The sequence below is a fragment of the Trichomycterus rosablanca genome, chromosome 12 (assembly GCF_030014385.1).
Source record: "Trichomycterus rosablanca isolate fTriRos1 chromosome 12, fTriRos1.hap1, whole genome shotgun sequence".
Classification (NCBI taxonomy): domain Eukaryota; kingdom Metazoa; phylum Chordata; class Actinopteri; order Siluriformes; family Trichomycteridae; genus Trichomycterus; species Trichomycterus rosablanca.
The window spans coordinates 30,788,058-30,932,236 of NC_085999.1; the positions used below are offsets into that span (position 1 = coordinate 30,788,058).

General features: G+C 38.8%; 2 protein-coding genes across 2 annotated transcripts; one reads left to right on the forward strand and one right to left on the reverse strand.

Annotated features, from left to right (window-relative positions):
• Positions 1-10,309: 10,309 nt before the first annotated feature.
• Positions 10,310-67,740, forward strand: klf12b (Kruppel like factor 12b). Its single transcript, XM_063005794.1, has 6 exons — positions 10,310-10,426; positions 36,551-36,633; positions 42,788-43,280; positions 48,766-48,901; positions 60,573-60,730; positions 61,101-67,740. The coding sequence occupies exons 2-6, from the start codon at positions 36,568-36,570 to the stop codon at positions 61,280-61,282; spliced, it is 1,035 nt and encodes a 344-aa protein (XP_062861864.1). The 5' UTR covers positions 10,310-10,426; positions 36,551-36,567; the 3' UTR covers positions 61,283-67,740.
• A 6,566-nt stretch (positions 67,741-74,306) lies between these two features.
• klf5b (Kruppel like factor 5b) lies at positions 74,307-78,839 on the reverse strand. The gene is made up of 3 exons (XM_063006500.1): positions 78,044-78,839; positions 75,945-76,004; positions 74,307-74,653 (listed from the first exon to the last, which is right to left on the reverse strand). The coding sequence occupies exons 1-3, from the start codon at positions 78,837-78,839 to the stop codon at positions 74,475-74,477; spliced, it is 1,035 nt and encodes a 344-aa protein (XP_062862570.1). The 3' UTR covers positions 74,307-74,474.
• Between the last annotated feature and the right edge of the window lie 65,340 nt (positions 78,840-144,179).

Sequence of the window (144,179 nt, forward strand, 5' to 3'; positions counted from 1 at the left end):
TGGGCATGTAATACCTGAACAGCAGCTCGTACACATAGCTCTTCCTCTTTCTAACTTTCACAACCAGCTCCTTACAAATGAAAGCACTTACTGTGTAACCCACACTGCCTGTTAATCTACACCATGTAAAATTCCACCCTGCCTCTGAATCAGGTTAATCATGAGAGTACTTAAAAGTCAAACACTTATGTGTCTTTAAACATTCCTGTCCTGTATGTCCTCCTGTTTTTCTACTTAGTGTCTCCATCTGTGTTTTGTGTACATCTTGTACAGCTTCTCATCATACGCTTGTGTGCTTATGTGTGTACAGCTCCGCACAGCTAGTGTCGGAGTCCCACAGCTGCAGATGCAGCCGCTATCGGACACAGTGGTGTTGGCAGTGGAGTCGAAGCATTCGACCCTGTTCCTGCCCCTGCCTCTGCCTTGCGGTATCTTGCTGACCTTGGCCCCGGTATAGAGGAGCAATGCCTGCAGCTCCAACACCCAGAGACCTCCCTGTGTGGCAGGTGGATACACATACAGACACATACACAAGCTATTTCTAAGCAAACACAGAACAAGTGCTCTTGTCCTGTGTCTTTTAATTTCCCACACTGATAAACATAGGAAAAAAGAGCATTCAGTGTGGCTTACATAGCATTTCTTTGAAAACAGTCATGAAATACATGAAGTAACAGTGCAGTTAGGTTAGGCTATTTTGGTGTAGGTCGAAATTTATAATTTGGAGACAAAGTACTGTGAATGAAGAGAAAAAAACCCATGTAAAACTCTTCACAGCTTATCTACAAGTTAAGCAGCACTTCAGATTTTACAAGAACCTTGCTAATTCTATTTTGATCCTTTGTCCAGAGTTAATTCATTGCATTATGCATTGGACACTGCACCTATCACTAATTAATGAAATCAGAATTGTTTCCTTTTGATAATGTTTTATTCTTTTATTTCATATTCATAATGATGTAGTTACTAGTCTTTAAAATGAGCAGACCCAAAAAACACCCAACACTTGTATTTTGTGTATTTTAAACAATCAGGTGCCAACTCTGAGCTTGGAGACAAACCATGTTGAACAATCTCATGAATTCTTGAGAGTTGTTATGTCACTTAAATACTTTTGCTTAATTTTCACCTGACAACAAATCTCAGTGATTTTCCTTTTTATTGCTAGAGATAAATGAAGCATTTAACTGTAGCTTTTCTGGCAATCTGGGAGGGTTGGCAACCCTAATGTAGCACATACTCTAGTCATGAGCACACTGTTACATCCAAGATCCATTTAAAAGCCAATGGAAATGAAAATAAAGTCAAAAAAATGAACCAATGTGTATGTATCTCAAATTGGTTTTGGACAAATAAATATATGTACTGGCTCACTCTTTTTTTTATTTGATTTTTTTTTAATCTTCAGCCAGTTTACCAGTTCACATTGGTACATCTGTTTCTGAATGCTGTAAATAACCAAAAGAGAAACATTCATGATGCTTCAAAATTCAGTGTACATTATCATGATGAATTAGTTAATAGTAAAAATCAGAAGATTATACATGTAGACTTTCATACAAATACAATAATGAGAAAATATAATAAATGCAGCTTATATTTGTTAGTAAACATTTTAAAACACAATACATTTGTAGCCTACAACATTTTTGGCAGGAATCATAGTTCTGAAACATGTATCCTTTCATCATAAAGGACAAAAGGAATTTTTCTTTAAATGTGACCCACCCGACAATTATTTGGGGTAATTTTGATGTTTCAGCCCAAACTGCTGAGAAAATCGCCTAATGTGGTGATGTCTCAATATAGAACAATCACAAATGGGAATATGGTGTGAAATGATTGATCTTTGTCAAATGCACAGCACTGAGTGAAGGAAGGCAGCAGAAAGTGACGCAGCAGGAGATGCCATTATGGTGCCTTGACTGTAGGCACACGCCAGTGACTAACCCTCCCCTACTCCACCGCACTGCCAGAGATTTCTTATGCTTTATCAGCTGTGGTCTTAGTTGCATGGGACTTGTTTTTGGACAGATGGTTTAGTGGATTCTAGATTTCTTTACAGCACCATACAGCCAATGTTTTTTTATACAAAAAAATCTGGCCAACACATTTCAAAAGAACAAAATGAATAAAAAAAAGAAAGAATTTATGTTGAATTAAATAATGGAGTATAATTAAATATTATATAAAATGATTTGTAGCTTAATCAACTAAAGTTGAAGCAGGACAAGGTTAGAGGTTCAGACTGTGCAAAAAAGACTCTGAGACCATATGTAATCTTGGGGTGTACAAAGAACCAGAAACATAGTTAGGATTAGTTAGGACCCTATTTTGTATAACATCATTTTAAACTGCATATGTGGCAAATGTTAAAGATTGCATATTTTTATTCAAGTAAAAGTAGAAAGTGCATTTTAATAGGAAAATGTGAGTAATAGACTCACAAGTCAGATATGAAAGTGTAGTAAGAAAAAAAAATCACATTTATTCAAGTTAAAGACATAAAGGGTAGTATTAAGTAAAATAAATATTTAAACAAAGCACAAATGTAATACTAGGGTACTGTCCCATGTTTGACTCACTGGCACATTGACCATTATTAAGGATGTGTCTTGACCTTGCCATCTTCAGTTCAATAAGCTCTTACTTCTTAAAACAGCTTTAAGTACTAATATGAGTAAAATGTCATGTAATTCACCACATTTGAAATACTAATACGAACTTAACACTACATTTTTTGACCTACAATTTTATTATTTTTGCTATTAAAAGCTTGTTAAGACCTCATCTGGCATTTACATACCATGGCGCCTTATCCACAGCTGTAGAAAGTATAGTGAACACATCTTTAACTAAAAATAATAAATGCCTGGCTCAAAGAGTTGAAACTTTTATCTATGTCATGGTACGCATGGTATTAATGCTTTAATTATACTCCAGTCAACAGTTTTCAGTGGCCCATGGCACTGTGCAAAGAAGGGCTGTCTTTATTTTTACTATGTTCTATTTTTTGAAATGATAACAAGATTATTAAATTAATATTATTATTGGGTTATCACCTGCAATTCATTTCCAACACTCCCACTCTTGTCGGTTTGTTTACCTTTACTTAATATGGTGAAATTCAATTCACTTCGATCAGGTGTGCCCAGACTTTTGACTGGTAGTGTAGTAATAATAGATAAGAAACAGAGAGCAGCATGGGAAATCCCAAGTGACTGTAACATCCAAACAAAGAAATATAAGAAGCTGAAGAACCAGAGGAGGCTCAGAGCAGAACCGGGGAGGATGTGGAAGGTTAAAACCAAGGTTCTCCCACTGGTGATAGAAGAATTGGAGCTGTGACCCCTAAACTGAAAGAGTGACTCTAGCAGATTCGAGGAATGACAACAACTACCCAAAAGAGTGCAATCTGAGGAATAGCAAAAATATTGCATTGATCTCTCCAAACTAATGGGAGACAGGAGGCAGGAGTTTAAGGGCAGTTGCCCACCACAGATGGTTAGTAATAATAGAAATTTGTTTTCCTAGAGTGATTCTACCATTTTACCAGACTACTGGAAGACACAACAATTCATTAGATAAACATTGCACTAGAATCTCACAGCAAATAGTGTAAAGCTAAAAAATTTTGCATTGTAAATATATAATGATAACATTATAAACAGAATAAACACTGTGTTTCTACATTTATATCCAGGTAATGTGGCTAAGTTAACAAAAATGTGATCATTTAATTATTAAGGTTACCTGTTACGACCTGTCCCTTTACTGTAGAAGTAAACCGTGTTACAATCAAACCGTTTGAAATACATAGAAGATCATTTTATTTTCTCATGCATTATGAGCTGTCATAAGCATGCCAACCATATAAGTGGTGATAATATCAGATTTGATGCTAAGTACCTATAGATGAAATGAATGAGCATACATACTATGGAATATATGAAGCTCAAGGTGGATTGACAGTTATTACTGAGCAAAGCCTTGTGGTGACTCAATTTGACGATGTACACACAGTAAATATATGTAAAAATGTAAACACTAACTAAACCTCAATATTACTGAACACAGGGTTGTACAATGGCTTGATGGGGGGCACTGTCACATTACAGCAAGAGGATTGGTTCCCTGGTGGAATGGTCCAGGTCTTTTTTGTAAGGCAGTTAGCTTAGCGGTTAAGGTACTGGACTGGTAATCGAAAGGTCGCTGGTTTAAGCCCCACTACAGCCAGGTTGCCACTGTTGGGCCCTTGAGCAAGGCCCTTAAACCTCAATTGCTTAGACAACATACAGTCGCAGTACTGTAAGTCGCTTTGGATAAAAGCGTCTGCTAAATGTCCAAAATGTAATGTAAATGTATGGATTTTGCATGTTCTCCCAGTGTCTTTCCTCCGAGCGTTCCGGTTTCTTCTTACAAGTCCAAAGACATGCAGTCAGGTTCATTTGAGCTAATTAAAATTGCACTGACTGTGAATGTGTGTGTGTTTGCCCAATGATGGACTCAGGACCTGTCCGGGGTGTTTCATTAATTGTCTATTTTACCGTCACCTTATCTTATTTCAGGTCACAGTGGGTCAGATTCACTGGGCGAAAGGTAGGAATGAATGAATGAATTACTTACCACAAAAATAACCTGGTTATCTGCTGTTTTGTCTGGAAGCTTTTTAGTATCTACAGAAAACACTGAGCATGCAGATGACATGAACTAACGTTTGAAAAAAAATGTTTCTACCTATTTATGCAACAACAAGGGTAACTGAGTTTTCAAAAATCTCCAATCTGGATGCCGTATATTAAAAGTTCTTTTTTTTTTCAACCAAAAATGTAATTTTTATTGGATGAGTGAGCAGAAAGTGGAGAAAAACCTTGGCAGACATAGTGAGGATTGTTGAAATCCTCTTGACTTCCAATTACAAAATCACTGCTGTTTGGAAGGACGGTATACAGCAACATTTAAACACAAGAGCCTGATTTTTTACGTAGTTGTGGCTCATGTGAGCTTGATAATCTTGTCATTGCAGACTAGCTGTTTCCCTAGTGTGTGGTCAAACGTTTCTCTGTCGATACTTGCTCCCACCTAATTGCTCTGGGTCCACTCTGCCACTTGGACACAGTGGTAATCAGGGATAGTTTGTTAACTCAGGTTCAGCACTCTCTCTCTCTCTCTCTTTGAATTTCTCTCCCTTTTTGCTGGGGAGGCAGGAAGAGGCCAGGCGCTCTGGCAGCGTCTCATACACGCTCCCATTCCTCCCATCCGGCATGCCTGATTCCAGTTTAGCCCCTTACAAGGCATGCCAGGACCCTTTGTGTGCCAACGCAGGGTAGGCAGGGAGAGAAGAGCAGCCTCCTCGAGATGTCATTATTCCAGGGGAAATTGCTGCTCTTGCTCGTGGCTGCAGCTGCATGATATTGTGTTGCAAAGTGGCATCAGGAACAATCAAAGAAAAGGGCTCATTTTGTCAGACACACGGATTTCAGTTCTTATTTAGGTTTAGGTAATTGGCTGATTTGTAATGACAACATTTTTATCAGCAGGAACCAAAGAATTAAATCCATATAACTGTAGATTAATAATATGAATTTTACAACATTTGGGAGTCTGTATTTTCCCCCAGTGCAGAGACTGTGCTGAGACTTAGTAGCGTAAGATAATGCAGAGCCTAGCTCCATGCGTTCTGATGGTAGACCAAATACACCACTATCAAAACACAGAACACAAATCTAATAACTAATTATGAACTTGAATAAAAGCGAAAATGGTCACTTTGATACTGACATGTCATAATGAAATCAAAACTGATATATTGACATGTTGAATGATGAGACTTTTTTTGGACAAAAATACTGCATATTTCACATACAGACGCCCCTGAAGAAATTATATTTATGACAAGCAATGTGTCAATCAATATCAATTGCATATAAAAGAAATGAATACCTTTTGCTTTTTCAATACAATCAGAATTTGAATGCATCTGTGGCCAGATTTTAACAGTGGAAAAAATGCATAAGGAGTGGGAGTTTACTGGTGGCTGGGTCACAGGGGTTTTATGAACTGGTTTAATCAGGCTAAATTAAGCATTTAGAATGGCCTTTGTAAAGTTATACCTACAGTATCGGCATGGTTCGAATGGTGTTGGGGGTTGTTAGCCAGCTAAACTGTGGGCTAAACCTAAAAACTAGCTGATGTTAACATTTGTCAGTATGTGGTTGACACAAACTTAAAAACAAATAAAGTGTATTAAACAAGCTAGACAGCTACTTAAAATATTAAAATAATACATTATATTCATTCAAATACAAAAATATATAAAATAATATATAAAAAATATATTTCAAATTTTTTTAATAATACAATTTACATTTAGAAATTTTAAATAAATTGTATAAATATTTTTAAATTTATATAAAAAAAATATTCCTTAAAAATACAGCACCTTCTCTGGCTTGGGCAACTGCAACCTTAATGAAGACTCTAAGAAATGTCACTTCATAATTTGCATGAATAACAGTGACGAAAATTTGGTACTACTGCACCATGATCAACAATAAAGTTACCTAGCAAGCTGTTATGTAATCAGTGTAAACATTCTGAACAGATTTGATTGAATATACCCAGCTTTATTAGCAACATAACATAATGTAATAGTATCAGGTAGGACATGAGGTTATTAATAATGCTGCAGCTGTGCAGTTAGTGGTTGATTCGTTAGCATCTGTTTGGCAGATTAATTGAGGTAACTGGAGATATAAACACATATAAAACATATAAACAACGGGACATATGAACAAAGAGTGTTCAATATATTTTTGATCAAACAGATTTTATTCTAGATTAAAAAAAACTTATAAAAGAGCCCAAATGTTCATTTTTCTTCATTTAATTTTCATGTTTTACCACTGGTTTATCCTGGTCAGGGTCACAGTCAGTCCGGCTTCTCTGAAATCACTGGGTGCAATGCAGTAACATACCCCAGACAGGACGCCAACGCATCTCAGGGCCCCATATCCACCCAGACATAGCCAATCATGTCTGTATGTAGACGCCTAATTTGGTGATAGCATCAAGGAGGGTTCGAACACTGGATCCCAGTGGTAGTGGGTTAGTTAACTTACCCCTGTACCTGCCACCATTAAAGAAAGTAGTATGTTGTCCAATAGTTCAATCACAATAAAACCACAGTAAATGAAATAAATTAAATTACAAAACTTCAAAATATGTGTTTTTTATGAGCATATGTAAACTTTTTTTCAGTTTTAAATCCTAAATGTTGCACAATTTTTAATGTTAACCTTATATGGTCCCCAATAAATAAGCAGTAATTGATTATACACTAGCAGCTTTTAGACTCTGTAGATGCTAATGTGTTCATGTGGCGTTATTGGGACATGAAAGGATTAGAGTGTGACTGTACAACACTATAAATATTCAGATGGGTTCAGGTGGATGAAACACTGAAGACTAAACATATGATCTTCAAAACAGCTCTTAAAAGCCCAGTATCGAGTCTGTGGATGTTTGTGTAGGAGAGGGAGGTAATGGTGCTTTCACAGTGATGCAAATTAGCTCGGCATCCTATACATTAATTAGAATTCTCAGAGGAGTAAATGTGAGTCGTGATTACCACTGCAGCTTATTCCACTGCTATTTCTTTAAAATACCATGCAAATACCATCCAAAAATACCATCCAAAATGGTTCATTGTTGTATAGAGGAACCACAATTGCTTCCCTAAAGAACCTGGCAGTGCATTGTGTTGCCATGACAAAGAAAAGAACCAAAGAAAAGACTTTTATAACCACATATAATTATGGTAAAATGGTTATATTAGTGGGAAATGCATAGGCATGTGAATAAAAACATAAATGGGTAAAAATAATCATGTAGTTCTGCAACAAAAATGGTTTTGTTCTAAATAATATAATATTATTAATATTTTTTTGTCTTTCTCCTATACTTTATGACAGGGCAGCCACCAAACAGGTCATAAGTGCTAACACGTGTCCTCCATAAAATATGAAGCCAGCCACAGCATCTTTTTGAACTGCTGTGCATGCAATAGACTAAAATTATGCATGCCAATGCACGGATACAATGGATGTCATCAATTGTTTTTACACAATATTCAATGTGAATTAGCCTGGCTACCAGCTACCTAAGGTTTAAGGTCTAAATTGCAAATAACAAGAATCATCTGTATGCCAAATACACTCCACCCCACTCAAGCAGCTATGCCTAACTGTCTGAATTACAGGGTACTGTCCGAATGACAGCACAGTGCAGTGCTGATCTCAGGGCAGGGGGAGTGTACTGTATAGTTTCCTCTCTCAGGGCGGAAGTGTACTGTATAGTGTCTGCTCTCAGGGCAGCAGAGGTGCACTGTATAGTGTCTGCTCTCCGGACAGCGGAAGTGTACTGTATAGTGTAGTGCTGCTCTCAGGGCAGCAGAGGTGTACTGTATAGTGAAGTGCTGCTCTCAGAGCAGCAGAAGTGTACTGTATAGTGTAGTGCTGCTCTCAGGGCAGTGGAAGTGTACTGTATAGTGTCTGCTCTCAGGGCAGCAGAAGTGTACTGTATAGTGTCTGCTCTCAGGGCAGCGGAGGTGCACTGTATAGTGCAATGCTGCTCTCAGGGCAGCGGAAGTGTACTGTATAGTGCAATGCTGCTCTCAGGGCAGCGGAAGTGTACTGTATAGTGTCTGCTCTCAGGGCAGCAGAAGTGTACTGTATAGTGTCTGCTCTCAGGGCAGCGGAGGTGCACTGTATAGTGCAATGCTGCTCTAAGGGCAGCTGAAGTGTACTGTATAGTGTAGTGCTGCTCTCAGGGCAGCGGAAGTGTACTGTATAGTGTAGTGCTGCTCTCAGGGCAGCGGAAGTGTACTGTATAGTGTAGTGCTGCTCTCAGGGCAGCCGAAGTGTACTGTATAGTGTCTGCTCTCAGGGCAGCGGAAGTGCACTGTATAGTGTAGTGCTGCTCTCAGGGCAGTCGAAGTGTACTGTATAGTGTCTGCTCTCAGGGCAGCGGAAGTGCACTGTATAGTGTAGTGCTGCTCTCAGGGCAGCCGAAGTGTACTGTATAGTGTCTGCTCTTACCTCTGCTAAAAGTGCAGTCAAATAGATAAATTCTCAGCCGCTCAGCCAGGATCTTCCACTGCCGGCAGGAGACTTTTTTTTTTTAAATTGTTTTACTTTTTTACCCCCCGCCTCCTCTACATTTTGATTGGTTATTTCTCTGAACCAATCATTTTTCTTTCTGCCCTCAGAACACATTTTTCTAAGTAAAACTCCCATCTGCCATATTTTAGACATGGCAACAAAAGGCCTTTATTCCACCCCCATATTTACTCCTCACAGATAAAAACATGACAGACTTCATTGCCCAATGGTTAGTATCTTATTGTATACAATATGCTGCTGTTGCTCACCTTGTAACCACTCAGGGTAGAGTCAAAATTCTACCTTATACACCTTTAAAATGAGCTTCTCGCAACTTGTTTAAAGTCACGTTATGCCAAAGAGTAAAATGTAGAGGTGCTGCTACTGTCTACCAGTGAGTACCGACCTACTTCAAGCACTGGGGACCATCAAACCAGTGGTGGCTATCTTTTGTAAGACATTCTCAATACTAGCTGTAAATAAAAAAGCCTAATTTAGCTGAGGCCACAAGCTAATTTCTCCCATATTGTTTGTTCATACACCACAGTTACTACAGCAGCGTGGTCCATGTGGTCCAGGAATTTCTCATGTTCTTCCTGTGGGTTTCCTCCAGGTACTATAGATTTCTTGCCACCGTCCAAAGACATGCAAAATTGAACTTGGCAGCACAAAATTACCCCCAGGTGTGAGTGAATGAGAGCATGTGTGTTGGCCTGGGATCGATGCTGACAATGATGATGCGGTTGGTAAAAATGAATGAATGAATAAATATTTTTAATATTATTGACAGTGCATGTTACCCTGCTTCTACTGATAGTAGAAATAAAGGCTATCTTCTATCTCTCTTTCCTCTTTCTATGTCTCTCTCTACCCTCCCCTCTGAGCTGGGAGGTACTCGAGCGAGCCTCTACGCTTGTGGCTCTCCTCGCAGGGAGGGAGCAGAGCAGTCATGTCGGAAACCTCCCACAAGGGGCCCTGTGTAATTCGATGCACACTGTTAAAGCTTAGAGTATATTGTCTTCTCTTGCTTATGAAGCCTCCACCCACCGGCCCACCCTACATTTAGTGGATCATGTGACCATGGTAAGTCATTTGCAAGTACAACAGTTCTCTGTGAGCCCCCATTCATTTCCTGAGAACTAGCCTGAGCAGCTGAGAGGAGCGCAGAGGGGAGGGAGTCTCAGAAAGAGCAGAGACTGAGCAGAAGAAGAGAGAGCGGACTGTATAAGGAAAACAGTTTCAGCCGCTCTGCAGCTCCTGATCAGGTCTGTAGCTCTGTACTTCTACTCACTTTTCTCATGCGTTGTGTTCTTATGTTCTGTTTTTTTTTTTTTGGGATGCGTGTCTTGTCAGGCTTGTCTGTGCCATAGTTCTGGGCATCTTGTTGAGCTGTCATTGTAGTGACAGGTCAAATGACATGTCAAATTGCTGTCGGATCATCTCTGGATCACTACCATCAATGATTCTTTTTGACAACACAATCAACCCACTGTGTTCAGATGTTCTTTCAGAACACTATAGACCCCTGTAATTTATTGTAATTTTAAGTGGAGTTGTTTTTTTGTGTTTGCCCTTCATGTGAAGTTTGAGCAGCATCTCAGCAGTTTGGAATTATTTTTCTCCTAATATTGGCCAAGTTGCCTGTTCAAATGTTCTGTTACTGGTGTTACACTGATACAGCGTTTGAAGAACATTCTCCTCAGAACTGACTTTTCTCTGAGTTAAATATTGACACACTGTCAGTGGTGTGGAAGAAGGGGGATGCTTTTAAGTTTCCGATCCACACTTGGTTAAAAAGTTTGATCAATACAAAGGGTAGGAAAGGGCAACTGGCTTGTTTGATTGTCTGATTATGAACTGCAATGACCAATAGGTTAAAGCTTGAAGGACTTGAACGTAGAAGGACACCAAGGGTGTGGGAGGTGTGTGTGTGTGTGTGTGTGTTTGTGTGGGGTGGAGGCTGACAGCCTGAGTGTTGCAAGGGTGGTGTCTTAGATGCCAACTGCCTCTCTGGCACTTGCAGCTAACGGTCATTGGTATTGATGGCTGGCTGTCAGTGTGGCTATAGGCTGGCCTGTGGCTGTTCTTTTCAATTACAGCAAACCTGGCCAGAACTAGCAGCAAAGGCATTTGTGTGCAGGAAGTGGAGCTGGGCTATGTCCTAGGAAAGTGATATGTTTGTGTCGGTGTGTGTGTGTGTGTGTGTGTTCTGACCTGTGGGACTTTACCCTGTGTTAATGCTTGCCTGTAACGGAGGCGAGGACTGCTTCAGTTGCCCCCCTGCTGGTTAAGGCTATTCAGCCTGAAAGATTACGTCCAATTTAACTTTCACTCTGTGCTTAAACCCCCCTTGCTAAACAATCCTGGTGTGTGTGTGTGTGTGTGTGTGTGTGTGTGTGTGTGTAGAAACCGTATACAAACTGTATCAGTTACAGTGCTGATGAAAAACTTTTTCATGACCTCTGGTAAATTTAATTATGTAGTGATTCATATTGGAGATGCATTAATTAAGTACCGGAGTATCGGTATCAGGAAGCATGGTGTCACAGGGGGTTGTTTTGGTGCCACACAGTTCTTGGTTTCTAAAGATTTAGACAGGGTTTTAACCTTGCCCACAGTTAGTGTCTGTGAGGAGTTTGCATCTAATTTCTGTGTCATCATTGGCTACCTCTGGATATGTCGGTTTTCTTTTACCTCCAAGTGAATTAACAACCATATCCTGGGTGTATTTCTACTATGGCCTTGGACCTACTGAACATAGACTGAAAGTGAAGTCGTTTATTATTTATTAATTTATTTATCAACCAACATATTTAATGTGTAGGTGCTGGTGGTTGTGGTGGTGGGGGTTCAATGACTATCTATTTTCCGAGACCCTAGGTGGACATGGGCCAAGATGACCCCAGTAAATAAAAAAAAATGTCTAAAAAGATTGAAAACAGTCTAAGACAGCTGAGATCCAATGCACGAGCCTGGCAAAAAAAAGTGTTTTCGGTGGCCGCACGTGATGTTAAATGACATGACACAGAATACAAACTGTATTAAATAATCACTTTAATAATGATTGCTTGTGCCATTTTAATCAACTTGCTTGCACAGCATTGTCATCAGTATTGATATGAGTGAATGCCAAAGACCTAGAACAGTACCAGGAAGCTGTCTTCAAACCAGCCTTGGGTCATTAATTACAAATTAAATATTTTTATTGTTTGGCTAAAAAACTAATTTAAACCATATTTGCAGGATGTCTCTTGTATTCCTTTTATGGCAACCCAAATGGCTTCCTACTGTTTACATCCATGTACTTTATTGGAAACCACAAACTGGCTTCTACACCAAAAGTCATGCACCATTTAACCAGCATTTGAGTAATTTAGAGTTTGCCCTGATGACTAGGTTGTAGCTATACTGCCTTAGTTTTATTTAGAAATGCTTTGATACTGTATGTTTTTATAAAACATTGTGATAACCATTCAGAAATATTGATCTAGTTTACATCAAAACTAAAGTGTAAGCAATTTACATTTTTTGTGGGTTGGGACTCAATGGAACACTACTGCCATCTTTAGCATTATGCTTTAACTCATTCCTATTTCATCCAGTGTTCTGTCTCATTATCAGTCCATCACTGCAGTCACTTGGACATCTACTATTGTCTACATTTTCCATAGCCTCTGAAAGGACATAAATAGATCATATATCCTTTAATCCATACGGATCACACTTTTCTGAAATCCCATTGAATGCTTCAATTGAAGAAAAAAATTCCATTGCCCTTGCCTCTGACAGGAGCATATTGAAGGATTTTGTTCCCGTTTCTAGATAGTAATCAACCAGGTATGGGGCTCGAGAGTAGCATCCAATCATCAGAGGAAGGTCTGCTTATCTTCTTATCGCCACAGCTTTCACCAGTTTGCTCAGCTGCAATGCAGGATTCAATTAAAAGTCCAATGTGAGCTCCAGACGAGGGCTGGATGGGGGAGGAGTGCCTAAAGGTAACACATTTTTGGGTTGTCCAGAGGTCTGTACAGGTGGGTTTCAAGGCCGTCGATTATTGATCGGCCCTCTTTGTAGAAGGACACCTTGCTGAAGTGGTCAGCGGGTGGAATTCATAAAAAGAGCCCTTCGTCCTCTGTGCAGACAGGCTCTGGGCTTTAGCTACGGCAAAAGAGTGCCAGTGAACTATTTATGCTCAGCCCATGATAGATATTACTCTAACCCAAGTGATAACATATAAAGAAATGGCATACAGTGATGGAGATGTTATGTTTTGTGTATACAGCGAACAATGATTGATTGAGGTATTATTTTAACTGACATAACAAACTGGCTGTCATGTTATACTGTAAGATAATTCACCAAGAGAATGACATCACTATTTTATTCCTTGCATGATTTGATTTTGCAGTATAAGACGTGAATAAAACAATAAAACACTGGTAATTAGTACTGTGCTTAACACCATTAATTTGCTTGTCTTATTTTTGTCTTAATGAGCATAAGTGTTGCTAACATTAACAAAGCTGCTTAGTAAAGTAACCCTTTTAATACAGATTTCTTCAGATTCAGGTTGCCAGTTCCCACCCACAATCTGAATCTTCCCTATTACACAACAGCTACCAATTTGGGAATGTTAAAGCTGTAATGTGCAATTTCCAGACATGAGAATCTAGTCACAGCCTCTTTTCATTTTGTAGCTCTGGCAACCTAATTGTGTAGATCAAAAGGCTTGGAGGAGGTCAGTAATTGCCTTTATGTCAGCACTAGTTGAGGAGTGGCTAGTGTCTCATTAATTAATAGAATAGAAAAAAATGGCATATCTTCCATATCTTTTTTTGTTGTTGTTGAATGACTTGAAAGCTTACTGTTTTGGTTAAACATAAACATGACTGAGGGCTAGTAGCCAATCATTTGAATGAGTATATTTTAATTGGCTTTTTTTTTTTTATCCTTCTTAATTCGCTAAGTAATCAAGAATTGCATCTCTGTGGCCTTCAGCATGTTTGTCTTGATCTGACACATTTTCATCTACCCACCTGGCACAGTAGAGAGGGTAAGATAATGATCAGGAGCCTGGGTGGAGACATGACGCTCTTGTTTTCCTGCTCCCCTTCATCCCGACATTGCGCAAAGTTGACAAAATGTTCTCATGTGTGATTTGTGGTGTGTTCAACCCTTGACCTGTTTGTCCAGCACAAGCTTGCTTACTGAAGCTGGGAAAGAAAAAAGGGGCCAGTTAAACGTTGACACAGTTACCAGAACATGGACGGACTACACTGTTCTTAGCAGTGTTGCTCAATACAAGTCATTTATCTACTATAGAGAAATAGGTTTAAAAGCCAAGGTTTCAGGATGTGTCTACACATTGTATAGAGCTCTAATCGATAAAAAAGTGTTTAGAGCCAGTGGACATACCATCGTATACTATTCTGCTAATTAGTATATCTCAAAAGTATGTGACCAGATCCACTACCATAGAAATCTCAGACAATTCTTTGCATTTTTGTGTTTGTTTTTTGACATTCAAATATTATATATCCACACATTAAGGCTGTGTAAAATCTTTAGGGTGTTGTTAGTATCATATTATAATACAAATCAAATAGGCTTTATTGTACTTTATCGTTGCCCTGATCTGGTAATGTGGGACAATCTGAGACATGAATTAGGTTTCAGAAATTCTATACCTCTACCACAAATACAAATTTTTAATGTATTTCAAGTCATCTTTTGATACTCGGGTGGTGCAGCAGCCTCAAGCGCTAGCCCAGCACCTTTGAAATCCGTTGGAGTCTTAGTGGTGCCAATGACCTGACTGGGCACTTAATAGACACAATCAGCTGTGTCTAAGGAAAAAAAGGTCAGACTAGGTTTACCCTCTTGTGGCTGCAACAATAACTGGTTAAGTTCTGGTTCAAGCGACCACCTGGGAAATACAGACAGCATAGCACTGTGTTAGTTTGTGACCCTCCTTGGCCTCCTGCATAGGTGTAGTACATGCAAATGTGCCCAAGTTATGTTCAAATCAGATAAAAAAGGAGCTCTGTTTCACTCTTTAAATTAGAACCTGTTTATTATTAATGATTGATGGTTCCTTTTAGACATGGCATGTCTTTTTCCACCTGTAATAAGCATAGCAGTTGGTGGGTTGGCTACTCTAAATGTTATCTAAATGTAAGTGTTAATTAGGGATGTCCCGATCACGTTTTTTTTGTTCCCGATCCCGATCATTAATTTTGATCCCGATCCGATACCGAGTCTCAAATCGATACTTGTATTTTCTAGATATTTTCTAGATAAGAACTAGATAATACTGTTCACACAGTGCACACTTCAAGTACATTACAGTTATTCAGATTAATCCAATGTATATGTTTAACAACTGAATAGCTCTGCAGTGCTGTAGGAAAATAATTGCCTGCATCCAAGCTATTGCTTAATGTTCTTTTATTTTTACAAAATAAAAGTAAACAAACTTAGTGCAGCATTGTAGCAGTAAAACTAGAACACTCAAAATGAGTGAGATAATTACAGTTTCACTTTGAACTTTACATTGAAAGAACATAATTCTGTTTAATGCAGTGATACACTAAAAATGAACAAAAATCTCCACTCAGAAGTGGTGTAGCAGCTTAACTTGAATATAAAAAAAAACAAATAAGTTACTTAACAGCATTACAGTAAAACCTGAATACCAAAATAAAATGGAAAGTTACTCTTTTGTTATGAAGGAAAGCCAGTTCTTAAAGTGCTTGTATTGTGACAATGGTTTGATGGACGTTTCTACGCGAAGTGAGTGTGTTTTGACCCTTTGGGGCTTCCATAGTGCATGGAATAGCGTGCTTGGCTCTAGCTGTCCGCTATTCGGTACCGTAACAGAAGAAGTTAATAAAGTGTTATGATCCCGACAATTTGTGAATATAGCGTGTATTTATTTCTTTATTAAGCAAGTGCATCACTACGACGCTCGGTTACATAACTAAGCCAATCAGAGTGCTTGATACTGAGATGTCGTTCAGTCTTGTAACACGTAAACTCGTAAAAGCTGTATGTCTATGGTCCTGAAGTTTTCATACTGGGATTAAAATATATTGTTTTGTAAACCGGTGTGATCCTTGACTCACACACCATATAAATAGTAAAATTCTACAGTAATGAACGCAGCTCTGCTCCCACCGCCTCGTGAAACGCTCACAGTGCAGACATTACACTTCACTGTTGGACTTGTTTCACTTTCCAATTTAAAGTATTTCCACACAGCGGACATGCTGACGTAAAACAAAAGATCAGATTATGATCGGCATTAGTAAAGCCGATACCGATCAGTTAAAAAATGCCTTTATTGGCCCCGATTCCGATCTTTGAGATCGGATCATCCCTAGTGTTAATGATTGACTAGATGATGCCCTGTGATATACTAGTGCTCTTTTGTGTGCCCATTCCTATCATGTATCTGCCCAGGGTTTACAGCAGGGTTGCGACCCTTGGGTGTGTTGCGAGCCAAAAAAAAGTCATAGAGAAAAATAATAATTAAATAAACTAATTTTTACAGGCACATAAACACAAAATTAACTTGTACATGGATGCCCCTTGTGGAGGCTTTATGTTACATCTTGTAAACCACAATGGGACCAGTTTGCCACCATTTTTATTAATTAAGTATGTTTTGTTTTGATACATTGTGTGTGTTGCCTTGGTCATGGTAAAACATGGACAAAATGTGCCTTGCTTAATAAAAATGTTTAAAAATCCTGGTTTACAGGTTAGACCCTAGACCCAGTGTAACCCTGACAATGATAAAACACAGATAAATGTAGTTCAACGGAAAGGAATGAATGTAGTTACTGAAAATAATGGTTTAATTCCCTGTATAATTAAAACCTGATGTTTAGCTTGTCATGCTATGCTTACAATGTGGGACAATACAAAGATGATCAACCAAAGAATTGACCAGTGTAATGCTAATTTTATCTCACCACTACATACTATTTTTGACACTGTTTTAGCTACAGCTATAGGTCCAGGTTATGAGTTGATGGCAACACAAAGATTAGTAATGTTCAGCAATGCTTACATTTCTAACAGTACCCGAGTTACAACTACAAAGTATTACATCCTCCAATCTATACCCCCCTGGGTAGATGAAATCCACGTAGGCTACGGATCAGCGGCATGTAATGAAAAATTGTAAGTAGTTGTAGGAAGGTGTTGATTAGTAGCCTGGAGATGAAAAGCAGCATGAGTCTTTTTGTCAGAAAAAGGAAGAGCTGGCAAATTACGCTGTTCGTCATCCATGCTGCCTGTCGCCATGGCGACACATCCGCATGCCCTGACTACCCGGCACTGACACCTGAGAGGACTTTTGGTGAAGGTGAAAGTTTAGATAATTGATCACTAAGTGATTTGATGATTGTATCAAGAGCGTATCATTCTAGCCTCACTGGAACTGCTGTAGGTTTCGGGAGTTTCTTTAACAGCTGTAAAATAAAACGTTTAAGGAGAAATTAAGCATTTAACATGTGGAATTAATTCCAAGAAAGAACATAAGTGGTTAATGTATATTGCTGTTGAATGCTATAAGGTTTCATTTGTTTGGGTGGCTCAGGTCTGAGCAGTGTAAGTACTTGAAATAAGAGAACCTATGCTATATTGAAAACAGGAGCCGGTACATGTGAAGCGTGAACATAAACACAGCTGCTTGTTCTATTAAGTGCACTACACGCACCAGAATGGGCCATAGTTTAAAATGTTCTCACGACTTCCTGTATTACTTAACATGTCAGTGTTTGTGGTAGTTTTTATCCCTAGCATGAATGTAAAGTTTAAACAAGTAAATATTTTACTGTAGACTGTCAGCGGCTTCGTAAGAAAGTATGTTCATGATAGTTGTTTTTGTATACCATACTGCTCAAAACACAGTATAAATTGACTGCCACCCTTATTTTATGATACTTTATCCATTCAAATGATTTTAGAATTTCTAAAGCATAATAAATCTTTGTTATTAGTTTTATCTTAGACCCAGAGGGTAAAAATGTTGTGGCAATTGAAATATAACAATACTCTATAATATAATAATATAATACATTTATTACCCCGGACAGGACAAAAATCCAACAATCCATCCCCCTGAGACATATAATCATGTCTGAGTCATTTCATTTTCAGCATTTAGCAGATGCTTTTATCCAAGACTTACTGTACTTTGTTTTGTCTAAGCAATTAAGGGTTAAGAGCCTTGCTCAAGGGCCCAACAGTGGCAACCTGGCAGTGATGGGGCTTGAACCAGCACCTAACACTACAACTGCCCTGCTGGCTGATAGAACTGCTGAGACTGGAACATGGTTCTCTGCAGTGGTGAGCTAGTGTAATACCCCTAACCCTAACCCTACCCCCCCCGTTCATTACCTTACTTAAAACACACATGCAACTTCTCTGAATGTCCTTTCTTGGGTTTACAATTATTAAAGGTAAACAATTATTGTACTCAGTGTAGTGCACTTGCAAATGCTCAAGGTAATTTATAGACATTAAGCTACAGCAAATGTAACAAGGAGCTGTACATTAAGGTAAACATGAAACTGTAACTAACTAACTAGGTTTTCTTCACTTACGTACAAAAGTTCTGAAAATTACTTTTAAAAACATTACTTAATGCTCGAACACATTAAATGACAGTGAGTAAACAATAGAGAGTGCTTGTGGGTGCATGTGTTTTTGTGGTTTGTGTGTGTATCAGTCTTTCACTACCCGTGTTTGTGTGTATGTGTGTGTGTTGGGGGAGGTCAGTAAGAGACCCTGGTAAGGCTAAGGCAGGTGCCTTAAAGAATCTTCCCATTAAGACTGAAGGATGCAGCCAACCCCCAGAGATAGAGCAGGAATGGGTAATTGTACTGAAGATAATGCACTCACCCACCTCACTGACCTCTCAGCTACTGCACACTCCCAACAGTCCATATTAGAGCTTCACAATTCATCATATTTTAATGTTACAATCCATCATGTCAACATGGTTTAGTGTTGTCCAGTTTTTTTTGGCTCTGTTAGTTAAAAAAATCCAAAAGCATAAGTGTTTTTGGGGAGCAAAGCTAATTCATTTACTTTATTTTATATGTATTAACTGTATATTTGTTGTATACCATTGCGGTTATACGTATATTAGGTTACCACCATTTCCTTAGCACTTGCACTTTCGTCCTTTCTCTCACGTAAACCATTTGACATTTCTGCATAATGTCAAAACAATTCATACAGTTAATACCCTTTAGGCAATTAGCAGCGACTGGATGCTCAAGTGGAGCAGCGATTGGTCTACTACGCTAACCCAGCAATGCTGAGATCCAGATTCGAATCTCAGTGGAGCTATCAGCTGGCCCAGTGGCTATGCAGACACGATTAGCTATGCCTTACCAGATAATGGCCGAAGCCCTGCAATGAATTGTCTTGTGCCCAGTGTTTCCCGGTAGACCCTTAATATCTATCTATCTATCTATCTATCTATCTATCTATCTATCTATCTATCTATCTATCTATCCATCTATCCATCTATCCATCTATCCATCTATCCATCTATCCATCTATCCATCTATCCATCCATCCATCCATCCATCCATCCATCCATCCATCCATCCATCCTATTCATTTTTATTTACTTAAATAAACAGCTTGGCTTATAAATTGATCACCTATAATTAGTTAGCTACATAAACTTGATGTAGTAACATATCTCGGCTCTGATTACTGTCTGTACTCCTGCATTGTGCCCAACCACTATTGCAATAAACGAATTCCAGCAAATAATGTTATTGTTTGGTTTCAGATTATAAAAATAAACCTGAATGCAGTGTAAACAGCACGAGTCACAGTGAACTCTGACCTATTCTAGCGTGAACCCTGCATATCCCAGTCGTCCCGGTCTTGTTCAGCCCAGTCCATTTAAAACAATGTGTTGGTGACAATGCTAAATACATCATGGTGCTAATAATACCTGCTAACACCTGCTATTTTTCCTAAAACATTTCCTTTAATCGGCTTTATTTGTTTAATCATTTTGTACTAGTAATTTCTAAAAACATACAAAAATGCACAGCTTGAAAATGTCCTATTAGTTTTGTTTGAAACATCTGTGCTCTGGACTGTGTTTTCTTTGGATAAAACACAACCTTTCCTGCAAAAAACCAGAGTCTCCTGCAGGTTACAGCTGCTTCTGGCACAAAGACGATTCCTAAAACATTCACTTTCGCCACCTTTAAATAGATTTAGTTAAAAGCCCAGGACAGCTGTAATTGCCATATTTTGTGCCTAGAGCTGGCATAGTATTAGAAATTTTTAATCACAATAGTCAAACTGAGGTAGAATAACCTGACAGGATGTGCATTGGTTATTAATTTATCTAAAGAAAACATTTTGACATGAAATCAGCACGTTGAAAAGCATCCGTATGGCCAAAGCATCCGAAAAAAAAGTTTGCCCAGAGATGCACAAAGGGCATTTGTGCACAATTAAGGTTGTGTGACAGTACTGACAGAGCAGTCTGTCAAATCCACAGGCGTATGTCACTGACACGACTAATTACACAGGACTGAGTTCATTAAAGCAGGATTAATGACGTGAATGAATGTGACATTATGAATCTGCTTCGTTAATCACTCCGACCTGTCAGCGGCCCCTAGAAAACTCTGAGCTAAGCAAGTCAGGTTCCGTGTTTAAATGAAGCTTGTCATTATGGTGCAAAATAGACAGCACTCCAGAGGATCACAGGCAAAACATAAACAGCTCTGGAGAGGGAGGTTGATTAGTGCGCCTCTGTGCATTACAGATCAAACTGTCGTGTCTGTCTTGCACTGAGGGCTGGAGGTCAGAAAATAAGGAGCGGAGGGTTATGTCAACGGGTGCACATTCAGTATTGATCCAGATCATGTCATTGGTGCCAATGCCACATTCTTCTGTAGAGGTTTATCTACAGGGATCAATTCTGCACTGCTATACACTTGTCAGTGTGTATACCGGAGGGGCTACTGACACCCTGCCCTTAAAGAAAATGAAAAGGGGAAGCCTTAAAAGTGCTGCCATAGAAAGGGTCATTACCTTCTGGTGCTGGCCACAATTCACTAGCCTGAATAGCATTAGACATCTGAGCTCAGATGGTCATCTCAAATCTGATTTTTGGGAAACCTGACTTGAGCTTTGAACCTTTGGTATGTACTTTTAAATCAAATAGTCACATGACATAATACCAGTTTCTTTCTGTTCCTTTAATTTCTCCCTTATCACATGACCAGTCTGGTTTGGTAAGGGTACATACTATATAATATATATAAGACATCAGGAAAACAGTTCCTCAGTTGGTGGTTGGACACTAAACCAGAAACATTTCTGCATACTAAACAATTTTATTCTATTCCTATATATAAGCTGAATAATACCACATGTTATAGTTAGCTGGTAAAAATACTACTGTTTAAAACGACAGGTTAGCACTAAACTGTTATAATGACAAGACCCAAATATCCCTGATAAACACCTCACCTACATCTCACTGTATTGATTGAGCACAATACTCTGGAGTTTGTAAGTTTGTAATGAAACCATCCTCAAACCTGTTTAAAGGATAGTGTTACAGAAGTTAAAGTACTGGACAAATAATCAGAAGGTTGTTCAAGCCCCAACACCATCAAGTTGTCTCTGTTGTTATGAAGCAAGACTCATATTAACCACAAGAGCAAGTCGACCTCTGAACTGACCCCTGAAACCTGAATTGAAGCCCATTAAGATGATGTGGTAGGGTCAAAATTCCTTCTATACAATGTAAAAAACTGATCTCTAGTTATGGAAAGCATTTGGTTGCAGATAGTGGTGGCACTAAATTTATATGGCAGTTTTTTTCAAATGTTTAGAAAAGGAGAATAAAGACTATAAGAATACATAAAACAGTTTTAAAAATGTAAAACATCCTTGTTAATGTTAAAAAAAATTGTATGTGTAATTTTTGTGTGACAAATTTGCAAAAATAAAAAATAAATCAGGAGGGTGCAAATACTAAATAGCACTAAATTTGTTTTAATAGTTAGTAAATGATGTATGTATGTATGTGTGTGTGAGTGCTGCAGAGCAGAGTGATTTTTCTGGGGTAGATGAGAGTGCAGACGGAGGTCAGACTACAGTGGCATTGACAAATTTAGCAGAGGAACCAGAGATCAGGAAGTGAGACGTATTTATGAGAAATGAACATACAATGTACAAGACACCCACACGTAGTTTTGCTTTGACTGGGAAACTTCCACTTACAGACTTTCAACCAAAACCTGCAGATATAAAGTACTAGTTTTTCAGCAACACCATAAAAGATCTAGAGCAAGATGGCAAAGGTGATTTCATCCATTGGTGTTAACATCTCAAAACCAGGCACCGTCTGAAAGCACCTTGAGGTTACATCTGATTCTGTCTCATCAAGCCAATATGTAATGGTTTCACCTTTGTGTTATGACCAATGTGATCATTTAATATATGTCCAACTGTATGGCCAAAAGTATGCAACCATATTGCTTGTTAGACATCCTATTCCAAAACCATGGCCATGAACATGGATAACATGAAGTGTACAGCAGCATAGTCATGGTGGAAAGGCCTTCCCCAGACTGTTTCCACAAAGTTAAAAGCTTATGATTTAACATAATTAATTTAATACACCTGGAAGCAATGGATGTGGCAAAAACACATTCATTTTTCATGTTTTACCATTGCTTTATCCTGGTTGAGGTCACAGTGGGTCAAGATTCCATGGAATAGGGACAGTGGTAGCCTAGTGGGTAGGGCTTTGGGCTAGCAATTAAAAAAAAAATTTTGATGTTAATTTATTAAAGTGAAAATAATTAATTACACTGAAGTGCATTAATGGCAGAGATTCAACCGACCGTGCCGTGATTCGAAATAACGCTCCACAGAGCAAACCAACTGGCAATCTGGTGAACAGAAGGATAAAGCGAATTTAAATCCCGAACTCAAACGAACGGGGTGAACTGATTTTTTTCATGAGTCAATTGAAACAAAAGGCTAGACTAGGAGAAACTATGAGGCGAGAGCACTAGGTGGAATTGCGACCAGGATCAGTATGTTAGCTACTCGGTCCACCAACATCCAGACGCATGATTACAGCTCCAATGCATCTCCTATGCAACCCTAACTAGAAAAAAGGGAAAACAGAATTTACTGGAAAGTCGGTTCAATAAACCGACTCTGAGAATCGCTTGGAAAAACTGGAATGTGGCTCACCGATCCAATTTCAATAAAAAAATTCATTTTTTAAAGTTGAAATGAAGCATGCTCTCCAATCATGGGAGTGAGATAATGCAACAATGACCTTCTACCAGCTGGGTCTACCACAAGGCAATGACACGTTAAAGTGATGAATTGATTTCTGGGCTTTGCCTTAATAAGACAGGATCAGCTGTGGATGATTAGTACTGATGAGCTCTACAGCACTTGTGGTTTGTAGTCCTGCTACAACTACCACTACTGCAACAACTATTTATACTACTGGTCCCTCTGTAATATAAACTACATGAAACAAATCGTTTTGACACACCCTCTAGAACCAGTAGAGTATTGTAGTGTATATTAAATAGCATTTTCTAATAACCCTTGAAAAATTTGTAACATTTTCAGAGTGGACTTTGGTATAACTACCCCAATTTCATTCTTTTAGAAAATTCATAAATAAAATACAAAATGTAATTTACAGAATAACAAGTTTTCAGTTTTACATTAGAATCAAGAGTTTTAAAATGACAAAATTAAAAAATTTATTATTACAGTAAAAAAAAAGTGTGTAGGGTCACAACATCTACGTATGCACTTCCAAACTCTAAAATAAATCTAATAAAACTTTTATCAGGGCTCTTATAAAGACTTGTAAATGTGAATGTTCAGCTGCTGTTGTACCTGATGTAACTGACAGATTTACACCGACTAGGCATAACATTATGACCACTGACAGGTGAAGTGTGAAGGGAACAGTTGTAAACCGGGGGACAGGGTCATGGGCAGCCAAGACTCATTAATGCACGTGGGGAGCGAAGGCTGGTCTGTGTGGTCCGATCCAACAGACGAGCTACTGTAGCTTAGATTACTGAAGAACTTAATGCTGGTTCTGATATGCACTGTGTATTCTGACACCTTTATCGCAGTTGCAGGGCTGTTTTGGCAGCAAAAGGGGGACCAACACAATATTAGGAAGGTGGTCATAATGTTATGCCTGATCGGTGTATGTTAACACAGGGTTGTGTTGTGACACTTTACAGGCGAACTTTTTTATCGTTCAGACGTAACTTATGCTTGTGCACATTCTTATTTAGAGCAGAGATATAAATCTGCCCCCTAAGCAGTGCTTAAATAGTTTTTTGTGGGTTTTGCACATAGACTGAGGTTTACCTAAAACACAGACATGTTTTCATTATTTCTTAATGAAGGTATTTTAAGTACAATACCACTGTCTAATAATGTGTGGTAGCTATAGGCCACTACTGTTGACAGTATTAAATATACAAATAAGAAAAGAAACTCAAACCTAAGAAGTGATTAATTAATGTGCTTTTTTTTCTTCGGCTGCTCTCATATTCAGGGGTCGTCTCAGCGTATCTGGTCCACATACTAGACCATACCAGGGGCGGTTTTTACAACAGATGCCCTGACAAATCTTTTTTACTATTTTGATTTGATTGTAGCTCTTTTGTTTTACATTTACATTTGATTTACAATAGCTACAGTACAATTTTAAAAATCCCAAGCTGTTTTGTTATATTCCCACAAAACTACAAGTTAAGTCGTACAAAATTTATGAGGAAAAACAAACATCTTTTTCAGGGCAATAGTGCTTTTTGTTGACGTGAATTTTAATATTGAATTATATCAATATTGCATAATTACATATTATATATAATATACAACTATTAAATAATTATAATATTAAATAATAATAATAATAGAGAATTTTTTTCATGTCCTGTCCATGAACCAGTGTATTACAATTACACTTTGCTAGCACAGAGCCCAAGTGCTGGATGTGTGTTTGTGAACACTGATGCCTAGAGACCATATCAAAATTCCAAGCTTACTGACACAGGATCTCCCCCGGCAGAAATAGCAGGAGGCCAAAGGCAATCCACTGGACTGCAGAAGCTTCTGTCCACCCCACAGAGAGCCCACTTAATGTTTATACTGGTATCAACTTACTATTAATGTCTCCTACTTCTTATCAAGTGTTTGGGGACTATCAGTAGGAGCTGGCAAAAGCAATAGGAAGTGGAGCCTTTCTACAGCTGCCTTGTGTTTGTGGATTTTTTTTTAGAAAACTTGGGACATTTAGTAAAATATTATAAAAATAAGAATTTTGGATTAATTGATTCTTTTAAACCTTTATTTAACTGACAAAAATACCAAAAACAAAGATTACCAATTTAAATTTCATGCCTGCCACATATTAAAATGTTGGGACTGAAAAATGTTTCCCATCCATCTTTTCTATTAACCCAAACCCTAAGACTTTTTAATGGTCTGTGGACTAAGGACACTAATTGTTCCAATTGTGCAAGTACATTTTCCCATTCTTGCTTAATACAAGACTTCAGCTGCTCAACAGTCCATGGTCACTGTTTCTCCACTTCACGATGCACCATACATTTTCAATAGGAGTCAGAGTTGGACTGCAGACAGGCGAGTCAAGCACATGCACTCTGCATCCATAGAGCTTAACGCTGTCTTGCAAAAATTACCATGACACTTTAACGGCAGCTTGTGTCTCTATAATATCCCATTTGATTGGTACACATATGTAAGACACTCATGTACCCCCATCATATGACAGATGTTGCCACCTACATTTACCTATGTGTGCAGAAACCTAAAAACCTGCTGGAGGTTTTAAAGGAATTGTTTACTTTGTGTTTTTATAGCCAATACATCAAAATATACCATCATTAGCTTTTAGCACCATTCTGTGAGGAGAGATCAATCACTTTTTTATAGATTAACACAGTTTATCAGGTTGCTCCCTGGTTTATTTCTTGGTAGGTACACATTTGTCATAGTTATACAAGTAATAGGAGCAACAAGATAAGAATACAATTTGTGAATGGAAGACATGATTTGTGACTGATTATCTTAACCAGTGGGAATGGCTAAGGGGCTCTTTGTGGTAAATAACAGTGATAAGAACACACACACACACACACACATTTTGAAAGAAATTACCGATGCTGCATATTCTTGAATTTTAATTCAGAAATGTCCCAAAAGCATCCAAAGTTTTCAGGCCGATATGCCTGCCAAGGAAAATGTTCTTTATGAAATGGAAAGTCTGAAATCATTCACGATGTGCCAGAATAGCTTAAAAGACAAAAAAAGAATCCATCAGAGTATACAGAAGGCTGGGGTTAAGGGCTCTGCAATGTTATTGGTTGGAGTGTGTGTGGAAAATAAATTACACAAAGGCCACTGAAGTCTTCAACTTTGCTTTGGGAGGAGTAGTAACTAATGCGCCTAAGCTTTAACACAGTCATTCCACCCTTACTGCTTTTGTGATATGATCTGTTGGCACGCACTGATTCACGAATTACGTTGAAGTGATCTCTAACAGCAGAAGTGCAAGATTAATGCTCTAAATGTGGGTGATGGTGGTAGCTGCACTGAAAGCTTTTTTAAAATAAATAAAAATTAAACATATATGGAATTTAGATTTTTAACCAAAGTTATTTTAGTGTGAATTAAAATATAACAGCTGCCCCGTTACCCAAACCATAAAAACAGATATATACTGATCAGCCATAGCATTAAAACCACCTCCTTGTTTTTACACTTACTGTCCATTTGATCAGCTCCACTTACCATATAGAAGCACTTTGTAGTTCTACAATTTCTGACTGTAGTCCATTTGTTTTTCTACATGCTTTGTTAGCCCCCTTTCGTGCTGTTCTTCAATAGTCAGGACTCTCCCAGGACCACTACAGAGTAGGTATTATTTGGGTAATTAATACCTGCTCTGTGGTGGTCCTGACCATTGAAGAACAGAGTGAAAGCAGGCTGAAAAAGTATATAGAGAAACAGATGGACTACAGTAAGTTATTGTAGAACTACAAAGTACTGTACTTCTATATGGTAAGTGGAGCTGATCAAATATCAAGTAAGTGTAGAAACAAGGAGGTGATTTTAATGTTATGCCTGATCAGTGTATGTATTAGATGCACTGTATAGCATTATATCATGTTCTTCCTCCCCAGATATCTTTATCTTACCTAAAAGATTTATGTAATACATGTGTGACATTTTTTTTTACTTTTTCCTTTAACTGCTGAAGCAGCTGTGTCTCTTATCTGACAGCTAAATAGATTTTCAGGCAGAAAATGTTAAAGCAATAGTGCAACATATGCACTGATTGCCATGTACAGTATAGAACTAGATATATAGAACTACTCCTTTCTCTCTCTCGAGAAGCATGACGACTTCCTGTGAGAGGCACAGACGGCAAACCATAGGGACCCACAGCTCTTTTGGTTCTCTGCTAAACTTTCTGTCAGGCTGACTCATCATACATGGGGTGTCTAGAGGGGCTCCGCAAAGGGGAAGTGGTTTTTGACCAATATTTTTTTTCTCAGACTTAAAACAAAGCTGGCCAGCTGAAACCCCTTCTCCTTTCCCACGTGAACCATTACCTGAGCTGATGATTTTTAGCTTTAAGGCTTTACAAGCTCACTGTTTGAAAATCCTCAGGAAGCTTCATGAGGGGCAAAGCAATAAATCCACAGACAAGACAAAGACAAGAGCCGCTAAGCCCTTGTGAGAGAATAAATACTAATACATCTGAATTTAGCTTTAAAAATGCAAGCATTCTTACAATGGTAAACTAGGAGCAAATTGTTTGTCCTGAATATCACATTTGAAGTGTGTTTCTTATCTGTGTACTTATGGGTAGGTTCAATTTTCTTCCTTCTATAAAATCACTAATACATTTTGCCCATTTGGCCTGTGGCAACAGTACCAGCCTTTGTGTCCCAGATGTCCACAGTTGTTCAGGGTGACAAAAAGAGGGACAAAAAGCTTGGACAGAATCAAAAGGGTGACTGTCTGGTAAATCTCTAATAACATCCTGCTGAAAAAAAACAAACTGCCAAAAAATGTGAGCCATGTATCAGTCTGCTTATCCATAATTTTTCTTCCTTGTGATTTAAAAGTGATTAGTGTTTAAAAAAATATAAAAGCTTTGAACTTCATCATGAACTACATGGCCAAAGGTATGTGGACACCCCCATAATTATTGAGTTCAGTTGTAACTCGATGTCCCCTAAACTCCAAATCTTTGAAAATCGACGCCCTTCGTCATTGAAAGTTGTTCAACATTTACCTTGAACTCAACGTGTGTGCGACCGCCGCTTTGCTCAGGCCGTAGCGGTGCAGTAAAGTGTCATCAAAGTGCAACTATGAGACAAATCTGCATTTGTGTGAAATAACAAATTCACTCTGAAAGCTCCACATGTATCCGTGTTTATCTGGATTTTTCTCCTGTTTTACTTTTAAACTTGGGTGCTGAGAAATTGTAAGAATCAGCTTTTCTGAGATAGTCTAAAATGCTTATCATTTAAAAAAAAAAGCTTAACGTGACTTAATGTATTAAAAGAATGACATAGTAACACTAAACTTCTCATTATTTCTGCTCATACATTCTCCCCAATAATAAAATTCCTTGTTTGTTGTTTTAGTACAATAAGTCATGTTATGCTTTGTGTACCGGCACATTTTCAGTGTATAAGTGTCAAAAACAACCACATTATTTTACATTAGCCTTAAATATATGCAATTCCACAGGACCATGGAATGCATTAACAGGTTTCCCATAAATCCTTATGGGAAAAAATACCTTGAAACTCAACGTCTTTTAAACACAACACCACTCCCAGAAGCAATTGACGTTGAGTTTCAAGGTACCACTGTATATTAAAAAAATACAGTTGGAAACAGTAGAAGAGGCACAAAGTATTGACATGGTTTAAGAAACACTGAAATGCTTACAAATATGACGGTATAAAACACAAGCTGTGAAGAGCCTTGTTCAGGGGCAATGGTGGGGCTTGAACTACTTACCTTTTAATTAATAGTACAGTATTTTAGTTGCTAAATTAACACTACACTGTTGGTGTTCTGCATTAGTGGATAATAGATACAATAAATCATATAAATGCCATTTTAATGTTACTTGTGAGTTAGTTGTGTGATTTTTGTATCAGTACTGTTACTTACATAATGTTCTTGGCTGTATGCAGCTCTGCTAATACACACACTAGTACTATAACACCACCCCCACTCCATCTCAACTTAGCAGACACGGCATGTTGTGGTTTACTAATTCCGAATGAACCACTATTATAAACGTGTGGTTTACTTTTCCCACTCTCTACGTTTTCTTGTGTCTCTCATTGACGTGCCATGCTGGAGCTCAAGAGGAAGCACAGCATTAAGTCTGACAATAATACAAAACAAAAAATAGCCCGCAAGTGCCTGGCTCTCGAGGGCTGACTCCTTTGTGCTCTTTAAATCATTGTGTGGCGGGGTCAGCGATAGTTCTGGGAAGGTCAGACTTGTGCGTCCAGGGCTGTCGCTTTGTATTGATCCGCTCGTCATTTGCCAAGCTGGCTGTGATTTTTTTCTCAATGTAGGCAGCATTAGCCTCTATTAGCACCCAGGCTTTTTATAAGGCTGAAGCGGTGAATGGTTTTGGGAGTAACAGTCATTCATTCTTCCCTCACTTCCCTTCCCTTCCGGAGGACTGTTCATCTTTCACTCCGCCGCTAAAGCATTCAGGATTGTTGTCTATTCTCTAAAATGGTGCTTTACAATATATATTGTAGAAATACATATGCAGAGAAATAGATGGACTACAATCAGTAATTACAAAGTGCATATATGTGGTAAGTGGAGCTGATAAAATAGACAGTGAGTGTAGAAGCAAGGAGGTGGTTTTAATGTTATGGCTGATCAGTGTATAAAGGCAGCATATAAATATAGTTGTAATAGTAATAACTATTACATTTATGTGCTAAAGCTATTTAATTGTCTCAATTAATGTTTTTCAGTAACAAATTGTTAATTATTCATTCATTTACTGACTGTTTTGTCAAAATCTTGACCACGATGGGTCTGATTCACTAGGCAAAAGGCAGAAAACACCCTGGATGGATCGCCAGTCCATCACTGGGCAGGCTCACACACATACTTATACACACACACACTCACTATGGGACCATTTTTATTAGCTCCAATTAGCCTAACTGCATGTCTTTGAACTTGTGGGAAGAAACTGGAGCACCCCTCTTGCTTTGAGGTGACAGCGCTACCCACTGCCCCACCGTACCAGCCAAGTATTAATCAATTGAAAATCAGTTAGACAAACAAAAGCTGACCTTTTAATGTCACTTAACCATACTCAGTTATGTTAATAACATATTAAATCTAAGCTGCTCATAAAAAACAACTCGGCACTGGCTCTCCTTATTGATTTCCTACTGGGGGTCTCATGAGACCGTTGTGTGGTTAGAAAAGCTAGAAGTTTCCACATATAGCTGTTTTATCTACTCTACATTGCCATTATAGCATGTACTGACACGTAAAATGAATGCACAGTTTGTTTTTTACACATAACAGTGTCTGTCAGATAAAAAAGGTTTGTGGTCATTGGTGAGACCTGGCGTGTTAATTCGATATAATTGGAGCTACAGCTTTGGTTGCCATGGTAACATTATATTCATCCAGCCCTACCTAAAGGCATCCTGAACACAAAACACAATACAACATAGCCAGATTATCAGGGGAGTACAGTCTTGTATGTAACAAGTACACACTCAAAGCCAAGAAAATTTTCTGAATATCTTTACAGGTAATATTTCAGCTTTGCACCTTCTCTCTTAATGTAAAAGAATGAGATAGTAGGAGCTGACAAGCATGTTTGACAAAAAAGGAAATAAAAAAGTACTGTAGAGCTCCAAGAAGAGCGCTCTACAGGGTAAGATAACCAGCGGCTCAGAAAACACAAAACTTAATGGCTTAAAGCCAGAAAGAAAAAGGAACCGAAACAATTGCTGAATTGAGTCCACTATTCAAAACAAAAGAACTAGAATGCTTGCTGGAACTGCGACCATGACCAGTATGCCAGCTACTCAGTCCACCAGCACAATAATACACAACTAAAATCCAATGCTTCTTCATTACCCTAACTAAAATGTAAAGGCAAATGAATCAGCAAAATGAGTCAGGTCACTGAATCATTTGTTGAATAATGTGATTCTTTAAAATGCAGAATTGAAGCAACTGTTCCGCTTACAAAAACAGCTTGAAGCAAAGACTGGGAATGGAGAGCTCTCTTATAAATATAAATAAGATACGCATCATTGGTCATCTACCTTACCGCTGTCATCTACCTACCTAAAGACTTAGCGCCGCATTGAATCTGAGCTGCATTAAATAGCCCTGCAGTCAACTGCAGCGATTTAACACTAATGAGCTCTGTAACCCCTGGGATGTGTAGTCTATTTGGAACTACAATGGGTCGAAGGCAATAGACTCGTCACACTTGCAGCCTTTACACAGTAATATACACTGATCAGCCATAACATTAAAACCACCTCCTTGTTTCTACACTCACTGTCCATTTTATCAGCTCCACTTACCATATAGGAGCACTTTGAAGTTACTGACTGTAGACCATCTGTTTATCTACATACTTTTTTAACCTGCTTTCACCCTGTTCTTCAGGGGTCAGGACCCTCACAGGACCACCACAGAGCAGGTATTATTTAGATGGTGGATGATTCTCAGCACTGCAGTGACACTGACATGGTGGTGGTGTGTTAGTGTGTGTTGTGCTGGTAGGAGTGGATAAGAGACAGCAGCGCTGCTGGAGTTTTTAAATACAGTGTCCACTCACTGTCCACTTTATTAGACACTCCTACCTAGTTGGTCCACCTTGTAGATGTAAAGTCAGAGACAATCACTCATCTATTGCTCATCTTCTAGACCTTCATCAGTGGTCACAGGACGCTGCCCACAGGGCGCTGTTGACTGGATATTTTTGGTTGGTTGACTATTCTCAGTCCAGCAGTGACAGTTAGGTGTTTAAAAACTCCATCAGCATTGCTGTGTCGTATCCACTTCTATCAGCTCAACACACACTAACACCACCACCACCATGTCAGTGTCACTGCAGTGCTGAGAATGATCCACCACCCAAATAATACCTACTCTGTAGTGGTTCTGGGAGAGTCCTGACCATTGAAGAACAGCATTAAAGGGGGCTAACAAAGCATGCAGAGAAACAAATGGACTACAGTCAGTAATTATAGAACTATAAAGTGCTCATATATGGTAAGTGAAGCTGATAAAATGGACAGTGAGTGTAGAAACTAGGAGGTGGTTTTAATGTTATGGCTGATCGGTGTATTGTGATGCTCAGTTACTACATGACGTGGTAGATTTGGTGGGATTTGTTTTGGTCAAACACTTAAATTTGCATTTTAAATCACATTAACCAACACAGCATACGTGTTCCCCTAGGCTATGTTTCTATTGTGGAGTTACCTAAGGAGAAAGCGTGTTGATTAATGTAACCATTTGTGAATGTGGAAACCTTGCACAGTGTGATTTAATTTCCGGGAGTAATTATGTTAGATTGAGGAAATTAGTAAAGCATTTGGTGAGCCTTACACTAATAAAATCTTATTATTCTTTGTATTTTTGTCTAAAAGACTGAGAGTGTACCAGTGACATGAATCAGTTAGGTCAGGCTTTTGGCTGTAAAAATCACTCTGACTGACAGTATACAAGTGTGTATGTCCTCATGTGCACTTGTAATTTTTTTCACTCGTGAATAAGCCTCAAGTGTTTGAATCAACGTTATTTTTTTACATTTTATTTTGTGTCTCCATGATGGAAGTGAATTTGAATCTGGTGTTTAGTTTATGAATATATGATGATTCATTGATAAGCAGTGGAGCAGCAGGTACTGTTATAGCACATAATTCTTCAGCCAAATCCAGGTTTTCATCCAGCTTCAGAACATCTCGGTTTGTCTTCTTTATGTGGCCTTATGGGTGAATAAGTATGATGGAGTAGCACAGCATTCAGACTACATTTCTGTCTTATGCAGAGAGTCCCTGAATTCCTGAGATAGAGTCATGAGATGACCAGGATGACATGCTTACTGAAGGTGAATGTATGAGAGAATAAATAGAATAGAGTTTGTTACAGCATAAATAGTATACATGCATTTTTCCCAGTTTTCCTTCCAATCTAGTCGTATCCAATTAGCCGATTGCATTACTCTTCCTCTTGATCTCCACCCTGGTTGAGGAGAGCCAAGACTAACACACGCCCCTTCCGACACATGTGCAGTAGACGACTATGTTTTTACCTGCACAAGGCGAGTTCATATGCAGCATTGTGTATGGAGAGCCACACCCTGATCAACGCATTATCCCCCGTCTCTGTGCAGGCGCCATCAATCAGCCAGGAGAGGTCGTAGTTGCATCAGTTATGAGGTCCCGTCCGGCACCTCCCCTAGAACAACAGCCAATCGTTGTTCATGTAGGCACCCAGCCTGTCAGGTGTGCTAGTGTGTTTTACCACTGCACCACCTGAGTGCCTAACACACTGTTTTAAAAAAATCAGTGCAGGTTTGGGTTATGCTGCCATACAGCATGTGGCCAGTTGGCTCATTCACCTTATGTAGCAAGTTGTTACCACATACGTCATTTAGTAGCTTGGGCAAACCTGGCAACGCAACAGTCTTTTTGGCAGGACTCCTCATATTACTGAACATTATAAGGTGTGCTTACCACAGTGGTAGATTTGGTTCTAAGTAATTTGGCATGCTGACAATGTGGCAGCTACCAATCTTACACTCAGGCCATCTGGTCTGTTATGCAGGGTCAATTTACTAGCTGATGGTGCTTCACAAGCAGAAAAAGCCCAGTCTGATTGTTGAGTTGGCATGTTGGAGTGTGTTCCGAGTGGCCTATGCCAGAACTGAAGTGTAATGGAGATGTTTAGAACATATCTGCTTTGCTTGCATTCTTTGTGTGCTGCTGCTAAAATAATAAGAGTGTGGGTTACCTCAGGATACCTCCCGCCGTGGCACGCTCACTTCGTTGTCCTTGGCTGTCTCTGTGATGGTCTAAATGATACAACCAACCTCCACTCCCAATTCTCACCCCAAATATACTTTTTATCTTTAAAAGGTAAAATCCACCTGAAATCATTTATAATTTGTTAGAAGTGTTTATGGATTATTAGAACAGTAAGAAGTTTTAAGAAGACCATTAAACAGAAGAGGAGCTAGAAATTAGTACACACTGTTTTGCGAGAATAAATCTATCTATCCATCCATCTATCCATCCATCCATCCATCCATCCAGCCAGCCAGCCAGCCAGCCAGCCATCCAGCCATCCAGCCATCCAGCCATCTAAAGGTTATCCAACCATCCATTCACATTTACAGGCTTTAAAAAGACGTATAGAAATAAAATAGAAGCCAGGCTTCAGTATGCTGGTATGCTTGATTCAAAGAGAACTTTGACAGAACCCCCAAGCAGATTGTTTTTTAGTTGATTCTTATTTGTTTTTAATGAGAGCTGCATACTACTGCAAACATTTTAGCTAATTTTGCATTTTGCTAATGTTTCTTACATCAACAATATAAAACATTGGTTTACAACTCGTGGTTGATTTCCGCATACACTGTTATGGGAAGCAAAACTGTCCTCAACACTATGTCTCTCTAATATGACTGTGCACTGGCAGTTTTCTCCAGATGTAGATGCTCGCCTCATTGCCGTTCAACACGGCAAATTGAGTAGACGCGGAGGATGAGACTGTCTCAGCGGGACTGCTAAACCATTCTTTCCAATGTGCCAAGTATATTAGCTTGTAATCAGATTCTACCAGTTCATTAAACCTGTCTGGCTGCTCGTCCCCAGCTAGTGTTTTTTACTTTTCTGTCTTTTAAGTGTTATATTGAGGTACAAGCGAGAGAGGAACACAATGTGTGAAAAAATGTGTGTGGGCAGTTTTCATAAAGCCTCAATATGAAAGTCCTTTCTCGTGTGGCTATTTAGGAAGAGAATGGCACAGGTTTAACCACCCTCTTGTAGGATTGTAAGTATTTATTGTGTGTTTGTGTCTGTCTGTGTGTGTGTGTGTGTGTGTGTGTGTGTGTGTAAAACAGCAGGTTACCTATAAGTGAGGTAGATCTTTTTGTGTTGTAGAGAGCACAATATAGAGAACATACAGATTGCTGGTACAAATTAAAGCTACATATACTGTACATCACAGTTAATTAGAATGGAATGGCATTAAGGGGAGGTCAACTAGCCAGGCAAATAGTCAGACCATCATTAGCCTGTAGTGAGTGTATAAGCTAATGTATACTGTATAAGGCAATTGGTGCTCTCCTCTAAGTGTGTACAGCTGCCTAGCACATCGCAGAGGTTCTCAGTCTGAAGCTCATGGGTCTTTAGCAACCTGTGATACATTAAAGTATGACTTGCACTTCTGTATTATAGGTTTAGTTTTTATAATGTAGAACTAGGTTTTGGCCTATTGTTGCAGACCTCTGCAGTTTAGCAGATAAGAAGTATAATGAGCATAATGAGCAGGTTAAACAGAATCGGGTAGCTGACAAGCAGACTTGGCCATGACTAAATTAAATTGCTTTAGACATCTAGGTTTTGAACAAAAGCACACACAGATAGGTTAAAAAGCCAGCCAAAAATGGGTGGTGCAGTGGTAAAATACAGTAGCCTGCTACTGCTGAGATGTGGGGTTGAGATCTCAGTGGTGCTATAGGACGGTCAGCGTCTATACATACATGATTTGCTATGTCTCAGGGTGTGTGTGTGTGGTGGTGGTGGTGGGGGGGTCGGGTTTGCATTCAGTGTTAGAAAGCTCAGAAAAAATAATAAGAGTTGCATCAGCAAGGGCATCCAGTGTAAACTGTGCCAAATCAGGTATGCGAACCAGAATGATCCACTGTGGCGACCGCTGAAAATACGGGAGCAGCCGAAAGAACAAAAATGCCAAAACAGACTTCTGAACTAGCTTCTATAGCACGGGACCATCTGTGTCTTCCATTTTAACAAGGCTGTAATTGAAATGCCAGCACAGATGTGTTTTTTAACTCCAGGCTATAAAGCTGAAGTGTTTACTAACTACGTGCCTTCATGCCATCAGTGGTCTCTCCTTATTGTAGTCCATGTTACTGCTGAAAGAGAGGCTGTTCACTAAACTGCAAGAAGTCACATGGTAAATGCTCAAACTTGCTGTTAACCTCTCTTTGTTATTGTCTTTTCTCACAGACGCCATCAATAACAGAATGTTAATGCTTGACGGAATGCCTGCAGTCAGAGTCAAAGCAGAGCCTTTGGAATCTGAGAGAGGGGTAAGTAAATAGAGTTTTTTTTCTTATGTACACCCCCTAGCTTACTTCATATCAACTTCTATCATATATATACCTTATACCCTTGATGGTATATGTAATTATTCCCAGGCCTACAGCAAGCAGGTTAATGGTGATGTGTGCAGGGTGTGGGTGGCGATGTTGCAGCTTTAGGTTAGGTAGAAAAGCACAGCTGGAGTAGGAATAAGGCCGGTTGACTTGGCAAAAGAGACACTGCTGTCTTACTTTCATCTGTCTCTCTTTGTTCATGTTTGTATTTTGTTTCATCTTGGGTGTGGGACCTTGGATGATCAGTAATATAATACAAGTATTTAAAATCTATATTTAGCTAGAGCTAGTGACTGATGGGTGGAACAGTGGGACAGTGTCTCATCAAAATATCAAAACCCCATTGTTTTCCATACAAGATGCCTCAAAAATTCCTTCACACCAAACTCATCAAATCATGTCTTTTTGGACCTTGCTTTGTCCAAAGAGCACAGTCAGGACAAAAAAGGGCCTTCCCCAAATTATGTCAACAAAGTTGAAAGCAAAGTTTATATCAAGTGCTTTTGGTCAGGGATGCATGGTGGCTCGGTGGGTAGCACTGTTACCTCACAACAAGAAAGTCCTGGGTTAGATTCCCAGGTGAAGCAGTCGGGATCAATCCTGTTCTGAGCTGTGGTTTCCTCCAGAAGCTCCGGTTTCCTCCCAAGTCAAAAGACATGCAGATTGGAAATACAAAATTGCTCAAGGGATGAGTTTGAATACGTTTGCCTTGTTATTGACCTGTCCAGGGTGTTTCCTACCTTTCTCTGAATTGGTCCCACCTCAACTCTGAATAGGATAAAGTGGTGTTAAGATATATATACATACACATAAAGTGGTGTTAAGATATATATACATACACATATAGATAGATAGATAGATAGATAGATAGATAGATAGATAGATAGATAGATAGATAGATAGATAGATAGATAGATAGATAGATAGATAGATAGATAGAAACAGACAAATTGCTTTGTTAAATGCTGTTTTGTTTTGGCATTATTAACATGTGCCTATCAGCTGATATTCTTTGTCCTCTGGACAGATTAGCAGTTAGCAGTTCCTTACTGAGCAGTTAAAGTGAGAAGGGTGCTTGCGATGCATATTTAATCTGGGTCGGTCGTGCTTAGATCAGACTTGAAGTGGTTAGTAAAAGCCTTCAGGCCAACAGTCAAAAACAAGCCACACATCAGTCACTACACTTAAAAAGGCGAAATGCAATTAGATACAGGGCGAGCATATAAGAGCGAGGAGGAATGAACGTGAACGAGTGGGCCGACTGAGGTTTAGAAATGTGCTGCTTTTTGCTGAGATGACATTCAAACAAGGAATTGTGACATGTGTGTTGTTTTGGCTTCCCCACAGACCCTTTCATTTAGAGCCTTGTTAGTTCTGGTTGAATCTGAAAGTAGGTTATTTCAGTTTCTGTTTGAAAGCAGGTTGCCTACATAATCAGTTTAACCACCTTATTTACCCACATACTTTTAAAAATGCTCTCATGCTGGTTTCATAGCTCTTCCGGTGGAAGCATCTTATCACAATCGGTTCTTTAATCATGCTGCTATTATGTTTGTTAAATGCACAGGAGACAAATCTTTTCTACTGTTGTGCATTATTAAATCTGTCTAATGCATGTTTTGATTGGTGATCATATAAACCTAGTAAAAACTGCAAAGGATCTAAAGGAGCAAGGTCAGTAAAATAGTATATTGCCAAAAGTATGTGGACACGAGCTTCTACAATGTGGATTTGGTCCCCTGTTTTGCCTTGTTATGGCTTCTGCTTGGTGCATAGGAACAAAATCATATTAGAATAAAAAAAACTTTTCCAAAGTATATAATTATTTTCATGTATCTGATGAGCCAAAACATTAGGACTACTCAACTAATACTCACAGACATTTGAAGGCGTCTTGTGGTATCTATTACCAGGACATTACCAGCAGATCGTTTAACTTCTGTACACTTCAACCAGTCAACCTTCTTCCAATGCGCTTACAATTTGTCTGACTGGCCACACTACTTCCATAGCTCCTATGTCCAGTCCAGTTTATTTACCTCATTAAAATTATCTGCAGTTTGAACCACAGTAGCCCTGTGAGCACAAGCTGTCAGTGCATTCACTTGTATAACTTATGGCCACAAAGAAATGGTCTTTAAAATTCCAATATATGCCTCATCAATGGTACCTTTAAACATATGCAGGTCTTTTGTCTTTGACCGAAGAACTCAACATTACTTTGTCCTGAATTATATACTCATTTCAGCACAGCACATATTTTTACCATCTGTTGGACCATCTGAGATGAGCTTGGGCCCAGATAACTTGATGGTGTGTCTTCATAGAATTTATGTATGACTTTCTCGCACTGTGTTAAGTGATAATTAAATTTCCCAAAGTCCATGTGGCTGTAAAATGAGCATGACAGTGTCTCATCTGTTTCTCAAAATCTTTTCAGAATATTATATGCAGTGGATGGTGAAGGAACTAAATTATTTGCACCTAATTTATCTAATTATTTGTGTTCACAAATGTTCTTTTTGAATTGATTAACTATTTTCTCACAAAAAGTGGTGAGTCATGACCCTTTATTGCTTGCAAAGACTGATCCTTTGGTGGATCCTTCTTTTATACCCAATCATGATACCCAAATCACCTGCTTATAGCGGAGTGTGGTGTAACTTAATATACATGTTCTATAAACAAATCACTTTAATTTAGCTCCTGTCTTAATTCATTTGAGTGTGTTGCAGGCATAATAAAATAAAAAATACTTTTAAGTTGGTTAGGCAAAACATGAAAAATTATTTCTTTGTAATGATGTCAGGTTAAAAAGGATCTAGAGAAATTACAGGACAAATCACAGATTCTTGGTTTAATGGGATTTCACAAAATGTCCCAAGTTTTCTAGAAATAGGGTTTGTAGCATTGTAAATTACACATTAATAAGTCACTAATATACTTCTATTTAAATAGAAAGTTTCTTGTTATTTGTAGAAAGGCAGTTTATATAACATAAAAATAAAAGCACACTGACTACATGATGAAAATTGTGACAAATTGTAGTTGATGTCTACTAGTGAGTCATTGTTTGTAATATTGCCTCATTCATTAGAGTAAAGGGTTGGTCTTTGTTCCCGAAATACTGCAAGCTTTTCTCTCTGTCCATTTAACTGAAAATCATAATGCTGACCTTGAGGTCATGGGTTCTGTCCTTTAACCCCTAACTGACTAACTCCGGGGTTTAAAACAAAGTGACACACGTCATGTTCTATTTTCATTGTTATGTGCTATTGCTTCACAGATCAGCCAGATAATGAGGTCAAAATAGTCAGTCAGGGTTATTATCATTCGTACTGCACAACTAAATGAGTTAGAAAGCTTTTTAGCAAATAATTAAGTTTAAAACACTGAAAAAAAACATCATTTCTGTATCATTTGAACATACTAAAGAGGGTGTCAAGAGTGTGTAGTTGCATGGTATAAATGCTGGTTTAGCAGTAAAGTGAAATAGTGCTTTTTATACACATGCATGTTTACTCAAAGATTTACTCAAAAACCAGTAATTAAGTGGTTAGGTATTATGAGTAAAAGCATTAAGTCAAAATTAAGTCAAAATGCTGAGTTAATTAAAAAGGTTTGCTGGGTATTTACCCTTGTGATTGTGCAAGGTTTTATAGAAACTGGTTCATGTGTGAGCAAAAACAAATGCATTAAAGAAACATAAAAAGCAGTAGAATCATATATTTAGATGTGTAATATTTTATGTGCATGTGGGCTGGTCATTAAAACATTGAGTGTACCAGGTTAGACATGTTAAATGGTGCTAAACTGGCATGTGACGCTGGCATATGTAAATAATGCTTCATCATACAGTCCAAAACAACAACTGTGGTCTTAAGTATCTCTTCACTGTTCACTGTGTTGTTCATACTGCAGTTCTTTTGTAATTTGATGGGTGGGACAGTGTGATTTGTAAACAAGGCTGGGTGCTTCCTCTCGTGTGTGGTGTCACGAATCCTGTCTTGAGAAAATCTTCACATTAAGATCATCAGGACAGAGTCAGGCTGCAAGTTTGGTTTGGTTTCAAACTGTGATTGTGTGCATGTGGTAGAAAAAGGGTTGGGGGGGTGGGGATTGGGGGTTTGGACACCCTGGCTCAGCCAGCGGTACATAGCTCCTCTGAGGCACATGACAGTGCCAAAGAAGGTCAGGAAATTGGGCCCATATGATGTTTTTGCAGCAGCCGAGAGCAGATTTTAGGGGAGATATGAGTGGAGCCAAAAGGGATGAGCAGCAGGGAAAGTGAGGTAAATTAAATACAAACAGCTACTGCAAATTCTGCTCACCCCTCCCTATGATGTCATGAGCACCATATTAGTGTCACTGTGTAAGCTTATCTAGGTTAAAGTTCGCTTTTTTTGTGCCTTAGATCACAAGGTTAATAATTAGGCATGCATCAATATATAAGATAGTACAAATATTTAAGGAAATCTAAAGGTCTAAGTGTTGTACATTTATTATTGTATCATTTTTGGTTAAAATTACACTGCCTGCATAATTATTTATTCACAGTGAATGTTATATCCTTATCAGGAACACAGAATCACTGGGCACAGGGTTAAAGGCTAGACGAAGCATTAAGCCCACATTGATCTCTAAGTAAATAACTATTTATCTTACTTATTCTTATTTTTCTACTGGCTGAGCTCACTTGAAAAAAATTATGCAGATTGTTGTCTTGATTTTTTCACTTCTGAGCCCTGGAGTGCAAACATACAATCTAGCCTGTAGATTTGGCCAGAATAATACAAATATGCTTTTGTTTTTACTTGATATTAAAAATAGAAATAAAGAATACTAAATAAGAATGATGTTTAAATGTTAAGTATATTAAATAGTTGATATAGATCATTAAATATATGATATATCTCAGTTGAAAGTTTATCTTTTCAATTGTTGGATTTTTAAAATAATAATAATGGATTTTTTAAAATAATTGTAAAAAATGGAAGACTAAAAAATAATTGTTGTAAAATCTTGTAAAAAAACATTTAATCTATAATATAGCTCAGTTCAAAATTTGTTTTCAATAAAATCTTAGCATTAACAATTGCTAGCCTGCTTAATAAAACATTATACCATAAATTTATGAGTCAGATTAATCAGAAGCACTTTTTAATTTTCTTCTGTTTTGGCAATTTGGATGTACTGATTTCCCTGTGCACCTAAGCAACCTCTGCCGGCTGCACAATACACTTGCGGGTGGCACGCTGGCTCGGTGGGTAGCAAGAAGGTCGCCTTTAGAGCAAAAAGGTCCTGGGTTCAATCCACAGGTGCAGCGGGCCGGGTCCTTTCTGTGTGGAGTTTGAATGTTCTCGCCGTGTCTGCGTGGGTTTCCTCCAGGAGCTCCGATTTCCTCCCACAATCCAAAGATGTGCAAGTGAGGTGAATTGGAGATGCAAAATTGTCCATGACTGTGTGCGACATTAAACGTGAACTAATGAATCTTGTGTAACGAGTAACTACCGTTTCTGTCATTAATATATATACAAAATTGTCAAACATGATGTTAAAATCCTAATAAATAAAACAATACCCTTGCCAGTTTAAGGATGGCAGCAGTCGAACATGCCTCCATTTACAAATAAAAATAAGGTGAATTTGATCGTCAGTAATTGCATAATTTGAGTGATATCAAGGGCAAATAGGCAGATGCCTTTTCACATTTATTGTAGCTATATATGAACATTAGTAATAAAAGAGTAATAAATAATGTAACTGTGTAATTAGCAATAGTATGCTTTTCAGGTTGTGTAGTCATAGGGAAGTAATGAACTTTGTGGTGGTTGTGTCAGGGCGCATCATTACCTCCTTTCTACACCTGCAAAAATTGATTTTGGCTGTTACATAATAAATAAACATTTACATGAATCCTGAAAAGCCGCAAGTGACTCATATGTATGTAAACCTTTGACTTTAAGGGTATATTTTGCAGTGATATTTTAGTATTACTAAAAAAAAAACCTTGCTAACTTTCAATAACCTTTTCTCACAGAAATACCTGCTCCTAATATCAGTTCTGTTGCTTTTTTATTTTCCACAGTCCCCCAAAGTGCACAGTTACCCTGATATGGATGCAATGCCCCTTCTCCTCAGCAAAGTAAAGTCAGAACCACGGGAGGACCTTCTCTATTCTGAACAATTCCACACTCAGACAGAGCCTGTGGACCTCTCAATCAACAAAACTCGACCATCTCGTCCACCCTCAACTTCTTCACCCGTCACTTCAGCCTTCTCTCCATCCCCCTCGTCTTCATCATCCTCGCCTTCGGTCATTGCTACAATCTCTTCAGGAATGCCCTCGGTGTTAACTCCTGGGCCCTTGGTGGGTTCTCCCCCAGGGGTCCGATGTCAGCCATATTTGCACATTGTTCACCCAGTGCCGCCTTCCAGTCCCAGCAAACTGCCTACCCGGGTGCACCGGATCCCAGTGGTGGTGCCACTAATGTACACTACAGCAGTGCGCTCCCCCTCCAGTCATCTCAACTCTACCATCATGGTCCCTCTGCTAGATGAAGCCAGAAGCCAGGGAAAAGGTGAGAGAGAGCGCTGCACTACGAAAATGAAAGATTCAAAGAGCTGAGTCCACAGCTAGTTAGTAATTATGTTTTTTTAGAGAATGTATTTGGAATAGCTCTCTGTCCAGGGTGCATTACTACATCAGGCCAAGTGTTTACAGACCATGGATAGAAAGAGGTTAAAGTAGTTACATAATATTGAATATTTTAAAATAATGAATATTTTATTAATATATACATTAAATATACATTAAAATAACTGAATATAGTAATAACACTAACTAATCAACAAATGTGTATAATAATACAAATAATGTAAACATTTATTTTTGGCAGTTAATTAGTTGGAATGCAGAATTTTGTACATTTGCTTTGAGGACAGCAAATGTATTAATAAAGTATTTCAATTTGAATGGATGAATGGATAGAGAGGTGGATGGATAAATGGATGATGAATGGATGATGGGTGGGTGGATGGATGATGGATGGATGGGTGGGTTGGTGGATGGATGGGTTGGTGGATGGATGAATGGATGGTATTCAAATCAATAGATGATTGAACTGATGACTGGAGTGTAAAGTAGATGGGAGAGTGGGTGGATGGATGGATGATGGGTGGATAGATGGATGGATGGATGGAGGGATGATGGATGGATGGGTGAAAGGATGGATGGATGAATGGATGGGTGGATGGATGGTATTTAAATAGATGCTTGAGGGATATGGAGATGACTGGAGTGTTAAGTAGATGGGAGAGTGGGTGGATGGATAGTTGGATAAGTAGATGGATGGATGATGGGTGGGTGGATGGATGGGTGGGTGGATGGATGGATGGATGGCTAGATGGATGGATGGATTGGTGGCTGGATGGGTGGACGGATAAATTGGTGGCTGGGTGAATGGGTGGATGGATGGTATTCAAATAGATGCTTGAGCATTACTGGAGGGATAAGTAGATGGGAGAGTGGATGGATGGATGGATGGATGAATGAATAAATAAGTAACAGTTGCCTGTTGCCTATTGCTTTAATCATGACTTGTATCATCATGTATTTGCTGTGCTAAATAAATATGGAGTGACCAGGGCATCCACCCAATTAGAAAATAAAAACATAGACAAAGAGCATAAAGAAATTAATGACATATCCAACATTGTCTTTAAATATGTTATGTTAAACATAAGCGGACTAAAACGTGTGTAAATCTGGGCTGCCAGCAATTTTTATTGCTTAAACATGGAAAGTAGGTAACAAAACACCAATTAGGGTGGATCAGTGGATGACTAGATGATTAAATGGATGGTAGATTAAATGGATGGTACAGCAGGAACAAGGGAAATGGTAAATAAGCATTTGGCCTACTGAAATGAAATGTTAATAGAAAACGGAAAAGAAAAAAAAAGACTATGACAGACTAATGTACAAAGAATATTATGATTCATATGGTCTAAGTAGTTCTACATGGAGTTAAAGGTATTAAACCCCAGACTATACATCAATATCGCTATGCTTTTCTTCCACACTAATGTAGAAATACAGTAAGTGTTTCTGGTACAGATCCTGATGTGTGAAGAGAGTGTACTTTTTTGTCTGGCATTGTCAGCTCTGTGACTTGAGTTTTTGTGCCCATTTGATATCAAAGGGAAAAAAATAACATTCAAGATTCAAAAAGAAAAAAAAAACAAGACCATCAGCTGCACACTCTGCCTGGTGCGGGTGTCTCCAGGCACTAATGTGTTTTCTGGTGAGCGAATTTGGCCCCTTGCCTCCTGGTCTAATCAAAAACATACATCGGCTGAGCTTTTCTACAACATCTTACTGGTTTTTCTATGGGCTGCCATTTTTCAGGCTCTGGACCAAACCCAAAAAGCACTTGGCATTACTATTAAGCTGTGTTCGAGTCCGGCACGAGAGCTGTTTGTTACCAACCAGTTGTTTATCTGGAACTGGTGCTGGATCCAAATAGCTGAGCGGGGCTAAAAAGAAGAGAGCTTTCAAACATTGGGTGTCTCTCACGGCAGGAGGGAAAGGAAAGAGAGGAAAAACAAAGTTTGCATAATCGAGTGGGGCGGGTATTGAAGGTGGGTGGCAGTATAAGCACCGTGGACTCCACCTAGGGAGCTTTGCTGAAGCAGAGGAAATAGGGTCAGCCTTGGGTGGAGCCAGCTGAGTGGTACAACATGATATGGTACAGAGATAGCTGCTCTGTTGCATGTCCATGTTTGGGGTGCTGACAGCCAAAAGCACAATGGCCACACGTGAAAGTGCACATGCATGCACACACACACACCGGCTATCGCTTTTAGGTGAGTTTTTTGCCCCTTGTCTACGGCTTGGGCTCTGCTGAGGTTGCCATGGAAACAGGCTTGGGTTGGCAACAACAGTAGAATAAAATCCTAGGGTTTGCTTCACTGCCTCATGTGAACTCGCCTTTTGTCCCTGCCTTTATATGGACATTTTTTGTGAAACGGTCGGACCGGCAGTGTAGGTAAATCGGGAAGCTTCTGCAGATCACTTATGCTTTAGTGTGAGCTGTGTATGTGTGTGTAGAACTTTGTCTTGCTAGATTCAGTGACTGTTTCATTAGAGTTGTTGTCAGAAGTTTTTCCTTGCCACTCCAGCTACCGTTCTCTCGTATATCTTTTTTCTCTGTATAGTGCCGTGCTCGTGCTGGCTCGAGCCCATACTAGTTCATTGGACTAATAAATGTCTTTTAGAACTAGGCTTGCCAACCCTCCAGGATTGAGACTTTGCTATCAAGCCTTAGTCTCACAAATAGTTTTTTACATTTCGTATATTTTACTTTTTTATTTATTTTTCCTCCTTATTTTACCATAGTTCATTAGTCTTTCACTGCTGGGTACCCTGATCATGCCCAAGGACATGTGGGCAGTCCACAACCCCTTTTTATTCGCCCATACTTTGGTGAATTTGTGTGTGAGGCCAGTCTTGCACACGGAGAGTCACTACCAGGGTCATTACACATGGTCCACAAGCTACTAACCAAGGTTCTTACAGTTTTTTTCCACCCAGCAGAATAGTGGTCAATTTTGTCTGCTGCAGGCACTGGCAATTGTGCCTGCTAGGGGGCACCGAGCTGACCAAACTCAGAGAGTTCAGAATCCCAGCACTGGTGCAATGGCGGAATAATCTGCTGCGCCATCTGGGTACCTCATATTTTGTATTTTTACTTTTTTTTTTAAACTTTGGTCCTTGTGTTCTGTCCTTATTTTATTATACGGGATGACATCGAGTGATAAATACTATGTTTTACCACTGCTTTTTACTGGTCAGGGTAGGGTCACGGTGAGTCTGTTTTTTCCGAAATCAAAGGGTGAGTCCTCGTGATGGATTGGCGTCCTCTCAGAGGTGTGCTACTGCATTGAGCCAAGTGTTTCTGGGTAATCCCGACCCACTGCAATGATGACCAGGATAAAGCGGTGGTAAACATGAAAATGATAAACAAACATGTCCACAGTGAAGCACCTTTTGTGTTTAAAAAGGGTCACTTCCACTTCCAATTCCAAGAAATGTTTTTCTGTGGCTTTAGGAACATAAAAGTAGAAAAAATTTACAAAGCAAGCGCTTTCTAAAAAGACCTGAAAGCATAAGGTCCAGACCAAAAGCATTTTATAATTTTTACAGCTGAGAATAAGCTCTTCAATAGTTTAAAAGTGTGAGAAAGTTTGGTATTAGGCACCAGCGCTGGCTTATTGTTGGTGAAAAAGGGCTACAATTTTCACTGAAGTCTCCTGCACTGTTAATGAAAAAGACCCTGATGGGCAATGATGGATAAAAAAAAAAAAAAAAAGTCACTGACAGAGGAAAAGTTCACAGAGTGCACTAATGGACTGACATTACATTACATATTAGTAGATTGTTTTACTTGAGTCGCGTTTTGGCCAGGCTGAGCTCAACATGGGTGGAGGAGAGTGTGTTAATGGGGTGTACTGACAGTGTGCAGAGGCGACGCTCTGCCCAGAGACTGATAAAGAGACAGCACCAGCAATGACCTCAGAACAGCTCAACAACCCACAGCTACAGGGAACAAAGGATAAACGCAGCCTAGCTGACTTCTGTGTGTGTGTGTGTGCTGTTGACATGAGTAATCAGAGAAGATGCCACACATTCACTGTGAAAACAATCAGTAATCATGGAGGTTCTGTATGACAACCTGTACATTGGCTTTCAAAAAGATAAAAATTGAAGTATGTACTGGGGAACATGAAAAAAACACACTCACAATACAAAACATGAAATTTAATGTGGACAATGTGTATAAGGTTTTTTTTATTTAGACTTTTTTGCATCTTCACATACATATTAGGTATGTTGTAATAAATCATTAAGTGTTAAATTTGATTCTAGTTTGCTTCATTGCCTTTCTTTAAATTGATTAAATTGATGGAAACCGGGAGCCTCCACTTTCGGGATCCTCCTCTATTACTACCTCTATACACAACTCTCATTTGCACACTATACATATGTCTGTCTATATTTAAATGAAGCACTGCACCTTGCACACTTCCCTTATTGGACTGATTGTATATACTGCTTTATCCTATTTCCTAACAACTTGTACATGTATATATACACCGATCAGCCATAACATTAAAACCACCTCCTTGTTTCTACACACACTGTCCATTTTATCAGCTCCACTTACCATATAGGAGCACTTTGTAGTTCTACATTTACTGACTGTAGTCCATCTGTTTTTCTGCATGCTTTGTTAGTTGCCTTTCATGCTGTTCTTCAATGGTCAGGACTCTCACAGGACCACCACAGAGTAAATATAATTTGGGTGGTGGATTACTCTCAGCACTGCAGTGACACCGACATGGTGGTGGTGTGTTATAGTGTTTTGTGCTGCATGAGCGGATAAGACACAGCAATGCTGATGGAGTTTTTAAACACTTCACTGTCACTGCTGGACTGAGAATAGTCCACCAACCAAAAATATCCAGCCAACAGCGCCCCGTGGGCAGCGTCCTGTGACCACTGATGAAGGTCTAGAAGATGAGCAACTTAACAGCAACAGATGAGCGATCGTCTCTGACCTTACATCTACAAGGTGAACCAACTAGGTAGGAATGTCTAATAGAGTGGACAGTGAGTGGACACAGTATTTAAAAACTCATACTGATCCACTTATACCAGCACAACACACACTAACACACCACCACCATGTCATTGTCACTGTAGTGCTGAGAATCATCCACCACGTAAATAATATCTGCTCTGTGGTGATCCTGTGGTGGTCCTGACCATTGAAGAACAGGGTGAAAGAAGGCTAAAAAAGTATGTAGAGAAACAGATGGTCATTAATCTTACTGTCACTAATTGTAGAACTATAAAGTGCTTCTATATGGTAAGTGGAGCTGATAAAATGAATCAATTCCATTTCAATTTGAAATCCTCTACTGTAACTGTTTGTGTTTGTACCTACTTATTTATCTAATCATCAACCCCTTTCCCCTTATTTTTTGTTTCTACTATGGCAGCACAATCAGACTTGAATGGCTTGTCACCACGGCAAATCAGAAGTGACAGCGATGATGATGACCTGCCAAATGTAACCTTGGATAGCGTTAATGAAACAGGATCCACCGCGCTGTCTATAGCAAGAGCAGTGCAGGAGTGAGTACAGTTCCCACACACACACACACACACACACACACACACACACACACACACACACACACACACAAACAAACACACACATATGCTCAGGCATAGTCTTCTCTGACTAATGTATAGTAAAAAAAAACACACACACGAGATATAAGTGGGAGTATACACATATTGTAGCGTACTACCCAAGATGTTTCAGAATGACGCATCCTCTATTTTTGTGTCTGTTCACTGCAGTTTTGCCTACAATGTATAAAAGGTGGTGTTGTAATCACCCTTTGTGATTCGATTTCGAATGGATGTAATTGCCATACTTATCTATTAATCTACACTTAATTACTCATAATGAAGTGAAAACATGTTCCTTTAGTTTTCAAAATGTAAATTAGGATAAAAAAAATTCAAATTATTCAGATCTTATATTACATACAGAAATGACTATTGTAAGTACTCTTAAATACATCTTAGCAAGCTTTAAACACCTGGATTTGGGCAGTTCATCCAATTCTTCATGACAAATCCTCTAAAGCTCTGTTATATTAAATGATGAGCTTTGGTGAACTGCCATCACCAGGTCTTTCTACAGAGGTTTAAAAGAGTTTAAGTCTGAGCTTTTGAGACTTGCCCCAAATCCAGTGTTGTTTTGTCTGTATGCTTTGGCTTATTTATGTTAAATGTTGAACTACCCTCCTAGTCTGAGTTTGCATGCATTCTGGATATCATTACCTTTTACCTATTCACCTTTAAAAAGTTCAAAGACATTTCAAAAACATTATACAAATCCTTATCAGTCTTACTTATTAAAAAAAAAATCAATAAAGCCATTAAGGTAAAACATTACATTTTACTTCTTTTATTTACATGTTACAATTTATTAACATTTTACCAGCTGTCCCAACTTATTTGGGCTGGGTTTTCTATTTGCAATCGCTCTAATACTTTATAGAATGATCGATTGCTTCACCACTGACAACAGAAGCAACAATAACTAGTTTTGGTGGCTCAGATGTGCAAAAGTATCTTTCATCAGAGTCAGTACCCCCTGTTCCAGCCAAAATTCTGTTCGAGCGGTGGTCTCATCTTCTCTGGTAAACTCTGTGACAATTCCCTGGCCATGCTCCACTTGTTATTTAGTCAAAGTGCTTGGAAAGTATTCCTGGATTCTGCACTGTCTCACAGCCACAGGGACAGCACAGAGTAAATGTTTCCCTTTGCTGCGAGTGTGTTGCGGACGAAGGACTTTGCCCTGGCTGCAGTTCCAGATCTAAGGTTTACAGAGGTGCTTCTTGTGTGTTTACAGAAGTTAGGAAGGGTGGGGAAAGAGTCTCGGAGAGGGAGAAAGTGCAGCTGTGTTCAATCTAGTTCATGAAATGTGATTACATTATGCCCAGTCCGTTTACAAGAACAACACTGATATCATAGCATACCTATTGAGAGAGAGAATCAAATCATTCAGATTTTACCCAATAAAGTGTCCCAATATAAGAAAAAAATATTCCAGAGATGATCTACCACTAAGCAGATAATTTGTCTCTTTCAATTCTGTTACTTAAAGATACTAGGCTTTATCTTGCTTATACCAGGAACATCTGGTTAAATAAAATATTTTTAGACATTTTGCCCCATTTCAATTATGCATTGCCAGTTTCTTGCTAAGACTTTACAAACTACAGCTTATGGTCAAGTGTCCACACACTTTTAGCCATATAGGGTACATTCTCTCAGACACCCAGACTTGGATGGTAAGAGCCAAAAATCAGGTCAGGGCCAAAACTTGCATACCATGCTGAGCTGTTTGTTATATTGTGTAGCTCATGGAAGTTTCCAGTCTCTCATCAATACAAACTAGTGTTATATCCATAATGTATGATTGTTACTCTAACACCAACTCTGCTGCCTCTTATTCCAAATTTGTGCTTTTACTTATGCATTTGAACATGAGCTGGGATCATTTTTGACCAGATCTACTCTATGTTGTTGATATAAAAATGAATAAACAATTGCCAGCCACAGATTTTCTGGAACCATTGACATTTCCGGAGTGGACCTTTTCCATTGAGTGCTACCATCTTCTGTGGGGTCAGATGTGTAGGCTGTGATTTGATGCAAATGTAAATGAATGCGATGAAAATAAGCCTTGGGCACACAGAACTGTTAGTGGCCTCTCAAAATGAACTTAAATAGCCTTTGGATCATCCATTGCACTGTTCTTTAAAAGAATACTGCAGCATTTTTGACCTATTCATTATTCACCCGATCAGCATAACAGAAAAAAAAATCTTCTAATCTTTACTTAGGATCCCTCCCATCCATCCATCCATCCCTCCATCCCATCCCTTCATCCATCCATCCCATCCATCCCATCCATCCCATCCCTTCATCCATCTCATCAACCACTTAATCCCGGTCAGGGTCACTGCAGGTGCGGTTCCACTGGGCACAGGACAGGAATACCCAGAACAGGGCTGGGCTGTGAATAACCCTTCCCCCACATCCCTCACAACCCACCACACCCCTGAGCCAATCATCTCTACATAGATGCCCAGCCAGCCAATAGCACCAATGAGATTCAAACCCGGTGCCCAACAGAATTCATCCTTTAGAATTTAAAATCTCTAAATTTCTAAATTATTAATTTATGTAAATGTTTATTAATCAATTCAATAAGTGCCCTTAACTCTTATATCAATAAATAAATAAAGTATCCGTCCATCCATCTATCTATGAGTTTCAACTAAACAGAACATTTGTTGACTTATTTGTTGTAATCTCCCACATCTCTCATAATTTCTCACTATCACTCTTAACTATTGCACTTTATACAATTTTAGTCATTGGAGAACCAGAGGAAGAAGCAATGATGGTGCAATTAGATAATGCACCTGATCAGCACTGCAGGGGAAAACTCCCGCTGCCTGAAGCACTGCGTGAATCTTACTTCCACCCCCTAACTGTGTATAAATCTCTTAGTAAATGTCTAAAAATCCCCACCTCTGTATATTCATGAATACTGGGGGGTAGAGCGGCTATGCTATTGTTAGAGCTAATCCTGTCCCGTCTATTGAGTATTTGGGGTCATTCGGCCAAACAGGTGGGGAGGTTTGTGTGCACATATACTGTGCTGAAACACCTCAACCATGATTCCAATATCCCTGACCCTCCAACCACTTGTTCTGGCTGCCATGTCCTCTCTGGCTTTTAAATTCCATTTCACAGTGGAAAAGATTATGTTTCCATATTTTGAGCACCCAGACTAGATAGGGAGAACATGATAGGATCAAACACAGGACCCTGGTGAGGTGTGGCACCAACAATACCGTCTGATAGTGTCCTCTGTCTTTAAGTAAATAGTAAATTGGTTGGTGGCATGTTTGTTTGGCAGCAAGACCCACAGACACTTAGCTAGATTTTTTGTCCTTTCTTGCCAGTTTATTATATTAGGCAGCATTCTGAATTTTTTAACCAGTGCAATCCTGTCAGAACCCCACTCCCCAATTTGAGGACTACTGTTTTCAGTATAGTAATGTAAATAATATTATATTTTACAAAATATTAGCATAGTGATATTTTCATTGAGATCAAGTGTGAGTCCTTAATGGACATCAGTTATTTTATTATATATACTGTATATATATATATATATATATATATATATATATATATATACACAACCCCTGGCAAAAATTATGGAATCACCACTCTTGGAAGATGTTCTGTCAATTGTTTAATTTTGTAGAAAAAAAATAAATCACAGACATGCCACAAAACTATCATTTTTCAAAATGTCAACCTTCTGGCATTAAGAAACAATAAAAAAAAGAAACAAATATAATAGTTGTGGTCAGTCACAATTGCTTTTTTTAGATCAAGTAGAGGAAAAAAATATGGAATCACTCAAATCTGAGGAAAAAATTATGGAATCACTCTGTAATTTGCAGTTTAAAAACAAAACATCTGCAGCAGATTAGATTTGCTAATTATTCTTCAGTTTAAAAAGAGTGCTTACACCTCGGAGAGCTGTTGCACAAAGCAGATTGTCATGAATCATGGTTCCAACACAAGATATGTCAGTTGAAACAAATGAGAGGATTATAAAACTCCTTCAAGAAGATAAATCATTGTGGAATGTCGCAAAAGATGTTGGTTGTTCCCAGTAAGCTGTGTTTAAAATCTGGACCAAGTACAAACAAAATGGGAAGGTTGTAAAAGGGAAGCATAGTGGTAGACCAAGTAAGACATCAAAGCATCAAGATAGAAAACTTAAAGCAATATGTCTTGAAAACAGAAAATGCACAACAAAACAAATGAGAAACAAGTGGCTGGAAAGTGGAGTCAATGTCTGTGACTGAACTGTAAGAAATCACCTAAAAGAAATGGGATTTACATACAGAAAAGCCAAACAAAAGCCATCATTAACACCTAAAAAGAATAGAACAAGGTTAAAGTAGGCTAAAGAAAAGCAATCGTGGACTGTGGGTGACTGGATAAAAGTGATCTTCAGTGATGAATCGCGAATCTGCATTGGGCAAGGTGATGATGCTGGAACTTTTGTTTGGTGTCTGTCCAATGAAATTTATGAAGATAACTGCCTAAAGAAAACATGTTAATTTCCACAGTTGTTGATGATATGGGCCTGCATGCCGGGTAAAGGCACAGGGGAGATGGTCTTCAATAAATGCCAAAGTCCACATTGAAATTTTGGACGCTTTTCTTATTCCATCAGTTGAAAGGATGTTTGGTGATGATGACTTCATTTTTCAAGATGATAATGCATCTTGCCATAGGGCAAAGGACGTGAAAACTTTCCTTCAAGAAAACATATAATGTCAATGGCATGGCCTGCAAATAGTCCGGATCTCAATCCATTTGAAAATTTCTGGTGGAAATTGAAGAAAATGGTCAATGACAAGGTTCCAACCTGCAAAGCTGATCTGGCAACAGCAAGAGACAGTTGAAGGCAGATTGATGAAGAATACTGTTTGTCATTAGTTAACTCCATGCCTCAGAGAGTTTAAACCATTATAAAAGCCAGAGGTGGTGCAGCAAAGTAATAATGGTGCAGTGTTTTCTAATGATTCCATAATTTTTTCCTCAGATTTGAGTGATTCCATATTTTTTTCCTCTACTTGATCTAAAAAAAGCAATTGTGACTGACCACAACTATTATATTTGTTTCTTTTTTTATTGTTTCTTAATGCCAGAGGGTTGACAGTTTGAGAAATGACAGTTTTGTGGCATGTCTGTGATTAATTTTTTTTCTACAAAATTAAACAATTGAAAGAACATCTTCCAAGAGTGGTGATTCCATAATTTTTGCCAGGGGTTGTATATACTGTATATATATATATATATATATATATATATTTTTTTTTTTACAATTTCTACATAACCTGTACATATCTGCCAGGAACAGTTGAAAACTGCTGCTTTAAGGTCTTGCCATTGACAGTTTAAAACTTAAAACCATTTCCAAAAGTGCAGTTTTCTAGCTGAAAACCACACTCCCCCCGCTACCGATTTATTCTCTTAAATTAGTCCAGATAAAGTCCAAGCATTTGGAGGTTGAGCCACGCTCACATGACTGCTGTGGCCATTTATCAAAAATGCACTGCTGCCATTAATTTCAGTGAGAAGTATCTGTTGGCAGATCATTATCCATCTAAAAGAGATTATATTTCATCCCTGCAACATCAGACAATAAATCACATAACAGATTATACTATAAAATCATATTTTTTGGAAGAGTTATGCATATTTAACAGACTTATATAGCATTTTAGTGCTTATAGTCAGTATACAGATATCTGGTAGTTTACAAGCATCCATGGCTGTGTTTCAATTCACAATGTACTGTACTAAATCCATGACAAAGCAGTACACTAACATTAGTGTGGCTTGCACTTTCTGACAAATGTCAAAAAGGCCCACACGAAAACAGACCTTGCTCAAGGGTGAACAGTTGAAGCTGGCGGTTGTGGGGCTTCATCCCTTAACTTTTTTGATCAATAGTTCAGTACCTAAAAAAAAAAATAAGTTAACTATCAAATATAATTAACAAAAACAGCATAGTTCATGTAAAATAATCTGAATAAATAAAGTGCTTTAAACCTGTTTTTTTTTCTTTATCATCTTGCACTGATAGACCATTTGTTTTATGCAAGTAGGATTTATCAGTATTTCACTAATTAAGATGACTTTATTTTTACATTTCTTTTTATATCTGCTTTTTTCTACCTGGAAGATTAGGTCAAAGATTAGGCTTATTAGTTAGTTCAGCTGTTAAAATACTGGACTACAGATGTGAAGGTTGCTGGTTCAAGTGGCACCACTGCCAAACTGCCACTAATGCATCCCCGAGTAAGGCGCTCAACCCTCAATTGCTTGCATTGTGAAGACCCCATTGCTAAACGCCATAGACATAAAAGCTTGGGTTTAAGGCAATGCTACAAAAAGTGTTTCATGTTCATGATTACTTCCACTTGCATTCCCACTTTTCATCTCACTTGTTTACCACCTTTGCACAGGGCACCAAGCCCCAACTAGACACCACAGACATTATTTTCACACAAATGGACAACATTCTCCCTCATTCTCCCTTCTGCACTCACAAAAGGAAGAACCTGAATGCGGAACAAACGGAGTTTAAATATACAGGTTAATTACCTTCCCACAGGTGTTACCACTAGTCAATCCTCCAATTCATTCCCCATTCGCCTCCCTCTCGTTGCAACCTTGAGCTAAACCACACCCCACCTGTCACACATGCCATGTTTGTCCTCATATAACTTTGTATTTGCCATTTGAATAGCTAGTTAGAATTTCCTGCTTAAATAGCTCAGAACATCCTGAGATAATTTTTTAGACTGGATGAAGCATCAAACCTATCAATATTTCTATAATATTTAAATAATTAATTAAATTAATAATTAATTAATACATGACAAAAATCCAAGAGCCTTAACCATCTAGCAGCATTATGGTTCTAAAACTGAACATATTTCTATGGTAAGTGGGCTTTTTCACAGTTAAAAACTGCATAGTTACATGTTAAGCCCAACACTGTTGCTATTTGAGTTGTTTCTGAAAGACACTGGTTTATTACAACCTTTAAAAGTCCTTTTTGATCGTTTTGATTGAAAAACTCAGTTGAGACAAAGAAACAAAGACCGATTCAGACCTGTTTGACACAGATTGCAGCACCATTCCCACAAATGTTGGCTGTCCGCCACACAAAGCCATTAACACCATCATCAGTCTGGGCTTTGTAGATGTGGGGAAGGTGTCTGAGTCGGTCTGCTTAACATTATAGAAGTGATTCTTATGGTGTCCCCTGGAGCAAAGTCAGACTGTAAACATCCTGCAAGAGCTCACCACTAAAAATCTTTCCACTGTAAATTCTCACTGTCACTGCCTGACTTCCCTTAGTGCACAACACTTCTTCACGGGAGCTTCACAGGAGTTCATACTTCATTCTGTTACAGCTTCCTTCCTGTTCTACCGCTATTGGAATTCATTTAGACAAGAAAGGTTATCAATTAGAGTTGACTGATGGTCACAGAGCAAATATTAATATACAGTATATATATAAGGAAGGTTTTTGTTTCTGAAATGGAAGTGTAATTTAAGACAGTGTTTAAAACATATATTGCTATCCAGCTAGCAAAATGTTAGTGTCATTAAAAGGTCCTGCAAATATAATTTTAACATCATAATATCAGCACTCTCTAACAAAGCTTATTTTGTCTTTAATGTGTTCTGCACTATGCATGGCTTATAAAACAAGGATTGTGTTTGATAGTCTCATGCAGTTGTTGGGCCAAATCACAGAACCACACAACATAAAAAAAGCTCGACTTGTTTAGGCTAAGTAATGGGCTTTTCGACTCAGTCGAAAATTAGAATAACATTTAAAAAAGGAGAAAGTTAGATAGGAAGGGTTAAATATTATGGCATAGTAATTTTAGCCAGCAAAGAGGAAAAGTGGTTGCATGGCAGGGCTGCTATTTGGAAACCTTTTGTATTTAAGTATTGTATTTTGTATTTAATGCGTAGAGAAGTATAACTGGGGTAAGGAGAACAAAACCTGGACTCTTGAGCAATGGAACAATAATATGGTCTGATGAGTCAAATGCAACCATATTTCAGACTTATAAAAGCCATTTTAAAAAGCCAAAAGATGCCTTCAAGCCATAATCTCTGCTTAGGTATGGTGGGGAATGTATTAAAAATCGATTGATTTGTGTGGTTATAAAATATCTAACAAATATTAAACAGTTTTAAAAGACCTGGTGCCCCATAAAACAACTTTTTGTTGTTGACCAGGTGTCCATGCATGGTGATAAAGCTCCCATACAGAATGCCAGTATTATTCTGTTTGAGAGATTAAAACATTGTTTTATGGGAACTTTTTTATGTGAACATCTTTTTGAGAACTTCTGGAGCTCAGACAGTGCAGTGGATTTCACCTTCTTTATAGCTGTTCTGGATTTAAACTGTGGCTGGTACTTCTTATTAGCTTATTGAAATGAATACACCGACCAGGCATAATATGACCACCGTCCTAATATTGTGTTGGCCCCTCTTTTGCTGCCAAAACAGTCCTGCAACTGTGATGCACTGTGTATTCTGACACCTTTCTATCAGAACCAGCATTAAACTCTTCAGCAATCTGAGCTACAGTAGCTCGTCTGTTGGATCAGACCACATGGGCCAGCTTTCGCTCCCCATGTGCATCAGTGGGCCTTGGCTGCCCATGACCCTGTCGCCGGTTTACCACTGTTCCTTCCTTGGACCACTTTTGATAGATACTGACCACTGCAGACCGAGAACACCCCACAAGACATTGTGCCCATTTTTCCTGCTTCTAACACATCAACATTGAGGATAAAATGTTCACTTGCTGCCTAATATATCCCACCCACTGACAGATGCCGTGATGAAGAGATAATCAGTGTTATTCACTTCACCTGTCAGTGGTCACAATGTTATGCCTAGTCGGTGTATATTCTTACCCATTTCTGAAATCTTGGCCACCTTCTTTATATACCATATATATAGTTTTATATTTTACATTGTTTTGATAGTGGAACAAGATTCAACACTTCCTTCTAGGATATATTATACTACATTTTAAACTGGTAAAATGTGTTGCAGGATGGTTTAGGACCAAAGAAAACCTTTTTTCTGTCTCACTCTTCCTTCCTACTCTCCTAGCATTAATTGTTTTATTTTTATCAGGCTGTTTCTTCTGTCTCCCTCCATTCTGGGCAGGGCAGAGGGGAGCTGGAGTTCAGCTTCATTTCTGACACATTGGCTCATTTCCGCTAGGCCTCAGCCTGGCCACATTCCAACACCAACAGGTGACCCCTAGAGCAGGCTAGAAACAGGAAGTGGACTGCGTGTGGTGGAGGCAGTGGATGAGAAGTAATGTGTACCCCCCTCCTTTCCCCCTTCCACAATCTCTCTTGGCTGGCCAGGCCATGCCAATCTTCATGCATGGAGTGAAAGCGAGGAAGAATGGACAGCTACATTATTTTTTTTTTGCTTTTACAGTCCCCTTTGTACAGCTTTAATGCAAAGCTTTTATTCCACTTTTAATTCAATGTGACATAGCTCCGATCTGTGATCCTTTTGTGCTCGGCATACTGGCTGGTATACACCGCAACCCACGCAAGCCCTCAGCTACCATCTCTTATTGCGTGTTGAAAGCAGCCTGGCACTCTTCTATACTATCAGTATTCCATTACCCTAGAGCTATTTTACACACACACACACACACACACACACACACACACACACACACACACACACACACACACACACACACACACAGAGAGAGAGAGAGAGAGAGAGAGAGAGAGAGAGAGAGAGAGAGTAAAACACCCAGTTTTTATCCTTAAGAGATGTCAGGCCATAAATTATTGATTTGACATGAACAGTTAGACTAAAGCAGCATTCATGCAAACAGCACAGAAAACAAACAAAAAAGATCTGAACTCAGAACTTGGTGGTTGGTTTGAGAGAAAATGATCAGGCTTGCCTGTGTACAAGTTCAGCTTAGCTAAAATGTACCAGTGATAGAGCGCCATCCAGTGGTTCATCAAGAAAATGCTTTTTTGTTTAATTGAAAGCCACAGAGATAACAGCTAACTTTCTGGTTGCTAATCAGACTTTTAGGCTTGTATTTTTAAAACTGAAATGAACCACAACTACATTTAGAATGTTTATAAAAATCCATAATACACACAAACCTCTTATTCTTCAGAGATTTCTTCATTAGAGATTCTACATTGTTCTTCTTACTTGTGAGACCTCATCTGGTGATTTTCAGTTATGCAAACATTATTGACAAGTCATTTTCTGACTGCCTCCCAAACTGCACCTTGTTTGCCACATAGTGTTTAACCATACAATACATAATGCAATAGTAAAAAGTGCTGTGTGTTATTTGGGACACAGCCTCTCTTGACTGCAAGTGTTGAGCAAGTCGTAGCCTAGTGGTTAAAGTACTGAACTAGCATTAAGAAGGTCACTGGTTGTGGTTCAAGCCCCACCACTACCAGGTCGCTGCTGTTGGGCCCTTGAACAAGGCCCTTAACCCTCAATTGTTCAGACTGTATACTGTAATTGTAATGTAAGTCGCTTTGGATAAAGGTGTCTGCTAAATGGCAAAAATGTAAATGTTATTTAATTGCTGTCTTAATAAGGTAACATTGGCTTACAAAATTTAAACTGTGCTAGTTTCTCTTGTTGCCAAAATTTCCCAACCAGATTCTGTTGGCTTTGATATTTTTCTGTGACAAATCTGGCCCTGCTAGATTATTCTATGATATATCACTTGCACAGCCCTCTTTAGATCATGACCCAGTATTAGGTTCACAGCTGATTACTAAGTTCTGTGTTTTGGTCCATCGTGGTTCCTCTGCTCTGGCTCCAGGAGATCAGAAAGACAGGACACACACACACGTTGTCTGTTCTTAGCAGATCTAAATTTTATTTCAAAGACAAAGTGTAAATATGAAGTGGAATGTATGATGGGGTTGTGCAAACAAAATAAAAACTTCAGTTTCAACAGATAAAACAGCACAAAAACAACTCCATATGGTGTAAACAAGTGGGATGCACTGTGAGACTGTGTGAGTGTCTGGTGAAACTGTCACGAATGTGTGCAGTACAGAACGTTCTAGAATGTCAAGGGTTTAATGCACTATGCTACCTCCACCATGCTTTACAACTAAGCTGCAGGTTTGGGTATAGCATTGTAAAACGTGAGCACCCTATTTCACTTTGTTTTTGCATGTGAAAATAAAAACATATCAATTTTTAAATCGTTAAAATACTAATGTGACATGGGGTGTTGACTGCGTCATAACAGGGGCCTGTGTAACCTCTCATCTGAGTAAATACTAGGAATGAACCCAATTGCATGAGATTTAACCAATACAGAACATTACTGTAGCTTAAACACAGGCAAAAATAAATTAAAGGACAATTCACATTGCTTGAATAACTTGATAAATAAACCAAATCAAACTAAAGCCTAACCTAAAGCAAAACAGTAGAGTGGAAAAGTCAGACAGACAACCACAAGAATAGAACAGAAACTCTGCCTATAGGTCTGCATATAGCATTAAATTAGTTTCTGTACAAGCCTTGATTGTTTATTTTTATGCCACAGTTCCATGTCACCATTCAGTATTGAGAGCCTGAGACGGCCACGGCGATCCGAGTCTCCAGATTCAAAGAAGAGGCGCATCCACAGGTGTGATTTTGAGGGCTGCAATAAGGTTTACACCAAGAGCTCCCACCTGAAAGCACATCGGAGGACACACACAGGTCAGTCACATGAAAATGCATGTGATAATTTCTACTATTATTTAGACCTTGTTTGACATGGTCACTTATTGCTAAGCAACACATGATTTAGTTGTTTATGCAGGTGATGTGTTTCAATTTTATAGCATGTGCATGTAGGGGTGGGTAATATTGCCACATATTTGGTGGCTATGGTTTGGTTAATACAGCTAACCTTATTACTGTGATATAAAATTACATATACGATTAAACCCACCCAAATTAGCAGGGTATGCTATGTGGTTTCTTAAAATACAGCTATTAAACATGCCAAAATGTCTGCTGTTTAAAAATAATTTGGCATATATGGAGAAAATGCTGTATTTAAATATGGTCTAATCTTTTTATGCAGGTGAGAAGCCGTACAAGTGCACCTGGGACGGCTGCACGTGGAAGTTTGCTCGCTCAGATGAGTTGACGCGGCATTATCGGAAACATACAGGTGTGAAGCCCTTCAAGTGTACGGACTGCGACCGCAGCTTCTCACGCTCGGACCACCTGGCCCTGCATCGGCGCAGACACATGCTGGTCTGAGTGACGACCACCTTATATACTCTCTCACCCATTCACACCATGTGCACATATATGCTGGGGGAGCTGGGTCTTCCCCTTGTGCTTGTTCAGCTGGGCTGGACAAAGTTGTATTCACTTTGGGCCTAGGGAAAGAAATAAGGAAAGTTTAAAGGACGCACAGTGGACCTAAAGTGTTGATAGAGCCTAACAGGGTCTGTCTGAGGATTGAACAGGATTGCTCTTCAGGCTTTGGCTGATGGTGGAGATGGTCTGAAGCCCATTTGTCAGGTCGTCTGTACAGTCTTTCCATCATTGTTTTGTTTTGTTTTCATTTGAAACATTTGCTTCATTTTGTCCTTGACAAAAATGTGAAGAAGTGGAGAACTGAACGGAGCATACACACCTTCAACATTAATGATAATCTAGACTTGAAAGTGGAGCAGGTCTGGTCAAGTTACCTGCTTTCTCGAAAAAAGAAATGTTTTGTCTTCTTACATAAGCACACCTGATCAGGGTAAGGATTCAGTTCCTGGCATTAGAGAAGAGACCCAGAGTCATTGATGGTTGGATATCATTCACAACATGTATGTAGTACCATTTTGGGGATGATTTCACACTAAAACTGGGTTATAAAGCACAGGTCTTTGGGGTACACATAGCTTTAACAATAATTAAACAGGCCATAAACTGTTAATGTTGCATTGTTTATTAATTCAGCCAGATGAGCAAGTGCAGTTCTACACAATTCCAACAATTCCAAACAGTGAAATGACAAAGCATCTATCCTAAACAATGTAAAGCTTGGACAAAACCCTGACCACAACTGATTTTAACTGGATAACATAAAGTTCAATAATGTGGTCAGATTTCTGTGTTCCTGAAATATGACAAAAGAGCAATACATTAACTAACGAGTGACAGGACAAAGACATGGTCTCATGCAGCCCCCTACTTCACAGACGGAGGGCTTTCAAATTGTGAACAGATCTTGGATTTCTACCAGTGCCACTTGTTTTTTCTATCCTACAGAATTTTGTATCTTTCAAATAAATTCATAGCTCTACATTTCGGTTGTTCAGAAAAAATTCTATTTTTGCATTTTACTCCCAGTCTAGCTGCTTGCACCACCCCCGCACTGACCACACTAGTCTAGTCTAGTCCCGTACGGCACACCTTCAGTCGTGTCATGCTTTTGTTTTGCCTGCCATGGGCGCAGTCTAATAGAACCTCATTGCACTGCAGTCACATTATTGCCCATTTGCAGCAGCAGTGAGAAACTTTGTCAACCCTTATCCCTCAGACACAGCCTGTTGGGGTGTGCCTGTTAGATGCCTGGCCACATTGACAGCACAATTGAGATTCAAACTTGAGCCTTTGAGATCTCAGTGGTGGCGGGCAAGCACTACAGCTCCTCCACCACCTGAGGAGCAAAAGAAGTTAGACTTGACTGTTTTGTTTTGTGCTTTGGCGTAAACCCTCATGCACCCTACAGATCATGTACACTATCTCCATGGGACATTTAAGTAAACTTTTTTTTTATTTAAAGTACCCTTAAACTAAATAGCATTTGTTAGCATCACATGTAAACACGAGTAGAGTTTCAGAATAAAAGTCTTAAACTGTATTGATATATCATTACTGATTTCTGCAATTAGTCAATCTTTTAAATGTACATTTATATTTACAGTAGGCAGTCCCTTTTATTTAGAGTGACTAACAGAAGGGCTGTGTCTCAAACAACATACACCTGTACTAAATAGTATGTGATTTAGGATGCAGCCTTTTGTTTTAATTATCCAAATAGCAGGTCAGCTGACAAGATTCCCAGCAAATAAACTGTGGACAGCAAATCCTATTTAATAACTAAGATGGGGCCTGTATGAACATTGATAAATTGAGCCCAGTTGGGTGCTGACTATATGCAATGCAGGTCCATAAGACCCATTAATGGTCCTAATGGTGTTTGGTCATCTTACAGATAGACTGGCAAACCAGACCAGTTACTTGTGTAGTTGCTTGTGTAGGGTCAACACTAAAAGACCAATGATTAGCCAATAAACAATTGTAGGCCCCTCAGTCCTTGATTTAAGTATTTGACCTTTAAAATATACAAATTTACAAATATACCACAATAACCCATTATTTAATCTAGCACTCCTACAGCTAGCTGCTAATAAAATAGCTTGCAAGATTCCAGAGACCTTCCTGTACTCTAAAACCCTAAATATTGGATGTAGTTATAGTAAAGTCATGAAGCATATACAGTAACGTCATTGTTTAAGCTAAAAGTCAAGCTTCTTAAATTGTTTATTACTTAAAATACAAGACACATCTCTGATTTAAAAGGAACAATTCACAGACCTCCCCAAATGCTAATCTACATTATTGTTATCAGCCATAAAACATTTACTATTAAAAAATCCAGTTTAGGGGTACTTTGAATGAAGTAAATAAAGCTTTATTGGATTGTGTGCCACACAGCAACATGGGCTTCGAAAATCTGGGTTCAAACCTTGCCTACGTTCATAGTCTGTAGGAGTTTTGCATGTTGTCTGCATGGGTACTCTGTTTACTCTGGTTCCCTCTTACCTCCCAAAACATGCAGAAGGTAAACTGGCTGCTGTTTATTTCCCCTAGTTGTAAATAAGTGGTGCTTTTGATGGATTGGTGTACAATCCTGGTTGTATCCCTGTCCTAATACAGTGCTTCTGGGTGTCGCTGGAACATGACCATGAGGAGCAGTTCAATATTTGGGTTACTTGTATGAATACAAAGACTCCACTAGATGGAGTAAATAGACTAAGTTAGAAATAATAAAAGTCAGTAAAGACATTAAAGACAATTTATGACTTTTTTTTAAGGTTTTATACATATACAATATACACATTGTTTCATTGGTCTGCTTGTGAGTATTCAGAGACATAAACAGGAAGTAGATTAGCATTTATAACGAACTGCTAGTGGGTGTCTCGTCTTTGATTGCCTTAGATAAATATTAGAGGACGAGAATATCAAGAATATCACAGTTTTGCTTAATAATCCCAAACAGAGCCTTTTTATATACAGTGTTACAGTCTCTATTGTACATCAGAACTGTTGTCAGATTATAGATGCTAAAGAGTAGCTTCTGATTACAGTTTTATTTAAGTTACTCTGAAGCTCTCTGCTGCTCTCAATGATGCACTTTCAAATGGCCAGTACAAGCCTCAGTGATACAACATACATACACACAGATAGTTGAATTTAACAGCTTACATACACTTATAAAAGACACATATGTCATGGCAGTCTAAGGAATTCAATGATTTCCTTAACTGTTCTTCTTTTGTTCTATTGTGGGTCTAGAAAATATGAGAAAATCTACAGTTAAAAATATATCAGAAGTTGTAGGAACACATGTGATACTGTCTACAGTCAAGTCAGCTTCATAGCAATGAAATCAGAAGCTGCTAGTTTGGTTTTAATCAGCAACAAACTTCAGTCGAACTTTAAGGTGGTAATTTTAGAACAGATTCCTTCTTTCTCACACAGCAGCCACTGTAACCATGGGGATGTAAAGCTTGCTTGACTGTGTGCAGTGTCAGATATCTTCCAACACCTTTTTTAACAGCCTTCCTAATTTGATCTTAGCATAAGTTTATTGGGTAACAATTTAGATTGTGTTTCAGACCTTGGCAAAGTGTTCAGTTTACTTTGTACAACTGTTTGGGACTTAAAGTTGCCTAGGAATTGCCAGCTATTTTTATTTGTAGCTCAGGCATATGGGTGTGGTCCATCTAGCCCTTTGCTAGACAGTAAACAGATTTTGTACCCAACAGATTTTGTCGTATTTTCAGAAGATCCTCAATGTACAAATGACGTATACTTAACATATATGGATTAAAAAAAAAAAAAAAAGAACAGAGATTATTAAAATTCCATGACAACTATGATATTTTAAGGGGATGCAAAATTGACTTAAGCTGTACACACATTCAGACAGACATTTTTCTCATAACACACTGCTGTTCGAATTCCCACATCGGCATCATCTTTACAATAATAATAACAGGTCATAATAAACAGAAATGCAGTTAAATGCAGTTTTGTGAAATGATGTAAAAGAAATGTGTTCTTTAGAAAAGTAACATGACCATCAAGTCCAAACTTTTCTATTTTCTGTTTTAAAGTATTACGTTAAAGTACTATTTCTTTTTGTTTGTGTGTATCTATTTGTCTATCCTGTGGTATATGAGCTCAAAAGCATATCATCTGCACCTTGTCTTTATGAAATACTTTACTTATACATAACATTAATCACCAGTGTATTATTCATACTGTATTTTTGAGAAATCTCTGCAGTGTGGTGCACTTCATCTGCATATTGCTATTTTATGTAGAAAAATATTTTAAAATGTTGTAATATATGTGAAAGTAAAAGTTATTACTCAAGTTTTACAGGCTGTAAATACATATCGAGTATAGGGCTTTGTACTGGTTGTTTTGATACGAGGAATTAACTTTATACAAATTCAGACGTTTCATTAACCTACTGGTACACAGTGTGCAACAAGGCTGTGTATGCCAAAAAATAATAATTTTGTCATTTTGAATGCTTATGTCCTTTATAATTAATGTAATTAAATGATCTAATGAAATGTACTGCACACACAGTGTTTAGAAGCAGCTGCCTCAGCCAAGGCCATGCTTATGCATTGATTTGCAGTCGTCTCATACATGTGGGGCTGTCACAGTTATCAAATTACCATGAAAGTGTTGTTTATTATAAATTATTCTGTAATGATTGCATAGGTGCTGACATGACCTGGTTATTGATTTGATCAGCATTTTTTGACCATTAAAACAATTACACAGTGTAGACAACACACAGAGAGGGCATACAATAATATAAAATACTACCTTAATGAATGTCAAGCTATTTTACAAGGATGTATGGTAAACATTTGCATATACATCTGATAAACAGATGTATGTAGTGTCTATGCTCTACAGTGAACAATCTGCCAGTATGTAATGACTACCGTGATAGCAAACAATTAAAACCAAGACAGCCCTACTGACAATAAAAAAAGAAATAAAAGAGCAACCCAGTCAGATGAATGTTCCTTTTTAAACGGTATTTAAAAGCCAACGGTATTACTTATTTCTTTTATTCTTACTTTCTTTCTTTGTTTTTCTTTCTTTCTTATATTAAACTGTATTTGGCATTATTTCAACTTTCTCTGTTCTGTACTTGGATCTTTCCTTACCAGAAAAAAGCTTACTTGGTGTTATACAGATTTGACCCCCATCTACTCTGTTGACACATTTTATGGTGTCTGACACAACACTAATAGTCATAAAGTATGGTACCATCATGCCTGTGATTTTTCACATTCCTTGCTTGACTCAGCTGTGTTAGTTTGGATATCAGTATCAGATGAGTAGATTTTTGGACATTTTATATGATTATCATATCAACAAAGACAAAGAAACGATTTACGCTTACGAAAGCTTTTAATAATCAGAGTATCTGAGAACTTTTGAAAAGTTTGGTTCAGCTTTGGTTCGTAATAAAACTGATGCTCTTTTTAACTGCACTGTAATAAATGAAGGGAGCATTCAACCAGTGTTTTTTTTAAAAGAAGTATTACTACCTGCTTTGGCATTCTTACATTTTTTGTCGCATAATTTTGTAACGGTGAACAGGGTCAAAGTTATGCAATAATAACAATGAGTGCCTAATTTACTATATAGTACAATGCAGAAGTGCATACTGAAAGGTAACCACAATGCCATAACCATAGAGAAACATCCAAAACCAATAAACCTGAACACAAAATAAAATAAGAATCCTGTTAGTAATGCACTGAGCCTTATGGGTTGTATGAAGACAACATGTTTAATCTAAGCTGTGACGAGCCACTTGTTGGTTTGCAATGCTGTACGTCTTCTGTGGAAGATTTGAACAGCTATACTTTCACAGTGTCCACAGTATCAACCTGCGTATTTACAGCCTAACAGACGACATTGCTTTGATATTTCCTCTGTAAGTGTTTGATTCTGATTTGTATTCAACCTGTTCTGTACAGTATCGCCTCTGTTTCAATATCTTTTCTCTACAATCTAAATATTTACTTCAATGCCTTTGGTTCTGTGAGTATGGTTCTTGTAATTTATGTAAAGTGTATTTGTATTGTAAATATATATTTCAGAGCTTTTCATTTTACTGCAGATTTGTGACATTTTGCCCTGCTATGCTTCAAAGGAAATTCCCTCACACTGAATCCTACCAGAGGGTATTTTCATTTCAAACGTTCAAAAGTGTTTCTTCTTTATTTTCATTCTCTGGATGATGATTAAATATTCTGTGTTTTTTTCTCTGTAGTTTCATTTCTTTCCTAAAGAGAGCTGTGAATTAAAATAGAATTTTAACATGGTATTTGTATGATAATCTATTTGGAGGCATGGAAGTTAATAAAGTTGCATTTTTTATGGAACATGTTGGATTTAAAAGAGCTGATGGTGTCTGTTTAATGTAGAGGCTGTACTAAACTCATAAACTCAATAAAAAAATAACACTTTTATCATGAAACACCACCCGGAAATAATGGGTGCCAGGCCAGAGTACATCTTATCCTAGACAGGGTGCTAGTCCATTGCAGGGCAACACTAACCCACTCACTTATTCACACCTTGGGTAACTAAAAAACAGCCAATCTAGCAATTTCTGTGATTGACTTGCAACCTCTCTGGGATGTTTCCTGTCTTTTGCCAAATGAATAAGACCCACCGTGACCCTAAGTAAGAAAAAAAACAGTGGTAAAACAGACAATTCATGAATTAATGAAAGAATAAATGAATGAATGAATGAACTTTGATATTGTTCAACCTACAAATTGTTCCACAAAGCTGGAATTACATAGTTCATTTTATACCTGTTAGCAATGGATGTTTCCAAAACATCCAGATTTGGACACCACTTTATAATTTTAATGACCTCAGTAAATGCGTAGAGCAGTATAGTCTGATGACATTACCTTGCTTTGTTACAAAGGCTGACCTCAGGAAACATAAAAATGTTTGACCCTAAAACAGGATAAGGCTGCACCACATACAATACAGTACAACCACACCCAATTTAATCTGTACTGTATTTGAAATACATGTGAAAGTAATCTGTGAATCAAACAGTCTGTAACACCGACAGAAGAAATAAGCCCAAATTCTATGAACTTCAGTGCACTGAAATAAACAACACAGGAGCAAGATGTACTTTCTGCTATTGTTCTGTTCAATGGAAAAAGCTAAATTACCAGCAGTAAAAAAGGCTGTAATTATAAAGGTGAAGCTAGGTCTGAACCAGTTAGTCTACATGCGTACATAAGAATTATAATAGTGTGAATCACTTTCAGTCCTTGCCAGAACATTTTTATGGCTGAGGCAATACAAGCTTGTTTGTTTAATACACCCCTAAATGCATTAAAGCTCTTCTTCTACCTATTGGGATTAAAACCAGCAGCCATGGTGAACTGATGACCTACCTGCCACTTCTCACTAGCTTGTAGCTCTTCTCATTGAGGTGCAATGTGACTGTTGAGCTTTACTTTTAGACTGACTCATCACATTTGCCCATCTGCTTCTTACTGTCTAATTAAAACCAACATGCCAGCCATAAAAAATCTGATGTGGCAACACACACTCACAACAAACAATAATTTATTCAGCAGTTATTTCATCCACAATGCCTTAGAGGAAGGGTTTCTTGATATATAATTTTTCAAATATTTAACACATTTGGTAACTTAAATAATCAGTCATCCTTAAGGAGCCACTTTATTTTGGATCAAGGTCATGGTGGATTAGGACTCTAATTTGGCATCGGTCTATTGCAAGAAATAAAACATTATAACAATGCAGACGTAGAAAGCAGTAATTAGAGGTAAAAATCCAACCCTGGTCATCAGGACCCTGGTGCTTTAGGCTGCACACCAAATTTATTTATTTATTAATGTTCACTTGTTTCATCCGGGCGGCACGGTGGCTAAGCGGGTAGCATTGTCGCCTCACAGCAAGAAGTTCCTGGGTTCGATCTCCAGGTGGGGCGGTCTGGGTCCTTTCTGTCTGGAGTTTGCATGTTCTCCCCGTGCCTGCATGGGTTTCCTCTGGGTGCTCCGGTTTCCTCCCACAGTCTAGAGGCATGGAAGTGAGGTAAATTGGAGGTACTAAATTGTCCATGACTGTGTTCGATATAACCTTGTGAACTGATGAATCTTGTGTAATGAGTAACTACCGTTCCTGTCATGAATGTAACCAAAAGTGTAAATATTTAAATATTTGTAACAGTATTTAATACAACCAATTGCAGAGCTATCTTTCTGTAGGTTTATACAAGACAGATCACTGGTCCTAACAATTAAATGTACCATACATATCCAAAACTATGTAAACACCCCTGTTTGACCATCAGGCATTAACTCACAAATGCTTTTTTAACTTAAGTTCCTAAAAACACCTTTAGGAGTCAGAAGAGTGGAGACTGTTACAGTAAACGGGGTGAGAGGAATGTAAATATGATGATGTTTTTAAAGACATGTCAAGACTGTTTACACCCATGTTTACTGTTATATTCCAAAAATTACAGGTTTGTAGTGGTAATTTAAACAACACTAAAAGAACTCTACCAATAATATTAGTAAAGTACACCTATAGTGCTATAATTGTGCCACACCTACTATCATTCAGCTATGTGGTGAAATGGCACTAGGTGTGGTTAGATACAAACCAAAGCACAATGGCACACAGTAGCAGGACTTGCCAGTTTAACTTGTAAAGCAAGGGAGGAACTGCAGACTATATACAGATGCAGTGATTTATACATGATACACAAAATGATTGTACATGAACAAATAAAGCGTGAATCAACAATCAGGCATGACATCTGATTCTTAAATGGTGTCCAAACCCAAATGTATCAAAGCCTGTCCTACGCAGTAGCCGTAAAAGTGCCTTTTACTTTCTAATTGCCTTGGGAACATCTCCACACCTTAATCTTCATCTACTGTTTACTTCATTCAAGTCTCAAACTCTTTAACACCTTCTTGCACCTTCAGCATAACCATGATTGTTACTTGTCACATAAAATATTTTATTTTATTTATTTATAGCCTACAAATATAAATTTTCTATGATTTTTTTCTATTTTAATTATTTTTTGTTTTGTTTTTGCTTACAGTATATAAATATACAATATATAAAAACCCCATTACTTTAGCAGACTTTACTGTTTATTAATTATTATTAATGGATACAGTGGGGCCAAAAAGTATTTAGTCAGCCACTGATTGTGCAAGTTCTCCTACTTAGAAAGATGAGAGAGGTCTGTAATTTTCATCATAGGTACACTTCAACTATGAGAGACAAAATCCAGGAAATCACATTGTAGGATTTTTAAAGAATTTATCTGTAAATTATGGTGGAAAATAAGTATTTGGTCAATAACAAAAGTTCAACTCAATACTTTGTAACATAACCTTTGTTGGCAATGACGGAGGTCAAACGTTTCCTGTAAGTCTTCACCAGGTTTGCACACACTGTAGCTGGTATTTTGGCCCATTCCTCCATGCAGATCTCCTCTAGAGCAGTGATGTTTTGGGGCTGTCGCTGGGCAACACGGACTCCACAAATTTTCTATGGGGTTGAGGTCTGGAGCCACTCCAGGACCTTGAAATGCTTTTTACGGAGCCACTCCTTCGTTGCCCGAGCGGTGTGTTTGGGATCATTGTCATGCTGGAAGACCCAGCCACGTTCCATCTTCAATGCTCTCACTGATGGAAGGAGGTTTTGGCTTAAAATCTCACGATACATGGCCCCGTTCATTCTTCCCTTAACACGGATCAGTCGTCCTGTCCCCTTTGCAGAAAAACAGCCCCAAAGCATGATGTTTCCACCCCCATGCTTCACAGTAGGTATGGTGTTCTTGGGATGCAACTCAGCATTCTTCTTCCTCCAAACACGACGAGTTGAGTTTTTACCAAAAATTTCCATTTTGGTTTCATCTGACCACATGATATTCTCCCAATCCTCTTCTGGATCATCCATATGCTCTCTGGCAAACTTCAGACGGGCCTGGACATGTACTGGCTTAAGCAGGGGGACACGCCTGGCACTGCAGGATTTGAGTCCCTCTCGGCGTAGTGTGTTACTGATGGTAGCCTTTGTTACTTTGGTCCCAGCTCTCTGGAGGTCATTCATCAGGTCCCTCCGTGTAGTTCTGGGATTTTTGCTCACCGTTCTCATGATCATTTTGACCCCACGGGATGAGATCTTGCGTGGGGACCCAGATCGAGGGAGATTTTCAATGGTCTTGTATGTCTTTCATTTTCTTACAATTGCTCCCACAGTTGATTTATTCACACCAACCTGCTTGCCTATTGTAGATTCACTCTTCCCAGCCTGGTGCAGGTCTACAATTTTCTTCCTGGTGTCCTTCGACAGCTCTTTGGTCTTGGCCATGGTTGAGTTTGGAGTCTGACTGTTTGAGGCTGTGGACAGGTGTCTTTTATACAGATAATGAGGTCAAACAGGTGCCATTAATACAGGTAATGAGTGGAGGACAGAAGAGCTTCTTAAAAAAGAAGTTACAGGTCTGTGAGAGCCAGAAATCTTGCTTGTTTGTGGGTGACCAAATACTTTTTTTCCACCATAATCTACAAATAAATTCTTTAAAAATCCTACAATGTGATTTCTTGGATTTTTTTTCCTCATTTTGTCTCTCATAGTTGAAGTGTACCTATGATGAAAATTACAGACCTCTCTCATCTTTCTAAGTAGGAGAACTTGCACAATCAGTGGCTGACTAAATACTTTTTGGCCCCACTGTATATTTTTCTTAATGATTATCTGTTCTCTGCACAGGACTTTTGGAGCTTGTTTAGACTGACCATTAAGTTATTCCTTTTGTGGGTCATAGTAGACCTATCACAATTTGAATGAATTTCTCATAGTCTGGACATTTGTGTACCTTTCCAGACTATTAGAAATCCATTCAAATTGCGACAAGTGGGCTCCAGTTGAGTTCTAGACACATCTGAAGATTAATTCAAGCAAACAGGATTCACCTGACCACTATTTGTTTTTCTATTTTTTTAAATTTATGCATTTTCTCCCAATTTAGCATAGTCAATTTGTCTTCTGCTGCTGGGGGATACCTGATTGCAGTCGAGGTGGGTAAATCGCTGCTCACGCCTCCTCCGACCCGCACGCAGCCCTTAGTGGAACCCTGACTCACCCATGCATTCTGCACAGGCAGAATCTATCTATCTGATAATCAGGGTCCCTACACAGCGTTTGAAGACCCCCCTCACTTACTCCAATCATCCCACCCTGCAGGCACTGCCAATTATGCCCGCTAAGAGTTCAGAATCTCGGCGCTGGTGTGCTAGCGGAATATCCCGCTGGGCGCCCTGACCACTATTTGGAGTGCTTAGCAAACGTTTTCTAGTTTATTTTCAAATAAAACTTTAAAAACATGTTTTCACTTTGCAATTTCAACTCATAATTTTACACTTAATTACAATAACAATTATATTCAGAATCATTCAGAATTAAATACCCCCAATTTATTGATGGGCAAACAATAAGATTTTAAATAAAAAAAATCTGGCTTTGAACCAGTATATTATCAGTAATTCATTTATAAAAGACACACATGTTGTATTATACAGTAGCAATTGTTTTATGTAGGTAACATTAGCACATTGCTAACAGAATTGTAGCAGATAGCTGTTATTATTACAGTTGCACCATCTTTATTAATAGCTGAAAAAGAAAAGTCTAAAACATTCAAGTTTTGTGATGCCATTTAGTACACACAACACTGCATACACTTACATCCAAACCCTCACATAATTCTCATTTCAAACTGATTAAACATAAAAAACATTTTAACAATATAAACCATTATTCCCATAGCTTTACTGTTTTCTCCCAATCTGATGTATGATGTATGCAGATTTTCTCCCAATCTGCATACATCTGCATAGAGAAAAAATAAAAGTATAAAAACATCTGCATAGAGAAAAAATAAAAGTATAAAAACATTTATCTTAACAAAATAAATAAGACTGAATGAATTACAATATATACAAAGCTTTCAATATCCCAAATAAAATATTCCAGATTAAATATTTCTTTCTACATTGTGCTTTTATTACAATTACAATTTTACCCACAAAAAAGAAAAGCTTTCCCTTAACCCTCGATGTACATATATCAACTGGTTATATAAAAATAATAATTAAAAAAATTACATTTGTGGTAGTTTTAGAGATTCTGGAGTGTTTTATTAAAGACATTACACTGTTTTACATACTACAGTACATAGACTACCTTTCATCTGATAGACCATGTAAATTAATGGCTTATGCAGGAGCATTGATTCCTGGGAGCGGTGTTCAAGCCATAGTTAATACAGATTACATTAGTAGTCAGGTTGTTTTACATTTACATTTACATTTTCGGCATTTAGCAGACGCCTTTATCCAAAGCGACTTACAGTAGTGTGACAGTATACAGTCTAAGCAATTCAGCATTAAGGGCCCTGCTCAAGGGCCCAACTGCAGCAACCTGGCAGTGGTGGGGCTTGAACCAGCGACTTTTTAATTACTAGTCCAGCTTAACCACTAGGCTACAACTGCCCTTGTTTTCTTCTTATCTGAGAAATGGTTTTAAGGTTAATGCTGTATTTTTAGAGCTGTGACGTTTTCACAGCTTAAAATACACATACATGTTACTTTAATGTGGGTCTTTGGTATTTGAAATTCAATATTATCTTTACATAGTGCTTTACACAGAATTTATTTACATTTTTAAATGTAGTTGGTCTTTAAAAGGGGCTACTCATGTACTTATAATCTTGGATTGATCTCTTGTTTGTATGCTTTAAAATTCAGGACAAATGTGAAACTTCACAAGTAAGGTGCTGTAAATTCAGGAATATTTTAGCGTTTAAGATGATTACTACATCTCATAGAATAGAAAAGGCACATCATCAATAACACAATAAATAATACCTGATTAAAAAATCTTATTTTTTAGCTGTACCACATGGGCAACAGGTCTAGTGCAAACACAGTTGCTACGTATGCACATCATTAGCTGCCAAAACAAAAGCAATCCTACCACACCAAAGTTCTACACAGGAAGTCAGGATATGCAGTGTGGCTGTGGGCTTCTAGCTCTGGTGTCTCCTCATGTGCAGGGCCAGGTGATCAGATCGTGAAAAGCTACGGCTACAGACTAAGCAGTGGAAGGGTTTCACACCTGTGTGCTTTCTGTAGTGGCGGGTTAACTCATCGGAACGGGCAAAGCGCCAATCACAGCCCTCCCAGTTGCATTGGTACGGCTTCTCACCTGAAAGAAAGCACAAACATATACATTGAATGTGCATAGGAAAGGACAAGACTAACAGACATCTGTGTATAAGGTAATAGAATAAAGTAATAGTAGTTCTTGTAAAATTCAGAGCCATTTAAAAAAGACGTAATAAAATACATTGAACTTTAAAATAATGTACTATGGTAATACTGTTTCAGCCAGTAATGCTAATTGATTTAACCTACAGCTGCTCAGCTTGCCCAATCACTCATCTTACTAATTATAACAGTTTCTTACATCTTACATGCATGCTCATCATACTAAATCCTGACCAATTGCAGTATGTATTAGAGGGAATGTTATTACCATTTCATAAAAACAATAATGTTCAGACACTGTATGGATACTGTCAAAGCTATATGCACTTTATCACATCATGCGTCAGAGCTATTTAATGTTTAAACTTTAAGGTGGAACTCCTCAGCAGAATGAGCACATGATCGTTTTGTACTAAGTGCACCAAATGTGTATAATACTCAGTTAAAAAGCTAACAATAAAATATTCAGTGGAGTCAGAAATTATTCCCCTTGATTTGATATGATTTTGAATGATTGCAATTTTCAATGTTTACCCACTAATCTACACTTTTTTGCATAATGCAACCAATTGTGGCAACCGCTAGTTCACCAATGCTGAGATCTCAAGCTCTTGAGTTTGAATCTCAGTTCTGCTATCAGCTGGCCAAGCACCTACAGAGACATAATTGACTATGTCTGAGGGTGGGAGGACTGAATGGATTCCTCATTGCTGCTCCAAGTGTCACCTCTGCTGGCTGGTCAATGTTCTCCAGCACAAAGACAGGGAATAATGGAGATCAGTGTGTGACTCCTTAAAGGGGAAAATTGCATAAATAGAAAAAAGTGGCAGCCAACATCTTAATAATAAACACTAGGAGGCGCTCTACTTGTGTGTAAGGGCATGGCTTTGGAGGAAACACTAGAAAAATGACCTAAATTAGCTGCTAGAACTGTTAGCTTTGGCTAAAACAACTACCTTCCTCAAATGTTGCTGACATTTTCTTTAAAAACACAGTGAAAAAGAAGCCTGATGACTTAATTTTGGGGTGAAATAAATAAAACCAATATATGAATATTGAAAAATCTTTGAGAATTTAAAAATACGATTTGTCCTTTTTAAATGTTTGCTGTTTTTTAGACTTCCAGGGAACAATTAGTATGTAGCTGTATGCCAGAGGTGCACACTTGCCTTGAAATGTAAGTATACTTTTAAAGTAGAGATAAAGAATGTAGAAATAATAAATCTTACCTGTGTGAGTGCGGATGTGTGCCTTCAGGTGGGAGGACTTGGTGTAGACCTTCTTACAACCTGATGCAAAACGAAGTAATAAAAGTCAGCAGATGAAATATTTACAACAAACTTGTTCTGACTTGTTGCTCTCAGGTGATCATGATTTAGGTAGTGAAATCTGCTCACACTATAATGGTTCTATACTCTTCTCTAAGCCACTAATGATTTTTAGCAGAGGTTAGGGATTGTCATTCTATACTGATGTAACATTCTATCAAAAAGACGTCATGCTACAGTCACCACTTTACTGTGTGTATAACAAGACATAAAGCACTGATCATGATCTTGTAACGACAAGCTTTATTCTGATCAGGGCTGCGCTGGGTCCTGACCCACAAAGATACAACTTGGGCATGGACATGGGCAAACATTCAGAACTTTTGGGGTGATGTCAAAATCTAAATTACCAAAAGCCTGGTGTTGTGCAACCACCACTCTATCTGCTGTTTCCAAAATTTCACTTTTGGTTTTAGCTAAATCAGTTTTATAGATAAACATGTGGATGTTATGCAGGTGCACTTTATGAAAGCAATGACTCTTATCTTTGACATACTATATATGCAACCTAGTCAGCTTTTTATTTTTAGTTTTAATACACAGTATTTATCAAGTTTCTTTTTTTGCCACACTATATTCATACCATGATTTTCTTTTTGCCACACAAAAGCATAGTTTGCTTTGGCTTGAAGAGAAATTGATTGAATGAACCCAGTATCAGTTTCCTTTTTAAATATCATTGCTGCAACTTGTTTACTTTTCAGAGAACATTTTAGAATGATGTTATTTTGCAAGTTTGTGTGAATGTGTTGTCAAATGCTTCCACAGAGAGAAAACCACACTATTTAAGGGACAGTGGTAGCATAGTGGGTAGAGCTTTGGGCTATCAACCGGAAGATTGGTGGTTAAAATCCAGGCTCTGCTATGCAACCACTGTTGGGTCCAGCGGCGCCGTACGATGGCTGACCCTGTGCTCTGACTCCAGCTTCCAAACAAGCAGGGATATGCGAAGAAATAATTTAATTGTACAGTACATCTGTATATGTATATATGACATATAAAGGATATCTTATCTTATTGTTTATGCATGAGCATAAAGGGGGTGGCACGGTGGCTCAGTGGGTAGCACTGTAGCCTCACAGCAAGAGGGTACTGGATTCGATTCCCAGCTGAAGCGGTCCTATCCTATTCTGTGTGGGTTTCCTCTGGGAGCTCCAGTGTCCTCCCACAGTTTAAAGTCATGCAGTCAGGTTAATCAGAGCTTCTAAAGTTGCCCTGAATGTGTATTTGCCCTATGATGGACTGTCCGAAGTGTTTCCTACCTTTCGCCCAGTGAATCGGACCGTAAAACCAACAATGAATGAATAATTGAAGGAAGTAATAACCTGCTATCCCACCAAGACAGCACACAATGCCTATGCTCTCTTGGACTCCTGTTTACATGACAGTGCAAAGGCTTTACTTTACTGGGGATGTTGTAGCCTAGTGGTTAAGGTACTGGACTAGTAATCAGAAGGTTGCTGATTCAAGCTCCACCACAGCCAGGTTGCTGCTGTTGGGCCCTTGAGCAAGGCCCTTAACCCGCAATTGCTTAAGACTGTATACTTTCATAGTACTGTAAGTTGCTTTGGATAAAAGCGTCTGCTAAATGCTAAAAATGTAAATGTACTCAGAATCCCACCATTTTCAACAAAATACAATTACTGCTATACAAATAGAAACATAAACAAAAGAAAATGAAAGAATTTACACCTGATCTTCTTTTAATTTTAGTTTAATAGGCAATAAATGCTCACCTTTGCTTTGTGTTTGGTTTTAATAATTTAATAAAGTTTACTGTCATTTCTGAGGTGTGATGAGTCAAAATATATAGTAAAATATTAGTGAAACTAACAACTAATCTTTTTGCTCATAGCCATCTTTAGGTAAAATGTGTTGATTTCTTTTGAAATGAACTAATGGCGCAACTTTTCCACTGAAAGCCACAGAACTGGTTCTAGCACTTAGTTTTCTCCTCACACTTTCTTTAGATGTTTATCTGACAGCTTTTCATAGCTCACCTGGGACAGTGCAGTGATGTATCCTCCGCTTCTCTAGATCAGGATTGCTCCTGCGGTTATGCCTGGCAGGCACGGCTTGCATCTGAACTGGCACGGACGCTCCAGGGCCTAAAGCCGGCCCTGCAAGTTTAGATGCCATACTGGCAGTGTAGGAAGGAGGGGGAGACAGCTTTTGAAGTAGTGCTTTCCTCCTATCAGGGCTGCTGGGTTCAGAATTGGGAGGGGAGGGGGGAAGGTATATTGCATTCGACTGATGATGAGGTTGAACGTAGTGACCGGCGGAAGAAGATCCACTACTGTTCATGCCACACATCACTCTCCCTGAAATCTGTGGAGTGGATGAATGTACGTTGTTGAATGATGGCATGGATAAGCAAAGATTATTTTGTGGCTGGCTGAATGAGTGGGGACCCGGGGCTACAGAATCGATGTCTGAATTCAAAAGTTGGATTAAAGGAATGTCTTGAAAGTCAAGTGTCTCTTGTTTAATAATATGAGCTGTTCCGTTGGCTGGGTTAAAGTGATGTGCGTATTCATTTGATGGTTGCAGAGCTGCTGTAACTGTGCTCTGGCAGCTTGGGTATCCAAGTGTGTGCATGGGTTCTGGCTTAATTTGGGGTGCCACTGTAGACCTTGTCAGCCGGCAAGGACCAGTGTGCATGTAGGGGACGCTGGGCAGGAAGACGTTCATGTTGATGCTGTAAGGTGAGCCCTGGTCCATCGTCAGCAATCCATTCTGATTAAACTTCTTATGCTCTGGCAATGTCTGGAACTGAGGTGACAAGTATTTGTCCATCTAGCAGGAGAGAAAACACACTTAGTCATGCTTATGGTCTTAACAAAATGAATAACACACCATATCACCCAACACCCATATCACCCTTGGGAATGTAACAGTTCAACCTAATTTAATTAGTAAGCCAAATTAGCTGACTGAACCACATCTGTAAAATATAAATCTCACTTATCATGAAAGGTCCTTTTCCTTTCCTATTCATTAAATGTCTATTTTAACACCACTGGACAGGTCACCAGTCCATCACAGGCCAAACACACACACACATACACAATCACTCAGGGTAGGCAATTGTTTGTAGCTCCAATGAGCATGACTGAATGTCTTTGGACTTGTGGTAGAAAACCGGAGCACCCAGAGGAAACCCATCAGGCAATTGCTACCCACTGCGCCACCATGCCGCCCATTTAGTTACATTTAGTTTTTCTAATAATAGCCTAATAAAGATAAAAGATAATAGCCTAATAAGGATAAAATCTACTTATGCATAATATCTTATCCAAATCACAAACAGATTCCAGGAAAAACATCTAATGAGTTGCAAAGCCTCAGGTTGTAGTCAGGCAAAAAAGCACCATAGTGAGAGTTAGGGTCAGGGTGGCAACTGTGGTGAATTCATTTAATTCCATTTTCCTCAATTGTTTTATCCAGGTCAGGGTCACTGAGGGTCTGAGATTAACACCAAAGAGATTCGAATAGTGGGCTAGCAAACCTTTTAACTCTGTAAACCTTTTAAACATGAATAAACAAAGAATATATAATAATTTGACACCTAATTCAAAACCAGTGTACCCAGAAAATATATCTCTTTATGATTGTGTTTACAGTCCATTTGAGAATACATGAACATTAACTTGTTGATTTAACACAAAATTTAACACTAAAAAGGGTACACAGAAATCAACAACTGCTTTGATAGAATTCCACTAAAGAAAGTTTTTAATAGAAATTAGATTATTCATGTGGTGATTCAGGAGTCATTTTTAACTTTTACTTTTAATTAAACATCGAACATCTGAGTCTCTTAATGTAAATTACCTACATCCTGTTGAATTTGGATCGACATACAGTGTATCACAAAAGTGAGTACACCCCTCACATTTCTGCAGATATTTAAGTATATCTTTTCATGGGACAACACTGACAAAATGACACTTTGACACAATGAAAAGTAGTCTGTGTGCAGCTTATATAACAGTGTAAATTTATTCTTCCCTCAAAATAACTCAATATACAGCCATTAATGTCTAAACCACCGGCAACAAAAGTGAGTACACCCCTTAGTGAAAGTTCCTGAAGTGTCAATATTTTGTGTGGCCACCATTATTTCCCAGAACTGCCTTAACTCTCCTGGGCATGGAGTTTACCAGAGCTTCACAGGTTGCCACTGGAATGCTTTTCCACTCCTCCATGACGACATCACAGAGCTGGCGGATATTCGAGACTTTGCGCTCCTCCACCTTCCGCTTGAGGATGCCCCAAAGATGTTCTATTGGGTTTAGGTCTGGAGACATGCTTGGCCAGTCCATCACCTTTACCCTCAGCCTCTTCAATAAAGCAGTGGTCGTCTTAGAGGTGTGTTTGGGGTCATTATCATGCTGGAACACTGCCCTGCGACCCAGTTTCCGGAGGGAGGGGATCATGCTCTGCTTCAGTATTTCACAGTACATATTGGAGTTCATGTGTCCCTCAATGAAATGTAACTCCCCAACACCTGCTGCACTCATGCAGCCCCAGACCATGGCATTCCCACCACCATGCTTGACTGTAGGCATGACACACTTATCTTTGTACTCCTCACCTGATTGCCGCCACACATGCTTGAGACCATCTGAACCAAACAAATTAATCTTGGTCTCATCAGACCATAGGACATGGTTCCAGTAATCCATGTCCTTTGTTGACATGTCTTCAGCAAACTGTTTGCGGGCTTTCTTGTGTAGAGACTTCAGAAGAGGCTTCCTTCTGGGGTGACAGCCATGCAGACCAATTTGATGTAGTGTGCGGCGTATGGTCTGAGCACTGACAGGCTGACCCCCCGCCTTTTCAATCTCTGCAGCAATGCTGACAGCACTCCTGCGCCTATCTTTCAAAGACAGCAGTTGGATGTGACGCTGAGCACGTGCACTCAGCTTCTTTGGACGACCAACGCGAGGTCTGTTCTGAGTGGACCCTGCTCTTTTAAAACGCTGGATGATCTTGGCCACTGTGCTGCAGCTCAGTTTCAGGGTGTTGGCAATCTTCTTGTAGCCTTGGCCATCTTCATGTAGCGCAACAATTCGTCTTTTAAGATCCTCAGAGAGTTCTTTGCCATGAGGTGCCATGTTGGAACTTTCAGTGACCAGTATGAGAGAGTGTGAGAGCTGTACTACTAAATTGAACACACCTGCTCCCTATGCACACCTGAGACCTAGTAACACTAACAAATCACATGACATTTTGGAGGGAAAATGACAAGCAGTGCTCAATTTGGACATTTAGGGGTGTAGTCTCTTAGGGGTGTACTCACTTTTGTTGCCGGTGGTTTAGACATTAATGGCTGTATATTGAGTTATTTTGAGGGAAGAATAAATTTACACTGTTATATAAGCTGCACACAGACTACTTTTCATTGTGTCAAAGTGTCATTTTGTCAGTGTTGTCCCATGAAAAGATATACTTAAATATCTGCAGAAATGTGAGGGGTGTACTCACTTTTGTGATACACTGTACATGTATCACAAACTACATGGAACACTGGTCTCCTTACCAATGTAAAAAAAGTAAACAACTAAGATTTACAGATCCGTCTTTTGGGTGGGTCTTCACATCAGATCAGCTGGATGAATTGCCTCTTGGCATAAATTGATAGTTTGGTTTTTCTTCATAATCTTGGCAAAGAGACAATTGATCCACTTTTTAATAAATGCAGTCAAACCAGGCAGCTTTGAGTATATGGGCATAGAGAAGGTAGGCAATCTGTCATGGCTTAAAGTGAAATAACATTTAAGAACTTTCTAAACAGGGTTGCTGTATACATTTTGGCTCAGTTGGTTTGTTAGATTTTTAGAAAACACGCACATTTAAAAAAAAATCAAGAAAAAGTATGTTTTAATTATTTAGTCCCAGTTGATTTTAACAGAAAGTGGAGTGTTTTTAGAAGTGTATGTGGACAAATGAATACACGTGTTAGTAACAGGACGATGGATGTTATATAATCCAGCAGTGTCAGCTAATAGTATCAAAAAGGAAAGTCTGTTAATGTCACCAAAACATCCTAAATGTTCTTGATCCCCCAAATGTGCTGTTCAGCTCAGATTAAGGAGTCGAGTTCATCATAATAAACACAGTGCGCATTAAAAAAACAACACAAACACACTCACTCACTTTGAGCTATTTATCAACACGTACAATGTGTTTAATCTAGAATCGTGTACCCGGCGGTGTGCGGACATGTACCATGCATTAGATTACCGTACCAGCGGGTGCTGATCTGGTGGCGTGCCATTAAATCCGCTCCTCCCTGGCACCGCGTCTCCCTGCACGGCTCCCGCCACTGTGATCGCTGCTTTATCCTGCTCCTGTACAGCCGGACTGGGCGAACCGCTCCTCATCAGCAAAACAGTAGCCATTCAACTCGAATCCCAAAAATCTGATCCGATCCGCTGTTGAAAACGTAAATGACGAGACCAGGCTGGCAAGAAGAGACTTGCGCCTTTGACATGACACATGACGCATCAGCGCTTCTTTTCTACGCGGAGGGACGAGGTGGGCGGGGCTGGAGAGGCGCAACCCCAAATAATCCGACCTGCTTTCACAGAACCTGTTTACACTCATCTGTTTAGGGTTAATCACACACCCTGTATTGTCCCTGTCAAAGTTAAATTGAAACACTCCTTATTACAGAGGATTTGCAAGCCATCCGACTAATTTTTTTGGAAGAGGTCCCTGCCCAAATAATAATGTCACTTACAAACCCGTTTCTTCAACGCTGGGACAGTAAGTACAATAAAAATAACATCAGGAGCCATCAGGATGGTGTATTTTTTAAGTACAAAAAAAGTAAGTAAAAACGTGATGGATACTAAGATAATAAGTGGTGAGCACCAGATCCTAAGTGGTGCGCACCAGTTACTATGTGGTGAGCACCTGATACTATGTGGTGAGCACCAGATACTAAGTGGTGCGCACCAGTTACTATGTGGTGAGCACCTGATACTATGTGGCGAGCACCAGATACTAACTGGTGAGCACCAGATACTAATGCCTAGTTCACACTACACGATTTGTGCCCTGATTTTCGCTCGCCGACTGGCCGGCGCTAGATTTGCCGGCTCGGGAGCAACTCGGCGTTCCCTCGGTGATCGAAACTTGGCTCTCAATCGCTATGTGTGAACTACCCAACAACTCGATCCGAGTTACTATGTGGTGAACACCAGATACTAAGTGGTGCACACCAGTTACTATGTGTGAGCAACAGATACTAAGTGGTGAGCACCAGTTACTATGTGGTGAACACCAGATACTAAGTGGTGCGCACCAGATACTAAGCGGTGCGCACCAGTTACTATGTGGTGAGCACCTTATACTAAGTGGTGCGCACCAGATACTAAGTGGTGAGCACCAGATACTAAGCTGTGTGCACCAGTTACTATGTGGTGAGCACCTGATACTATATGGTGCGCACCAGATACTAACTGGTGAGCACCAGATACTAATGCCTAGTTCACACTACACGATTTGTGCCCTGATTTTCGCTCGCCGACTGGCCGGCGCTAGATTTGCCGGCTCGGGAGCAACTCGGCGTTCCCTCGGTGATCGAAACTTGGCTCTCAATCGCTATGTGTGAACTACCCAACAACTCGATCCGAGCGACCAAAGCGAGATTTTCTAGCATGTCAGATATCTGAATCTGAGTTGCCCGACTGGCAATAAGTGCTATGTCGAACAGCCAGTGAGAACGCAAGATACGGGGTGAGGGGAAACGCAGGGGAGAAGATGTAAACAGGTGGGACAGGGACATAATATAGTTTATATCAGAATACATCAGCACACAAATGAGTTTTACAATATTTCTGACCTGATCGTTCTCTACAAAACATAACACCAAATATTTATTAACCTCCAACTCACTACAGAACAATCCATGCTGTTCGCGTAGCCAAATCAGTGATCAGATCAGTCGTGTAGTGTGAAATACACACCTACTTGAAAGACTCCCGATTACAAGAAATCCAGTCGTGTAGAGTGAACTGTACAGCGACCTGACGACTTGGAAAGTCGTGTAGTGTGAACTTGGCATAAGTGCGCACCAGATACTATGTGGTGAGCACCAGATACTGAGTGGTGCGCACCAGATACTATGTGGCGCACACCAGTTACTATGTGGCGCGCCAGATACTAAGTTGCTGTAGTTCTTTCGACAAAATAAACCCTTCGTTTTAACATATCAGTGATAACATATCTATGAGGACTGGCAAGAATAAATGTTATGTCTTTATATTTGAGACCTAGCTGAAAATAAAGTTCAATAAACTCGCCAATATCCATTTAGATAGAGTATAACTGCAAGGTGGTGCTCACCCAAGTGCAAGAAAGTGCTTGTCTGATCTGTTGCTCACCACTAGTATCTGGTGAGCACCACTTAGTATCTGGTGCTCACCACTTAGTGTCTAGTGCTTACCACATAGTAACTGGTGAGCACCACTTAGTATCGGGTGCCCACCACATAGTATCTGGTGCACTTCACATACAATCTGGTGCTCACCACATAGTGTCTGGTGCGCACTACATAGTGTCTGGTGCTCACCACTTAGTATCTGGTGCTCACCACATACAATCTAATGCTCACCACATAGTGTCTGGTGCGCACCACTTACTATCTGGTGCGCACCACTTACTATCTGGTGCACACCACTTTGTAACTGGTGCACATTACTTAGTATCTGGTGCTCACCACTTAGTATCTGGTACTTACCACTTAGTATCTGGTGTACACCACTTAGTATCTGGTACTTACCACTTAGTATCTGGTGTACACCACTTAGTATCTGGTGTACACCATTTAGTATCTGGTGCACACCACTTTGTAACTGGTGCATATTACTTAGTATCTGGTGCTCACCACTTAGTATCTGGTACTTACCACTTAGTATCTGGTGTACACCACTTAGTATCTGGTACTTACCACTTAGTATCTGGTGTACACCACTTAGTATCTGGTGTACACCATTTAGTATCTGGTGCACACCACTTAGTAACTGGTGCACATTACTTAGTATCTGGTGCTCACCACTTAGTATCTGGTACTCACCACTTAGTATCTGGTGAACACCACTTAGTAACTGGTGCACATCACTTTTTATCTTAGTATCTGGTGCTCACTACTTTTTTTTACTTAATTTTTTTTTTACTTAAAAAAACAACATGACTCTTCAGGGGCTCCATACAAATTTGTCATTTGTTTCTACTTTTCAACTTTTTTCTATAGGTTTAAATTAAAAAGAACACAAAAAAGACTTTATTTAACGTCTTACCTTATGAACTTTATAGATTTTTGGAAACACAGCTGACCCCGTTTTCAAATTTGGTGCCTGCAGCACATTCCAAATACGTTGCACCAAGGCAGTATAAGACTGGAATATTCACCTGTTTTGCAACTTTCCACAAGTAAACAGGTGAACAGGTGACACTTGATGCTATTAAAATTCAGTATATAAAAAGCTTTAACAACAAAGCCATGTTGTACAGAGACAGAGATAGAGTCAAAATTTGCAATAAATTAATAATAAATAAATTATTTTTATTTTTATTATAAAAATAATAAATTAACAAATAAATAAACCACACAAAAAATGTTTAAACAAATAGTCCATCAGTATATGCACACATGATTCCTAATGATTCACCTACAGTCCATAAAATTATGAAAATATTTAGAGAATAAGAACAACTATTTGTATATGAAGGGTAAGGCTAAATGCATGTGACGTTCGATCACTCAGGCCACACTGCATTAAAATCCAACCTGCTTCTGCATTAAATATAAGCACATGGGGTCAGAAATCATCTCAGAAGCTTTGTCAGTAAACAGTTTGTGCTGCATCTACAAATGCAAATTTGGTCTTTATTGTACAAAACGACATCCAACCAGAATTACTGTTGATAGCCATATGTATCCTGTGGACTGATGAGTCAACCCGTCAAAATGTTTTTGGAAGTAATAGAATCTCTGTTCTACTTGCCAAATAGAAAAAGGATCATCCCAAATGTTACCAGGGCACAATTTACAACCCAGATCTGTCATGGTTTGACCATCTGTGATTGCATCAATATTGCTGAAGGGTATATTCTGCGCTTTGGAGCAACATTTGTTGTCATCTGCGCAATGTCTTTCTAAGGGACTTCCATACTGCACCTGTTACAACAGCAGGGCTTTATAGTAAGAGTTTAGGTGTTAGACTTACCTCTCTGCAGCTCAGACTTGTCGAAACCCATCAAAAACAATAAAGATCCCAAACTGATAAGCAGTTAAAGTGTTATATTTCCTCAGTGGGTAGAGCTTTGGGCCATCAATCACAAGGTTGAGAGTTCGAATGCCGGCTTTGCCATGCTGCCACTATTGGGCCCGTGAGCAAGGCCCTTCACCCTTCTTGCTCCAGGGGCGCCGTACAATGGCTGACCCTGCACTCTGACCCCAGCTTCCAAACCAGCTGGGATATGCAAAGAAAGAATCTAAGGGAAGTTAATATTTAAAACAATAAAATGCTTGTCTTTGTAATGTTCTTAATTAAATACAGGTTAAAAGGGATATGCAAATCATTGCTGTGTTTTATTTACCTTTTTATTGTGGCGTACATCCGATCAGCTGTACATGTCAACAAATTTCCTTAACTCACAGAATCCCAAGCATGTCTTTGTTATATGATTACTTTTTTATGATATATATTGTATTCTGTTATATCAAACATTACAATAAAGCCGCTCAGGTGACGCAGCGGTAAAAACACACGCTGTTCACCAGAGCTGAGATCTCGAATACATCGTATCGAATCTTGGCTCTGCCTGCCGACTGAGCGGCTACATGAACAACGATTGGCCTGTTGTTCAGATAGGGGCAGGGATTAAGCCGGATAGGGATTCTCTTTCAGACTAGTGCGATTACGACCTCTGCTGGCTGGTTGGTGGCGCCTGCACGGAGATGGGACAGGAGTGCGGTAGAGGGTGTGTCCCTCTGTACACAGAGCTGTACTGCACTGCACTCGTCAAGTGTAGGTGATAAGATGTTCGATTGCTGTGCATGTATCGGAGGGGGCGTGGAGAAGCCTCGTCCTCCCCAATCAGGAGCAGGGACCAGCATTAGTGAGAGGATAATTGATGGGCAGAAACTGGATGCGCTAAAGTGGGGAAAAAAAGGGGGGGGGGACATTACAATCATACAAAACCATCATTAACACTTAATTTTTGTCATGCTTCACATTAATAGTACTTTATAAGGACAAAAGTATTGGGACATTCATTGTTATTTTTAAATTAATGTGTTTCAGCCACAACAATTGCTAACAGGTGTAATTAATCAATTAGAAACAAAAACAACAACAACCAAAGATGTGAAGAATGTAATGGACCAGGCAGGGGCATGCCCCTGATGCACATGGTTGTTGAACTCAAGAGAAGGGTGGACCTTTCTCCACAGATGGGACATTTACATTTACATTACATTACATTATCCAAAGCAACTTACAGTACTGTGACAGTATGTTTTCTAAGCAATTGCGGGTTAAGGGCCTTGCTCAAGGGCCCAACAGTGGCAACCTGGCAGGTGAGGCTTGAACCAGCAACCTTTCGATTAGTAGTCCTATACCTTAACTGCTAGGCTACAACTGGGGATGTGGGGGTTGAGGCTATTTTTTTTCTTCACTGTTTTAGTTTAAGCATGCATCAAACTGGCACTGTGTACCCTTGTTTTTTTTTGTTTTTTTTTGGAAGCATGTCATGGACCAGGCTTGTTACTCACCTCCTACCTCACAGTTAACAGGTGAATGTTTCTTTACGCTGTAGCAGATTTTGTGCTTCACACTAATGTACCGGATACGCTCATGACGTAAATGGATTGCACACATGTTGAGAATGGTTGTCATACTTATGATAGGGATGAATGTAATACTTGTGATGTGGATTAATATTACACTCATTGAGGGCATGGTTTTAACAGTTATGGTCAGAACGGTTGTTGCACCACTAATGGGGATTTTGTTGGGGCCTGGTCATACCAGAAGCTTTGTGTGTCTTTGTGAAATAGCAATAACTAATCTGTAATTTGAAAATTTATTTTGAAGTGTTGATAAAATCAAGCTAACATCCTAATAATAACCTGGAAGACCAAATCAGGTTGTAAATATACACAAAGTTTACACACCAGTCTGGCTTGTGTGTCCAAATCACCATTTACAAGCTAAAGGTACATTCACCTCTGTAAAAAACATGACCATGAAATTTGTTTACAAGTTCTAATTAATCTAATTTATGCTTGATGACAGACTTTAAATCTGTTAGGGTGCCTGCGACGTCTGGTGAACATACCACCAGTTCCCAGCGTTGCAGGCGTTACAGAACAAAGAGCAGCATGGCCTCAAATAGGAGGCCAGCTGATTAGGGCAACGACCTGCAGCTGTCAGCTCCCTATTTAAGGGGGCGTCGCCAGTCTGCAGGCGTCGCACCTTTGTTCTGTGTTTGTCACACGGCTGCTCTGCACCAGCCATTCCTTTTATCAGGGCAAGAACGGTTACCCCAGGCGCTTCCTAGAGCGGTTGGGTGTGTAAGCTGTAAGGCTGAGGTAACTAGGGTTTTTGTTTCACTGATTAGGGAGAGCCGGTGCGATTAGGTGCAGCCCTCGCGCTGCGGTTGTTTTGGCTTTGCCGCTTGTTCCCTGCTTGCCAAGCTAGCAGCGGGTTAGCTTTGGGCTAACAGCCACATTCCGCAGGCCATTAAAGGCGTGTGTTTTTCCCGGGCTATTCTCTGCCTGTTTGGTGCAGCGGTAACTCTCCGCTCCTCCACTCGAGAATCCCCGGTTCTAATCCACTCATTTGAACCTTGTGTCAAAGTAAATATCGGTTTCTTCCCAGCCTCTAAATGCTGGTGACACAACCGATTTGCTGCTGTTAAATAGCACCCTTGTGTTAGTTTTGTCTCTGTAACGGATTATTTCCATATTTCCCCCTCTTTTCAACTGCCTCTTATTTAGTAGGCGAGCCTGTTGTCCTGGCTACACCGTAGCTTAGTGGGACTTACCATTGCACTGCGAGTGCGCGACCCGGGTTCGCGCCTCGCTTCAGCTCCTTTTCTATTTCTTTGTTTTGTTTCCTTTTCAGTTGCCAGCGACACCAGCGGCCTCGTTCGGGATTTCCCGAATTGTCTTCTGTTTGAGTTTTGTTTATGTTGTACTGTATTTATATTATTTATTGTTAATAAATATTATTTTTTGCTCCGCACCTTTGGGTCCTACGCCTCTCTCATTATAACAAAATCAGGTTCTTTCAGTTCTATTTCAAATACACTCACTTCTACACTCACTGTCCATTTTATCAGCTCCACTTACCTTATAGAAGCACTTTGTAGTTCTACAATTACTGACTGTAGTGCATCCGTCTCTCTGCATGCTTTGTTAGCTTCAATGCTGTTCTTCAATGGTCAGGACCCCACAGTATTACATCTACAAGGTGAACCAACTAGAATGGAGTGTCTAATAGAGTGGACATGGTATTTAAAAACTCCAGCAGCTTCTGTGTCTGATCCATTCATACCAGCACAACACACACTACCACCATGTCATTTTGCTGAAAATGATCCTCCACCTAAATAAATACCTGCTCTGTGGTGGTCCTGACCATTGAAGAACATGGTGAAAGCAGGCTAAAAAAGTATGTAGAGAAACAGATGGACTACAGTCAGTAATTGTAGAACTACAAAGTGCTTCCTAGGGCAAATTTAGATTTTGGCAAAGTTTAGGTGCACCAGAACTTGGAATTGCAAAATTGCTTATAGCCATAAAGCCTGTTAAAATGAACATACTGTGTATAACATTTTATGTATGGGGCTTAATACTTATATTGGGGATAGCAGTCACAGACAAGAAAGCGATGGTTGTCACATTCATAATGTGAATGGTTGCCACAATCATAATTGGTATGGTTGATGTAAGTAGTTCACAAGTTCTCCAGATTAAAACTAAATCAGGAGTTTTTGATATAGTAACTGAACTCACTTTCTTTATTCCTTCTTTAATTCTGTGGTGGAATTTATGGGCTTCTCCAGCTCTCTAGTTTTCTCCCATGGGCCATTTGTGCTGGTATGCAGATCTGCCTGACTGCACTACAGCTGTCTGCAAGCACGGCATGCTTGATGCCAGTACATGCCAAGGGAGGTAGTAAAGCAGGCATACACACTGCCAGGGATGTATAATGAGAATGGTAGATGAAAATAGAATAAGATGACCCTGTTAAGTGACATACTATGCATGTTAGAAGCAGCGAAGGACTCCAACTTAAGGCAATTGCTGGAAAAAAGCCAGTGTATTTTGTATTTCATGGCTTAATTAACAAATGGCATAGCTATATCAGGGTATTCCAGTTGCTTACAGTATTTTAGTCCTGACTCATCTTAGGTCAGCTGGTTTGAATTACTGCAGCAGTTGAGTGAAACTTAAGACCAGAATTTATTATAAAAAAATAAGTTATTTATTTGTTTGTTTTTTCCTATATTTTTCCCCCTATTTTGCCTCTACTGCTGCAGACCACTCCTGACTGAGGAAGCTACCACCCATCAAATGCCCCCTCCAACAAGTTTGGCATAGCCGATTGCTTTTTTTCCCTTGTACGAGGCGGGTTCATATGGAGATCTGTATCGCATACGGAGAGTCATGCACCGATCCCAATTATCCCCGTCTCTGTGAAGGCACCAGCAATCAGCCAGCAGAAGCCGTAACTGCTGCAGTTTATGAGAAAACCAAACAGACAGCCAGTCGCGTGTCTGTGTAGGTGCCCGGCCACCTGATAGCAGACCTGAGATCGAACTCGAGACCTTAAGATCACAGCACTAGTTGGCTACTGTGTTTTACTGCTAAGCAAAATACTTTTTCACGCACTAAAATAAGTCAGATAGGATGTAGAGTTAAAGACAATCCAGTCTTGATAGAGAAATTAATTTTAAAAGCAAACTGATGTACGTCTGAGATGAACGAAGCCTTGTGTCTGACAGGATTACAGGTCTTTTTTTTGGGTGCTTAATCCACAACTGCTGGAATTCAAGGTCTGAATCCTCAGCTGTGCTATCAGCTGGTCGGGTATCTACATACAAACACGAATGGCAATGTCTGAAGGGGGTGGCCAAGACCTTACTATGGATAGGCTTCCTATCCGGGGTGTGTTCCTGCACTACGCCCATTGATTCCAGGAAAACCAGAACCATTCAACCTTGACCTGGATAAAGTGGTGGTAATACATTAGGAATAATAAATGGATGAATGAATGAATGCATTAAAATGTGCTTAAAGCAAATATAATAGTATAACGTCACTAATATCTTTTGTATACAATTATTGTAAGGAAAAGGATCGTATTCCACGTCATGATTCACATACAAGTCTTACTATGTCTCCTTAATTTTTTAAAGCTGCAGGACCCAAACATTAGTCCGAATGAACACCACTGAACATCAGTAAAGTGCTCACGAAACGTCACAAAAATATGTTTGTGTTCTTTTCCGTCTCAGTAGAATTTCAAAAGCTTTACATTTGACAGCCTTTTAATCATCTGTCAAAGAAAGCTACTTAACTCAATTTCATCTCAGTGTGTGATTGCACATCAGGAGTTCCGGCAGATTTCTGCTTCTCTCCCTTGGGTCATTTGTGCTTGTATGCAGATACACTACAGCTGTTAGGGAGAGCAGTGGGCCGTATGCCAAGACATACCAGGGAAAGTATTGAAGTAGGCAAACATAGTGCCAGAGATATATACTTTTAGGGTAATTTGCTGTGTTTAATACATGATTGAACCACTTTTCAGTGTGTGAAAACAGCCAGCAGTGTTTGGATTATTTTCAGTTCATTTGCACAATGTGACAAGTGTCGTCAGAAGTTCCTACAGATATTCTGGAATGTTATTTGCGAAACTCTGGTGTACTGCAGTTTTAAGATCTTGCTACTTATGTTTAATGGGGTTAAGATCAGGACCATTTAAAGACTGTGTTGCTTTGGAATTGTAAATTGAGTCAGTGTCAATAACTATTTTTCTAGCAGTTCTGACCAGATTGTTAGTCTCTGCTGCTAAAAAAGCATCCCTATCACAAAATGCTACTGAAACTCCACATTGGACTTATATCTTACGTTGGAAACCACAGATATTGCTTAGAATTCAAGCTGAAAAGACCTTTCAACTTTTCGGAGTGACAGTTTGCAAAGAACTTTGTGTGTAAGGATTTTTTTTTGCAATAAGAGCTTTTTTTCTCTACTTCTTCATAAACAATTTGGATATGGTTGATTGATGAACATCTGCCTTTTGCTTTAGCCACCCACAGACTTCTGCAATTTAACACTTAACTCAGATTGACAGTTGGTGTCAGTAGATATCCTAAGGAGTTAACTAAGTTTGGAGAGATGGCCTGACCTGGGCATTGTGGTTGTACTTTTTTTTCTTCATTATGATGGACTAAACTGAAATTTCAGGTTTATTTACTGGCTTGATAAGGTCTGGTATCATTTTCCAAATCTATAGCTCTATATGAGATCTATGATTTGTTTTGAATGATTTTGTTTCAATGCTACTTCATTTTGATTTGTTTTGGTTTTCTTGTTTTGTCTTTACTATAATGATGGACATCACAAACATTTCTTTTTATATTGAGGTATACTGTTGCAGTGACTCCTTTTGATTGAACATAAAGCACACTGATTTATGTATCTGTAATGAGGTGGGTGTGTCTCGCTACTAAGGCGCCAGGTGTGGCCCGTCTACTGCTAGAATAAAAAATTAACCTAGTTTGCAGGATGCTTAATCAAGGTTGAAAAATGCTGTCACTAAAAAGCCACAAACAAAAAGGATACTGGAAAATAAAAGCAGTGGCCAAAATAATGGAAATAATTAATGTAACAAATGAAAAACATGTAAACATCAGTGTCCACAATAGAGAATGGTGGTAGAAAGGTATAAAGAAGAAATTAAAACTGGTTGTCACAGAATAGAAAGCTGCTCAGAGCACTTGCGAGAGGTTCTCTTCACATCACCTCTGGGGTAGCTTGCTGGGGCAGCGACGCTGGCTTTCCAGGAAATGATAAAGAAGTGGAGTTTGCCAACAGAGGAGCTGATTACTCAGTCAAGAAGAAACCATAATAAATAGAAACACTTCCACCTGGAGCTAATTAATGTTCATACTGCCACACAGGTATGCACAGAATGTGCATAAAAGAACAACATTTTCTGGAAGTCATCAAAGACATTGGGCATCACAGCAGCCACTAAACATCCGACCAAATTGGCATGTGGAAATCAAGCCATGTCATGTCAAGCAATATTTTCATCACATCACAGATGTGTAATGTGACCATAAGAAAAGATGCTGACCTGGCATAGATTCAATACCATGGATGTCTCTATGTTGCCCCACACCTTTGCTGATTTAACAGCTCATTTAACAGCTAATTCCTCGTCCTCTTTAAAGCCTTTCCACAAGATTTAGATTTGTTTCTGTAGTACTTTGTGCCCAGTTGACCAAAAAAAGCATTTTTGAGCTCAGGCAGAGGCTGATGTTCCTATTTATTCCAACTGTTGCCACAAAGTTGGAAACATATAATGGATTTCATAGAATTATTTTTATTCATTATGTTAGAAATGGGTGTGGCTGAAACTTCAAAGGAGATGCTTATACAGAAAGGAACCTAATCCTCATACATTATTAAAGATAGTGGAGGATAGTGGATTTTTGATCTTTTGGGTACTGGTTTTCTCCAAAACATCCTTAATACTTAGATAGAATGAACTGAATTATAACCATCATGAACTACCAAGAACAGGTTCTCACTGCACTCTTAGTACATTAGAGACAGAACTGTGGAACAGAACTTTCTCACCTAATCCAAGTACCACCACAATGTGACCCAAATCTTCCCCAAATTCAACACCTTCATCCCCAACTTTAATCTGTACCTATTTCATATATTTTATAACATTATATTGTAATTTTAAACTGTAATTAAGCTTTGGCAATATGAATGTCCTTTGTTATCCTGCCAATAAAGCTACATTTGAGTTGAGTTCTCAAATAAAAATCCAAGAAGCTCCTCCAAGAAGCTAAAACTGAATTATGATTTGATCTTTCAGCAGGACATTGATGCAAAACATACATTTAAATGCACACAAAAATAGGTTGGTGATCACAGAAGTAATCTTTTGCCATGTCACCTAGTCCACTCATATTAACACTGTTTAAGGTTTGTGGGCTGAGGTACGTTTACAGACATAGACATTATCTCAAAAGCAGTGGCGGCTGCTGGTCTTTCAAAGAGGGGAAGCTCATTGTCGGCTTACATCATAAAATTTGTCAATTTATTTATACATAAGTTCTGCCCTCCGTTCCTTTTCAAGAAAATTGCCTGAAATGGGTTACAGTTTGACTTCCCTCGCAAAATGCGCGATGGGACTGAAGCTCCCAGTGATTAAGTGACATGTAGATCTCAAAATAGCTGTCAATCAAAATGAGATTCAGCCTTTCGACTGATCAGTCGATTTGTGATAAGTAGCTGATTCTGAACGAACTCGTCTTCGAGATTAACGTGTTCTAACGCATTTGTAGTCAATGAAATGTTAACACAACTGTACATATTTGACCATTTAATTTTTTACATTTTAGGGGAAGCTGAGCTTCCCTTGCAGTCTTAGAGAAATCGCCACTGCTCAAAAGAACTTTACAGCATCCAGGACAAAAAAAAAAAACGTTAAGCAAGCTGTGGGCAAGAATGGCAAGGACAAAATGAAACCTTGAGAGGAACCAAACAGACTCAAACCCAACCCATCCAGTGACATGGAATTAGAATTAAACAAACCATACATATAAAATCTAATTATTTCTAGAAGAAGACACAGCACTGTGCTGTTGGCCAATGGGAGTCATATTTTCAGCCTGAGCTTTTTACCAAGGATGTGAATGATGCTGAAGCTGTCTCTATGTTACAAATACATCAATGTAAAAACCATAGCATAAGAAAAAAAACATGAAGCCGTTGGTAAATTCATTCAACGAAACGTTGAACATCAAAGAGATCTAAGAATAAAATGTCAGTGGGATTAAGGGCAGGCCTAATTACAGGCTTATTAGAAGTGACATTTCAGGTTTGTTGCCATTTAACAGGACAATTTTCTCTCTTTATTAATATGTATGAGAGTGCATACGAGGTGAGAGTGAACGAGAAAGAGGGTGGTCTTGAAAAAATTACAGTGGCTTAAAAATGCTAAATCCTTTAAACTGTGTATTTAATTGTCTAAATTATAAAAATGCTTTTCCAAAGCCTAAAAACCAAAGCCTTTACTATTTTACTATTTTTTCCTGTTTGTGCTCAAGTATTTCAACCTCAATAACTGCTAACAGGTGCATAACATACAATAAATAATATAATATTATAGATATTTGGGTTGTTTAGGCTTTCTCACCACTGCAAGGACACTAACATGGTAATGGCATGGTATTACCATGTGTGTTGTTCTGGTATAAGTGTATCAGGTACCGTTTATACGTACTGGCCTCTTGGAGCACTATTCCCAGCACTGACACATACTAGAACAACATGCACTTTGGTGTCATTGATAAAATTTGTATTATTGCAGTGCTGAGAATGGTCCACCACCCAATTATATGGTTAGTGATGGTCCTATGGGGTGACAGTGTAGACAACAGATGGATAACAGTCAGCAATTGTAGAACAGTGTGGGGATGTGTACGTGTAGGCTTTCTACTTTGTGGCAACAGTTTGGGCGAGGTCCATTTTTTCAGCATGACTAATTTTTTTCCAATATGACTATCGTGTATAATTTTGACTCATGAATTTATATAAAATAGAAAAAGCTTTGAGGTAAACACTGCTGTAGTGTAGTGGTTAAGGTGCTGGACTATTGACTGAAAGGTTGCAGGCTCAATCCATACCATTGTCAAGATGCCACTGTTGAGAAAGACCTTCAACCGTCATTTGATTTAATAGTTTTCAGCTCCAACCTTAAGTCAGTTTTGATAAATGTGCCTTAAATGCCTTAAATGTAAATGATATAGATATTTTGCCCCAAAGGTCCAAGGGGTTTTGTAACGAGGAGATGACAGGTGTAGCCTCGTACCTGCAAGAACCGGGAGGATGAACCCAATAATGAGTATGGCTAACCAAGTAAAAAAACAATACTGTGGCTAAAGAGCCAAAATAATGGGTGGCCAAAATAACAGAAATTAATAATAAAAAAAGACAAAATAAAATCCACAGCCCAAAGCAGAGAGGTGATAGAACAGATAGACAAGTGCATCAGTGGAGTAGGGTATATTACACTTCACACACACTTTCGCCAAAATTAAGAGACGTTTACCCCATAGAAAGATAAGCCCGTCCTGTCCCAAGCAAATGTGGAAAAACTCAGGTGGCCATGTACACTCCTTAAAGGGACATAAGCGACACACCCTCAGAAAAACGCTCAAGTAGGAAACCATAAGATAAAAAGAACAGGAGAGAAAATGAGCTACTCCTAGAGATAGGAGCTCAGCTTACATTGCAGGCTTGCCCATCCGGGGTTGTTATTCTGAGGGGGTAAAGGGTTCTGCAACACTGGCTGAGTTTCTTTAGAAGAAACGGCCTCGCAAAGAGCACTTTGGGTGAGTTCGAAAACCTAGTGAGCTCTCTACATAGACAGCATTTTACGTCATCCTACACGTGCTCCCGAGAAATAGGCTGTTCGAAATCCTAGACGCCTTAATATGCTCACTAGTAAGGTATCTTAAAATTTCTACGGTATTTTGACTCAAGAACGAGTGAGCATCCGATGCTGCCTTAGCGGTGGAGGCAATACCAGCATTCAGTGCGGCACAACTTTTCTTACAGAAAAATAAAAAATATGGAGGACGGTGCGGGGAAACAAACGGAATTATTTTCAAACGTGAATAATTTATTATTTAGTTTTAATTTGTATAAACTTGTACAAGTGTCAATTATTTGCAAATGCGGGCTTGTCAGCGAATTTAACCATTTTTGGTACACGGAGGGAGATGTTAGTTGACATGCTAGCGCATTGTGCCACCCCATCCCATTGGTTTAAATGGCCTGAGGCTTAGCGAAAACTGATGGAATCACTAAGTAGCGCGTTTGAATAACTTGACTTATAAGTCGATGACTTATTAGAATCCTCTCTACTTAGGCAGCTGCCTATGTAGGCAGTAAGACAGCAAGGCAGCTCTCTAGGTTTTCGAACACACCCATTTAAAATGCTCTACCCTGACTAGACTGTTTAATCTAGATTTATTAAAACAGACCGACACAGACGGTAATCTGCGCCACTATGCCCCCTGTCGGCCATTAGTGGCAGGACAGATGGACTTTATTCATTATCTGAGTTTGTATTAAACAATCCACCGTTCGATCACAGAAGCATTAAATTTAGAGTTTAAAATGTAGGAACTCCTATTTATTTTTGTAACGGTGAAATTCTATGCCTGATTAAATTGATTAAACTGAATCTTTACTTTGAAAGCTTGAAGTTTCTTATTGTGCTTGCATCTTTTTTACAGCAGGTGGCACTGTGTAATTGTAAAAAAATAATAATAAAACAAAAAAGGTGCTCTTCATGTGGTTATTGATTTTAATGCTCATAATAATCAGTTACTTCCAAGGTTTTATACAAAATTAATACATTCTTACAGTATGTAGACCTTGACCTTTTTATTATTATTATATTAATTATTATTTGGAATTTGGAGTTTAATTTGTGGGTTTTAGTTTCGAATTTATTATTATTATTATTATTATTATTATTATAACAACAATAATGATAACAATAAAATAATAATAGCAATAATAAAAATGTTTTATTGTTTGGAGTACAACAATGTACTTTATGGTCACTGATGTGTTATCAATGTGAGAGAATTGCAAGTGATAACAATAAAATAATAATAATATCAATAATGATTAATAATAATAATAATAATAATAATAATAATAATAATAATAATAATAACAATAATAATAATAATAATGTTTTATTACTATTGATTATTGTTTGGAGTATAACAATGTACTTTATGGTCACTGATGCTGTGTTATCAGTGTGAGAGAATTGCAAGTGATAATAAAATAATAATAATAATAACAATACTACTACTACTACTACTACTAATAATAATAATAATAACAATAATAATAATAATAATGTTTTATTATTATTGTTTATTGTTTGGAGTACCACAATATACTTTATGGTCATTAATGCTGTGTTATTAATGTAAGAGAATTGCAAGTGAGAGCAATTGGCTCTTCAGAGCACATAATTAGGAAATTAAACATCAGAAAAGTTTGGGAGGGGTATCATTTCCTCATGCACTCAGTCCGTTGGGTTATTCTTTGCTTTTAGTCAACACTGTTATCTGCTCGTAATCGTTTTGACAATAATATTTTGCTCTTGTTTGTAAAACAGCAGATGAGGTTAATGCCCGTCTCTGGGGAAAAGTTCAATATAATTTGTTAATTAAATGGAATAATTTAATTACAGTAGCTCCGAATGCATTCATCAATATAATTGTTTTTCAAGTCCCTTTTATAATTGATGTTTAAGTGGAAACAACTCAGTTTCTAATGTACAAAATGCCTCCCCCGCCCTCTTTTCCTGTTCGTTTCTCCCCTCCAATGTTAAGAGCACAAGACTGGTGGGTGTGTGTTTGATATTCAGTGATACCGCCTGACTGAAACCAAACATTTATTACAGCAATTTAATTTAACCTCTCAACAGGCTTTTACATGGAGAGTAGAGGGATAGTATCAGTGAAAGGCATTCAGTGTTCACTTATTAATCTGCTCCTGCCTCTGGCCCTTTCATAAAAGGAGAGCGAAAATTATCCAGACTCCAAATATACCACAGCCATTTGGACTGTCTTAAATTTCATCACTACGCCAACTAGATAGAGTTTGATTCATCTGAGCAAGGCCAAATAATACAACTTAATTTGGGTTAATATACCTGAGGAATGTGAAGCGTTTGATGTGGACAGTGCTGCGTCTTCACTAAACATAATTGCCTGTTGAGTCAGAAAACACACAGGCCTGCATTACCTACCTGAACGGCCTTTAACCTACAGCTGCTTGGGCACCAATAGAACCCAGGCCTTGTTTTAGATTCAGACAAGAGGAATACAAGGCACTCAAGTGACATAGCAGTAAATTACGTTAGTCCACTACTGCTGGAATGCAGGGTCCAGATTCCAGGTGCTATCAGCTGGTCAGGCATCTACATACAGACATGAATGGCTATGTCTGAAGGGGGTGATGTATATAACAATATGTCAACAATAACTGATTAAAATTATTTCCATTCTGATGCACATTAGCCCCAATATTCTCTTAACCCTCGTCACCTATTTAAAAAGATCTGGATTTCTTTTTAAATATCTAAATGATTCATGTGTAACATGAACATGCATGTTGAAGGGAAGATTTGTTTTATAGAGAGATAAAACACTTCATAAACAGTGCATGTTTAAACATTCTGGACCTGCAGGACAGTAGTTTGCATAAATATTTTATGGCTAAATCATGTCAGCAATGCAAATTACAGGTTATTTTATGTTCAGTGGAGTTGTAATCTTGGATGATACCTGTAATGTGAGATCCACTGGTCATTAGCAGGAGGCTGATGTGTTATACACCGATCAGCCATAACATTAAAACCACCTCCTTGTTTCTACACTCACTGTCCATTTTATCAGCTCCACTTATCATTTAAAAGCACTTTGTAGTTGTACAATTACTGACTGTAATTACTGACTGGACTATTCTCAATCCAGCAGGGACAGTGAGACGTTTAAAAACTCCATAAGCGCCGCTCAGGTGGCACAGCGGTAAAAGTACGCTAGCGCACCAGAGTTGGGGTTTTGAATACATCGTATCGAATCTCAGCTCTGCCTTTCCAACTGGGTTGGGTGGCAGCATGAACAACGATTGGCTGTTGTTCAGGGTTAGAGGGTAAAAAAGTCCTTATAACTGGTGCAACTGCGGCCCCTGCTGGCGCCTGCACAGGGGTGAGGAAAAATGCTGATGGGGTGTGGCACTCCATGCACAGTGCCCGTCAGTGTATGAACTCGACTCATGCAGGTGAAAAATGCAGTCTGTACTGACTGTACGTGCCAGAGGGGGCCATATGTCAGTTGAGAGGCGTCCTCAGTCAGCGGTGAATGGTCGAATATAGAGGATGCAATCAGGGTAATTGGACACGACTAGATTAGGGGAGAAAAATCGGGGGGAAAAAAGTGGGGAAAAATAGAAAATTCAAAAAAAACTCCATCAGCGCTGCTGTGTCTGATCCACTCATACCAGCACAACACACACTAACACACCACCACCATGTCAGTGTCACTGCAGTGCTGAGAATGACCCACCACCCAAATAATACCTATTCTGTGGTGGTCCTGGGAGAGTCCTGACCATTAAGAACAGCATAAAAGGGGTCTAACAAAGCATGCAGAGAAACAGATGGACTACAGTCAGTAATTGTAGAACTACAAAGTGCTCCTATATGGTAAGTGGAGCTGATAAAATGGACAGTGAGTGTAGAAACAAGGAGGTGATTTTAATGTTATGACTGATTAATGTGTATATATATACAGTATATATATATATATATATATATATATATATATAATTAATATACATATATATTGTAGAATGCTATATTGTAGAGCTAAACAATATGTTATTTTTTTTTCTTTTTACCTGTTTTGTTTATCTTATAGTAAATGAATGTTGTATTGCCTTGATTTTAATAAAAGCTGTATTGCATGATATATTGCTGTGCAGGAGATGAGTGGCTCCTCAGCAGGCACATTTTTAATCATTACCTGATCTTTCTTCAGCTCCTCCTCTGCAGTCATTGCCCAGATTCTTTCAGAATAGACCACTAATCATCAAACAAAGCCATCTCTATTAGCTTTCACCGGCCAGTCTCTTCTTTTCATCTGTCTGACGAAAAAATCTCAGCCATTATCTTGTTTTTCTATTGTTCTTATAATCGATGAATTGATTAACAGTATTATTTACAGGCGGGAGAAATGAGCAGCGTCTGCAGATAAACTGATGTGGACTATTATAACACGAAGCTGTTCTGTGTGTCTGGTGTGAATAAAATCCGAACAAAGGGGCACCTTCATGATTAAAGACTGGGGGAAAAAAGAGCTGTCAGTCAGTCTGGTGCTCCAAAGGCATTTAAAGTGCATGTTTTACATAACCAGGGAAAAGGAAATTTGGATGAAATCTTGGATCTACAATAAAAGGTAAAGAATTTCAAATATTTTGTTTCACGTATCTGCAATTAAAACATCCCAGATATGCAACAAATTACAACCCATCCCTTTCTCTCAGTCCCACATAATCGCACCAGTAACTGAAGTAAAATTACCAGAGACAAAATAACTATAATGGGAAGGTTAGTTATGCTGTAATAACTAGGGGTGCCGGAGTCTAAAGCTACTCTCTGTAAAACTGACATTTTACTCTTAACGATTTCACATTGTAACTACATCTTCTGTTGTATTACCCCAAGGTGGTTCTGACGGAAACCTGTTTACCCTCTCGAGGTTAAAGACTGCAAGTCGAGACTGCAGTGCCAACAATGCTGCTCCTACTAGATGGGATGGAAACCTGGCGTGTTTGCACCAAAAAACGGACTTTATCACAGAATTATTTATTAATTTATTTGCTAGTTATAACTTTCAGTTCAATTTAATTTTGTTTGTATGATTTGTTTAAATCCTATTTATTCAAATTATCCTCCAGGCCACCTAAGAAGGATAGGTCCCTGCTGAGTCTGGTTCCTCTCAAGGTTTCTTCTTGTAATTGTAATGAGTTTTTCCTTGCCACTGTTGCCCTTGGCTTGCTCAATAGGGGTTTTTGGTCTGTTGGTCCTGGATTCTGTAAAGTTGCTTTGAGACAATGTTCATTGTAAAAAGCGCTACATAAATAAATTTTACTTCACTTGACTTTGAAGGTATAACTTTAGATATAAATGTTTTCTGGTATTTCTCCATTTGTGAGTTTGTCCAAAGTTAAAAAAAAATGAAGAATATTACGCTTCTAGGTGCTAACCTAACACTGCTGAGATTAAGCTCTCAAGTCAAGATCTTAGCTCTATGCTGACACAGACATCTTTGGCTGTGTCTGTGGGGGGGGATTGCATGATTTCTTGCGGCTGTCTTTGATCAAGTCTAGATTGGGACAAATAGGGGGAAATATGGTGCCTAGGTGGCACAGCAAGACATTTCTTGCGGCTGTCTTTGATCAAGTCTAGATTGGGACAAATAGGAAGAAATATGGTGCCTAGGTGGCACAGCAAGACATTCTGCTAGCGCACTAGCTCTGGTATTCTAAACGCTTCAGGTTTGAATCAGCACTGATTCAGTGCCTGCAGCAGACACAATTGGTCACTAGCCTGCCAGACAAAAAAGGGTTTGGGTCTTTGATGCTGTGTAGGGACCCTGGCTAGGGCCTGGTGCTTGTACAGAGGTGAATGAACGTGGAGATCAGCGCGTAACTCTCCTTGCGCAAGACACAACCCCCCCCCCCCCCCCCCCCCCCCCCCCCAATCCACCAAAGTGTGGGCGAATATGATCGTTCAGAGGAACACACCCTCCTTGGACACAACCAGGGTCCACAGCAGTAAAAAAACTAATTGGCTAGGCTAAATTGGAAGAAATGCATAAATAAAATAGGAAAAAAAAGGAAATGCAAACAATAAGATTCCAAAGAAAAATCTGTGAAATCTGTTTAAAGAACAGAACCTTCCTCAGGGCAACCTCATATCCATGGTAGTTTTCATTGCGTGACAAAAAGTAATAACTATTTTAAATATTTTCTTATTCAGCCTCCGGTAAAATATGCCTGTTTTCCACTTCCACCATTCCTCCCAGACATGTGAGCAAGAATTTATTCTCCTTACATAATCACACTTATAACTGGACGTGAAACAATCAGAGAAGTAATAACTCCGGCTTTACTGGATAAGAAATCTCTGATCTGTTTTGAAAACATTCAAACTTTCTCTCCTTCTTGATTCTCCTCCACTTGTGAGTTCAACCTGTTTTTAATAATGAAGGACACTTTAGCATCAAATAAGCTGGAGGTTTGTTCAAAGGTTTTAATTAGGACTTTATTTATGCAGATTCTCTGAGAATTTGCATAAAAAGCTATTCCGCAGATGGGTTTAGTTGAGAGTAATGAATGTGCCAGGCTGTAATATAACATCTGCTTCATCACAATGGTGCCCATCTTCAGGAAAGGAGAAAAAAAACGTGTTGATTTTAATGAAGTGTGCTGAAAAATATCTGACTAGTGAGCAACAGGGCATCAAAATTCTCGGCTTAACTCAACTACGATCTCAGATGAGCATAAGCAATGATTATGAGCATAGCTGACTACATTAGTTATATTTTCAGGATTATTTCAAGTTTTATCTTTAGATTTGGGTACATGCCACATGCTGAGTATGGGATTTTGATCAATATACACTATATGGTCAAAAGTATGTGGACACCACTCCTAATTATTAAGGTCAGGTGTTTCTGCTACACTCACGTGTAAAAAATCACAGGTGTAAAAAAAATCATTTGGTTGTCATTGTTTGAGGAGGTTGGGAGCTGCCCGTCTGTTCATCCATTCATTCACTCATCCACTCACCCATCCATCTGTCCTCCATTTACATTTACAGCATTTAGCAGACGCTTTATATCCAAAGCGACTGCTTTATTTCCCAACAGCAGCAACCTGGCAGTGGTGGGGCTTGAACTAGTGACATTCTGATTACTAGTCCAGTACCTTAACCACTAGGCTACACTGTCCATCCATCCATCCATCCATCCAACCATCCATCCACCCATCAATTATTCATCCATTCATCCATCCATCCATCCATCCACCCACCCACCCAATACCAAACAATTGTACTTTTGTGGCATCATTAAACATAATACTTAATCATTACTGTCCAGGCTAGGAAAATTAATAAATGATATAACCTCTATTAGCAGCAAGTGTTTACTTAAACTGCCAATCAAATAATAACTCAAACAAGACCTGGACTCTGACGCAAGTCATCTCCTGAAAACTGTCTTGTCGTCCAATATATCATGTGTTAAATCTTTTTTTTTTTTTACTGAGCTTAAAGTGACTACTTGCTTGAGATTGTTCTGTTAAACATCTTGTTGTCCCAATTGTTGTCTCATTGATTGGAAGCTGTTCAAGTCTTGGGCAGCAAAACAGTCCCAAAATATGATGCTCCCTCCACCAAGCTTGACAGGTTGTCCAAACCATAGTCTATTCTGTCTAAAAGCATTGTTTTAGAGCTAGTGTTTTATAAATTTTTAGTTTTCCCCAGTTTTGTTTTTCTAACAGTGGACATAGCTTGGCACAGTGGTCCTAATCTTATCCAAAATGAGCCACCATGGGAAACATTCCCTGTGCCCCCCCTTTTTTTTAAATTAGGCTGGCTACTAATTAGTTGTATCAGGTGAAGCTTTTGCCTAGTTGGTTTAAACCCTGCAGCTTCACCAGACTTTTGTGAGTACAACTAAGAACCCCAGTCTTAGTTAGAGTAGGAACAGTTCTGAATTTGTTCTACTGTGAATTAATGAACAGTTAGGTGAGAAGGTGGGTAAAAATGGGATTGCCTGAAGGAAACCCATGTGGAAACACAAAGAATATGGGAAACTCCTCACAAAGAGTGACTGGAAGTGATAATTGAAGCCAGAATCTTGAAACCACTTGATGGCTATCAATCTATATTGTTATTGTATTATCTACAGTATCAATTAGGAGATTTGCAGATGATAGTGATAATAGTTTTTTAAAATAATGGCAGCAGTGTTTTTTTAGTTCGCTGCAGTGCAATCATGTATATTCAGAGTGTGCGGAAGTGTTTAGCCCGTTTTCTGAGATTGAATATGGAGGTGCTTTGTGCACATCCGCCACTGGCTACAAGGTCACTCCGCTACTGATAAATCACACAGCTGTGATTCCCTCCTGACAGCTCAAACTAACATCAAGCAGGATGGGAGAGAACAAAAGACCATCAAGCGGCCCTTTTCTTGACACTTTTATTCAATCACGGCCAGATTGCTTACGACAGCAGCAGCAGCTGTTTTGTCTTCATCTTTCCCCATTTGATAAAGCATGTCAAGTTATATTTTTGTAAGCACTTCACTTCACCCCTACTGCGTGAAAGCGGCTCCCGTTTGGCATATGCATTCCACATGAAGGGATCATCAAATGGGTCAGGGTTTAATGATAGGCCTCTCAAGGTCATCAGGCATCTCAGAGGAAGCCACAACAAAGCAACAAGCTGAGGGTCAAAGATAAGAGCAGACTGAAAGATGTCTTTGATAAAAAACAGAGAATTAAACAATGAAGAAGCGCGGCGCAGCTTTGATTGTGTTGTTTAGTGCAGGCACTTTGCAAATGTTATTTTGGGAGGACCATTTCACAGAACACCGATGTTAACCTTGTCCCCACAGGATAGAGGTTACTGATATGAGTAATAGTGCACATGGCCATTGTTTATTTAAGAACTCCCAGGAATGAGATTTCCATTCGGTCCTTTAACGTCTGAAATTAAATTGCATCTGCAGCAGTTGTTTTGAGAGGAATGTGTAATCACAATTACAGATGATCAGATGTCTGGAGCTCTGAAAATGACTGGTGGTCTGTAATGAAAACACTCACTTTTTTTTGCTTTGTTGTTGGTTATTCTTTGTTTATCTCACCAGGCGGTGGTGCTGAGAGACAGAATCTGTCCCATTTTTAAACAAAGCGTCTAAATGTTTATACAAACAGATGGGGAAACTAATGGCCAGTGTTGCACTGTTTACCCATATCATTGCCCATATGTCTAACTGGCTGTGGTAGCCAAAAAGGTTCAACTACCTGTAAGTTGAAACTAACTATAGTTCTAAGAAAGATAAACATCTCTAAGTGTTAACAGTGTTATAGTTATAGTTACACTGATGAGCCATAACATTAAAACCACTCACTGTCCATTTTATCAGCTTCACTTACCATATAGAAGCACTTTGTAGTTCTACAATTACTGACTGTTTCTCTACATACTGTTTTAGCCTGCTTTCACCCTCTTCTTCAATGGTCAGGACCCCAACAGGACCACCACAGAGCAGGTATTATTCAGGTGGTGGATGATTCTCAGCACTGCAGTGACACTGACATGGTGGTGGTGTCACAGCAGCACTGCTGGAGTTTTTAAATACCATGTCCACTCACTGTCCACTCTATTAGACACTCCTACCTAGTTGGTCCACCTTGTAGATGTAAAGTCAGAGATGATCACTCATCTATTGCTGCTGTTTGAGTTGGTCATCATCTAGACCTTCATCAGTGGTCACAGGACGCTGCCCACGGGGTGCTGTTGGCTGGATATTTTTGGTTGGTGGACTATTCTCAGTCCAGGAGTGACAGTGAGGTGTTTAAAAACTCAATCAGCGCTGCTGTGTCTGATCCACTCATACCAGCACAACACACACTAACACACCACCACCATGTCAGTGTCACTGCAGTGCTGAGAATGACCCACCACCCAAGTAATACCGGCTCTGTAGTGGTCCTGGGAGAGTCCTGACCATTGAAGAACAGCATGAAAGGGGGCTAACAAAGTATGCAGAGAAACAGATGGACTACAGTCAGTAATTGTAGATCTTCAAAGTGCTTCTATATGGTAAGTGGAGCTGATAAAATGGACAGTGAGTGTAGAAACAAGGAGGTGGTTTTAATGTTATGGCTGATCAGTGTATAATTGTAATGCATTAAAATATGAATGTTTGAACACCTATTGGTACTATTAACGTTGCCTTTTTTAAACTTATGTAAGTATATAGGCCATTAGAAGTTTATACACAAAAGACAAACATTTATCTACAATATCTACCGCAATTTCCCTTCGGGGATCAATAAAGTAAATCAATCAATTAAATCAATATCAATAATAATAATAATATCCAAAACCCCATTTACGAAAAAAGTTTTGGACATTTTGTAAAATGCAATAAAAACAAGAATCTGTAATTTGTTAATTATCTTAAACCTTTTTTGAACTTATAAAAGTACAAAGAAAACACTGTTAATGTTTTGGTTGACTAGTTTGATTGTATTTTTTTTTAATATGCACACATTAGAGTGAACATTTTATAGAATATTTAAGTTACACTGCTTTACACTCCACTCCACTCCATAAGAAGGTGAATTGGTAACAGGTGAGGGAATATAGACTTAGTGACCAAGCAAAGATGGTTCGCCAATTTATATCAAAATTTGTGAAGGAATTGTCAATTAGTTCAAAAAGAACAAGACAATACAAGATTTAAACATAATCTAGCTCATTATTTTTACCATCTACTGTACATAATATTGTGAAATGATGACCTTTGAGGCCTCAGATGGCATTGCATAATGAACCACCATAAATATGTAATAAATTTAGTCACATGGGCTTGTGAGTGCTTCGGAAAACTGTTGTCATGTAACACAATCTGCAGCTGCATCAAGAAACACAACCTGGAACTTTATTAAACAAAAAGAAAGCTGTACGCTTATCTTAACTGGACTGAAAGACAGTGGGAATGTGTGCTGTGGTCAGATGAGTCCAAATTTTAGTTCTTCATAGCAAATATGAAAAGGACCATGCAGACTGTTATTAATGACAGGTGCAAAAGCCTATCATGGTGTGTGGTGGCATGGGTGACTTACTTATGTGGGAAGGAACCATTGTTGTGAAGGCATATAATGAGATTTAAGAGAGACACATGCTGCCATCAGGGTCATGTTAAAAGGACAGGAGTATGTGTGCTTTGCTGACCTGCCTGCAGTCAAGATCTGTGTCCTGTTTAAAATGTATGGAACATTGTGAAAAGAATAAATCAAGTAATAGCAAATGGGGTTCAGTTTTCAGACTTATTAATCTGATCATTCATTATGATGATAAGTTCTAGAAATCACTACACACAATTTTTTTTAAACATTTAGTATTAGCAGTTAAATGTTGATGTCTGCATGAAGGGATGACTATCTTGATGGCGAAAATTGTAAATGAATTGCTAATAAATCCATGTTCATTTTAATTTTAATTGTTAAAAGCCACAAGTTCTGATATTTCTGCTATTAGAAACAACCCAGATAAAGAACTTTGATCTGACAAATGTGATGAATGGTAATTTACAACCCTGAAATGTATTCAGGAAGTGATGCCCAGTGGAATTTAGCTAGAAACAATAAGACGCAACACTTATTTGAGGGAATGAATTTTAAATAATTACACAGACAGTCTGGAACACATACAGTATGTGTCAAAATGAGGACAACTTGTTTGCTGGACGGACTCGTATGAATACACTTCGCAGGAACAGATGCGTCGGCCATATGCTTCCCTCCAGAAGAAGAGGATTTCTACCAGGCTCAGGTTAAGTGATGAACACTACCCAGTGCTTCATATCCACATGTCACATATCTATCTAGAGTTCTATAAGGAATCAAGACTCCTAATTTTAGCCACTTGTCCTCTTACAGGGAAGGGTTATTGTAAGTCTGTACTAAAAAAAAGCTAATCCTCTGATTACTGTAATAGAACATTTCTATTCTAATGATTTTAACCCAGTTGAACACTTATGGAATGTTTGGGTCAGCATGCTAGCACTCTTCATCATTAACTTCACAACATGTGATTAATCCCATTAGTACAAATCCAGAGACATGTAGAACCCATACCAGCAGAAGGTGGTCCAAATTCAAACGTTACTGCTTTAGCGATGTTATTACCTGAAATATGGCTTTAATGCTTGGAATTCAGGCAGTCCTAGACAGGAACTGACTGACATTAAATCTTCTAAAGTGCAAGTAAAAGAACTGAAGAATTGAAGTGAATTCTCATACTGCATGTGTATGTAAACTTTTAATTCATTGTAAGGCAAGTGACACTAGGAGCAAAGGTAGGTGACAAAGATGCATTTTAGACATAATTTGCTATTGTTAACGTAACATCTGCACTACTGCTAAGCCAAAATGAGTTTATTTCTCCTCTCCCTTTGCATTTTGAACTTGAGCAAAAATCAAAACAGATGCCTAAGCTGGCCAAACACATCAACAGGACAGACCATCTATAAAAGAAACAAGTTAATAAATAAACACCTTATTCTTGTGGATGCTAACAGTGAGCCAATCTATTCAAACCAGCTATTCAATACAGTCTCGAGATTAAAGCTGGACAACAGTATCAGTGCTTAGAACTTCCATTTTATGTGTAGTCTAAAATAGCAGTATGAAGCACTGTCCGTTTCTAAATCTAGGTATATCCAAAAAAAAAAAAAAAAAAAAAAGATTTAAGTCTATACACACATTGTTATAAATGCACTATGGGAAATACAATTAAAGCAAACCAGTAGATGAATTGCTATTATAAAATTGATAGACCCCTATTTTCAAAATGTAAGCAATTCCCATGAGGATTAATTAAGGTATAGCATTTCTTTCAAATCATTATATTCTTTATAGTTGTAGTGATTAGAGCTATGGGCATCTGTGGTCTTTATAAATTGTAGAGCGCTGCAATAATTATACAGAAAATCCTGTTTTATTAGTTTGCCAGGACTGTTTTATTATTCTGGGCATAATAAAGCTTATCCGTGATGTAAAAAAAAAATTCCCTGCATTATAATTGCGGTTCTATTAATATTATTTCACAGCATTGTCAAGCTGTGGTGTTCACATTAATTTTTACTGTCAAGAACAGCACTATGTAATTGTCAGTGTGCTCATTAAGAGACACATTTGTATTGGCTCAATGACATCTTGCATTTCACAGATGACTGTGAGAACGTTCCAGATAAATTATACTTTTACGTGACTGTGCTTGGCATTATCAGTTCTGAATGGCTTTTCCACAGCAAATTTTTCCGCTACACCTTATCGTACAGCAGCAGCCCTTTGGAGTGTCGAAGTTATTTCCCTTCGAGTGAGCCCTGCACTGGGGCCAGATATTTCTCTAAGTGCTTTGCACTATGTACAACATTGGAAGTCAGTTTAGAAAAAAATAAAGCATGTATGTTTAAAAAAAGTTAAATATAAACAGTGTTAAATTGCTAATGTACACCAACAAGGCATAACATTATGACCACTGACAGATGAAGTGAATAACACTGATTATCTTTTCATCACAGCACCTGTTAGGTGGGATATATTAGGCAGCAAGTGAACATTTTATCCTCAAAGTTGATGTGCTAGAAGCAGGAAAAATGGGCGAGCGTAAGGATTTGAGCGAGTTTGACACAGGCCAAATTGTGATGGCTAGACGACTGGGTCAGAGCATCTCCAAAACTGCAGCTTTTTTGAGGTGTTCCAAATCTGCAGTGGTCAGTATCTATCAAAAGTAGTCCAAGGAAGGAACAGTGGTAAACCAGCGACAGGGTCATGGGCTGCCAAGGCTCACTGATGCACGTGGGGAGCGAAGGCTGGCCCGTGTGGTCCGATCCAACAGACTGGCTACTGTAGCTCAAACTGCTAAAGACGTTAATGCTGGTTCTGATGGAAAGGTGTCAGAATACACAGTGCATCACAGTTTGTTGTGTATGGGGCAGCAAAAGGGGGGCCAACGCAATATTAGGAAGGTAGTCATAATGTTAAGCCTGATCGGTGTATCTTCTGCTGTATTAGGGATATAATAAGTAAAGTCATTTATTTATGAGTCCCAATAGATAATGAACCTTATCAACCTCATCAAATAATAAATCTGACATACAGTAAAGTTCTGTGTTTCTAATTAGCACAAATTGGACAGAGATTTAGTGTCCAGTTAATGCCGTCTTTTCCAACATATTAATCACTTTAAATATGACTTAGATCAACTTTGAAAACACTAAAACAAAAACCCATAAAATGATTACCCATGCTGCTTGAAATGACAAGTATTATCAACAAAAATTTATCAGGCGCATCTTTTCATGAACTCAATTAATAATGTGCAACAACAGGGTCTTTTTTCCTCTGGATGAAAATTAATTAGCAGTGGGAAGGTCACTGCGAGACACTGACATCACTCATCAGAACCGCGTGACAGTTCTAATTATTTGTCTTCCAGGCTTGGGTGATCAAAAATTATTGCGATACCTGGGCAACATTTAGAGGAAAGTCTTGTTTTAAGCACATTTAATTAGGCCTAGCTTTGTGATTAATGCCGTGTAAGCATTCCAGATCGGCCTCTTATCAGGCTCTGAGTAGTTTGCTGGCTACTGTTCTGTGAAAGACATTTCATTGACACTAACAGACTGTTTAGTATCTAATTTACTCACTTTGCAGCAATTAAACAGCTATTTGACAAAAGTGTACTTGTTGATATTAATATAGATGTAGACTCTGACAAACAACCTAGTTTTACATTCAGAATGCGAATTACACAGTAAAAATGGGGGAGGGGGGTCAACCATGAATGTACACCGACTAGGCATAACATTATAACCACTGACAGGTGAAGTGAATAACACTGATTATCTCTTCATCATGGCACCTGTTAGTGGGTGGGATATATTAGGCAGCAAGTGAAGTTGATGTGTTAGAAGCAAGAAAAATGGGCGAGCGTAAGGATTTGAGCGAGTTTGACAAGTGCCAAATTGTGATGGCTAGACGACTGGGTCAGAGCATCTCCAAAAATGCAGCTCTTGTGGGGTGTTCCCGGTCTGCAATGGTCAGTATCTATCAAAAGTAGTCCAAGGAAGGAACAGTGGTAAACCAGCAACAGGGTCATGGGCGGCCAAGGCTCACTGATACATGCGGGGAGCGAAGGCTGGCCCCTGTGGTCGATCCAACAGACGAGCTACTGTAGCTCAAATTGCATCGCAGTTTGTTGCGTATGGGGCTGCATAGCCACAGACCAATCAGGGTGCCCATGCTGACCCCTGTCCACCGCCAAAAGTGCCAAAAATGGGCACGTGAGCATCGGAACTGAACCACGGAGCAATGGAAGAAGACTATTGGCTTGGTCTTATTAATCACGTGAATGGCTGTGTATTTATATTTATTTTATAGCCTATAGTCAAGTCCAGAGTCCAAACGTTTTACTATGCCCATATGAAGTAGATTAGATTTTTTAGTTTGTAAAAATACAGGTATTATTTATTGCAGATGTGTAGGAAGACAACTGATGCCCACTGGCAATTAAAAAACATTCAGGATGCTGAAATAAAGGTGAAAATAGATTATTCTCACTTTCTTGTGTTATATGTCTAAAGAAGCCCTTAAGCACAAGGGGAAAACAGATGTTGAATTTCAAGTATAGGTTGTTGTTATTAGCATCTTTATCTTCCGCTTAACCTAATGAATAGAAGGCCCTGGTGCACGTAACTACAAAAGGACGACAGCTATAATTCTTGAAAACCCCTGATGTGTTTATAAGACATTATAAGACATTTATATTGGCCAGCTATTGTAATACTAACAAGTGATTCATGATTCATGAACATGATTCATCAGACCAGGCCACCTTGTTCTATTGCTTTATGACCCAGTTCCCATGCTCAAAAGTCCATTTTAGGCTCCTTGCATAATTTTAGGCTCCTTGCATCATGAACAATCTGGTTGGTCTGCGACTATCCAGCCACATACACAGCAAGCTGCAATGACAACTTTCCATGCAGATCAGTGAGCCTCAGATGCCCATGACCCTGTAGCCAGTTCCTATCGCTTGTCCTTCCTTGGGCCGCTTTTGATAGATACTGACCACTGAATGCCAGGAACACCATCTAAGACCTTCCATTTTTAAACTCTGACTGACCACTTGCTAAACATAATACTGTAGAAATTTTTTTTCTATTTTATTTATGCATTTTCCTTCTATTTTAGCATAGTCAATTTGTCTTCCGCTGATGGGGGATCCCTGATTGCAGTTCAGGTGGGTATATTGCTGCTCATGCCTCCTCCGACCCGTGCGTAGCCCTTAGCGGAACCCTGTTTCACCCATGCACTCTGCACACGCGCCTCTCTATCTGCTATTTAGGGTCCTTCACAGCGTTTGAAGACCCCACCCTCATAGTCCGGTCATCTTGCCCTAGCAGAGACGTCTGCTGCAGGCACTGCCAATTATGACTGCTAGATGGCGCACAGCAGACCGGTGGCAATGCTGAGTTTTGAACTGAGGAGTTCAGAATCTCGGTGCTGGTGTGTTAGTGGAATATCCTGCTGCACTAGATTAAAAACATTAATTTCTTTATAATAATAATTATAATAGTAATAATTAGCTGGCTGAATGTACTTGCAGTATTTGTTACTGACTCCATACAAGCACACAGGTTTCTGTCTTTCTTACTCACTTACTTACTAGCTAACTAAATAACCAACTAAGTATTCTTTAGAGTATGGGGGACCTCCTAAAAACTTGCAGAAATTACCTACTTTAATCACCTCTAGGTATAAGTGAGCAAATGCTTAAATGTGTGTTGCCTTGAGATGGACTGGCGTGCCGTCCAGTGTGTATTCCTGCCATTGGCTAGACCCAACTGGCAACCCCTAATAGGAAACTCTGTAAATCTGCATATCCGGATTGTAGTTAAGGCAAGGATGCTTATGTTGCTGTGAGCTTTATGATAAAAGTCCATACAAAGTTGATGCAATATGGGCTTAGGACCAAGAGGAGACCCTGATCCTGGTACAGTAGTCCAGTCCAGACCCTGTAGACTGCTGTAAATTGTTTTGGTGTTTGTTGTTTTAAGTTTAAAATTGGCCAATAAGATTTCTCAGAACAGGTTTATGTCAATGTAATACATATTGCTTTCATATAATAAAGGGCAATAATTCTTCTATACCCATTTCTCAATCATTTTAATTACGTTATATTCTATGTTTGTTTTTGATGGATTGTTTTCATTACGTTCATCATTTTAATCCGGTCAGCAGGGGGCCCTCTTAATTTGTGGGCCTGGGTGCAGAAGCATCCCTTCCAGCCTCTGTTTAGCTGAACATGGCGCATTGCTGTTATGTCAGTTCTACTCATACTCAAGCTCCAAACTAAATATTACCCAAATATTACAAGCCTGCCATTAAGCGCTCATGTTTTGTTGTTATGTGACAAAGTGAAGGGTTCCTTTACCCCCTAAATATCACCGAAAATGTCAAAATGACTAGTTTGAGCACCAAACAAAGAAAACATGTAAACCATTACCGCTACGCGAAAGTTCACATGCAGGTACTTTACCTGAAATCCCAGTAGTGCTTCACTTCCTACAAGTGCTGCGTGAAGTGTCTCTAACCCTAACTACATCAATTCACATTACCTGCAAATTAGTAAAGTTCTGCTTTCAGGCACATAGTACATTTGATCCAAATAGACTTTAAATGCCATTTCTGTTCCTATTAACCTACGGATCGCCGTGGCAGATATTTCCATGAGGGCGTACAAGTTTTTAAAAAAAGAAAGAAAAAAAAGCAGAGGCTAATGGCTTAGTTGTGACAGCGCTTTTCATGATGATTTATGATTCTGTGTTTAACTTGATTACTCCACTGCTGACTCTGAATACTATTTCAATTAGTGCACTGAAGGTCACATCGCGAAATCCCTCCATAATCTATTCCTATTAACACTAATGTGCCGAGTCTCCATATCTGTTCACCCTTGTTGATTCAAATCATCCCCTCTCCTAATGGCTGGCTTGTTTACCAGTTTACTGGTTTAGACATATTTGAGATGCTAATTTTCAACTTATAGCATATCATTAACGTTCCTGCTTTGACAAATTGCTAGAAGGGACATCTCAATAGAGCCTGTTGAAGTTTCACAGCTTTTAATTTGATCAAATTTGTCACAGATTTAGTGATATTTAGGCTTGATGAATTCAATTCATAAATGCCCACTGGCAAAATAATACAAATAAAATATGTATAGCAGTGAGTAATAATGAAAACATGGCAAAATATATATAAACACCACCTCCAGAAAAGAACAATCTATGATTTGTTAATTTACTTTTTTTAACTGAGAAAAGTACCAAGAAAGGACTTTCCATGTTTTACTGACCAACACATTTAGAATTTGATGCCTGCAACAGAAGTTTGCTGTTTTAGGTGCCCAGGTGGTGCAGCGGGATATTCCGCTAGCACACCAGCACCGTGTTTCTGAACTTTGCGATTCGAAACTCTGTGTTGCCACTGGTCGGCTGGCGGGCATAATTGGCAGTGCCTGCAGCAGATACTAATTGGCCACCGTATCTGCAGGGTGGGGGCCGGACTATGTGTGGGTAGGTCTTCATACTCTGTGTAAGGACCCTGATTGGCGGAAGAGACGCCTGTGCAGACAGCAGGGGCGTGAAGAGGAGGGCTGTACACGTGTCGGAAGAGGTGTGTACAGCGATGTGCTCTCCTTGGATGCAATCTGGTATCTCTCAGCAGCGGAAGACAAAATTGAGTGCGCTAAATCGGGAGGAAAATGGGGAGAAAATGCATAAAGTTTGCTGTTTCATCACTTTTCTCATTAATGAGACTTTTTAATGGTTTGGGAACGATTACACTAATAGTCGCAATTTTGCAAGTGGAATTTTTGCCCATTCTTGCTTGATACAGGACTGTCTGTGGTTGCTTGTCTGATTCTCATCATGATGCTCCATTTTCAATAGGAGACCTGGACTGCAGGCAGGTTAGTCAAGCACATGCTCTCTGTATGTACGAAGACACAATTGTAGCGTTACAGAATGAGACCTGGCATCATCTTGCTAAAATAACCACAAACTTCATAAGAAAAGCGGTCACATTGATGGCAGAATGTGTCTCTCTAATATTACGCAATGGCGTCTGATGGCTCAAATGTGGTTTCTGGTTTCTTGCCCTGAATCTTCTCAAAATATTATGTACAATAGATGGGGGAAGGCATAAATTATCTGTGAACCTGCACTGAGAAATGCTTTCTTGCTGACATACTGGTGAGCCATGACACATCTTTGGATCCATGTTTGGAAAGGCTGTTCGTGCAACCAATCATTCAACCCTGTTGAATTGGTTACCTGTTACCAAGTCACCTGCTTATTGTGGAATGATTATAAATGGTGTAACTTCAATATTCTACTTTATTACTGCATTTTAACCTCAATAAGCTATTTTTACTTTTTATTATCTTTATTTTAAAATCCTTTTATGTTTCACCAAATCTTACTGCACTTACTTTTTATAAGCTAATTTACTTTATATTTTCTTTTAGTTTTTATTCTTTACGTAAAGCACTTTATCTCTCTGGTTTTAATTTTATGTTCTTTTAATTGTAACTATATTTGCAAAAAGCCTTTCTGATGTTTTAGATCTCAGTAATGTTTTAATGCATTTTAATTGCCACTGTGTATAAAAGGTGCTATACAAATAAACTTGCCTTGTCCTACTTTTCACTTGTTTTGCCCTGTCGCACCTTTATTAGAGTGTGTTGCATGTAACAAATCTTTGATCCATCCCACCTTTTTTTTAAGTGTATTGCATGTATCAGATCTGAAATTTGTTAATTTTTTTGAAGATGTCCCAACATTTTATATCAGAAATGGGGTTTGTACAGCAGATATATAGTATTAGAAAATTCATGTTGAAGTGGTCTTGGTTTCTGCTGGTCCATTCGTCACATATATAAGTGCAGTACAATTGTGGAAAAAGAAAATTGTCTTTGAAAATGTGGTGCTCATGAGTAACAAAGGTGACTGTTCGCTTTAGATCAGGTTACATTGATGACATTATGTTCATTAAACAAAATCTATATCTCTGTAACAAGTTCACTTTGGCCAGCAAGGAGGACTCATTTAAAGCGTCTTTCAAGCTTTTTACACACAAACATAACACACTGAGTTTGGTCAGGTGTTCCCTCTAGCACATAAAGCACATACACACAAAGTAAAAGCACAAAAGGGGTGCGACAAGGTTTAAATATACCAGTTAATTACCTCCACACAGGTTCATTTCCCAGTCTCCTCCCTTACCTTTCAACCTGGAGCTCAACCACAACCCACCTGTCCTAATCTTATATTGTAAACACAAAAGAACCTGTATTGGCAATATTAGCACATTATTAGTCAGAATTTTCCAAATGCTTGCTGGTATAAAAATGGTAATTAATGATACCAACAGTGTGATTCACTGCATTCACAGCATTTACATGAACATTTTTGGCATTTAGCTCTTATCTAGAGAGACTTATAGAAGCCGTTCCACATTAAACATTTCCCTACTCTAGTTAAGTAGGCAACAGTACAAGAACACAAATCTGCTTAAACCCTGTTCTTATTTTTAAGGACATAAGAAATGAATAACAGCATAGTAAGTACATGTTAGTTCTCAGCTTAAGTGCTTAGTAAAAAGGTGGGTTTTTCTATTTTATTTATGCATTTTCTCCCATTTTCTCCCAATTTAGCATAGTCAATTTGTCTTCCGCTGCTGGGGGATCCCTGATTGTGGTTGAGCGGAATATCCCGCTGCGCCACCTGGGTGCCAAAAGGTGGGTTTTTTATCTGTCATAGCCTAGTGGTTGAGTTACTGGACTAGTAAACACAAGGTTGCTGGTTTAAGCCCCACCACTGCCACTGCTGTTGGGCCCTTGAGCTCTTGACCCTCAGTTGCTCAGGTTGTATACTGTAATTGTAATGTAAGTCACTTTGGATAAAGGTGTCTGCTAAATGCCGAAAATTTAAATGTAATCATCTTTTGAAGATTTTTACAGATTTTTTTACAGATGATCTTGTCTTTTCAGTGTTTTAATTTATAAAAATGTAATATAATTAGCAGAGTTTTTACTGAATGGTGCAGAATAAGACTTCATTTTTAATTTTATGTTTTCAGGGCCTAAAAGATTCGTACGGGCTGTAGTCAACTTAACTTCACCGGCCTGCTGTCTGTCTATGTGTCGACAACCTGCATTAACTCACTTGTGTTCTTGCTGAGTGTCATGTGGAAAAGCCACTTTTTAGGAAGAAGGGTAAAAGTGCTGACATTGGCACAAGATGATGGGGCTCTATCAAGGTATAGGTGAAGCACTTTGCCATGGTGACATCAATTTTCAAGATGATTTAACTCTGTGCTCTTCCGGTGAAGGAGAGAGAATTCAGAGCTCTGATTTACCTCCACTGACAGTCACACTGCTCCCGAAACAATATTTCCAAGGCTACTTGCAAATGACGAGTGGTCACGTCCATAAAGCTGGCCCCATTGCTTTGATTTATGGGTAGGACAACCAATAAAAATGGCAATCAAATCAGCCCAGCCACTTTACAGGTAGAACGCTGTCTGATTGAGTTGTCGAAGGCATAGCTACACTCCAGAGCGATTATTCAGAGGAACTAGAAAGGGGACCATTCTCTCAGTCAACAAGGACACCATACATCTCCCGCTGTGTTCACGCTTCCCTACGATACAGATCCGAAATAACCGCGCACCTACTGCTCGCATCCTCTGACTGAAGGTTATTTGTTGTCTGAAGGACTCCACTTGTCAGGATATGATGAATGCCATGTACACAGACAGGGGAGCATCAAAACTCGGATTAGCCAGAAAACTTACTGATCTGTGAATAACCTAAAAAAGAGAAGCAGAAGATTAGCAATGATGCTTTAAAGAATGATCCATCAAACTCAACTAGCAGACCAGCGTGAATGAATCATTCGGCTTTTGAGTTTAAAACCCTGCTCCCCTTTTCGCCGAAACGCTGTCATGTAGTCGCAGGAGTCTCAGGAAGAATATTATTAAATCAGTACTATTAATTTCCTCACAGATCATTTCTTATCTGCCCTTCCAAAATGAATTATTCACACAAGCATGTCTCCGATTGCTGTATTAATCTTGAGCCTTTATATTCAGCTCTGTTGACCATAGAGCCTAAAGCGATTGTCAGTGATTTGGCTCATTTTGCGAATGAAAAGTTAATGCAGAGCAGAGTCACGGGCTTGTTTCTTAATCACAGTGTGGTGGTGGGACTGACCATGGGTTTTTCTGCTTTTAGAAAGTATAAACACAGCTTACTGATTAAGCGGACCCTTCTCATGTGCTTTTTTAATGTATGTTAATTCCTCCAGATTAAATAAACAAGCATTTTCTTTTGCTATATTATTTATGCATTTTCTCCCTTTTTATTCCAATTTTCAGCATAGCCAACTAGTCTTCTGCTGCCGAGGACCTCGATCGCGGCTAAGTAGGGTATATTTGCCTGACACATGCTCCCTTTGACCTGTGCACAGTCCATCGACCCTTTCTTATTCGCCCATACTTCGATGGATTTGTGCGTGAGGCCAGTCTTGCGCATGAAGAGTCATGCACTGATCTCTGCATTCCTGCACTTCTGTACAGGCAACTTGGACTACTAACCAGGGTTCTTACACAGCGTCAAAGACCCCACCCCCTTTTTAGTCCAGTCTTTTCCCACCCAGCGGACTACTGGCCGATTGTGTCTGCTGCAGGCACTGCCAACTGTGCCTGCTAGAGGCGCCCAGCAGACCGGTAGCAAAGATGAGATTTGAACTCAGAGATCAGAATCCCAGCACTCTGCTGCAGGCACTGCCAACTGTCCCTGCTAGGGGGCGCCCAGCCGACCAGTAGCATAGCTGAGATTTGAACTTGAAGAGATCAGAATCCCAGTACTCTGCTGCAGGCACTGCCAACTGTGCCTGCTAGGGGTGCCCAGCTGACCAGTAGCAAAGCTGAGATTCAAACTCAAAGAGATCAGAATCCCAGCACTCCGCTGCAGGCACTGCCAACTGTGCCTACTAGGGGGCGCCCAGCCGACCAGTAGCATAGCTGAGATTCAAACTCAAAGACATCAGAATCTCAGCACTGTGCTGCAAGCACTGCCAACTGTGCCTGCTAGGGGGCGCCCAGCAGCAAAGTTGAGATTCGAACTTGAAGAGATCAGAATCCCAGTACTCTGCTGCAGGCACTGCCAACTGTGCCTGCTAGGGGTGCCCAGCTGACCAGTAGCAAAGCTGAGATTCAAACTCAAAGAGATCAGAATCCCAGCACTCCGCTGCAGGCACTGCCAACTGTGCCTACTAGGGGGCGCCCAGCCGACCAGTAGCATAGCTGAGATTCAAACTCAAAGACATCAGAATCTCAGCACTGTGCTGCAAGCACTGCCAACTGTGCCTGCTAGGGGGCGCCCAGCAGCAAAGTTGAGATTCGAACTTGAAGAGATCAGAATCCCAGTGCTGAATGTAGATGCTTGACCATCTGATAACGCGATTCAAACTCTGGATCCCAGCAATAGTGGGTTAGTGTAATTTATCACTGTGTTACCCAGGTGGCCAGCATATTTTTTATGTAATAAAATATAATTATCATTTTTTACTCATTTGTTTTATATTTTAGCTATAGCACACATACACACGCACATGAACTACATGTCCAGCATTTTTCCAGCACAAATAATTAGCACATCCTATTGAACTAAACAGCTGTAATGTTTTACATCTCTTTTCAGCTTTTATAACAGCTGTATGCGCAATTCTGCTGTGGAAACAATCCAGGTGCCAGACGATAGACAACAGCTGAAATGATGATTTAAAAAGGCATTTTGTGGTGTGTTATGATGACCGCAAACTCTGTGTGTTTAGTAGACCTGTTAAAGGAAGTCTGCTGGATCAAAGTCAGAGCAGCTGGTTTAACAGTTAACGTGTGCGATATGTTAAATGAAATCGCCCTCATTGTTACACCGCGACTGACTTGTCCCAGTGTCTGACAGGAAAAAAAGCAGGAAGACAAAAGCGGAGCTGATAGTCCGAGTTGCTGGAGTAATAAAAAAGGCGACGGGCAGGCCTCCAACTTCAGAACAGAACAATCGAATGGAGGAGGCTTTGTGATGGCAACACAATCACCTCCTAGAAATTATAGTCTTGTACACATAACTGGTAGAGACAGGTCTTTTTGGATGTAAATCAAACCACTGAGACCATAAACATGGCAATTACTGCCGTACCTGGGTACAGCGTCTGTTTTATCTCTGCGGAGTACGTTCTTTTAATGTTTTTTGTGGAACTTTCTCTCTCTTTTAGCAGGTTTCAACGGTTTATTCTACAGTGTACAGTTGTTTTGTATAATAATTCCAGTTTCTGTACACTGAAATAACTGATTTACCTGATTCAGTTCTGAGGTGCAACAATGATGGTAAGACAGGTTTAAAAAAACATATATATATATATATATATATATATATATATATATATATATATATATATATATATATATATATATATATATATATAATACACTTAGATGGTTCTAGTCATTTTATGTATTTATTTGTTTGTTTTTTTATAAATTAGTTTTCACAGTGTAAAAGTTTAAATGTATTCTTTAAAGCAGAGACTTAAAATTAAGATTCCTTTATTGATCCCCATGGGGAAAATTTGAGTGTGACAGCAGCTCCAGGACAGTGTAAGTACAGTATGTACAGTAGTCAAGTCAAGTCAATTTTATTGATATAGCGCTTTTTACAATAGACATTGTCTCAAAAAAACTTTACAGAATCCATGACCAACAGACCCCTGTTGAGCAAGCGGAGTGCGACAGTGGCAAGGGAAAACTCCCTTAAAATTACAGGAAGAAACTTTGAGAGGAACCAGACTCAACAGGGACCCATCCTTCTTGGGTGGGCAGTAAACAGAGTAGGTAAAATAGACCAGTAAAAAAAATTACTATGTAATACAATTACTATTATTATGAAAAATAATAAAAAATAAAATAAAAAAGAATTAAATAAAAGAATTGAATAAAAAATAATATAAAACAATAAAAAAAAAAAAAAAAAAAAAAAAAATAGGTGACTGAGTGGAAAAAATGTGATGTTCCAGACCAAGAGATAAGCTAAAGCTGGTCAGGAGTACCTAGCTTAACCTGGTTTACCCTAGCAGTCAAATAAATAAATGTTTGACTTCTTTCATCAGGACTCACCACAGCTGATTCATCTGCATATTTGATTTGGCAGTTTTTACATCGAATGTCCTTTCTGACACAAAGCCTAGCTTATCCAGGCTTGGGACTGGTTCTAAGAGTGCACTGATATATGTTGTGAGCCCAGCCTGAAATTCAAACCTTGGAAATCAGACACTGCTGTTACCAGCAATGTGGCTTTTATTATAATGCCACACAAGCTCATAAAATAAAAATTCCATAGGGGTGCCAGTTTTTTTTCCCCATAAGTAAGGCCCTACTTAATTTAGGACTGTGAAATTTGCTGTGAAATTCCAATTTGTGTTTAGCAATTTACTGTTTTTCATTGTACTGAGGTGGTCCTAGCAATCCTACGGCAATTCAGTCAGCAATCGGTTAGTCACAATGTCCAAGATGTCGAAGTGTAAAGCAGCTAAAAACACGACTCAGGTAACTGAGTTTGGAAAACTCCCGACCAATTCTGTGGTTGTTGAGGAAGGGGGGGGGGGGGGGGGGGCCTCCATTCTAAGGATCCTCTGACTATTAGGGACTTTGACCCTAGGGCCTCTTGGGGGCCCAAGTCATGCTTTTGGGGCCCCTAGCCATGCTTTTGGGGGCCCTAGCCATGCTTTTGGGCCCTAGCAATGCTTTTGGGCCCCTTATGAAAATGGATGAGGCGTTGTGGCACTGCTCTGACTTCGACTTCTGGCTATTAGGGGTCCTAGGAAAGAGGGAGGCATATTTTTAGAGGGCCCTGGTTATGAGAGCCCCTACCAGGGGGCCCTAGAGAAGAGCAGGGCATACCATTAGAGGGCCCTTGATCACGAGGGCCCCTGCTATGGGGCCCTTGACTTCCATAGAAGTAATTTACCATGGCTCCTTGACTTTCTAGGGACCTACAAATTGCCAGGCAAGCTACCATATTTCATAACAGACGTTTTGTTGCAAATATGCGATTCAGGCCCTTACTTAATGTTTCTGAATTTGTATTGTTTCAAAATTATTATGTTCAATTTCTCTTAAGCGCAGAGACACAAATTAATTTAGCAATTTTGCAATTATTTAAATTTAAGACAAGCAATTTCAACTCTTTGCCCAGGGGCCCAGACTATCCTTAATCCGTCCTTGGGTCTCAGGGTTTTTTTTTTTGGCTATGATTTATGTAAACTAGAAGACCTTTCTTGAAATAGAAAATACAAATAAAGTTCAAGGCTCAGACTAGGTCAGCTGGACTAACATGCATATAACAGGAAATAACTCTGCATTGATTTTTGTCTCCGGAAAGATCAATTTTATTCTTCTTTTGTTTTCAAAGTACAATGCAGCAAATCTCCTTTGCAGCTGGATATATCCTTTCCTGTTCCTTACAAGAAAGTAAAAAAGGTGCTATTAATCAAATCGTCTCGGTGCAAACGCATTGTGTTGTCCTACTGCACAATAGAGACAACTTAAATCATTGCAGGTTAAGAAGCCCGAGCACATATTTCTTTAGGAAAAGAAACTTATGTAATAAATAGAAACACAGTGATATATTGCACTGAACACGATGAGTGTTTCTGCGGTTGTAAATTATGATGGTGGGAACTGAACAACAACGACTTTCAGAAAAAAAAAAGAAATGCGAGCAGTAAGATAGATGTCATGTTTTGGAAATATACTGGGCACATATTTGAAGTTAAGGGCTTTAATTTTTCCTTAGAAAAACACTTTTTATGCAGGTTTGCATTATTTACAGTGAATGTCATTGTTTGGAGCCTACACACTGCTGCAAACCATGTTTTGAAAATACAGTTGGTTATGAAACAGTGGAATCCACTGAACTGCATGTGTTTAACCTACTTCAACTAAAAACAGTGACTAATATAAATACAGAGCATAAGTCTATTATTTAAAGTCAACATTTTCTCACACATTTGCTCTCTTATTGACACCTGGATGGAATTTAAAGAGATGAAGTACCTGTACCTGGAGGAAGCCCACATGGACACAGGGAGAACATACAAAGCTCAAAGACAGTCACCAAAGAATGAACCTAGGTCCCATTCTACCATCTGCACTTCTTTTCCATTCTTACTAGATTAAAAACGTAATGCACATCACACATACTGTATGTGTACATACTGTTTATACTGAATATACTGTCCACTACTTATACTACTGTTATTATTATAACAACAGTTATTATTATTATATTATTATTATATTTTTGTTGTTTTTATTGTTATTAGTATTATTATTGTTATTATTATTATTATTGTTATTATTAATATTATTATTGTTATGATTATTATGCATTATTATTATTATTATTATTATTGTTAATGCTATTATTATTAATATTATTGTTCTTGTTGTTAGTTGTAATTATTATTATTATAATTATTGTTATTATTTTTGTTGTTCTATTATTATTGTTGTTCTTATATTATTATTATTATTTTGTTATTATTGTTGTAGCTATACAGCATAATTTTATTATATTTTATTACTATTGCATATTATACATTATGTAATTATAATCATTATAATTAACTGTTTTCTTTGTATATGCTAATAGTCTGTTAGCTTCTATTATTATGTAGCATTGTTGCACTGTTATTGTCAACAGTTCCACTAGTCCTCCACTCAGTAAACCTAATGCGACATCATCCACAGTCACTTAATCTAGCTCTTAATAGTCAATAGTCAATGCACACCCATAGTAGACGGAGTGCCACTTCTTGTTGCTGGTTTTATATAGATCCTACTACTGTAGAATAGTGATTGTCCTTATATACTCTTATTTTTTATTTTAATTCTACCTATTTTATTTACTCTGTATCTTTGTACTGTGTATTTACTCTGGGGCTTAATTTGAACGCTTGTTTATTAAAAAATTTTTTTAATGTGTCAATTATTAGATTTCTGTGTGAAGTGCTATCCGATTTTTTGTCTCACCTTTTTTGTGTTGTTCAAATGCAAACAAAAAAAATTAACATGGGATTTTTAAAGCCTTTAAAAGCAAAGTAATTGCAACAATGCTCTAGAACAAGTAGGTGCCAATATTTTTGATAACGACTATGTTTATTCATTATAGATATAATTTTCCTGCTGTGGCCTTTTAGCAGTACAACGGTGTTTTTCTCTCTCCAGCTCACTGATAGCAAGCAAAAGTGATGTCTTAAGCTTTATCACACCTCCTGCCTATTTAAGATTCATAGAAAAAGCTATCTGCTCCAATCAATATCTTCTTAAAATTTAAGTTGCATAATGCGTCTCTCTCAGCAGCCTGATTTAAAGCATCAGCAAAAAGTATTCTTAATTTTATTGCCTGCTGTAAATTAAAATTAATGATGCTGACATCTACAATTAACAATGAAAAATGCAGATTCCTATAATTACTTTAGCCATAACATTGTTTTACCAGAAGCTCAAGGTGCTCCCGTTCAGCTCCTCGGCGTTCGACGGAACACGGAAAGACAGCTTCATTACGTTTTATTCGCTGTAGGAATCAACAATAGGAGGGGGAAAAAAGCTGACAAAAATGTTGCACTCATTTGGGAATCTTTTACCATGCATAATTAAGCAAATTTGATTGGAATTCGGCAGGACTTCTTTGGTTGGGTTTTAATGAATGCAAATCGAGTATATGCATCCTTAAGATTCATTTCAGCCGATTAAAAAACAAAGCTGACTGGAAAGTGTGAAAGACTTCAAAGTTGGAAAGTGTAATAAATAAATTATTTAAAGAAAATGATTTGTCTCTAGCTTTCCAGAAACAGTTTAGGGAAGGCCCTTTTCTGTTCCAGCATGACTGTATCTCTGTTCACAAAGCAAGTTTAAAGAAACTCCAGTGACCTGCACAGAGCCCTGACCTCAGCCTCACTGAACAGCTTTGGAATGAACTGGAACATTAATTGAACCTTGGTTGACCAACATCAGTACCCAGACTGATGCTCTTTTGACTGACTGGGCACAAATTCCCACATATTTACTTCAAAGCCTTGTGAGAAGCTTTCTCAGAGTGGGTGTTGTTATAGGTCTATTTTAATACCATCTGTTTTGAAATGTGATGTCTAACAAGCGTTTGGTCAGATGTCCAAACACTTTTGGTCATAGTGTACAGTATATCCATATATATATATGCCTGTTCCAGGAGGGTTAGGCTGTAAACATTTAATGTAGTGCAGGGTTGCGTTTGTCAGGGTTAGGGTTGGAGAGGGTTAGGGTTGTGAGGAATAGAGTTGGTATGAGTTGGGGTTAGGGTTGAAGAGGGTTAGGGTTGGGATAGTGAGGGTTAGGGTTAATGAGGGTTAGGGTTGAAGAGGGTAAGGGTTAGGGTTGGGGTTGGAGAGGGTTAGAGAGGGTGAGGGTTAGTGAGGGTTAGGGTTGGAGATGGTAAGGGTTAGTGAGGGCTAGGGTTGGAGAGGGTAAGGGTTAGTGAGGGTTAGGGTTGAAGAGGGTAAGGGTTAGTGAGGGTTAGGGTTGTGGAGGGTTAAGATTAAAGAGGGTTAGGGTTAGTGAGGGTTAGGGTTGTGGAGGGGTTAAGGTTGGAGAGGGTTGGGGTTGGGGAGGGTTAGGGTTGGAGAAGTTTAGTTAGGGTTAGGGTTGGAGAGGGTTAGTTAGGGTTATAGAGGGTCAGGGTTAGTGAGGGTTAGGGTTGGAGATGGTAAGGGTTAGTGAGGGTTAGGGTTGAAGAGGGTAAGGGTTAGTGAAGGTTAGGGTTGTGGAGGGTTAAGGTTGGAGAGGGTTAGGGTTAGCAAGGGTTAGGGTTGGAGAAGGTTAGTAAGGGTTAGGGTTGGAGAGGGTTAGTGAGGGTTAGCGTTAGAGAGGGTTAGGGTTAGTGAGGGTTAGGGTTGGAGAGGGTTAGGGTTAGTGAGGGTTAGGGTTGGAGAGGGTAAGGGTTAGTAAGGATTCATAAAACCTCCTTATCTTTTGGCTGTAATGTTTCTTTACATGTTCTTGTTGCCTTTTAACCATCATGGCTGACTTTTTGAAGCACACATTGTTATTATTGTTATTATTATTATTATTTTTGGTATATACTTGTTATTTTATATGTTTTCCCCACTTCACTAATTAATAATTGTCTCTGCCAGCATGTAGAATTTGTCTTTTGGCTTGTTAGAATAAAGAACATAATTTCTAACCATTTGGCACAAAACAGGCACCTTTCCCACTAAAGACTGTTGAATGCTAATCCTTCCAACTCCTGCCCCCACCCTAGTCCACCACACCACACACACTCCTTTCTGCCAGAGCGTGTACATCGATTTGATCTCTCACATCAAAAGACAAACACTGATGCGAGTCAGCAGTTCCTCTGTCAATGTCACTCCTTTATGTGATTCTTTCCATGCGCATCTTTATGGCACATGGGGATCGAGCATTAGGCAATCACAACTATTGGCATTTCTTTAAAGGAGATTCATGAGTACAAGGGACAAGAAACGACTGGACAACAGCATTTCCTACACATGTCCGTGCATATAAAGATCCTCCGGCTGTTTATGCTGTTTTAACCTGTATTTTTTATATATCTTTTTCATTAATGTTGTCCTTGATCAGCCCCCAGCTGTGAAGGGATAAGTTGAATATGCACACAAAACTCAACGGCAAAGTTTACGGCTCCACGAGGAAGCCTTTATGTGGGCCTTAATCACGGTAAAACACAGCCCGGTATTCCGAGCGCATCGTGCTCCCCCTGCTTCGCCGGGTGACAGGGAGAATTAATATTTGGCCTCTGATGCATTCTTTTTGAAGGAATAAAGAAAGTATAGAGACGCATAATCTATTCAAGTAGCAGAGGGAATAGCGAGCGCTGGGCTCCCTCCGTTTGAGCTGTTGTGTCTCATTTTGTCTGCAGAAGATCAGAGAGTGGAGAACTTCACTGCTGAGTGGATGGAGAGAAATGAGCCCATGCTGCAAGTTCTAAATCCTCAGGGAGTGTTTTGTATGAGTAACCACGCTGTTGAGCTTATTTGCATCGTGTCGCTGGATAAATATAATGCAAAGTGATATGCACTATAGCAAACACACCGACAGCCAGGTTTTAGTCGTTTGTGCAAAAGAAAAGGCATTGACTATTTTAGGCTCAACTGACTGAAAGACAAAGTTAGATAGTGTTGGTTTAACCCTAACCCTGTTGTAGGTTAGGGAGGGTTATGGTTGGAGATGGTTAGGGTTGCAGAGGGTTAGGGTTGTAGGGGGTTAGGGTTGGGTTAGTGAGGGTTGGGGTTTGAGAGGGTTAGGGTTGGAGATGGTTAGGGTTGTAGAGGGTTAGGGTTAGTGTGGGTTGGGGTTTGAGAGGGTTAGGGTTTGTGAGGGTTAGGATTGGATTAGTGAGGGTTGGGGTTTAAGAGGGTTAGGGTTGGTGAGGGTTAGGTTTAGATGGAGTAGTGAGGGTTAGGGATAGTGAGGGTTAGGATTGGGTTAGTGAGGGTTAGGGTTGGAAAGGGTTAGGGTTAGTGAGGGTTGGGGTTTGCGAGGGTTAGGGTTGGTGATAGTTAGGTTTAGATGGAGTTGTGAGGCTTGGGGTTAGGGTTGGAAAGGGTTAGGGTTGGTAAGGGTAAGGTTTAGTTTGACTTAGGGTTGGTGAGGTTTAGGGTTGGGTTAGGGATGGGTTTTGGAGGGTTAGGTTTAGGGAGGATTAGGGTTGGGTTAGTGTTGGAGAGGGTGTGGTCGTCTATAACAATATATATATATATATATATATAGATAGATATCTGGCTGGCCCGACCTCAGCACTAGTGGGCTAACATACAAAAAGGTAAAAAATAAGCTTATTGACTGGTCATATTTATTTGTATTTATTTAGTCAGACCCACTTACACTAATAATACACTGTTTCTTGAACGCTGTAGACTGGATCTTATTAGGCGACGCTTTAATGGGGGAGAGTTTCGCCTCATGTTTCATTTCTGCACCACAAATTACACATTTAAGTTCATTAGAGCGGACAGTGTGTGTATCAAAGCATTCAAACAGAGTTATTAGAAAAGTGTAGAGTTCATACTGTTGTAATCATAGATTCTAAGCAAAACTGACCGTGTGGGTGCATGTAAGCTTTTATTATAATACACAATCATATAACACAGATTTACCCCCATCAGCCATAACATTAAATCCACCTCCTTGTTTCTACACTCACTGTCCATTTTATCATCTCCACTTACCATATAGAAGCCCTTGTAGTTCTACAATTACTGACTGTAGTCCATCTGTTTCTCTACATACTATTTTAGCCTGCTTTCACCCTGTTCTTCAGTGGTCAGGACCCCCACAGGACCACCACAGAGCAGGTATTATTTGGGTGGTGAATCATTCTCAGCACTGCAGTGACACTAACATGGTGGTGGTGTGTGTTGTGCTGGTATAAGTGGATCAGACACAGCAGCGCTGCTGGAGTTTTTAAATACCGTGTGTCCACTCACTGTCCACTCTATTAGACACTCCTACCTAGTTGGTCCACCTTGTAGATGTAAAGTCAGATGACGAGACGATCGCTCATCTATTGCTGCTGTTTGAGCTGGTTATATTCTAGACCTTCATCAGTCACAGGACACTGCCCATGGGGTGCTGTTGGCTGGATATATTTTTGGTTGGTGGACTATTCTCAGTCCAGCAGCACTGCTGTGTCTTATTCACTCATACCAGCACCATGTCAGTGTCACTGCAGTGCTGAGAATGATCCACCACCCAAATAATACCTGCTCTGTAGTGGTCCTGTGGGGGTCCTGACTATTGAAGAACAGCATGAAAGGGTGCTAACAAAGCATGCAGAGAAACAGATGGACTACAGTCAGTAATTGTAGAACTACAAAGTGCTTCTATATGGTAAGTGGAGCTGATAAAATGGTCAGTGAGGGTAGAAACAAGGAGGTGGTTTTAATGTTATGGCTGATCGGTGTATTATTCAAATAGAAAATGATATGTATCCCAGCTTCACTTAAAATAGAATAATTAACAGTCTTTGAAAATCAACACAATCAGAAGCAGCTTTGAAAGGGTTTTAATTAATTTTTTCTTAAATTGTGGGAGACTACTTAAAAGAGGCGAAGTGAAAATGGATCTTCAGGATGGTGGATGGTCTGCTGGGTGAAGAGATGCAGCAGCGTGATGGGAGACTCGGGGGACGGCCGTCAGGACAATGCTGCCTCCTGGGAGGATTTTGAACAGAATTTGAATACATAATAAAACTCAGAAAGGACGTGACATTGATTTTTCTTTGTATGCAGAAACAAATATCAACCGTTTGCTTAATAAATGATCTGATTGATTAAAATTATAGAAATAAAAATGATGGAAACATGATCCGCCTATTTTGTGTTTAAAAGTCTTCACCGTGAGCACCTAAGAGACATTGTGTTGTTTCAGCAGATGTCCCCCGCATTTGCTCCTTGCTTGCTTTTCCTGTTTGGTCTACTCCTCTTTTGTTTCCTCCTTCTCTTTTTATCCTCCGTTCCTGCTCACTCCGTTCCTGCACTTGGCTCAGTCCTACATGCTCTGGCATTGTCTCATACCAACCTATCTGTCCATGAAAGACACTTTGTCCTCTCTTGTAGAAAATTCTTACTGAGGGAGACCAGATGAAATGTCTTGGCACTGGTTATTGGATATTCTGCCGTAAGACCTGGATGTTTATTTAGCATCGTGTTGAGGGAGCTAATGCTCCATCTCAGTACAAATAATATCTTCTTTTGTTTCTTATTAATAGACAAAGAGGAACAGATGGTCTATTTGGGTCTATGTGGGACTGATTATTATTAAGAACAATGGAATCCTGGAAATAGTAACCATGCAAGTTAACGAAATTAATAAAGTTACACATTTGAATACATTTGAATAAAAAAAGTTTAACCCTTTAGGCTCTAATAACTTCTATGTAGTGTTAAGTAACTACAGTGAAACTAGTATGGAAAGGTCTGCAGTTATGAGTGTGAGTGCTGTAAGTTGGAACATTAAATTAAAGGCTTTTCTGACACACTTTTGCAGTCTATGGAAATTTGTTGCAATTTAATCAAAACAAGTACAGTGGTACTTTGAAACTCAATGTCAATTGGTTGTGGCGTTAAGTTTAAAAGATGTTGAGTTTCAAATTATTTTTTCCCATAAGGATGTATGAGAAACCTGTTAATGCGTTCCATGGTCCTGTGGACTTGCATATATTTTAGGGTTATGTAAAATAATTGGGTTGTTTTTGACACTTATACACTGAAAATAACACAAATATAATATAAAAACACTGAAATAAAAAGCTGATTCTTACAATTTCTCAGAACCTCGAGCTGTAGCACAAGTTTAAAAATGAAACAGTGAGGAAAATCCAGATAAACACACATACATGTGGACACTTTCAGAGTGAATCTGATGGTTATTCCACACAAATGCAGTTTCATCTTATTACCGCACCGCTCAAGTTGTGCACTGAACAAAGCAGCTGTTCATTGGTAATTTGGAATTAAATAAATACATTTAAAAAAAACAACATGTTGAGTTTAAGGGAAACGTTGAGTTTAAGGGTACAAATTGCTCGACGAAGGGCGTCGAGTTTTAAAGATTTACTCTTTGCAGGTCAGTGGAGTTCCTCCAAACCAAATTGTCCAATGTCAAATGTCTTGATGGACTTTGCATGGGTACAGGAGCACAGTCATGCTGACACAGTAACGCGCGTTTGTTATACTGCGGCTACAAAGCTGAAAGAATATAATTTGTGTATGTAATTGATTTTATACACCTGTTAGTAACCGATGTGTCAAACACCAAAACTCAACAATCAGGAGGGTTGTTCACAAACTTTTGGTCATAGATTGCATTTAAAATGTACAAATAATTAAATAATTGATTCCAAATTGTTAGAGGTACCTGCATAAAATTACTTGCAAAATTACTTGCATCACAGAGCAAGAGAGGCCTGGGTTCAATACCCTGGCTGGGCGGCAGGGTCCTTTCTGTGTGGAGTTTGTATGTTCTCCCTGTGTCCATGTGGATTTCCTCTGGGTGCTCTGGTTTCCTCCCACAAGTCCAAAGACATGCAGGCAGGTTAACTGGAGATACTCCGTCTAAATCCATCTAGGTATGAGTGTGTGTTTGTCACAAATAAATGAACAAATAAATAAATAATAATAACAAGAAAAAAATGTATACTATACATACTATATATAGTAAATTATAATGCTTTAACCAGTCTGGCCCTTTAAAATATTTTCCACAAAATTATTTTATTATTATATTTATTTTTATTCATTATTAGATTTACAACCCCAAATCAGAAAAAGTTGGGACAGCATGGAAAATGCAAATAATAAAAAAGCACAGAGTTTCTTACATTTACTTTGACCTAGAATGCTGATTTATCTGACCACAAAACACGTTTCCACTGTGTGATGGTCCATCCTAGATGCCTCCGAGCTCAGAGAAGTCGACACCGCTTCTGGACACGATTAACATAAGGCTTCTTTTTTGCACAGTAAAGTTTTAAGTGGCATTTGTGCATGTAACTCGTTATTGTAGTGCTTGACAAAGGTTTGCCAAAGTAATCCCTCACCCATGTGGTTATATCAGCTATTGTTGAGTGGCGGTTCTTGATGCAGTGCCGTCTGAGGGATCGAAGATCACGGGCGTTCAGCTTAAGCTTGCGCCCTTGGCGTTTACGCACTGAAATTCCTCCCGATTCCATGATATTATGCACTGTAGAGGGAGAAATATGCAAATCCCTTCCAAGCTTTCTTTGAGGTACATTGTTTTTAAACATTTCAATAATTTTCTCACACATTTGTTGACAAACTGGAGATCCTCTGATCATCTTTAGTCATCAAAGACTCAGCCTTTCCTGGATGCTGCTTTTGTACCAAACCATGATTACAATCACCTGCTGACATCACCTGTTTGGAATCACATCATTATTCAGTTTTTTCACCTCATTAGTAGCCCTAAATTGCCCCCATCCCAACTTTTTTTGGGATGTGTTGCAGGCCTGAAATACAGGAATGGAGGTTTATTAACAAATGAAATGAAGTTGAGCAGATAAAACATGAAATATTTCAGGTTCAAAGTAAATGTAAGGAACACTGCATTTTTAATTTATTTGCATACTGTCCCAACTTTTTCTGATTTGGAGTTGTATATCTTTCTATATATACAGACCTAATACCATATATGTAAATAGTTATTACTATTATAATATAATATATGTGCAACAGAATTTGCAATAAAAACTAACTGAATACGGATGCAGTCAGGGTAATTGGAGCAACTAGAAATTGCTTTGTGTGTGGTGTGTGTGTGTGTGTGTGTGTGTGTGTGTGTGTGTGTGTGTTTGCCCTGTGATTGACTGGCAACCTGTCCGAGGTGTTACCTGTCTTTCACCTAGTGAAAAGATTTAATAAATGTTTAATCAGAACAATTTACAGGGTTAAAACAATGTAAATAAACTCTTGTTTGTGTTGTTGATAACTAACCATCTCTGCATTTGTAGAAATAGTTGTGCACTTCGAGAAGAAGATTTATGCTGTAACTTGGACATGAGAGACCTTCATTTGCTCTACGCTCCAAATTCGTTTATGCCAATTAGCGCTGAAATCCATGCGCTTACCCGTACACACACTCATGTAGGAACATACATGAATCAACACTAAATCATATTTATTGCCAGGAACACACGTCCAGCTGGCAGGCAGCCTGTTAACAAAGCCTGGATTAATGTATAGCGGTGAATCACTAAACTTAAAGACCTATGCAAAACAACACAGCTAATCACTCATTAGCATGTGCTCGATCATGTCTGCTGAAGGAAATAAACAGTAAATTAGGGTTTGTTTGGTGGCCCACACACTAGCCCTTCTTTCTTAGCCGCACATGCTGGTTTCTCTGAAGATATTCCCAGATGTACGGGGATGTGATGGCATAATGCAGATGACTTGGCCCCCATAAGCCCTTACTTAGGATTCTGTCTAAGTGTTAAAATCAATTCCAAGTAAATAACATGAAAAGCTTTGGGTAAGCACTTTTGCACTGTTAATTTAGCCTTGTTAAATTAGCCTCAGCACTGCCGTGATGGGACAATAGGGAGGGAAGAAGCCTCTGTAAACTGGATTGAAGGCGTTTAATGCCAAGGGTCAATTATCTGTAATAGTTTTAAGCTTGCATGTAAGTCATTTGTAATGTAGCTTTCACTGTAATAATGAATATATTGCTCTGAATTTAGACTAACATTAAACACATAAAATAAAATGAAAAAATACTGTACAATAACCATATAACCCGTTATTGTGGTTTTCATTCTATCACGTGTAGTGTAGCATGTGATGTGGTCTACCCAGGTAACAAGTACTTCGGTTTCCTCCCAGTTCATATTAGCTGCCTTGCTGATCTGCTAAAATATTATACCCCCCCGGCCAAAAATAAAATAAATAAAAATAACTAAAATAATAATAATAAAAAGGAAAAAATAAAAAGTAAATACAAAATGGTAATGCTTTGACCAGCCTGCCATTTAAAATATTTATATTACTTATATATTTGCAAATAATTAATTATATACTGTAGTATATATTAGTTAGAAAGGCCTCTTCATGTTTCAGCATGACTGTGCCCCAATGCACAAAGCAAGCTCTATAAAGATATAAAGAAAAGCTCATTTTTATATGCATTTTTTCCCCATTTTCCTCCCAATTTAGCGCACTCAATTTGTCTTCTGCTGCTGAAGGATACCCGATTGAATCCGAGGAGAGCACGTCGCTGTACATGCCTCTTCTGACACATGCACAGCCCTCCTCTTCTCGCCCCTGCATTCTGCATTGGTGTCAGGGTTCTTACACAGGGTATAAAGATCCCACCCCACACATAGTCCGGCCCCTACCCTGCAGATACGGTGGTCAATTAGTATCTGCTGCAGGCACTGCCAATTGTGCCCGCTAGATGGCTCCCAGCCAACCAGTGGCAATGCAGAGTTTCGAACCGAGGAGTTCAGAATCTCGGTGTTGGTGTGCTAGTAGAATATCCCGCTGTGCCACTTGGGTGCCAGAAAAGCTTGTTTTGAAGAACCTCCAGAACCCTGATCTCTGCACTGAACAGCTTTGGAATGAACTGGAACATTATTTGAGACTTTCTTGACCAAAATCAGTACCCAGCCAAACAAATGCTCTTTTGACTGAATGGGCACAAATTGCAACAGACAAACTTCAAAGTTTTGTGAGAAGACTCCTCAGAATCACATAGAGGTAACTCTATTTCAATAGCATTTGTTTTTGAAATAGGACTTCCAACAAGCTCATTGTCAGGTGTCCAAATACTTTTAGCCATATAGTGTATTTGCTCCCTTTCTCAATTGCAAAATATTGCATATTTCATCCCAATTCATGATATAGATCATCAAACAAAACATGATATTTTTTAAATAAAACTACATAAAGCAAAAACACATTTTAAAAGAAAATTGCAATTTTACACACTGTAAGCCCGGATAAGTTCAATCTACTTAAAAAATTTGAGGAAACCGGTTGCCTTAAAAAAGTTAAGTAATGTATAATGAAAACTTGAGTTAGCATAACTTAAAACATTAAGTTATTACACCTAAAAGGCAAGTTGATTAAACTTTATTTTTTTGGTTATACCAACTGCTTTTTCCAATAATTCTACTTATTATCTTGAGCTCAATGGACAAAAATATTGATTTCTTCTTAGTTTTCATGTTAATTACGTTTTAAATATCAATTAGAAATGTTTATAGAAAAACAGACAGAATAATAAAGTTATTTTTCTTTATTTCACTTCAGAAGTATTTACTTAAAATACAATATATCAAGAAAACATCTTAAAAACTGTACAAACTGCGTATAAAGTTCTGATGAAACACAAACAGCTCTTCACAGTAACCATGAACCTGTACTCAGTTTCACACAGCAAGCTGATTTCTTAGCTTTTTGCTGCAGCTTTCTAAAACAAACCAAAGAAACAAGAAACAGAAGTATTAATATCAGCATTAATAACATTCATTTAAGGATTAAAATAAAGCAGGCCAGTACACTCTTTGCTTTGTATGAAGGCTAGCATGCTAGCGTGTAGCCTAAACACGGCAAATAAAGCAGCGCTGTTTATTATTTATTTAGTGTCAACATTAAGATCAATTATTTTAAACAAAATTGTTAAGTAAAGTACAACACTTACCAAAATTGGACGGAAGATGAAAAAGTCCCATCACACTGGTGTACATGCTACTCAAAAACAGCATAATGAGGAAGAAAATGTTTGTCCATTTAGTTTAACAAAGGTTCCACTTCACAAAAGACAAGTTTACTTTAGCAAAAAGCCTTAAATGAAAAGTAAAAAGTAATTTGCAACAACAGGTTACAAAAGTTAAAACAAATGGCTACCCGAACACAAGAAAATCATTTTTGCCTGATTCACCAACAGCAAGCTGAAAAAAGGCGGACTTACATGTAAATGGGGGCGTTTTTCTGTTTAATTACCTTAACTTAACTTTTTTAAGTTAATCTGATAGAAAAGTATTTTTTTTTTTTGTTTAGTAAACTTAAATCTTTTAGCACATTTAAATGTGTACTCAAATGAGTACATTGTATTTTGGATTTTTTAGTAGAGCAAAAAAACTTAAATAATTTATGTAAGTTGTACTAAAAATGTTTGATTAGATATAAAGTCCGGGCTAACAGTGCAGTAAATAATTGAAAAGTAATTGAAAGTAATTCAGTTACCCCTAACCTAATAACTTGTTGCACCACCTTTTGCAGTAATTATTGCAACTAAACAAGAACTATATAGGACTGAGACATTTTACACCAATCTTTATTTCCTACCCCAGTTATACATTGACTATAATGTCCTGAATGTTTATTTCATTTAATTTTTTTAATCAACCACTTTATCCTGGTCAGGAGCACAAGGAAGTAACACCATGGCCAGGGTGCCAAAGCATTGCAGAACTTCAGCTAACCCCCTGCATTCATGTCTGTGTATATGCCCATCTGTCTGATAGCACCGCTGAAATTTGAACCTTGATCTCAGCAGTGGTGAGCTAGCCACATCACCTGAGCACATGTTCTGAATGTTCTTTTTCTTTTTTATACTCTGTAATAATTGGCTCATTTATTTTATTACTCCATTACTTTGACTAAATGAAGCATAGTGAGTTAGATATGTTGCAGTTTTGTTAGTTTTACAAAGCGTGACAGAGTTCCTCCAAATTCCTGCAGTTAAGTTCCACCTGATCTAGGTTAGAAAGGAAAGCATGCCCAGCGGAACGCGTGCAGGCCCATTCTGTCTGAAAGATGCTACATTATGCTCCTGGTATTCCACATGGAGTTGAAGCCTGGCTGTGTTTGCTTTGCTGGTGCTAGCGTTTATGTATGCTACCCCAGTTGATTTCCACATCTAAAAGGACAGAGCATCTCATTTCTTGTCACTGTCTCCTAAATTCCTAAAGGTACAATTAGCATTTTGTCTGACAAAATGTTGAAAGGTTCATAGATTGATATTTGCGGAAATGCAGCAACATGCTTTTTTCCCTCAAATGCAAATTTTGACATTTATTAACTTTTATTCCGGATCTGTTTATGGATTGTAAAGTATCCACATATATTTAATTAAAAACAAAATTGAAGTTAAATTACGCTGATTAAATCCTGATCACTAGGTGAAGCACAGAAAAGTGTAGAGTTTAGTATTAGGGCAATTAAAATTGATACAGCCCTTGATTTATGCCTGCTTTATGGCATTTTTATTGTGACCAGCATTTCATAGCAGCATAGTGCAGGAATATTTATTTATTGTGGATCTCTTTCCCCTTAGGAGTGCTTTCCTCCTGCGAAATAATGTCAGCACTTTCCCACCTTCACAGCCCTTTTGTTTCAAAATCTATTAACAATTCTAATTGTACAGCGCTGGTTAAGTAAGCACAGTAAATAAGGCAGGAAATGCACTATTTCCTTTTAGTGCAGATTAAAGGTAGGACTCATTTATGCTGAAACACATCGCCATGCATGTCTACATGAAGTCTGCACTCCCGCCTGGTTTAATAGCGGCTTGTAAGCGAGCTTCCTGATGTTCCAGACGTGGAGTTTCACTGATAGAAAAATACATCATTCCATCCTCACATCTGTTAATTAACATATCCGTGCCGCACAATCTTCAAAAGAGATACAATCTCTTTAAATTTGATTAAAGTGATACCTATTAGGCAGAGTGTTTTTCTTTGGGCCTTTCTGCTAATTAAATAGCTTTGTATGGCATCGACTGCTTTTCCTAGACACAACACCCCGGATCAACCGCTCCATTGTAGATGCCCATATCTTAATTGCAGATCATTTTGCAAATGTGGTTCAATTTCCTTTACAAGACAGTAACTGTTAACTGCTATTTTTAAAGCCAATAACATCGTCAAAGCTTTGTATGATTAGAGCAATTAAAGTTTCCCTTTGTTTTCCGAATACAGTCAGATAGGCTCCAGTGTTTGCTTAACAGTTATTAAACATTTACTATATGGAATTGAATCTGTCATTGGCAATGTTTACCGTGCCAATTAACTTTTGGGCAAACACTTAGTCGTTTAGGGAACATTTCACAGCTTAAAGTCCTGATAAGTCTTCTGATTTTAATAAACTTTTCTAACCAGCAGACTAACATTACATTACATTACATTACATTACACTACCATTTGTAATTTAGATAAACCATTTACTTGGATGTGATGGTTTTAATACAAAGCCCAGTTGGGATATTTTGTAAAATATCTGTAAAATGTAATAAAAACATAAATCTGTGATTTTTAAGTTCTCTTAAACCTGATTTTTTATTTTATTATTAGGATTTTTAACATCATGTTTTACCCACTTTGGTTACATTCATGACAGAGTTGTAGGTAGTTAGGTAGTTACTTGTTACACAAGATTAATCAGTTCAAGTTCAATATCAAACACAGTCATGGACAATTTTGTATCCCCAGTTCACCTCACTTGCATGTCTTTGGACTGTGGGAGGAAGCCAGAGCTCCCGTAGGAAACCCACACAGACACAGAGAGAACATGCAAACTCTGCACAGAAAGAACCCGGACCGCTCCACCTGGGAACTGAACCCAGGACCTTCCCACAGAGCCATTGTGCCGCCCTCTTAAACCTGATAAACACACTCATAAAAAGCTGGAACAGGTCAAAATTAAAGTGATATGTTGTAGAATATTGAAGTTACACTGATATGAAACAATCCACAATAAGCAGGAGGTGCGAGCATCATGACCAGATTTAAAAGAAGGATCCACCAAAAGCTTAGTCTTTGCAAGCAAAGATGGGTTGTGGCTCAACACTCTGAACCAAACCTTATTGGCTAACACAAAATAGAACATTTCTGAATACAAATAGTTTAGCTCTTTTACCATCTACTGTACAAAATATTGTGAAAAGATTTAGGGAATCAGGAGAAATCTCAGTCATGTCACTGCTGAATGTGCATGACCTTTAGGAACTCAGATGCACTGTGATAACTGTGATAAATGCTAATGTGATAAATGCAGCCACAAGGTCTCAGAACAAACAGGACCGATTCCACACAGGTAGTAAATTGACCCAACATTACCAGCAACATGATCCTCAGTAGTAGATACTGTGCAAATTACTCCATCCAGATTTCAACACGGGATGCATGTACAGTATATTTAGCATGACACATAGAATCCCCATGCTTAAGTACATATCATAACGTTTAATAGCTAGTGGACTCACCGAATCAGAGCTGGATGGCTCTTTGTGTTGCCTCCATTTGAAGTCACCTCATTGATTACCTTGTGTCGAGTGGAAATGGCTCATGCATCTCATGTACATTATAACAAATGTTCTCTTTGCATTACAATTGAACTGCGATTGTTATGTTCAATCAATGCGAAAGGTCAAAGGATCGCCTCTGCCAGCAATTTAATGGAGAAATCGATGGGGATTCATTTTAATCACTGCTTCTGTTGCCAAACGAACACAACAAAAACCATCAATGGCACAGTAATTATGCAGTTTTACTTTGCGACGCAGACAGCCACAAATCTCTTGTCTTCTACACAGACCCACAGTGCTTAAAATAGCACACAAAGCATCTTTGAGTTACTATAAACGGATTTCATAAAAACGAAAGAACTGGCTTTCTCACTTATATGCCATAAATGATGTAAAATCCATTCCTAATAATTAATTTACATGGTTTAAGCCACATCTATTGCTGACAAGTATTAAAGTATTAAATCAATTATATTCAATTATAAAAAACCCTTTATTGTTCCAACATAACATAAAGGCAAAGTCTATAAAGACAGGGTTTAAAGAGTTTGTAGGTGACCTACACAGAGCCCAGACCTTAACCCCGCTGATCACCATTGGGATGAATAGTTAATTGCAAGCCAGGTCATCTCATCCAGCATCGGAACCTGCCTCCAAAAAGGCTTTTCTTTGACTGAATGGATACGAATTCACTCTAAAGTCATTCTAAAAGAAGGGAGAATTATTTCGAAGTAAAGGGGGTACAAATCCATATTAATGCCTGTGGTTTGTAATGTGCTTAAAATAATACACAAAGCATCACAATAAATGAATTCCATAAAAGAAAGAACTAGCCATATATGATATGCCATAAAAGATGTGAAATCCATTCCTAATCATTAATTAACATGGTTTTAGCCACATCTACTGCTGGCAAGTATCAAAGTATCAAATCAATGATATACAATAAGCTTTGGGGAAATTGTTTGGGTAAAAAAAAACCCTTTACTGTTCCAACATATCTGTGCCCCTGGGTACAAAGCAAAGTCTATAAAGACAGGGTTCAAAGAGTTTGTAGGTGAACTACACAGAGCCCAGACCTTAACCCCACTGATCATTTTGGGGTGAAGTGGGATGAAAAGTTAATTGCAAGCCAGGTCATCTCATCCAGCATCAGAACCTTCCTCGAAAAGGCTTTTCTTTGACTGAATGGGTCCCTAAAGAAGGAAAAATGTTTTCGAAGGGGGTACAAATCCATATTAATGCCTATGGTCAGATTTCACTTTAGCACAACCGGATTAAAGTCCAAAGAATCTGTTGCTAATTGTGGCTAAAGGATAGAAAGAAACCAGACTTATTAGGAAAGGAAACAAACAAAATTGTAAAAGCCAATATATATATATATATATATATAAGATATACTTTATTTGTCATATATACACATACAGCCGTACAGTACAATGAAATTCTTTCTTCGCATATCCCAGCTTGTTTGGAAGCTGGGGTCAGAGCGCAGGGTCAGCCATCCTACGGCGCCCCTGGAGCACATAGGGTTAAGGGCCTTGCTCAAGGACCCAACAGTGGCTGCATAGCAGAACCTGGATTTGAACCGCTAATCTTCTCTACCCACTAGGCTACCACTGTCCCTAACACAAATTGCTGACAAGCATAAAAAAATCAGTTATGCCAACCAGTAGTGCGGGGCTACAAGTTACAGTGGCATTCAACCTGGCTGTGTCCCAAATCACACACTACTGTACTGAATATTATGTCTAATTAATACACTTTGAATGGTTTAGGTACACACCATGTAGCACAGTATGTTGTCTCTTACACAACCAGGCTAATGACTAAAAATCACTTAATAGAATAAAAAAAATGTAAGTATAATGTTTTTTATATTGTTTAAAATGCAGCTTGTGCTGAAGCATATCAGGAACTAATATTAGATATTAGGCACTGGTTAGCAAACCATGTTCCAATTTATCCCCAAAGGGTTTAAAGGGGTTAAAGTGAGGGCTCTGTTCAGGATACTGGAGTTCCTTCAAACCAAACTGTAGTGGAGTGTTGTGCACATGGGTACAGTCAAGCTGGAACAGGAAAGAGTTTCACCAAATTATTGCAAAGTTTGAGGCACACAAAATAGGCCATTTAAATAACTTATAACTTATAAATAATTTTTTATACTTGTCAGCAAATTGTGTTCACATATTTTGGCCATGTAGTGTTTGAAATAACCTCTTTTTATATTTAATCATTCACTGACAGAAAAATAACAGCAGTGCTAGGGTTGTGCTCTCAAGTTTAAATCTCAGATGTGCTATTGACCCGGGCAGCCAACAGACACAACTGACAGTCCCCTAGAGAGGGAGGTTGACAGGGCTTTCTTATTGCTGCTGTAACTGAGATCAAGGCACCTGCATAAGAGAGGGATGCATCACGAACCTCTCCAAACGTGATACAGCTCACTGAGAGACTCCGTCTCTGGAGGGTGAAAAGAAGCAGGCAGCAACTCCATGCAGGTCGGAGGTGTGTGATAGTCTGTTGCTCTGTTTGGTCAGTGCGAGGGTGGTGCAACAGCAAAGTGAGTTACAATCGGGACATGACATGACTAGATAAAAAAGATGGGGAAACAACCCCCATCAGAAAGTATAAAAATAACAAGACTTCTGCGACTTTCACGAAGTGGATTTAAACTTTTGACTGAATTAATTTATACATTTTAAAGGTTGGTACTGTGTGAGTCAAAGCCCTCCCATTTCCAGATCTTAGTTGGGCTTGACATCTGCCCTTCACTGTTCTTCGTTGTGTTCACAGTAAGCTGCTTCTCTTTGAGGATGAGGTCAATGCCGTGCAACCTCCAAGAGACAAATATTCAAGATCAATAAGCTCAGTTTTACCCCACAAATCCCACCTGGGACACATTGTTTGGACAATAGTATTGTGTAGATACAATAAACAGTTGAGTGCAAAAGTGAGTCCCTTATGGTTGTAAATATAATACAAACAATGCATTTATTTATACAATTTATATACAAAGGATATGTATGTACTCTTTTGTATATACTTAATCCTTGAACTTCAATTTGTTTGATTTGGAGAAGGCTGGGTAAACAGAAGAGCAAGAGAAAGAATGTGTGAGAGATCCGAATAAGAAACTGCCAAAATGCACAAATCTGAGATGGTTCACAAAAAGGCAAATAAAAAATAATGTGCAAAAAATATAAAATATAAAAACTCAGTACACCATGTCAGTGTCACTGCAGTGATGAGAATGATCCACCACCTATATAGTACCTGCTCTATTGTGGTCCTGTGGGGGTCCTGACCATTGAAGAACAGGGTGAAAACAGGCTAAAAAGGCATGCAAAGAAATATATGTAATTGTAGAACTTCAAAGGGCTTCTATTTGGTAAATGGAGCTGATAAAATGGACAGTCAGTGTAGAAACAAGGAGGTGGTTTTAATGTTACGACTGATCGTTGTATGTATATATATATATTTAAGGAAAGGAATATAGAGGTGTAGCAGGTAGTATGAGTTGCAGATAGAATCTGGGTGCCTGGAACCTGAATTCAATCTGTACTTTCAGTAGAAGTTTCACCTTTGTGACCATATGGGTTTCCTCTAGACACACATGCAAGAGTGAATTGACTTTCTCACTCTGTTTGAGTGAATCATTGGGTATGTCTCAAAACCTAGTGAGCTTTCTACGTTATGTCATCTTATGCACACTCCCGAGAAGAAGCTGTCTTTATTCTTAGATGACCCCAAATGCTACCTACTGAGAAGCCTTTTTTTACTGATATTCTGACCACATAACAAGGGAGCATTGAGAGCTTCCTCAACTATGAGGGCAATCCCAGCATTCATTGCAGGACAACCTTTCTCCAAATATGGCAGATTGGAGCAGAGCAGCAAGTGGAGTTGTATTTAAATGTAAGTAATTCTCATACATTTTAAATTCATTTGCGAATTTGGGTTTGTCAGTGACAATGTAACAGTTTTTGGTACACAAAGGGAGATGTTAGCTGGCATGCTAATGAGTTGTGTCGCCTCAGCCCATTGGTTTAAATGGCCTGAAGCTATAGTAGCTATAGTGTAGTAAGCTAAAACTGCGGGGGGGGGCAGACAATGACGCAATCACTGTGTAACTAGAGCATCTCAATAATCTGGCTTCTGAGGTTCAATATTAGTCAGAATCCTCTGTACTTAGGCAGCTATCTAGTATGTAGGCAGTGGACAGAAAGGCAGCTCACTAGGTTTTGAGACAGACCCAGTATGTGAGTGTTGACCTGCAATAGATTAGCGCCCTGTCCAGGGTGGATTATTATTTTCACTGGGTGTCTCACTGCCATCTTGATCAAGATAAAACTAAAATGAATAAGTAAATATTAAGAAGGGGTGATGCAAGCATTAAACTGTTATCAATATGATCTTACACC

What these genes read in the sequence shown, in the direction of transcription:
- klf12b (XM_063005794.1), top strand. Translation starts at nt 36,568, where the DNA reads ATGTTAATGCTTGACGGAATGCCTGCAGTCAGAGTCAAAGCAGAGCCT. An exon ending in CTTTGGAATCTGAGAGAGGG is followed by an intron (nt 36,634 to 42,787) that starts GTAAGTAAATAG and finishes TATTTTCCACAG; the next exon opens with TCCCCCAAAGTGCACAGTTA. An exon ending in ATAGCAAGAGCAGTGCAGGA is followed by an intron (nt 48,902 to 60,572) that starts GTGAGTACAGTT and finishes TTTATGCCACAG; the next exon opens with TTCCATGTCACCATTCAGTA.
- klf5b (XM_063006500.1), bottom strand. Translation starts at nt 78,839, where the DNA reads ATGGACAAATACTTGTCACCTCAGTTCCAGACATTGCCAGAGCATAAG. An exon ending in ACATCACTGCACTGTCCCAG is followed by an intron (nt 76,005 to 78,043) that starts GTGAGCTATGAA and finishes GTTTTGCATCAG; the next exon opens with GTTGTAAGAAGGTCTACACC. An exon ending in ACACATCCGCACTCACACAG is followed by an intron (nt 74,654 to 75,944) that starts GTAAGATTTATT and finishes GCTTTCTTTCAG; the next exon opens with GTGAGAAGCCGTACCAATGC.